We start from the raw sequence: 144,179 nt of genomic DNA on the forward strand, positions 1-144,179 counted from the left end.
TGGAGCAGAACAGAAGCACCAGAAGGGAACCCACATAGATACAACCAAACAATCTTTGACAAAAAGACAAACAACAATCCTGGCAAATGGGAAGGTCTCTTCAATAAATGCTGTGGGACAACTGGTTGATAGCCTGCAGAAACAAAAAGATAGAACCACATCTCTCATCATACACTAAGATCAAATCTAAATGGATAAAAGACCTAAACCTACATCCAGAAACTTTCAAACTTTTGGAAGAAAATGTAGTAAATACCCTGCAAAATCTAGGGGTAGGTCCTGACTTCCTAAAAAGGACACCAAAAGCAATAGCAATCAAGACCAGAATAAACAAATGGGACCTCATCAAACTAAGAAGTTTCTGTACAGCAAGGGAAACAATCAACAAAGTAAAAAAGCAACCCACAGAATGGGAGAAGATCTTTGCGCACTACGTAGGTGACACAGGGCTAATCTCCAGAATATACAAAGAATAACAAAACAATCAAAATACCAAAACAAACAAGCCACTCAAGAAATGGGCACGGGAAATGGGCAGACATTTCACAAAGGAACAAACCCAAATGGCAAACAAACATATGAAAAAATGCTCCAGTTCCTTGGCAATAAGGGAAATCCAAATTAAGACATCAATGAGGTACCACCTAACCCAGTAAGACTGGCCCACATAAAAAAAAAAAACACCAACAACACTTGCTGGAGAGGATGCGGGGAAAAGGGAACCCTACTCCACTGCTGGTGGGGCTGCAGGTTGATACAGCCTCTATGGAAATCAGTATGGAGAACACTTAAACAACTCAAAATCTGCATACCATATGATCCATCAATAGCACTCCTAGGAATATATCCAAAACACCTGTTTCACGAGAAACCAACATGCACCCCTATGTTCATAGCACCACAATCAGTAATTGCAAAAACATGGAAGCAACTGAAATGCCCATCAGCAGAAGATTGGATAAGAAAGCTATAGTTCATCTACTCCATGGAATACTACTCAGCTATTAAAAAAAACAAGATGCAGTTCTTTGTGGCCAAATGGGCCCAACTGGAAACCATAATGCTAAGGGAAATGAGCCAATCCCAAAAGATTAGATACCATATGTTTGCCTTAATTTAAGCATCTATAGCCATTTTGGGGTGTATAGAACCTGACTGTATATAAACTAAAATTGAAATGTCAATGAGGAAGTCACAGGAAGTGATTAACAACTTGCATTTTTTAAACATATTGGTTACTCAATACTATGTTCACTAATTCCATAACGTTATACTTTGTTGCTGATGTTATGTTGGGGCTTTTGATTGATCGGGATGATACTCTGCCGGCTTTACCTTCAGACCAGAGATGGTCTCCCCAAGAAGACATTGAACTTATCTGGACAATAAGTTACTGGTCTCTATGCTTGGTGTATGCTTGCAATGAAAGAATCTCAACTGAACTTGAATGGTGGCAATGCAGCAAGGTGAAGGAATCCACCATGGGGGGAGGGCTTGGGGAGGGGTAGGGGGATTCCCAGTATCTATGGAACTGTGTCACATAGTGCAATTTAATTAATAATAATAATATAAATAAATAAATAAAAATTTAAAAATTAATAAAATCAAAATTTTTAACAAAAGAAAAAAATTAGAAAAGTGTTGTATTATTGATCATGCATTTACTGTGATTCTAAGAATCTATTAAGTTCCTTTTAAAAATAAAAGACAGAAAAATAAATGGATATTTGTCTGTGTATATACATATATCCATATAAATCCATATATATATGCACACACACACATATAAATTTGTGTTGTAACATAGTATTGGAACTATTTCTGAAATTACGGGATTTTACTTTTCTTTCTTTCCTTTTTTGGATCTCTTTCTCTGATCTTTCACAATATAAAACATAATTTCAAATTTAAAAACTCACCTGACTAGAATCAATTTGTCTCCCCCAGGAGACGGAGGAAATTTCTATTGGGAAAGTTAACTGCAAGTTTTACACAAATCTAAAATGTTATTGAGAATTTTAATAGTTTTACCAGGAGTCAGACTGTAATCGATTAGCTCTCTTGTCAACGATTTACTGATTGACAGAAAAACTTGTGGATCGCTAAAACAGACATTGCATTAATCTGATTGTAGTAGTCTGGCTTAGGCTATGTGATTAAACGTGTACACCGGATAACTGAATTTGCATAGGAGTGATCTCAAATTTATTTTTGTCTTGATGTAATTTATTGTAGCAGCCACATCTTGCTCCATGATAAAAAAAAAATGCCTTCAAATGTAGGATATCTTACATAGGTATACAAAATTATTTGAGAGGATGAGAAAAGAAAAAAAAATACCAAAAAGATAAGGACAGAAGAATGGGGAAATGAAGCGAAGATAGAGATCATGAACTGGAGCCAAGGGACCAAACTGTGTGCAGGTGGGTGGGGCAAGGGGCGGGGCCTGCACCAGTGACTCAGCGATAGCCCAAGGGATATAAAGCCTGGTAGAGCATGCATCCTGAGGACCAAGGCAGTAGCCACAATTCCTGGCACCCCTAAAAGAAGCAGAAAAGCTTGGCGGAGGAGACACCAGCCTAGAATGCCTAACCTCTTCTTGTTCTACCTTCTAGGAATCTGGCTGCTACAGGGCCACCTTTGCAGATCAGCCAGGGGCGGTGACGAATGGCTGGACCAAGTGATTAGAGCATGTGGTCGCGAATTATCCCGAACCTATATTGAAATCTGTGGCATGAGCTACTTCAGAACAGAAAGGCAGAGACAGGCCTTTCTGAGTTTGGAACCAGCGACAGGTGAGCATTCTCATCCTTCGGTCACTCTGCCTAGATAAAGGAACTTGGATTTCTTGCTGATTAAGACATTAGGGGTTAAACAGACCTGGATGAAGGTCCTGGCTTCTGACTTTGGCCTGGCCCAACCCTGGCCATTATGGCCACTTGTGGGGTGAACTATTGTATGGAAGTTTTGTGTCTCTCCTCTTTCTGTAACGCTCTCAATTAAATACAGAAATCTTTACATATGAAACATAAATTGTGCTTCTAGATTTTTTATCCTGGAGCAGTAACTTGCCATCATGATTTAATAACTTAAAAATAAGTAATCTTTTTTTCAAAGTTTACTCTCAGAATTCAGCTGCTTACTAGTGGGAAAAAAAATTACTGGGGCTAGAGGAAAAAAAAAATCTGTCTGTGGTTAGACTGATTATTTCTGATGGTCAACATTACTTCAGAAAGTGTTAGAGAAGCTACTATATTGAAAGCAGTGAAGGGATGAGAAAGGGGGATAACAGAAGGTTGAGTAAAGCAGAAACACAGTAAGACTGCAGTGCTTTAAGCTATAATAAGTAGGTAAACGGTTTGACTACTAGAATACTTGTGTTTTTCCATGTCCAATCAGATTGGGGCAATACTTTTCCATTTGTCTATGTGAGCACATTTAGTCTTCCCAATACTTCCTGATATTAATATTTTTTTCTTTCCCTCCCTATTGTCTTAAATTTAACAGAAACTGTGCCATTCTCCATCGAGAAAGAGACAGAAAATGTCACTATGATTCTGGAAGACAGCCTTAATTTGTCAGAGGAACCGAAGGCACCGCTCTCTGAGAGGCAACCATCAGTTCTATCTGAACAACACACACCTACACTGATGAATTCAAGTCTTAGTTTGGAAGAATGGAAGAAAATGGCTCCTAATGACCAAACAGAAGCGGAAGATAACAGTCCTTCAGAATTAAAATCCTTGGGCTTGAGTACTCAGTACCGAAGAAAGAGGGACATTGGTAAAGGACTCAGTGATCAATGCTGTCATTTTGGTTGTACTCGAAGAATTATAGCTGAATTGTGTTGAGATAAAGTTAACTGTACACATTTCATGTAAAATTTCACACGTATTCCTGTTGACTTTTTCTTTGATGACTCTGATGAACGGAAAATAAGCCATCATTACTAAGGTTAAGATTTTTTTCCCATTTGCTGTGTAGTAAAATAGTTCCTGAAAAAGTCTTTGTCTTTTAAGATTCGTGGATTTATTTACTTGAATGGCAGAGAATCAGAGAGAGAGAGGAGAGGAGGATATGCAGATCTTCCAACCACCAGCTCACTCCCCAAATGGCAGCAACAGTTTGGGTATGGCCAGACTGAAGTTAGGAGCCGAGAGCTCCATGCACGTCTCCCACGTGAGTGACAGGAGCCCAGGCCCTTGGCTCACCATCCACTGCCTCCCCAGGGACATCATCGGGAAGCTGTGCCTCAATCAGAACAGCCAGAACTTGAACTGACACTCTGATGAGGGATGCTATTGCAAGGAGTAGCTTAACTCATTGTACTACAACACTGGCCCCAGTCTTTTTATGAAGGTAGGGGGGATGAAATGGAGAGGGAGGAAGGGGAATGGGAGGGAGGAATTGATATACTTACAAAATTGTATCATTGAAACTAATACTAATTTGAAAAAGAAAAAAAAAACTGCTTTACGTTTTAACTTAAAATATAACAAAATAGCTGTCCCTTAAAACACACATAATAAATTAATTTCTAAACAGGGGTTCTATATTCAGCTTTTGCTTCCAAGAAACTAAAATGAGTTTTTAAGAAGAAAATGTGAATAGGCAAATACAGAAAAGAATATGTAATTTTAAAAATATTTATTTATTTTTATTGGAAAGGCAGTATACAGAGAGAAGGAGAGACAGAGGAAGATCCTCCTTCTGATGGTTCACTCCTCAAGCGGCCGCAATGGCCAGAGCTGAGCCAACCTGAATCCAGGAGTTAAAAGCCTCTTCTGGGTCTCCCACAAGCGTGCAGGGTCCCAAGGCTTTGGGCTGTCCTTGACTGCTTCCCCAGGCCACAAGCAGGGAGCTAAAAGGGAAGCAGACCTGCCGGAATTCAAACTGGCAGCCAAATGGGATCCCAGTGCATGTAAATTGAGGACGTTAGCCACTAGGCTACTGTGCCAGGTCGCAAGAATATATAATTTTAACAAAGAACTGGCTTAGTAAGGAAATTTAGCTTATGTTCAATATTTTTATAACTTATAAATAACTTCTGTATGCAAAATAACTATGAAATGGCCTGAAGATTGCTAAAAATCTGAAAATCAGAAGTTACCATCTTTGTCTTTAGCCAATTTTTAAGCTTTCGGTAGATATACACTTCATGTCAGCATTTACAGAAGAAAGCATGTAAATGCAACGTTAATTTCCACCAAATATCTGCAAACAGAATTTAGGGATTAAGAAGACAATTTGCAAATGTCAAATTCTCATGTATGACCAGTCATACCTGAACACCTAAGATCTATTAAGTCTTCACCAGGGATGCCCTGTAAAGCTTCAGGGATGAGTGTATGGGCTCAGTGAGCATTAACTGCCTTGCATAGAGCCCAATGTTTAATGTGTAATTGGAAATTTCAACTTGCAAAAGGACTAGAAAATTTTCCTCTCAGATAGCGTAAAATGGCATTCCCAGATGTAGAAAGGCGTATTCTTCAGATCCTGTTTTGGGAAACATCTCACATTTACTACTCCACAAAATCCTAACAGGCAACAGTACTGGAATTAGAATCTAGAATCCATATTTCCTGCCTCCAAAAATATGATCTCTTTTAGAGTGTTTCAAAGACAATCTGCTTAACCATCTACCATGAACAATCAGGTATTACTTTTTAAATAACTAATGCTTTCACACTTAAAATCTAAATAAAAGTTTGGAGAAATGTAGCTGGATTTAATCCTCTCTCTCTCTCTCTCTCTCTCTCTCTCTCTCTCTCTCTCTCTCTCTCTCTCTCTCTCTCTGCTGTTCTACAGATATGTATCAGAATTGTTTTCTTTGTCAATCACAGACTATTCTAGAACAGTGTCTTAGGCACTGTTCCTGGAATAAGTCTCCCATGGTCCTTAGTCTATGAATGATGAAGGCAGGCTTCTCTTCTCTAGTCAACCATTCTTGGACAATAGATCCTCCTTCGTGCGTTCTCCACCTCACACGTAGTCCCGAGATGGTCGCTTAGCTTGCCCTCCTTAGCGTGCATCGCCAAAGCGAGAGAGTCTAGTGCTCCATTACAAAGGCTTTGTTGGGGGCCCCAACACTTACAGTGGTTCACAGGCTAGAACTATGTCACACGGACACTAGCACATACAAAGCATACATTCTATCTAGTTCTATAGCCTCAAAAAGTGAGCTGGTCAAGGAGATGTTTCTAGAACAGGAGATTGGGACAGTTTATGGATCAGTGCACTTTGATGCTCTTTCCTGCTATAATAACCCTTTAAAAGACATTCATATTGATCTATAACTCTTTATCATAAAATTAACTGCACACGGTGCTGTATCTAAAAAATGTCAGGGAACAAAGGTAACTCTAGAATTCAGTAGCGTAGGAAAAGGATTCCCAGCCCCAGCATCGTCAGCTATCCATGCGGACACACTGCTCTTCTTTAAAACATGCATCTTTGTTTCTTTTATTCTGATGGAAAGACTTAGTTTGATTTCTACATTAACAAGATCAGTTTTTTAAAGCACAGGAACCATTTATAGAAAAACACAATACAAAGTGTAGAGATGTCCTACATGCTCTCTCAACTTACCACAATGACAGTTCTCTCTCTTATTCTCTCCCACTAGTGTGCTGTTTGCTTCCACGGGCAAATATCGATACACTGTTATTGTCAATAAATCTTAAGTACAAGCATACTGAGAAGTGAAGGTACAAATGCCATATGCATCTCTATTCCCAAATAAAAGATGGACTCCCAATGAAACCGTTAAATATACCTTGACAATAGGATGCTGGACTCTACCATTGTCTATACACTTAAATCACAGAATGATGAAATTTTGACTATTGTGGAAGGACTACACCATCGTAATAATACAGGGGAAATCAGTGGTAGAAGGGGACAGGGATGGAGAGCTGAAGGGGAAATCCCTGAGCCGATGGAACTGCACATGAAAAACACAAGTCTGTAGTTTACATTAGGATTCACTGTTGGTGTTGCACATTCTATGCACTAAAAAAAAAATACTGATTTTTTTAAAAGTTATTTTAGTTTCATGGGCAATTTGAATGGGACGTACAAAAAGTAACCACTGCCACCCTCCATCACACCCCCCTACAGATTACGTACTGCTGGTTCATTTCTTCCAAGTGGCTCATTCGTTACAAAGCTGAACCAACACTGAATATTTATCATAGTCCAACATTAAAACTGGTACATTTCTTCCAAATGGCTCATTTGTTACAACCGATAAACCAACATTGAATCATTTATTATAGATAAAACATTTAAACTCTTTCAATCTTTTTATTGGACTTTCTATGGGTTTTACCAAATCTATGATTATATGTACACTTACGGTGTCATCCAAACTAGTTTCGGCAGTCTAAAAAAATTCCCTGTGCTTCACCTAATTGTTCCTTTTTCTTGCCAAATCTCTGGCACCTGCTTATATATTTTTTTTTACTGTTTTTTTTTTTACAAGTTTTGCCTTCCCAGGACCTCACAAAAATGGAATCATAACCTTTTCAGATGGTCTTCTTTGACTTAGCAAGGCAGTGTAAACGTTCCTCCATGTCTTTCCACAGTTAGATAGTTTGCTTGCTTTTGGCACTGAGTAATATTCTGTTATCTGGCTTATTTGTTCATGTAGTGAATTTTGGCAGTTAGAAATAAAGCTGTGCATGCTTTTATGTGGACGGAAGTTTCCAACTCATTGGATAAATCCCAAGGAACGCAACTGCTAGGTTATATAGTAAGATTTTATTTAGCTTTGTGGGGGTTGGGAGAAACCCACTTTTAAACTGTCTTCCAAAGCAGTGGAAGTCACCATTTTGTTTAAAAAGATTTACTTATTTTTATTGGAAAAGCAGATGTTAAACTACATGAAGATTAGAAACTTCTCAGTGAGACACACTTCAGAGAATGACGTCACAAACCTAAACTAAATATTTGTAAAACCTGCCTTTCATTGGTAGATAAAGAACTCTTTAATGTCAGCAGTTGGAAAGCATACGTGTTAGTTTAAAAACAAACAAAAGAGTATGCACTGATCCTTACTAAGCTTGTAAAGATGTTTAACATTAGCAAATTTCAAATTAAAATGCCAAGGTGCCGATACGGAACTGCAAAGTCAGATATACAGAGAGAAGGAGAGACAAAGAAGATGAGCTTTTGTCTGATGACTTATCCCCCAAGTGACTGCAATGGCCAGAGCTGTGATGATCTGAAGCCAGGAGCCTGGAACCTCCTCTGGGTTCCCACATGGGTGCAGAGTCCCAAGGCCTTGGGCCATTTTTGACTATTTCCACAAGCCACAAGCAGGAAGTGGACGGGAATCAGGGCTACCAGGATTAGAACAGGCATCCACCTGGGTTCCCAGCACATTCAAGGCAAGGACTTCAGCTGCCAAGCTACCATGCCGGGGCCCCAATTTTTATTTTTAATGGATTGTTTGGTATTGCATTTAAACAATATTGGCACTGGTATTGATATTACAATGACAAGTCCAGTCACTTTTATTTTTCTTCCTATGATATTTTCTAGTAGTTTAATATTTTTTCGTTTGTGTTATGGCAATTGCACATACTGAAAACCTGTCATTTCAGCCATTTTTGAGTGTATAATTTGCTGACATTAAATACACTCTCATAGCTGTATACTACCACCACTGCTATTTATCTCCTGAAATTTTTCATCAAATCAAGCTGAAAACTCCATATCCATGAGAAATGAACTCCCCATTTTGCAGGCCCAAGTTTTGGTGGACACTAGTTCATATTCCGTCTCAACAAAATAAACTATGCTGAATATTAAATGAAATCACACAGCATGTGCCTCTTTATTTCTAGCTTGTATGACTCACCACAATATTTTGAGATTTGTCACACTGTAGCACATATCAAGAATTCAATCCTTTTAGAGTAGAATAATGTTTCCTTGTGTGTATTGTCTGCGTTTTGTTTATCCTTTATTCACTAATGAACACCCGAGTGACATTCACCATCGGGCTTTTGTGAATGAAGCTGCTAGGCACCATTATGAGTGATTACATCTGACTCTGCTCTCAGCCTTTGAGGGAAACATCCAGCAGTGAAATGCTGAAATGTACGTTCATTCTGGTTTAAATTTCCGAGAACCATCACATTGTCTTCTGCGAAGGTTGTGCTACCTTCCATTCTCATGAAAAATGCACATTGGTTTTCATTTCTTCACATCCTTGACAACATTTGTTATTTTTCTTCTGAGTTGATAGCCATACTGATGGATATGAGGTGGCATTTCAAGGTGTTTTTGTCTGTAATACATACATGTATGTATATATATATATGTACGTATGTATATAGTATATATATTAGATTCATTTCTTTTTATTGGAAAGGCAATTCTACAGAGAGCAGGAGTGACAGAGAGAAAGATCTCCTGGTTCACTCCCCTAATGGCACAATGGCTGGAGTTAAACCCATGCAAAGCCAGGAACTAGGAGCTTTTTCTGGGTCTCCCACATAGAGTGGGTACTCCGCTAAGTCATAGAACTGCATTTCAAAGAATACCAAGTCCGTAGAGTAAAAAACCAATCAGTGTTATCCCAGAAGTCTTAAAAACAAAGGTAGAAATGCAAGGAACATGAACAAAGAAGGCAATACAATTCTTCAAAAGAAACACTACACTACTTCAAATAAACGGTCTAAGTGTGTAGCTTGTGATCTTAGGAAAACATGGACAAAATAAGCTCACATTTAGTAGAAGGAAAAAAATAACAAAAATCAGAGAACAAATAAATATAATGAAAAAGTTTTTATAAAAAGGATAAAGAAAAGAATGAAGAGCTTTTTAAAAAGATAAACAAATCGATAAATCATTACCATGCCTAGCAAAAAACCTGAGAAGGCCTAAATTAATAAAACCAAGGATGAAAAAGGAAATATTAAAATAAACACCATGGAAATAAAAGCAATCATTCTGAATTACTTCCAACAGGTAATATGTCAACAAATCAGTAAATTTAGAAGAAATGGATATACCTCCAAACACATACAACTTACCAAAAGGTTCAAAAACTCAACAAACCTAAAAAGACCAATAATCAAGATGGAGATTGCATCTTCAAGATCAAGACTGCAATGGCCAGTGCTGCATCAATTCAAAGCCAGGAGGTAGGAACTTACTCCAAGTCTCCCACATGGGTGCAGGGTCCCAAGGCATTGGGCCATCCTCGAATGCTTTCCCAGGCACAAGCAGGGAGCTGGATGGGAAGCGGAGCAGCCAGGATTAGAACCAGCACCCATATGGGATCCTGGTGCTTTCAAGGTGAGGACTTAAGCCGCTAGGCCACTGCACCGGGCCCCTATTCTTTACTTTTACTTTTTACAGTCAGTAGTGGAGAGGGGATGATCTCTCAGGTTGGCATGATGACTGCCTCTGCCCTTCTCTGTGCCAAAGTGAACCAACCAACTGCGTAAGGTGAGATTATTGTGTCTGCAACTTCCACTCACTCAGGTGCATGGACCACACAAAGAATCTACGTGCTCTGTAGTATGAACAACTCCTCGAGTTGGACTCAGTAACTGCCCAAAGATCTCGCCATATCCCACAGTCTTATCAATTCCTCCTGGCCTACTATCACACAGTTCCAGGAGTCCATAATGATAGGTTTCAGGGAATCCACTGCCTGCCCTGAGAGCCTCCTCATCCAAAGATACATCCGCCCCACCCCTGGAGCCAGCTGCCTGCCTGAGATTAGTCGGTACTCCACCCTGGCAAGCAGTCTTGTGTTTTGGCGGGAAAACAGAAGGGGAGCTTGTGGCAAGCCTGTGCCAACTACTCTCCAGACCAGCTGGAGAGACTGGGAATTTCCCCCTCTGACAAAATCCATCAGAGCTGCACAGGCTGGCAGCAGTTTCCCACTGTCTCATCCAAGGAAGATGGAGTATCGCCCTGGTGGAAGGAGGGAAGGGAAGCTACGTGCCCTCCATTCACAAAGTTAAGTGGGTGCCCTACTTACCTCCCTCACCCGCAACTTGTCTACCTGGGCTCAAAACCAGTGAAGACTGCAAGGTATTCACCCAAAGAAGATCCCCACCGCATGGGCTCCTGCGGATGCCCCTCATCCCGCTCTGGGAAGATGGCCTCCCAAGCAGCTGTGAGTCACTGGTATCCTGTTAACTGCTGTGTATTGGCACAATCTTTATTGCTTCTAGTCTTTCTTCTTTCTGCAGACTTTTCACTGAGAACTTTTCTCCACCCATCTCCTAGAAATGTAGACATCTTGGTGTTTTGGTAATTGTTCTGTGATCACGAAGACTTCCCTACAATCCATCTTGGAATCCCCATTAGTGTTTCAAAGGTGGCAAAACAGTCTGGGCACTGTGGTGAGTACAGTAAGTTGCCCATACTCTGCTTCCAGTCCAGCTTCCTGCTAATGTTCCTGGAAAGGCACAGATTGAACAGGATTTGACTCCTAAACTCGTATACATATTTAACCCAAAGTCTTATGTTAAATGCTAATGGATTAGTGTTAATCATGCACTTATTAGGGTAGGGGTCTGATCCAATTACGATTTCTGAAGGTAGGTCATTTCAGAAATATTTAAATCAGGTTAGACTGCTTTGATGGAAATTCATGATCAAATTCTGCTGGTTTTCTAAGACGCATGAATATGGAGAAAGAGGATGCGTCCAAGCTCGCCATAATGACAGTTTCTTCATACGTGCCATGCTAGTGCTAGCATCCATTACATACTAGACTAATAAGTCCCTGATCTTGGACTGTGAACCTCTGATCTTCAAACCTAAACAAATCTTCCCTGCTAAGTAGCTTCTCTTAAGTATTCTCAAGTAATGAAAAAGTTGACTAATCAAAGTTGTAAACTCACATTACAAACCTACTGTAGTGATACAAAGGCACTCCCATTCTTGAGGGCACAGCCCTTGTATGCCCTCTTACAAGTGTCACCAACACATGAATTTTAGGGGACGTGTAAAGTGTTAAGAACGCTGGATTTGTTTCTCTCATTGAGGACAGAGTAAAAAGATGCTAAGGATGACGCTCCTTTCCTTAAACATGTCAGCATCTTTCATTCTGAACTCCTCAAGTTTTCAGGATGTTGCTATTGAGCAAGAAAAACTGCCTTAAACTTCAATTTAGTATAAGGAAAATAGTACATTATTTTCCTTGCCAGGACATAAGCCCAGTTTATTGAGGGTCTCAGATTACAGTCTGACGCTGGGAAGGGTCCAGAGGTTCCATTTGCAATCACTAGGCTGATAACAGAACTATTGGGTTCTTTTCAATGTTAGATTTTAACATTCCTGCATTGAATTTCGAGACATTGTCCTGTGCTAACGTCCCTGTAGCACTCTTGGTCTTATTCTTTCGCTGTCTGCCCAAGATTGGAAGAATGATGATGGAATCAGTCTACTGGTCACCCAGGTTGACGCACTAAGCTGGTTCACACATGACTCTCAGAGCCGTAGAACCTAAATGGTTTCAACGTGGGCACCACGCTGTAAGTTACTTGGGGTGCAACTACCAAACAGGAATCCTACCAGGGTATGGTCTCCATCTGATTAGGCAGTTCTAGAGGCCTCATCTGCAAGCACTGGCCTAAAGATAGGTACCTAACAGTTCTGTCTGGTACTGCTACTCACCATGGCAGAACTAGCAGAGAACTCCAACAGCAAGTTCTACGCTCAATTTCCTAATTTGTGGCAGGAATTTTATTTCTGCTCGTGTGTCTAAGGTTAGGGGAGGATTACACTCTCTTGCTTTCCCGGCTAAAGGGGGCCCAGGTGTACAATCAGGAGTACTCGCCTCAAGGAACGGGCTGACGAGTCTTGTGTGGCACTGGGTTTCCCTGTGCTGAGTTAGATGCTGACTTTCGACATTATAGTCTATATTCGATTTCCTCTCCTGCCACAAGGCAGATAGTGTATGTCTCCATCCTTCTCTGTTAGAAGCTGGGTAAAGGTTGATGTGGACAATCGTTTCCTTTCTGCCTTCCTTAATTCATCTTTTCTATCATTATCCCAAAAGCAGGTACTGTGACCTTCCACCTGCCATCCTTAGCGCTTGCCAAGGCGGTTCGGTAGAGGAATACTAAGGGGCGGAAAGGAAAAGGAATCAAGACAATAAAGGACAACACAGGAAATGTGAAAGCACTGAAGTTACTGAGAATCAACCACGACTTGAGAATGCCAAGGAAGTAGAAAATTTATCCAAAGATCAAATTACAGAAAATTCCTAAATCTAAAGGAAGATATAAATATCTAAGTACAGGAAGATCAAAGTTACCAATAAGATTAAGTTTAAATATCATTACCCCAATACGTATTATAACTTCTTCAAGTCTAAGGAAAAGAAACAAATAATACATAAGGGTATCTCCAATTTACCTGACAATAGACTTTTAGCAGAAGCATTATAAGCCAGCAGAGAGCGAATTGAAATTGTTATAATGCTGTATGAAAAAACTGCCAAGCATATCTCTACCATACCCAGAAAAGATATGCTTTTAGACATACAGGACAGAGAAAGACATTCACAGAGAGAATTTAACACCTGTATTACAAGAAATGCTTTAGAGAAGTCTTTAAACTGGAAGGAGAAACAACAACAAGAAAAATATCAGAAGTTAGGAAGAAATATACTAACTAAATATACTAACTCAGAGTGCTCTATTAATGCAAGCATGATGTATATAGCATTTCTACATTATATAGAATATATGTCATCCTATATTATGGAAACTAACTATTTGTGTGTGTATGCTATTTTTTTATGATACAATTCCACAGGTTCTGGGATTTCCCCAGCCCCTTCCTAAACTCCCTTCCCCTGAAAAGTAAAATATTGAACAGTTCAAATAATAAACTACATGAATATTTTGAGACAGGCAATATAGAAAGATACAAAATGCAATATCAAAAATGCAAGTGCGTGGAACAGACATTTAGCAGTAACTAAGGCATCCCTTAAGACACTTGTACCAGCGTTCCTGCACACAATAGCTTGATTTGGTTTTCTGACCTCAATCTCCTATTAACGTAGCTCCTCAATTTATTGGGTTTGTCATCCTTGGTGGAGATCTGCTCTGAGCTCCTGGTGTTCAGCTTTGGCCTCTGTCAGGGGGGACAGCCCGGACATTTGGGAAATAATGAGAGCTTTTTCTCTGTTTCTCTGTGACTCAAACAGATAATTAAACAAACAATTTTAAAAATTAAAATGTGAGAAGAATGGACTTAAAATATAGGTCTTTGGAGGTTGGCATTGTGGTACAATGGGCTAGGCCATCACCTGTAACGCCAGCAAACTGTGAATTTTCGTCATGCAATTCTTAGATACCTGTGCTTAGGGTTAACTGCTGAGTTTTGTTTTGTTCCTTTGGTTGTGTTATGCTTGCCTGATCGCTCATGATCCTTTTGACAATGCATTGATATATGCAAATTTGAAGAAATTTTGGGTAACAGCTTCAGTGGGGAAAGCCCTTTACCACCCTGCCCATCTAGAGATTCTGGACAGGCCATTCGGCATGCTTCATGGGTGAACCTGCTCCTGAGTCTGGCATCTATGGAAGTGGACAGGCTTGGCTTGTGGGGCTGTAACTTCTCCCCAAGCAAATTCACACTTCCTTCCCTCTGCATACCTTGTTCATCAGAGTTCAGTTTTCACGTTTCTAACTCACAGTTCTTTGCTACAGTCTCTTCCAAACCTCGGGTGTCAGGCCCAGCATCTTGCCATACTATCAGCTATACACTTCACAATATTTTATGGTCACCTAATATTCATCACGTTAAGACTTTTCAGCTGGGCATCAGAGTCCTCTTATGATTTCCATCCAAATCATCAGCATGTTCATTATTTACAGCTCAAAACACTAATCTATTTTTAAAGTCCTCTCTTTTTTCCAGCTCTAGTTCACATGCAATAAGTCGCCAAATCTCATATACATATATATGTATATATATGTTTTTTAACAAATAATTTTCGTGAATTCCTTTTTGTTTCTTCTCATCCCTTGCACCATATCATTGGCTCTCAGCAGCTGCTGCTTCAATCCTTCCCTTTGTTGTAGATTAAAGTCAATTATCTTCAACTTTGATCTCATCTTGTCCATACTTAATCGCTTCTCAGCCTTTTGGTTAAGATCAAGTGTAGTATCATCTTGTCCATACTTTATCTACAAAGCATAAAATGCTACTCCCGTGTGATAAATGACATATAGTTCCAATTCCTTACTCTGAATTTTCAGACCCTGATTTTATATTTTATAGCCACATTCCATTTTTTCCTAATCCCTAATATAGCTATCATCGAGGCTGCTTTCTCTGGAATATTCCTTGTTCACTTGTTTCCATGCTTTTGTTCCAGAAAATGAAAACTTGAAAGACCACTGCCATCCGTAACTGTATTACTGCCAACAAATGCTTTTACTGAACCATTCCACATTCCATGTCAACCGTCAGTGATAACTTTGTTTAATTATGTTTTGAATAATTGGAATAAGACAGCCTATTATAAAATACGTGCTTGGGCATATTTTACTTACTTCATTCGTATCTCCTAAACATCAAAGACCTTCTTTTGCAAGTAAGTTCATGATAAATCTCTCCTTTTAGGACTAAAACATGATGATACTAGTTGCATGCTACATTTTATGTAAAGGAAATGAAAAGATAAAAGATGACTTTGAATGTACTTTTCAAGCGCCTGCCTAATTAACACGGAAAGTTATATGTATACTTAAACGATTACAAATACCACTTTAAAGTGTATTTTCTATTCATTCATTTGATTCTCAGACTCTACCAAAACTGAATTGAGGATAATTTTAACAGTTAAAATTATCAGTTAACAGTTAAAATGGACTGTTAAAGTTATCAGTTAACAGTTAAAACGGACTGTATATTTTTTCACAAATTCATCTAAACAGTTTTTATCAGAAGATATTATTATCATCTACCCTTCACCTTTGCCACACCAAAGTAAAGAAAACACCTGAACATTCCTGCATGACACAGTGAACAGGCTGAAAAATAAAGCACGCGGTGTATTTTAAATGAATGATACAAGGAAACAGCAGGATCAGAGTGTGGAGAGGGCAAAGAGATCGGCAACCTAAATGAAATCTGCCAAGTTTGGCTGCATGTTGTTTGGGAGTTTTCTTTTGAATTTTCCTCTAGGTAGGACGACTATTTTTTTTTTTTCTCACAGGTTTCTGCAATGAAGGTCTGTCACTCATTAGTTGTTCTGCAAGGAAGGTGACCGGTCTGTGTTAATCTATGGGGTTTTTTTTAATCTTAAAAAAAGCAAAATGAATTGCACCTGATTTAACACTATTGATAGATAACCATGGGACACAGGACGACGTGGGAGGAAAGGAAATGGAGAAAGGCAGAAAACAGAAAGAGGGTGAGAATTGTCAATGATGGGGATTGCTGACAAAGGCCCGCGAGCGTCCCCTCGTGGCTGACAGCGAATCCTTCGGAGCCAATACACCTCGCAACAAATCAACCCCACAGCTTTGGCGCAACTCGCCGTGCTTTCCTTCCCAATGGAACAGAAACGTCTCTAACAGGCACTTCACGCTGTTATTCTCTGAATGCAAATCCTTTGGTGAGCCAGGCCACAGGCACATCATAATGTGGCAACACTCCTCCAGCACTCCAGAAAACCCACTGCCCTGTCAGGTGCCTCGGAACAGCACCCCCACTGGGAACAGCAACACAGCCGTTTCTGTTTTAAGCAGTTCGAGATCCACTGGGAATTTTCAAAAACAATCTCTGATTCTGACTTTAAAGCCCACAGACACATATCCTAATGCACAAATCCGCGTTTGAACACACACACTTGTTTAATGGCTACCCGCCGGGATGCAGGGAATACCACGGACATAGGCTCTTTGCTTTTAGGAAATGCAGCGATTTTAGGGAAAGAAAACGTAACCACACATACCTATATATACGCCATGAAGGACACGACGGATATGTCTGGGTGAAGCCAAACAATGTTAGGCAAAACCAGATCAAAACAAACAAACAAAAAAACATAAAAAGGAGGGAAACACAGTCCAGCCCGAGAGAACATTTTTTGTTTTCTGGGTCCCGGCGGTCTCAACCTCTCTTTTTAAAGGATTTACACAAAGAAGAGATAGAAAGATCTTCCATCCTCTGGTTCACTCCCCAAGTGGCCGCAACGGCTGGAGCTGAGCCAATTGAAAGCCAGGAGACGGAAGCCTCTTCCGGGTCTCCCACGCAGCTGCAGGATCCTAAGCTTTGAGCCGCCCTCTGCTGCTCTCCCAGGCCACGAGCAGGGAGCTGGATGGGAAGTGGAAGCAGCTGGGACACGAACCGGCGCCCATATGCATTTACATGCAAGGCAAAGACTTAGCCACTAGGCCACAACTTCTCATTTAATGAGTACATCCCCGAGCGGAAGGAAAGAGAAGACGGATCGGACAGACAGGCCCGGATATCTTGAGCTCTCATTTAGGGGTCATCCTTCCACGGCCACGCAGCCCAGAGAAAAACGCGGCCCGAGCTCCGACTCGCGCCCTGCGGCCAGTGCCTCATGCCTCTCACACCTCACGCCCCTCACGCACGGCCCTGGCGCCTCACGGGGATGTTCACGCGTGACCCCGACCCCTTAAGCCCCTCACGCGCGGCCCTGGCCCCTCACGGGGACGTTCACGCGTGACCCCGACCCCTCACGCCCCTCACGCGCGGCCCTGGCCCCTCACTGGGGTGTTCACGCGTGACCCCGACCCCTCACGCCCCTCACGCGCGGCCCTGACCCCTCACTGGGGTGTTCACGCGTGACCCCGACCCCTCATGCCCCTCACGCGCGGCCCTGGCCCCTCACGGGGGTGTTCACGCGTGACCCCGACCCCTCACGCGCGGCCCTGACCCCTCACGGGGGTGTTCACGCGTGACTCCGACCCCTCACGCAGGTGTTTTCTCACCCGGCCCTGGCTCCTCACGCGGGCGTTCTCACGCGGCCTTGGCGCCTCTCAGAGGCGTTCACGCGTGACTCCGACCCCTCACGCAGGTGTTTTCTCACCCGGCCCTGGCTCCTCACGCGGGCGTTCTCACGCGGCCCTGGCGCCTCTCGGAGGTGTTCACGTGTGACCCCGACCCCTCACGCGGGCGTTCACGCGAGACCCTGGGTCCTCACGTGGGCGTGCAGTGCGTGCCTGGCGCAGGCGCAGAGAGGGGCAGCCGTGCTGGAACCGGCCGGCAGTTGCAGAGCCTGGGTTCCCCGGCCCCGGGGTCCCCGGGATGCCTCGCCTCTCCTGTTTGTGGCTGGGGCTCCTACTGATGGGATTTTCCCATGAGCTGAACCAGGACTTAGGCAGAGCCAGGAAGCTGTGCGGCCGGCACCTACTGAAAGAAATAGTAAAACTTTGCGGCAGTGGGGACTGGAGCAAGTTCCATTTCGAGGAGCAGACCCCTTTGCAGGGGCAGATTTCCGGGAAGTCCGGAAGCACTGCTGCCTTCATCCCCAACCAGTTTGGAGTAAAACCAGGTAAACGGCTCAGCCACAGGCGTGTGCATCTCGGTACATTTCACATCCCCAAGTATGTTCTACCAGAATAAGTTACCCAAGGAAACGGGATTTGTGTTTAGAACACAGGCACATTTTTAAATAAATAAATAATAACCAGGGGATGGAAAATATACATAACCCAAGTAAAGTAATTATAGGCATATGTGAGCATACTGTTCCCCCCCCTCCCCGTAGAGGTACCTTTCTGAGGCATGTTTATCGTCCTGCAAACTCCGTTTGGCCCTTCAAAACAAGCCTTCGGTCTTATTGTCCCTGTAGAGTCAGCATTGCTCTGTGTGTGTGTGTGTGTTTTATTTTTTAAGATTTATGTATTTGAAAGGCAGAGATAACAGAGAAAAGAACAGAAAAATATCTTCCATCCGCTGGTTCTCTCCCCAAATGGCCAGGAAGTTCATCCAGGTCTCACGTGGGACCAGGGGCCTCACTATTTGGACCATCTTCTGCCTCTCCAGGTACATTACCAAGGAGCGGTATGGAAAGTGGAGCAGCTGGGACTTGAACTGTCTCCCATACAGGATGCTGGCGTTGCAGACGAAAGTTTAACCCTCTGCTCCCCAGTGCCAGCTCACCATTGTTTTTTGTTCTTTGAATCCTCACCCTCTACTCTGTAAAGGCATCTAATGTGGTATCTTTTTGAGTTCTAATAGGACGGGCTACCTAACTGGCTCAACCCGATCCAAGGCGAGAAAGGAAAAACCCTGGAAAAACCAGGAAAGGGAGTTAAAGATAGTACAATGTTAAGCTTGCTCCCTTTCTTGTCAATATCTCCTCTGTACATTCTTCCATCAGGCCTCGCTTAGAAGTTCATGTACTTGCGCTCTTATACATTCACACAATTATTGAGACTTTCAAGATTAGGGCAATGGGGCGTTAAAATCAAATGCAGGACCTGTGTGCACACACAAGACTCACTCCCACAGAGCCAGCCCTGCGTCATGATGTACTGTTTTAGGGAAACTGTCTCATACAAGCTTTTGTGTGATAGGATGTTGATTTGCTAGACTTGCTGCTAGAGTTAAGGGAAGACAGAGGCAGGCTAACAAGAGGTGCCAATACGGCAACATATTTTCATTTGAGAGCAATCACTCTATTCCCTGACCAAGTTATAAGAGGTACCAGGAAAGACCCAACTGCATAAGGCTTTTCTCCATTAGCTTATTTACTGACCATCCCTCTCACCTGCAGCTCCACTCCCTAGAAAACGAGGGCTCTTTTTCTCCAGACCATCTTGTGAAGATACTTTGAGGTGTTGCAGAGATGTTTGTCTCTTCTGGGTGTTTACCAGCAGTGTAGCTTTTGTGTAGCTTTTTCAGATCCTCCGTGGCGGTGATACCACATCGGCCAAGAGATGGAGGCAGTCAGAGGATGATCTGCTTGTGGCCAATTTGCATGTAACCACGCTTGTAAATAAATCAGTTGTTTGCTGACCCTAGATCCCGGTGCCAACACGCAAGAGGTGGTTCCACAATCATCAACATGTTCTTGAAGCCGTGTTGAGCTTAGCGATGTCCTGTGGAAGAACTGCTCACGGCAGAAAAGCTGCAACCCTTTTCTGACTTCACGGCTCATAGCCTTGATAGCTCTTATCCTGATGACAAGTGCCAGTTGGGGTTCTGCAGGTGCACAGAAGTTGCCAACCTTTGCTACCTTCCCTGCTGTTTTTTGTTTCTGTGCATCGGCCCACATGCCTGTGGTAGTGCTTAGCTTTCCATAGATGGGCTTCCTCTTTGCCCTTTGAACCTTGCTTTGGGCAAATTGCTCCTTCAGACACTTGATGGTCAGTTTTGTAAAATTGCTCCAGGTTTCTGACACAGCAGGAGCCTTCTCTTCCCTCTCTTTGGTGCCCCCTGCTGTTGCAATGAGAAAACAGCTCATGCAAGCTTTGACCTAATGCCTAACGCTGGGTCGGGCATGAGTTCCTGCCTTCGATGTGTTGAAATTTGTAGCTCATACTTTCAATGTAAATCCTGATTAATGGTGGATTCCAAGTTTTAAGAAAAATTATCTTTTAAAAAATAAGTTTAAAAAATTATTTTTAAATGTATTTTACTTATTTGAAAGACAGAGAGAAGGAAGGTAAAGGGGGGTAAAGGTGGGAATTTCGCATCTACTTACTCCACAAATACCTACAGCAGCAAGAGGCTAAACTCGACCAAAGCCAGAGCTGGGGACCTGACCTGTGTCCTCCATGTGGCTGGTAGAAAGCACAGGTGCATTCAAGGGAAGCTGTGAATCAGGAATTTAGACCGAACTGGAACCCAGGAACTCTGAGTTGAAGTCTTCCCAAGCAGCATATTTTTTACAAAAGAGAATCTTCTATCCAGCGGTTCACTTCTCAGGTGGCTGCCACAACTGGGTTGGGTCAGTTGGCATCCAGGAGTCAAGAACTTCATCTGGGTCTCCTACATGGGTGCAGGGGCGTGAGGGGAGCTGCATCTGAAGTGGAACAGCCGGAACAGAAACCTGGCACCCACATGAGATGCTGGCACTGCTGACTGCAGCTATATCCACTACACCACAGCGCATGGTCCTATATTTAGCTGTAACTAGCATGACACGTTACTGTTAGATGAAGTCAATTATCAACAATTCTAATATTGTGATTAGCTGCTCAAGTCTGTAATCGGGAAAAACTGATTCCCCTTCATATTTTTATGTGTGCCTGTTTTTTTCCTACCACATTCTGTTATCTTATATCTTAATGCATCTGGCTAGAGTTCTATTTATTAACCGTTTTAATGATCCATGTTTTAAATAAGCACAAAGTTATTAAAAGTGCTATAATAGTACTCTAACAGCGAAAGACAGAGATTCACCTAAATTTCAAGAAAAAGAGGGAAGTAATGCTATTGTAAAATGCCCCCCAAAACTCCAGAAATGGGTTTGGAAAGCCTACAAATTCTCATTCACTCTAAAAACCACCTTTTTTTCCTGCCTTTTTGAATCTTTTCTCCTTTCTGTTCTTCTTTTCAGCTTTAGCTTGCCATGAGAAGCCACACAGAAACTTTTCAACTTTTGTTGCCACCTTTTCTTATCACTTTTTTAGTTCTAATTTCAAGGGAGAAGATGTGATTAAGCCAATTCAGTTTTTTTTTTTTAACATGACATTACTTGCTGGATAATGTAAAAATTATTGGTTTCCTTGAAATCAGGTCCCAATTTCCAGTATTTTGTAACTGACCGCAGGGTGAGATGACATGGTTCAAAGGACTGGTTGTACAGTGAAGGCTATTGACAAAGTTCCTAGGAGGACCCATAAGTGGGCAAGGGTCATGGCAGAAGTTTAGCTGACCTCCAAATGATTATAATTTAGAGTTTAGTTTCAGTGTTCAGTACACCAGAATGCAGAATACATCAAGAGCAGTGTAATGGCAACATTTAGTTCATTATACCTTGGGAATGTAATTTCTCCGTTTCTTTGTATTTCAGGGAAAAAATGGTTTCTGTTAGCCACTTGAGAATGAGAGTGATTGCTAATGGATAGTTTTGAGGGGAGGTAATGGTTATAAAATATGCACAAGAGGCTAGCCCAATTTAAAAATGGCCAAATAATTTGAATAGACATTTCTCCACCAAGAGCACATAATAGGCATATAAAAAGATGTTCAGCATCAAAAGTCATTAAGTAGAAACCACACCGAGGGGAAGGTGTTTGGACAATGCTGAAGACATCACCTGGAACACACAGTTCTCATCTCAAGACTGTCTGGGTGTGAATTCCAGATCTACTTTCGGTTCCAGCTATAAAATTCTGAATCTGATTGCATGTGCGTGGTATCTCAATGAAAACGTTAGCATGAAAATGTGCACATTTCGTGGACTATTCTAATAGGGAGATGATTCAATTATTTTAACAAAAGAATATGCTGCTTTGAAGCAATACTGTCCGTTCTTTATTTAGAATGTGATTTTTTTAAAAAAAAATAACTGATTATACTTTTCTCGTAATAGAAAATCTTAATAGATTTTTTTTTTCCGTGTCTCTCTGCAGCCTTTCCTCCTACTGCCTCTCAGGATGAAGGAACAAATGATGGGAAGCTGCAGTCACTGCCCCAGACTCACCACAAGAGGGCGGAACCACCTCCTCCTCTGGCCGTCAGAGCAGTGCCTTCATCTTCTGATAGCAACCCAGATACTCAGGAGCTCATCCAAGTACAGAAGGAAAGCACAAACCGAATTAAAACCTTAAGCAGTGTGTTTTGGGGGAATCATCCCCAAAGAAGACGCAGGGGGTACTCAGAGAAGTGTTGTCTGAAGGGATGTACAAAACAAGAACTGGGCATTGCATGTCTTCCTTATATTGATTTCAACAACTTAAAAGCAGCAGCACTTCTGACCGAACTATTCTGACCATGGCAGGAATTATATTAACTTAATAAAAGATGAATAGATTGAGTTCGCTGCTTGGTAGTTGTGCTTTGTGGGGGTATGCTGTGGACACCACCTGAATGGCCTTACCAGCATTAGGCAGTATCTTTTGATACAATAGGATCTTAGGGATTTCTTTGTTGATTGCTATTTTGTCTCTTATTTTCCTTATATTTTAAAAAGATGACCTAGTTCATGGAGGCGTCCAAGGATTACCTGTTCGTTTCTTGTGTTTTAAGCTGCAGTTAAATGGACTGTGGCATTTTTCTCTATTCCATCCATATGTCACCCAGATTGATGCCCATGATGATACGCTCAATCCCAGATGCTACAACATCTGTTCTAGCACCAGAAATAGCTAACCAAATACCACTCCGTTGATGCTCTGGCACTGTGATAGTAGGGACACTCTTTTTGTTCGTTTATTTGGATTTTGGTCTCAGCTGCTCCACTTTTTTATATTATTATTTTTTTCATGATACAGTTCTATAGATAGACAGACTTCCCGTTCCAAGCCCCTCATTCTCCTGTACTGTTTTCACCACGTTATTACAATAATACACTCCTTCAGCAACAATTCTAAGTCCATCATTGGGGTGCCTGATTTGAGGTTTAGCTACTCTGTACTTACGATGTAGCTTCTTGTGAATGCACCTACAAGGCAGTAGATGAGGGCCTGCCTGTGTGGGTTCTTAGCACCCAAATGGAAAAACCCGATTGGAGTTCATGGGCCAGCTCCAGCTGTTGCCAGAATTTGGTAACTGAACAGCAAACTGTATCTCCCTCTCTTTGTCTCTGGTCACTCTGACTTCCAAATAAATAGCTTTCTAAAAAAGATTTATAATTATTTTGAAGTTTCATATTCCTTGTGAACAGCAGATGACGGCCCAAGCACCTGAGTTCCTAGCTCCCGGCCTCAGCTGGCCCGGCCTCAGCTGTTGTTGCACATCTGGGGAGCAAACCAGCAGATGGAAGAGACCACTCTGCCTTTTTGAATAAATAAATCTGTAGAAATACACTCTCAGCATATGCTATTAAAAGGTATGGGTCAGAGTCAGAAGAACTGGCCCCCAGCCTGGCTTTGCCCTTGCTCAGCTCTGCAATGTGGACATTTTATTCCTTTGGATTATTTCCTCAACTGTGACACGAGTGGCTTCACCCATCTCTTCTAGCAGGCCGGTGATGCTTTTGTGCAGTACTACGCTGACTACTGGAAAAGACCATTTGTTTTCTCAAGCAACCAGAAATATCTATTTAGAAAGCCAATTTAAACAACACTTCTTTATAATCTGGCCTAATTCTCTCAGAGGTCACCCCATGTAAGCTTTTTGAAAGTTTAAACTTTCTACAGTTGGCAATGGAACTCTGGTGGAAGGATGATGGAATGGAATGACGTGGTCTGGCATGGCATGGACAGAAGTAAACGCTGGGGGTTGATCAAAGATTTGTCATCAAGGGTGCCAAGAACAGAATAAAGGAAAAGACAATTTCTAGGAAAACTAAGAATTAGTTACAGAGAAACTGGGTTGGGCCCTTTGCTATCACATAGAAAAATGAACTCAAAACGGGGAAAAGCACACATTTAGAAGAAAATGTAGTGGGGAAAATGTCAAAAAGTGTAGCAATGATATGAAGATACTTCATAATGTTCACAGAGGGTCTGGTGTGGTAGCCTAGCAGCTGGAGTCCTCACCTTGCATGCACTAGGATCCCATGTGCTCACAGGTTCTAATCCCAGCAGCCCCAATTCCCATCGAGCTCCCTGCCTGTATCCTGACCCATGGCAATCGAAGATAGACAAGGCCTTGGTACCCTGCACCCATGTGCGAGACGTGGAGGAGGCTCCTGGCTTCTGGCTTCAGATCAGCTCAGCTCTGGCTCGCGGCCACTTGGGGAGTGGATCAGCAGATGGAAGATCTTCCTCTCTGTCGCTCCTCCTCACTGTATATCTGACTTTCCAGTAAAAAAAAAAAAAACTTTAAAATGTTCATGGAAGATGGAATTTGTCTATTTTACTGCTAATAAATTTTGAAATATATGGTGCTCATTCATATTGAAGATCTTTCCTATTTTTCTTAAGTCAAACTGAATTCATACAACTTGGTCTGCTATTTGGAGAATCTGGTGACTCATTCATTCTAACGGAACAAAATATTATGTTGAAAAATTCGAGAACATTTCATTAGAAATTACTTAAGTACCAGTTTTAGAGTGGACACAGCAATATTCATAAAAAATAGCCTAGCAGATCACAGTCGCAGGAAACATTTCTTAAAATGTGAAAGTTTTGTACTATAAAAAGATTTCTCTGCACATTCCTTACCTTGTGTGTGTGTCTCTAATCCTACGTTTCAGGTGGCAATACAAAAGAAAATAACTTCTGAATATTTATTACGTCCACATTTCAATGCTGTGGGAACATGTTAAAGGAACAATGAAGAAATTAACAGTCTCAATAAATTAAGTACAGAAATCCAGATATGAAACTGGTCCCCCACGTAATGAACTGTCTTTTCTGATATCTCCTGCATAACAAATCTGCTTAAATAAAAACTGATCGGAAGTTAGGATAAAAATTTCACTTGATTTTAAATTAAGTAGACTTCTTCAGAAAGTATTCTTGAATAACATGTTATAGTTTTACTGACAGGACACATAAATAGCATGAAAAAAAATGACAATTTACCAAAGCAAGCACTCATAGAAGTAGGCAGCTATTTATAAAGACTGTATAACTTAGTAGCCTGGAATATTTACAGAATTATAGAATTCTAAGAAAAAAAATACTTTATCCACATTTTTGGATAATAAAAGAAGCATTTTGGAATAAAATGGCACCATGCAGAAACCAACCTAACAGCAGCAGTGTTAATTTCTCTACAGATTTTCAGAATCAAAACTTAACATATGACAAACTCAGAATGAAAAAGATATTTGCTGAAAACTTAGGATTTTAATAGTCACCCCACTCTAAAAAAAGAGTGGATTTGTGACAGTTTACCTAAAAGATGAAACATCAAAATTGTTTGAAGACCTCTAGTTCACACCATTGTTTTAAAAAAGCAAAATGTTGCAGACCTTTGAGAATATTCTATCTTAAGTACTAAAATTTTAGTCCAGAAATCGAAGATCAAGCATATTGCATTATATGCTACTTTTCACATGAAAAGTAGATTGGAAGATCTCTTAATTTCGTATAAAAATTCTTGAGACACATTTACAAATTAAAAGTCTTCCTCAGAATACCTACTAGAAATATTTTTTAAAGATTTAACAGTCTCTTTTTTGGTAATTTCTGCATCCAACAGCTACTAGGATGCTTTAAAGATGATGAATGTGAAATGTATTTTACTCCCTTTCTCTCAACCAAAAGTCAGAAGTCTTCAGTACAAGTTTTAAAACTTTTCGACCACTTAAAACTATTTTCATTTTAGCCAAAATATCAGATATTTTAGACTTTGTATAAATAACACGCACACAAAAACCCACCATATTTTATTTTAGATATGGCATTTAAAGTGAAATAGAACTAAAACAAATGACAACAAACAATCCTTTATATTGAAACTGGAAAGTGGTATAGGTCTCATTTCATTAAAGTTGCACATTCCAAATGCACTGCTGGCATTCTTGAGTAAGATGAACAAACATTCTTTTTCACCAATTTCCTTAATTTCTCCCTACTGCATGAGTTAATATTACACAAGAAAATCTCTTCTATGACTTGCAATAAGAGAATTACAAAACCCCACAAATATATAACCTTTAGAAAAATATTCTCTGCCCACTTTTTATGTGTCTTAATAAGCTTATACATTTAAAAACCAATCAATTTTATGGCTTATGCTTAAATTTAATGCATGACCATAAGCTCCCCGGGATTGAACAAACTGGTTGGCAGTTAACAGCTCCAAAGAATGATGCTATTCCTGACATTCTTAATTCCAAACTTTCAAAAGAAAAGTATTCATTGTGGCCTTTTAAAAAACTGGGAGATAGTTCTATTTAAAAAATACATTCACCACAAGAAGGTATGAGGGAAACAAATAAGAAAATAGATTGTGTTTTATCTTTGTAAGCTTGTTCCATTTCAAAATGTGTTCTTTAGGGCAAGGGAGATTTCTTGTACAAATAAAACTAGGCATTTGTTCCCTTTGCTTTGAAAAATATTTACAGTACATGAAACTACAAACTGAAAGATTACACCTGCTTATATTGCTGGTCAGTGATAAAAATGAACAAGAATGCAAAAGTGCTTTTTTTTCATTCATCTAAGCATCATGCTTTCTTTTTGGGGTGAAGTTGTTGAAAATCAACTATGGAAAAACATTATGAATGAGCATCAGCCCTGTGTAAAACATCACACAAGATGCCAAGGTATTATACACTGATTGTGATAAAAACTGTACATATATATTTTGTGCATCTTCAACAATTCAAAATTTACATTATAATTTGCTTATCCCTTAAAAAGCTGAGTTGAGAAGTCCTTTTGTTTGTCTGTCCTCTGACAGAGAAGAGTTAACTGACTGATACAGTTCATGAAACTTTTTATAAAACTTCTTGCTCTGAAGTTTTCATCCATGCCTTCCATGTGTAGCCTCATTTGGAATCACCACTGTGGAGCTGGTATTTTCACATCTTTGCTGACTAGCATCATGATTTATGTCACACTGCGTGTCATAGCAGTCCACAGCAACGGGAAATACTGAGTTCTCTAAGTCCACTTTGGTCTCGCGTGAAGGTCGTCTGTTTCACCCAGCCATGTTGTCCCTTATTTGATCCACTCGAACAGCCAGGTCCCTAAAAGAGGGACGGTGATGTACATTGTTGTTCCAGCATTCTGTCATAATCATATAGATCTGTGAGAGAGGAGATAAGACAAAATTACAACCAGTACTTCATGCCGTACGGGTGGAAGACACGAATATGAAATCCCAGTTAATTTTCTTATTGGGACACGTGTCTGAGCCGAGCCTGGATCTATTTTAAGCCATTTATGCTCTTTCTCTAAAAGCTCGGCGAATTAAATTCCAGAAAGTGACCTGAAATCCTTGAGTAAAAATAAATAAATAAATGTGGGGGGGGGGACTGTCATTACCTCATCTGGACAACCATCTGGTCTTGGTAATCTCCCGTTATTTTTCAAGAGTTCTATTAAATGGAATACAATCATCTGTCCCTGCTTGTCATTGCCGATCATGCGCATAAACTCCTGAAACACAAACCCACTCTTTAATTAGGTTCTGGTCTTCTTCTTGGTATATTCAACCTGAAACAGAATCCTTTCTCGAACTTCTTTCCCAGTAAATTGTTAAATTTAGTGCAGATATATTTTGGTATGGTGGTCCCTTAAAAAAAAAAAAGCAAACAAACTAACCCCAAATTTCCTTCCGCTAAATGTGGAAACTGCAAAATGCCATTTCTATGACAGTTAGCAAACTCAACACAAATTCCTTGACGGGGACTCCTGTGAGTGAAAAAGATATTTACTTTGGGTTTTGTTGTTGCTTCGACACATGACATCATATTTTAGTTGAAATAAAGTCTGGCGGCCAGCACTGTGGTAGGGTTGATTCAGCTGTCAGGCTAGGCTGCCATGCTGGTGTTCATGAGTGCTGGGTGGATGCTGCGGCTCCACCTGCCCAGCTCTCCCACTACTGCATCATGCAGGCAGCAGGTGATGGCTCAGCTGCTCGGTCCCTGCTGCCCACGTCAGAGACCCAGCTGAAGTTCTTGACTCCTGGCTGCTGTCTGGCTTAGCCCTGCCTGTGTGGCCAACTGGGGAGTGAACCAGCAGGTGGAGGATCTCTCCCTATTTCTCCCACCACTCCTTTTCCGGAAGTTTGCCTTTCAAACAAATACACTTAAAAAAATATCAAGTGTAAAACAGGATATAGAAAAATATATAATTATTATCTTTTAAAGGTTTATTTACTTTTACTTGGAAGAGTAACAGAGAAAGATCCACCATCTGCTGGTTCACCCTCCAATTGGCTGCAACAGCCAGAACTGCGCTGTTCTGAAGCTAGGAGCGGGAGGGTTTTCCTGGTCTCCAACGTGGAGGCAGGGACCTAAGGACTTGAGCGATCCTGTGATGCTTTCCTAGGCCATAAGCATGGGGCTGTATGGGAAGAGGAGCAGCTAGGACTCAAACTGGTGCCCATAAGGGATGCCAGCACTGTTAAGTGGAGGATTAGTTTGCTATGCCACCATGCCGGCCCCTATAAAATTAACACTTAGCTATAATTTAATATAGAGAGGAAAACTATATGTCAACAACAAGCCAGAGAAATATTTACAAATGCATAATTTTTATATATTAAATAAGAGAGCTCTTTAACTTTAAAATCACCAATATCAAAATAGGTAAGCCACAGAAGAGACGATTATCATACAAGCATATTCACCCACTTACCATGTGCAAACCTAACCCCACTCAGAAGAGAAAAGCAAACCAACATAAACAACTTTTCTCCTAACAGTTTAGCAAAAATGCATAAAACATAATGATAAATGATGGAGTGTACATCTCTTTGCACTGCTATCGAGATTGAATCCAGTTTAGTTTTTCTGGGAAGCATTCTAACATGACAAAAAATATTTACTATGGTTCAAAATCTTCCCTCTATCATTATGCTATAAGATCATAATCAAAGAGAAATACGTAAAAAGGATATTTACTATGGTCTTTAAGTGTTACTTAAAAGACTGAAAGATAGAAATCAATGTACAAACATATATCCTCATGATAAAATATTATTTAACAATCTGAGATCACATTTGCAGCAGATAGGCATTAATACAGCAAAATATCCACGCAGCAAACACATATAAACTATGCAAAAATGTAATGAAATAAGACAGCAAGCGGCACAGTATAATTTAAATTTTATAAGAAATATTTCTTCATAAAATTTAACTTTTATTTATTAAATAGAGATGCCAGGAAGATAAAATACTAGATTATTAAAGTGATTATTTCTGAGTAATCGCATTAGATATGATTTTTAATATTTATCACATTAAAAATTCTACAATGAAGAGGAAAAACATATGCAGCAATTCCTAGAATGAATAAGTTTATTGACCTGACTAAACATATTAACAAGATATACTAAAAAAACAGTGTTACGAACTCATCTTTATACGTTTAAATTCATTTAATAAGCCTAGAGTTCTTTAGTTAAAAATCGCCTCACAAAAAGTCATGCGAAAGTCTAAAATGATCCCTAAGCTTACAGTTATACTTTGGATGAAGTCTTCTGATTTGTTAAATGAAAGAAGGAAAGAAGAGAGAGAGGGAGAAAGAGTAATAAAAAAACACACTGACCGCTGGTGGGCTTTTGCTCTTCTCAATGTACGTGAAAAGTTCGTACAGGACCACTCCAAAGCTCCAAACGTCAGAGGCAACAGAGAACTTGCTCTCGGTCAGTGACTCCGGAGCATACCTGCAACAGACAGCACCCAGAGACAGGCCCGTGAGCAAGCACTTCCGTCCTTGCCTGCAATCACTGCATCGTACTGAGAAAACAAATGACTCTAACGACTGGTTATAAACTCTCTTTTCAAAGTCTAAATTCTTTATTTTCAATAAAGTTGGAAAAGATTCAACGAAACTGCCATCTACTACAACCTTGGATGGTAGATCCCTACATACTGTTTATGGGCATATCTTGGAATCACAAAGAATGACATGACATGAAACAGAACTGCTTCTGGGATTACCTAGTCATATATAAACATGCTGTCTCACTTTACAACTAAGAAAATGTCAGACACAGAATTAATGCTGAGCCTTGTCTCCTGATACATGCACTTATTGCGGGGGAGGGAGGGTTTCCTCCATGCGACTCATTTCATAAGAAATGTTTCAAAATTTTTGATATTATCCAAATACTATTTTTTAATGAGAATTCAATTCAGAAAAAAAAAAATTTGAGCAGGTACACTATAAGAGCACCAGTTCATGTTCTGGCAGCTCTGCTTCCCATCCAGCTCCCTGCTTAATGGACCTGGGAAAGCAACAGAGGACGGCCTAAATCCTTGGGCCCCTGCCCCCACGTGGGAGACCCAGAGGAACCTTCCGGTTCCGGCTTTGGTCTGGCCCAGTCTGGCTATTCTGACCATTTGGGAAGTAAACCAGCGGATGGGATCTCTCTGTCTCTTCTCCCTTTCCAGGTGAGTGTGACTTGCAAAGAAATACATAAATATTTCAATAAATAAAATGTATAAGATACAGCATATAAAAATATTCCACCGATGACTGAGTTCAAGCAATGGTTTAGAAAGCTTAAAAACATAAACTTCGGGTACAAGATCACCTGGGTTTGAAAGTCAGTTCTATCTAATGTGATCTCAGCTAAGTTATTCAGCCCATGTCCCAATTCTCTCCGGCTTACAATGGAGATGACAATTGTTATTCTCTAAGAGTTAAAATGGGCACTAAATGAGATAATCTAAGAATTACATTTAGTCCAATGAAAGCAATGAAAAACACTCTCATTATAAATATAGACATGACAAACTACTCAATAACAGTAAAAACACCAAGTTTGTGCTCTAAAATTTCACTCTATTATATTGAAACACGCTGCACTCACCAGAATATGGGACTTTCCCCAGGTTCTTTCACTTTGTAGTATTCTTTGTCTTGAGGCAATACTTTAGTTAGCCCAAAATCTCCAATTTTAACTCTGTTCTCATTCTCTACCAATATATTTCTCGTTGCCAGGTCCCTGTGAATATATCTTTTTGTGCCAAGATACTCCATACCCTGTGGACGAGATATTTTTCTTTCAGCTAGTTTTCTAAAAATGGAAGGGGTCTCACCACTATTTACTCCCTGTTTGTTTATTTATTTATTTCTTAATCTAAGAAAAAAGTCTAAGACAACAAGCTTATTTTGCTCCACAGCAGGACACTCATTACCTTGCATATTTGAAATGTGTACTGCAGCAGTTTCTTGTGGTCAATCCTTTCTTTATGTTTTTGGAGATAGTCCCGTAAACTTCCATATGGTAAATACTCCATAATTAATCTCAGATTCCGTCGACCTTTAAAAATACAAATGAGGAAAGATTTTTCTTATGAAGTATTTAAAAACAACAATACCTAAAGGAATGAAAGGTAGGTAAAACCTGAGCCAAAGATGACAAAAGTTTTATAGAAACTAAAGGTGATACAGGAGAGAAGAAGATGGGCTTTCTGAATAAAATAAGCTTTAAAAGTATTGAGGTCATAAGTCTTCTAAAACTATTTGTGTTTAGTCTTCTATAAGCAAAGCAGAAGAAGCTAATGAAGAAACTTTCTCTTCATTTATATAGAACAAAAAGCATCTAAAGCATCTAACTTAAACATGTTTTATAGAAAATGTGAGCAAAGAATTTTTCTTTTTATTAAAACTTATTTTTTATTTGTTTGAAAAGCAGTGTGACAAAGAGAGAGAATGGAAGAAAGAGACTGATTTTCTGTCTACTTGCTTACTCCTCAAACATTGGCAACAACCAGACTGGATTGGGCTAACAGCAAGAACCCAGTGTTCCATCCGGGTCTCAGTGTGTGGGGCAAGGGCCCAAGTACTTCAGCCAACACCTGTTGCCCCGAGGTGAGCACACTGCAGGAAGCTGGACCAGAAGCAGAGGCAGGTCTCGAACCCAGGCACTCCAACACGGAATGTGGACAGCCCATGCAGTACATCAACCTTTCCCTCCTCTTGGTAAATTTAATAGAATGGTAGACACAACGATTAACCAACCAGCCAAGGACTTTCAGTAGTTACAACCCAAACACAATCTTCAGTCACACAGAAGGCACCTCCTGTGGGCACTGGCATTTCTAGTGCCAAGGGTGCCAGAGACACACCTTGAGTGTGAGACTGTGCTCGGCGGGCAACATACCAGCACTGTAGCACACTCCTTTGTACTTGACAATGTTGTCATGCTGCAGGGACTTCAGGATTTCGATCTCCCTTTCGAAGTCTCGGAGATGCTCTTCAGTGCTGTGCTGGAGTTTCTTGACCGCCACCACCTCCCCGGTGTTGTCCTGCAGAGGGTCGTACCGGCACATCTCCACGCTCCCAAAGTTACCCTAAACAGTATGCCCGTTAGCACGGGGGAAAAAAAGAATTATAAAGTAAATCCTGGTAGCTTGAGTTATCAATGCTATGCCAAGAATTAAAGGAAACACTTTTCGAATGAGTGGATGGGAAAAACCCATAAATGTCATTTCTTCAGAAGCATAGGTTCAAATGTAAATTAGTACAAGAAGGCATTGCAACAAATGAGCATTCATTACTAAGATGACCAAGCCACATGAACTTGTTCCTTTTGCAGAAGCAGCTTAGTGTTTGCTATGCGATCAAAACAGCAGCCATCAATAGGAATTTAAATGTTTATTTTCTTTGTATCTTAGTGGCAAAGTGATTTCCCAAAGAAGATAACAGAAGATGCTTTTGTACCTGATCCCATACTCACACCAAATCCCATCTGCATGTGGGACAGTGGAGGAACCCGACACATGAATGAGGAAACAAGCTCTCATCTCACATTGGCTAATACCTCGCTATATGACTACAAGCAACATTCTAGAAAGCATTTCCTATGGAGTGTCCATAGATAATTGGAAGCAAGTGGGCAGGAGGAGACTTGCATAGCTTAATAAATGCTGTACATATTTCTTACTGCTGAAATGCTGCTATCAGAGTAAAACCGTGGCCAAGCTCATCAGACAATGCCGAGTGCTCTCCACCTTCCAGCATTCATACACTCTCTTACAATGTCCTCTATTTGGGTATGGGCCACATTTACGCTTACTTGTAACGAAGTGAATACGGAAAGACTGATGAAATGCTACTCTGAATTAGGTTCTAAAAAGACCATGGCTTTGGGTGTGCTCTCAGCTACCAGGTTGCGAGGCAGCCTGCACACAGGCCTGGGTGAGTGAGCTTGGGCTCTCACTTGCTACTGAAGACACCAGGTGAGACAGCAAGCACTGTGAGTCACCCTGATTAGAGCTTGTAAGGGACCCTGATTTAGAACAACCCACCTGCTTTTAAAATTTCTGAATCACAGAAACCTAAGACAATAAGTGTCTATTACTTTTCAGCTCTTAAGTTTTAGAAGCACTTGTTACTCAGTAATAGTTAACTGAACACATAATTAGATGGGCCTGATTTTCTTTTCCTTGTGACATTGCTATAGCCGTTTAAACATTCCCTAGAACATTTTATAAACAAGAAACACCAGCAAAGTATTAATGCAACCAAGCCAATTTGTAATATGACCTCCAAAGTTTAGTTCTGTTAAAACTAGGTTGGAATATTTTACTTAGCTTCAAATTCAAAACGAGGTCTTCAAATTGCATCCAAGCCCAAACCCAAGTTGTAAGGGCCACGGAATACAAAATCTTACACCAGCAAGCTTAGTGGAAGGAGCAGAGCTTACCATTATGGTTGGGCCTGCTCTCTTTTTCTTACAATATGTAGGCTGAGAGTTTTAATAAAGACTACTACTTACTATGGTTGATCAATATTCTAGATCCTAAGCAACTATATTATCTCACCCTGAGATTACTAGAAAGCAAAAGACACAGAAAGGCTTACGTGTTCCTTTCTCTGCTTCACTGACTCATTAACACAGAACTACAAATCCTCACTAGCAAGGAATACCAGGATCAACTGCTTCGGAAAATTCTGCCTGATGTATCACTCTCTTAAAGTGCTCAATGCTCACTATTTGTTAAAGGCTCTGAGAAGTTCTTCTGTAAATATATTTTATTTTATTTTATTATTTTAGCTTATTTTACTTTTGAAGATTCACTTTAATTTCACCTAAAACGCAGAGTTGCAAAGAGAAAGAAAGACAGGGAGATCTTCCATCCCCAGTTCATTCCCTAGAGAGCCACCATGGCCACAGTGGAGCTGATCCAAAGCCAGGAGCCTCCTCCATATCTCTCACGAGGGTTCAAGGTCCCAAGCCTTTGGGCCGTCCTCCACTGCTTTTCCAAGCCACCAGCAGGGAGCTGGATGGGAAGGGGACCAGCTAGGACATGAACCAGTATACATAGGATGCTGACACTTATAGGTGAAAGATTAGCCTACTACACCATGGCACCAGCCCCAAAAGTTTTTATTTAACACAACATTTGTCAAACATCTAACAATTAAACCTTTTATATATATACTTTTAGTATATTTTAGTAAAAGTATATACTAAATATATTTAGTATATTTTAGTAAAAGTATATATATATATACTTTTAGTATACTTTTAGTATATATATATATATATATATATATACTAAAACTTTACACACTTTTATAAACACCTTAAAACACTTTAAAACTGTGGAAAGTACATTTTGCAGACTCTCCACAGCTTTTTCTCCCTGAAATAAAATGTTATAAGCCTCCACTCTATTTGAAAAACTTGTGACAATTACCTTGCCAAGTTGCTGCAGAAATTTCAAGTGTCTTTCTTCAAACTGTGTAGGGTCCCTGTCTTCAAAAACACCAGAAAACCCCAGAGCACCTATCCTCATATTTGGTAACATGTCATTTTCAGTTAATAGTTCATAATCTGGAGAGAGAGAGAAAATACTGTAAATTGACTAATATGGTCTCTGGGTTAAACTGATATACATTCAAGCTCATCGTGACAGAATGAAAGAAATACTAAATGATCTAGGGAACCTCACATAGTGGAGCTTATATTAATGAGAGTTTTTAATCATTACTCATAACCTGGTAGGCTTTTGGGAGAGATTTTGCAGAGAATAAATAATTACTTTCTCAAATAGGTAGCTTCAATATTCAGAGTTGCCTATGGGTTTCTGTGGTGTGAACACTGAAGCAGGAAATGCCACAGGTCACACACATGCAGTCTGAGTTCAGTATTTCACAGGAGCAGAGATCAAGCAAAAACAAATGGCCTCATGCTTATAACTTCAATGATCAAATATATGGAAACCAGCCTGAAACAAGTGGAAACAGCCTGCTTCTAAAAAGTCGATTAGCCAAACAAACTCATTAACTGGCAAGCCAAAATTGTTAATAAGGGGAAAAGGCCCTTTTAAAAAATGAAAAAGAACATGAATCAAAGAGAATACGTGGAAAGTATGAGAGCCTATGAACATAAGAAATTAAGAGAGCTAAAAAAAAAAATACCAGATTTACTTGGAACAGATTACAAAATCCATTAAGATGGCAGGGCGATCAACACGTACCTGGGGTAAACAAGCTGTTAAGATCTCGTATGATGGCTCTGAAAGAAGGCCTGAAGTCCGGCTCATAATCCATGCAATTATTTATAAGGTTTGCTAATTCTGTCCACTTTGGTGCAGGGAGCTGATGCCGATCTTCATAGAACTGTAGTTTCTACAGTGAAAACACCAAAAGCTGAGAATAAATTGTGTGTTTCATCAACTTTCTTGTTACAATTAGAACTATGAAGGGTCACGAATGAATCCCAAGCCACAGCCTGGATGAACTTACTCGCTGGGAATCCAGGGCACTCAGAGGCTTATCTCCTCCGCTGCAGATCTCCCACAAAGTGGTACCAAAGCTCCATTTGTCTGTTGTCAAATTGAGATTTTTAGGATTTTCAATGCATTCAGGTGGCACCCATGGTATTCGCTCCTGAAGAACTTTTAGATGATACAGAGTATGGGTAACTGCTCTCAGAAGTAAACAGTTTTCAAGCACATTAGAATAAACCAGTATGAGCATGTTTGAAAAGCGTAAGGGCTAGATGGGACCTCTGAGACAAACTAATTCAATATGTAAGCCTTAAAAATGACAACGTGGGGGCTGGCACTGAGGTATAGTGGGTAAAAGTGTGTAAACCATCCTCTGTGATGATGGCATCCCATGTAGGCACCAGTCCATGGTTGCAAACTCATATATAAAAAAAGGACAGATACTAGGATATAACTGCAAATTACACTATCACTATGCTATAACTATAAATTAAACTGTTAAAAGTGATAGCTAAGAGACCAGCATTGTGGCACAACGAATTAAGCCACCACCTGCAATGCTGACCCACTCACTATATGAGTGTAGTTCAAGACCCCCCTGCTCCAGTTCCTATCCAATTCCCTGCTAATGTGCCTGGGAAAGCAGGAGCAGACGGCCCAAGTGGAAAGATGGCCCAGAAGAAAGTGTGGGCTCCCAGCTATTGCAGCCATTTGGGGAGTGAACCACAGAATGGAAGATTCTCCTCTCTCTCTTTTCATATCTGTAAATATTCCAAATAAATACAAACAAACAAATCTTTAAAAAGTGACAGTTAAACTTTGTTATTGATAAAGAACATAATAATAAAGAGTCTGAGAAAAATTACAACATATTCTTCAGGTTAATTGCCAAATATACTTGAACAAAATTAAGTACAATCCCTGTAGTACTTACTGTCCTTTGGCAAAACTGTAATACTGATGCCAGGATCACTGAGTTTGATAAAAGGAGAATTCCTCGTCTTCCTGTCTTCCTCTCTGATAAGCAGAATATTTTTGGCACACACATTCCCATGAATAAGGTTTTTTTCTTCCTATTAAAATTAAATGCATAAGTATTAACCCGCAGATATTCCAGCATTGGAAAGGGACAAGACATTTAAAGGGATTGTAAGAGGAATGTCAAGTAAGGCAGTAAAACAAATATTACTTGGGAAGCCTTGGGATAATAAAAGAAAATTTTATTACACTGTTTCCTGTTATGTACTTCAACAGACAAAATAATAGCTACTCGTGAAGAAATGAATGAGTGAATTAATAATTGCCAGTACCACTTCACATTCTCAAAGTTCTAAACGGTATGTGCTTCCGGGTCAATGTTGTGGTATAATGTGTGAGGCCACAGCCTGCAAAACCAGCATCATAGATGGGCAACCCTTCAAGTCCCAGCTGCTCCACTTTCAATCCAGCTCCCTCCTAATGTGTCTGGGAAAGCAGCGGAGGATGGCTCAAGTCCTTGGGCCACTGCACCCACATCAGAGACATGGAAGAAGCTCCTGACTCCTGGGTCCAGCTCCAGCCATTGCAGCCATTTAGGGAGTGAACCAGAAGATGGAAAAACGACCTCTCTCTCTCTCTCTCTCTCTCTCCACTTTCTGTCTGTAACAATCTGTCTTTGAAACCAAAATAAATAAGCCCTTTAGTAAATAAATAAATGGTATGTGATTCCAGATAGCAGCTGACATTAAGAATGCAGTTCCAGTTCTGCCGCAGGACACAGGGAGTACTGGGAGGGCTGTCTTCAACGACTGGCCCACTGGTGCTCAGCTTTTCCATCCACACTGCTTTCTCATCGAACAAAAACAGTCAAATGCCCACAAATAACGTGACCAAGTGTTTTCTGTTATTCCTGCCAGCACCTGTTTCTGTATCAAAGTTTTGGTTAAATGTTCTAAGTACAACCAACAAAAACTACAGACTGCTCACAGGTAGTTCTAAGACACTATTGAGATGACGGAACACTGACAAAGGGTATTTTCCCTAAAGCTGCTCCTTTATCACCAAATACAGTGTACGCTAAAAGGCCTAAGCATCTATTTATACGGTTGTTTCTTCTTGACAGGTTAGAATCAAGTCTACATTACTTCACCCATTAAAGCAATAAATTGAGAAGAACGTATTAATTACTTACTAAAAAAAGCATGGCCCATGCCAACTGTTTAGCCACTTCAAGTTTCCATAGTATATTTATAGAATTTTTATTCTTTTTTAGATATGTGTCTAATGATCCAAATTTTACAAACTCCTGAACCAGAATATCTGCATTAAAACAGAAGTAATAACAAAGCTCAAGTATAAATGTAATCAAAATACATCATTAAAAACCTAGATATAGAGTTACGTAGCAGTATTATAAAGAAATAAAACTAAGCAAAATTTGCTAATTTAGAGAATACTTTGGTGTTTTAGTTTATTCACAATGGCAAGCGGTAGGAGTGTACCAGAGATTATACAGCATACAGAATCACATACTAAGGAACATCATTCCAGCACAGCTGCAGAAAACATCTCGCACCAACATTCAATCATTGCAGTCAGTTCCATTAAAACATTCATCTATAATTTTCATGCTCTGTCTTTATCATTCCAAACACATTTGTGATGAAAGAGCCCATTCTTCCAATGTTACGTTGAGCTACAAGTGAGTACAAAAGGCCGCATGACACTTGCTTACTGAAACGCTCTGTGCTTGGCGACAATAACTTGAGGTTTGTTAACTGTTCTGCGTTTCAGCTTCACTGATTGGTTTACTTTCACACAAGAGAAAACCAGACAGTGCTCTCTCTTTGAACAACTCCTGGTAAATTATGGCTTATGCTGACACCTGAAATCGAATTTTCTGTAGAAACAACAATGGCTTCTCAGAGAAAAGTGCCAAGTTTACATAACAAAGCCAGTGGTTTTACTTACTCTCCTCTCCACACACACAGACTCCGTAATTTAAAACCAAATGTTTGTGAGAAAGCTGGCTCATCATGCTTGCTGCTTCGAAGAAAGACTAAAGGAAAAGAAATGAGATAATAACTGTTATCTATAAATATTCATGATTCAGAAAGACTTGAGGATCACTCTCTAAGAATAATGCCCTTCCCTTTACAATAGATTAAGTAACAGTATGCTTGTTACAGTATGCTTAACCTAACAGTGTGGTCTTAAGACTGCCAGTTGCATGAACTACTAAAAAAACACATACCTCTGAATAGTTTCTATGTGCCTTATCCAGAACTTTTAAAAGAACTTCTGTTTCATGTAGTTGACCATAGTCTCCAACTTCTCTTCTTACACCCTTAAAAATTTTTGTAAAAGTGCCTTGGCCAAGACTTTCATTCTTTAAGGATAAGAGAAAACAATGAGTTAAGGTGAAGAAATTGAAAACAAGGAACATGTTCAATGCTAAAAAAAAACCTTCCAAAACTCATGAGCAAATTATTTCTCCTACAGACAAACCTAGATTTAGACTATCATTAATTCATATATTCTGCTTCCTTAACTAGCAGGAAAAACAGAAAACAAAGGTTAACCCGCAGAGGGGCCTGACTCTGGTCCTCTTAAGCACTCTGTATTGGATTATACTGGTCTTGCTTAGATTTCATGTTTGTTTCCGTGTGAATTTCTTTCTACTTTCCAACCTGATTATTCTGCTTCAATGTCAATGGACATTTTTCATTTCTACGCTTTTGCCCCCAAAATGTAGGGAGTTTTTTTTTTAATGCCTTACTATTTTCAGTTGCCTTCAGTATGTTCTGTATTTTTCCCCACACCCACACATAGCTCTAAAAATTCAATTATAGGAAGTTCTTGTATGTCTCATTTTGATCTCTGTGGAAGTGCTGACTCTTGCTTGAACCTCAATCATTTCCTCATCTGTCTGTAAACTTTCAGTTCAAAGCTTACGTTTGATTTTAGCCCTGGGAACCTTGGTTGGCCTACGTTGAGAGTATGTTGCTCCAATTAAGATTTCTGCCTTTCTTCCTCTCTAGCCGGACAGCAGGGGGAGCACCACTATAGTTTATTGGAGATTTTTCAGAGTAGGCAAGTAGTAAAAAAGAAGTCTAAATTCAAAAGCTTATAACTACAAATCCTCAGGAAAGATTCCTTTTTTTCTACCGATAGCCAAACACAGACAATGTTTCCTTTCTTCTCCTTCTCTAGTGGGTAAATTTTTCCACATCTCACATGTAGTTTTTGTGAGGATGTATTTACTCAAGGTCTTTGTTTCATTCAAAGGGGCCCTCGCATAGGTCTAAGTCTTCTTAGTCTGAATTTAATCTTTAACCCTTGAGTAAGTGACACTAATCTCCAGCTTTCAACACCACTTGGCAGTCAAATCTTCAGCTCTTAGGCACCACTTGTGTTCAATTGCTTGTTTATTTTTAATATTTTGATTTTCCCTATCTTGAAAACTTGCAAAGAGCTTCTTACAGAAAGAATTCTATAATTTTCATTGGGATTAATAAAGATATATTTTAAACTTTTTAATGGATTATAATACCACCCTTAAAATACTTCTGTTAATTTCCAATTCAAGATTGTTACATTTTTTGCTAAGAAATAAAATATATAAATCACATTCAAATTCTTATACTATAGATTATAACAAAACAATCCAATGTATGAAATGAACATAACATGGAGAAAAAAAATCAAGAAGAGATATTATATTAAAAGAATAAAGAAGATAACAATTAGTATTAATGACTTACAAATATCAGATCTTCATTTCTGATTTTGTGAAACACCATTTGGTTTACGTTGTTATGCCTCTGTAATGTTGGCGAGAGTGGCACATCAGACACACCATTGGTTCTGAAGACTAAAAGATTTGATTTATCTGGGGAAAAAACAACAAAATACAAATATACGTATGAATACATGAAAGTATACAAGAGTGCTTCAAAGATTCATGCAAATGGAATTTAAAGTTTATTTTAGTACAAAAAAATTCTTAAAATGAATAAACACAAAGCATTTTTAAAAAAATGTCCTGAAGGGGTTATAGGGCCAGAATGGTGGCATATCATTTTAATCCTATACCCACAGTGTCAGCATCCCATATGGATGCCAGTTTAAATCTCTACTACTGCTCCACTTTCAGCGTGGGAAATCAGTGGAAGGTGGCCTAAGTGTTTGGGCTCCTATACCCATTGTGAGAACCAAAAGAAGCTCCTGGCTCCCAGCTTCAGCTGCTGTGGCCATTTGGGGAATGAACCAGTGGATAAAAAAACCCCTCCCTGTCTCTCCCTCCTCTGATTCTGACTTTCAAATAAAAGTAAATAAATCTTTAAAAAGAAAAAAAAAAACATGCTGTGGAGAAGCTGGCTAATTCTCCACCCGTGACACCAGAATCCAATATAGCCACCAGTTCCTATTCTGGCTGCCTTACTTTCTTACCCGGCATACGGGCTGGGAAAGCAGCAAAGGATGACTTAAGTTTTGGGGACCCAGCACCCGTGTGGGAGACCCAGACGAAGCTCTTGGCTCCTGGCTTCTGATCAGATCCACTTCGGCTGCTGTGGACACAGTAGCCGTGAATTAACTGATGGAAGATCTTTGTCTCTCTTTCTCAAATAAAAATAAATAAAGCTTTTTGAAAAAATGTCAAAGAGATGGGTAATATGAGATAACTATGTGTGGCTTTTAAAATTTTTGAACCAGAATAAACATGTTCTAACTCCATTTCTCACAAACATCTTGAAATATCCATATCTCATACCATATCCATATGGGCATGCATCATAAAAAACACAGACAATATGAATTGCTCCAAAATGAAATAAAATGAAATGTCCTTTACAAATGAATAATAACTATATTGTTCATTTTTTCACACAAAAATGCTTTTGGATTTATTCATTTAATTCATATACCTTTACCAATTATTTCATTTGCTCAAAAGAACAATAACTTACTTAATACACTTTTTAAGATTTTATAGACTTCCACTGATTTCCAACCACTATATTTTTTAAAAATAGCAAAACTAAAATCCCAAAGCATGTGAAAAGTTTTGCTGAAAACAACAAATAAGAATTTGGTAGTAAGACCTACTAGTTCAACAAATAAGAGACTGACTTATATGAAGCAATTATTATCTTTAAAATGGCATTATTGAAACGGGCCCGGCATAGTAGACTTGTGGCTAAAGTCTTCACCTTGCACACTTCAGCATCCCGTAGAGACATTGGTTCTAACCCCAGCAACCCCATTTCCCATCCAACTCCCTGCTTGTGGCCTGGGAAAGCAGCTGAGGACAGCCCAAAGCCTTGGGACCCTGCACCTGTGTGGGAGACCTGGAAGAGGGTCTGGGCTCTTGGCTTTGGATTGGTGCAGTTCCAGCTGTTGCGTCACTTGGGAAGTGAATCACTGCATGGAAGATTTTCCTCTCTGTCTCCCCTACTCTCTGGATATCTGGCTTTCCAATAAAAATAAAATGAAATCTTTTTTTAAAAATATGTTAAAATGGCATTATAGCACAAAAGAACAAATAACTAAATTGCACAGTCTATCTGGTGATGCGTGTTTTGATAGGTACTTCAAGATTATTTTGCTCCTGGAGCTATTTCTTTGGTACTCCTTTTGAAATTAAGGTGCTGATGATAACTCAATTGGAAACATAATCCATACGTTTTAGATAAGAAAACACCTTACCTTTTGGCTTTGGGGGACAGCATTTAGTAAACTGGAAAATTATACTGTCTGAGCGAACAGTTTCCATCTGGTAGCAATTCAAGAGATCTTTAAGATTATTGAAGTTCTTCTTCGTCCCACTGAGATTAAACTCTCCATTTTCATTCTTTGTAATCAAACAATGTTTATACTCCATGACACTTTCTCGCTGCACGAGTTGAATTACAAAGAGGAGGGGAAAAAACCACAATGGACACCACAGTGATTATTCTGGCAAAAGGATATTACAGAAACAACCAGCAAAATAGTTAGACATTTGGAACTGCAAAATCTAAGGTAATGCTGCTATAGTGACAGAGGCGCTTGGTTCCTCAAAAAGCTATTGAATCACAACTCCGTAGCCTACAGAAGTGCCTCAAGAGCTCACTTCACTATGAAGCAAGCATGAAAGCAATGAGCCCAATAATAGCATCCTATTCCCATTCCTTAAAGCTCAGAGTCTGAGTATCACATTTACTGTGAGTCTTCTCCAACAACACTTACCCATTCACAAAGGTTCCGTCTTTTGGCACCACTATTGTGTTTGTAGAACTATTCCCTAATATGCCATTTTAAAGCAAGTGGTAGATTTTTAACATCTATTTTCTGCACTTACAATAAACTTCATCTACTTCTTGAGTCATTTTCATAAGCACATTCTTTCTACTTAAAGCCATTTGTTTAAAAAAATGAACTGCTAATACTCAAAGTCAATCTCATGAATTTCCTACTCTGAGCAGTATTTCTTAAAAATTATCATGCCTATATTTACAATCCTCAATTCAACAGTTTTTGGTATACTTTTAAATTTCTATTTATCTGAAAAGTTAGTTTCTTGAAGTTTTAACTTTATTATGCTAGAACATATCTCTCTGACAGCTTTTTCAAATATTAAAAATTTTTATTTGATCAGTGAACAATGGACTTTGACATGTAACAGTAAGAAGGCACTGTGAAACCAGGCTAGATTATCAGTTTTATATAACAGTGAAGAAGTAACCTGCCTTCTATATTTATAAATAACCTATTCTCTACAAACACTAAATGCCATTCAATAACAAAATCATTGTATTCTCTACTTTCAAAAAGAAATTTAGAAACTGCTATAAAATTTGCTTAGCTTTACACATGGTGGTTAAGTTTGTAGATGATTTGGATAGTAAATAGTCTTAGAGGAGATCCAAAGTGACCTGTGTCAATAGTGATGTGTTTGCTGTGGTTTCACAGTTAACGCATATATTACAAATCATTATCAATGTTAGAAAAATCACTAGTCAAAAGTGCTATCATGTTTCTACTCACTAATGCCGTATTTTTCTCTAAAAAATGTAACCACTGCTAATAAACAGAAAATTTGCTTCTATTTTGTCCTACATGATTTGGTAAAGGCTTCTGTACCTATGAAAAAAGAAACTTCAAAAAATTTTGTGAAGGACCTGGCACTATAGCCTAGTGGCTGAAGTCCTCTCCTTGTTTGTGCCCAGATCCTATATGGGCTCCAGTTTATGTTCCAGCTACTCCACTTCTCATCTTGCTCCCTGCCTGTAGCCTGGCAAAGCAATTAGGGATGGCCCAAAACCTTGGGATCCTGTGCCCAGGGGGGAGACCTGGAAGAAGCTCCTGGCTCCTAGCTCCTGGCTTCACATCAGCTCAGCTCTGGACATTGCAGCCACTAGGACAGTGAACCAGCAGATGAAAAATCTTTCTCTTTATCTCTCCCTCTACCGTAAATTTGACTTTCCAATAAAAATAAATAAATCTTAAAAAAAAACAAAAAGATTTTGTGAAATACCACAAGATGCACTGGTAACATCCAAAGATAAAAAAATAAAATGAATGGCAAGTGAAAACCTAAGACACATTACAAAATTATTTTATAGAAAATATATTTTATATTATTTGTACAGAATCCTTGAAGGAAACTGAACATTAAGCTAGTTATCTTAATTTAGAATGGTAACTTTTGAGTATTAGAAAGAAAACATCATATTAGATTACACATGCAGAGCAAAGCACATAGGTTAAAAAAAGTGTTACCATTAATAAATATGACATACTAACCTCAACAGCAAAGGTCAAAAAGTATTTGTTGAAGTCCTTAGGACTGCATCGGAGTACATAGAGTCCAGTCTGATTGCCTGCTCTCTTCAGCTTACTAATGGCGAAATCCATTCTAAAGGTAAAGAAGAAGGAGTTTGAACGACAATCCACAAGCACCATATTATGACCAAAAGCAATGTGAAAGTCCCAAACCAAATCCAAAACCCCCAATTTTTAAAAGTCTTGTCTGCTTCATGTTAATTTTTCAAGGCAAAAAAAAATCAAAGTGCCAAGCTATTTTGATTAATTAAAATCAATTTAAGAGGAATTTATATTACCTGAAAGTGCATATAAGGTAATAGAAAACAATTAAAATCACACAAAAAAATTCATTCACATATTCTGCCTTTTTATTAAAAAGCCATATTCACTCCCCAAAACCTTCCTTTAATTAGGTAGACAATATAACAGTCTCTTCTACTAATATACAAATTTATGTGCATTATTTAATATATCTAGTATGATACCAAAGTCTACTAGAAGACCCATGATAACGAAGCTGCAAATCTTGAAAGAAAAGCAAAATGTAATGCATAAAAGGTAAGAATAATTTGTTTCCTTCTACATATTTGTATAAAACAATGTCTGCATGTAATAGAACCTCCATAAATGCTTTTTTTAAGTAAATGAAAACGTGCTGGAATGATACATGGGTAAATGAATAAATAAATGCTATCAGTTTAAAAAATATTGAAAGTCCAAACTATATACCAATTCTATGCAAAATGTCCAGGCAGTGCCAGACTTATGAAAACAGTCATCAGATAAAGATTGAAGCAGTCGCACATATCACTCAAGATACAGTTTCTCAAATATTAGGGGGAGGCTAAAGTGTAGAAACTCATGCTCACAATCCCAGATTTCTATTCTGGTTCAATACTTTAATGAGGTGTCGACTATAAAGCAAATTCTTACTGACACATAACTAGAATAAACAGATGTTATGCCTGATCCAGCAGTTACTGGCTTTATCCAGTAATAAAGAACTGAATCAGTCAATGTGGCAGTTACTATCCACAGGTTGTTTAGATGGAAAGAAACCAAAATCAAGCTCACAGTCAGGGATCCAAATTGGAAACGGAGCAACCAGGCCTTGAAATGGATCCACATGAGTGCCAGCCATAGCCGAACAGCCTACTGTGCCACAATACTTCCCCTGGATTGTTACTTTTGAAATTTTTTTTTTTCAAATTACACTATTTTTTTTTCAAAGTGCCTACATCTATGTGTATGACCTACTGTTTCACCATCTGGCTATTGTTCCATTTACCTGAAATCATAACTAGATGACTTACAAGGATTTTATTACAATCTAAATTCTATGCAATATAAATATTATATGAACAGTTGCTTTGCTATATTATCAAAAAAGCATTTAAGGAGTAATAAAAGACGTGGGTACATGTTCAAGACAGACATAAATATTTTTAATAGTTCAATCAGCAGTTGATTGAATCTAGTGATGTCGAAATTGTGGGGATGGATGGTCAACTATGTGTCACTCACAGTTGAAAAGCTCTGAAAGTTTGTGTTACTCACGAAATTGGGCCGTGACAGTTGCTCTGTATGTTCTCCAGCACTGTTGGAGGGGCAACTTCTTTACAGAGGTAGTGATGCGCATCTGCTGTTAGTCTGTAGTACCCATCAATTAGTGACACAAAAGACAAAGCTTCCCTCAGTGAGCCAAGTTCAATTTCCTAAGCAGAGAAAGCAAAAAGAGAAGCCACACGTATCATTTTAAGGTCAAGTGCATGCTAAATATTGAAACTTCTCACTTCCTGTTGTTAAAGTAATTCTCAACTATTTTTCTTACTAAATCATTCATGTTTTTAAGCTCTCAATTAGACAATGTGAATTATAAATTCTTAGGTCTGATATTTACAAACCTTCCAAATATGGCTTTATCATGCCTTACCAGGTATAGATCATTCTACATACATTATTTTTGGATTCCAATGCCCTTAATTAGACTAACAGGCCAGTATCTCAACTATAAACTAATCTAACTTAACATCAAAGTGTTAATTAGATTTCACAAAAATCTATTTTTACACACCATTATATATCAAAAGTAAAAGTACTCAGACTATGGCTATGTTATAATTGTATCATCATACACACATATGTGCACATACAACCTCATGTGAACATACAATGAAGCATGCTACTGAGTGAAAAATTATACATGAGTAAAAATGTTTCACTGAGTCCAATGCTGCTGGCTACAGCAGCAGAAGATGAAGATTTCTCTCTGAAAACATGCCTTTCCAATAAATTCTTCTTAAAAATGTTATATCTACAGAAAAAAATGTATTCATTTCCACATATTTGTATATGTTTATACTTGGATATATAAAAATTGTCAATAAGAAAAAGCTTCAGTGATAACAAAATGATGTAATATCTGCAGACAAGTTTATCAAATAAGTAAGTATAAAATTATCAATTTTTTAAGATGCAATTTTGACCTGAATACTTAGGAAATTAATACTTCTCTTGGAAAAAAATTCAGCATGATAAAGAGATAAAATTTTCCCTAGGTTAATTCTCAGATTGCCTACAATCCCAATAAAAACATCAATCAGTACTTATATAGAGAGAAAGACAATGCAAATACAGAATTCAAAAAACCAAGGAATGAACATAAAAGACGCAAGGAAATAATTCCCAGGATGATAAGAAAGGAATGCTCAAGGTTCACATCTGGGCAAAACAGTTACAGAGTTTGCCCAAACAGGGGCTTCTCCAGGAAATAGGCAGATATGATACAACACATCATAGGCTTAACCATGTACTGAGAAGAAAGCTGTTCCAGAGGAACTGTAGGTGATGGAGATGCTACTACAGATACCAAGGAGAAAACAAAGCCGATAATCAACTCTTGGAGGACAAAATCAAAAAGACATACCGGAGTGGAAATGTGATTCCGGCCATTTCTCACCTCGTGGTGAGAATACAGCGTGCATGCAGTGGGCATACACAATAGGGATTAAGTGAAGAACCGTGAGTATGTGAGGTGCTTGGGTAAAGGCAGCGAAATTAAACTATTTCAAAAGTCAACATGTCTGTAACATGTGAGTTTGTGGAGCAGAAAGGCAACCCATGGAAAGGGAATAAATACCTGCAAATAATTTGTCTGGAAGGAGACTTACTTCCAGAATAACAAACCTCTAGGACTCAACAATAAAATATAACTAAACTGATAAAGCACTCCTCAAAAACAAAAACAAAAACAAAATCCACAAATGCCTAACAGGCATATAGAAAAAGCTTACTATCACAATACCAGAAAACAACAAGAACAACAAGTGCTCGTGAGAATATGAAAGAAGAACCCTGTGCGCTACTATTGGATGTAAAGGGGAATGGCCATGGTGGAAAACAGCGTGGTAATTCCTTCAAAAAAAAATTACACAGAGAATTACCATCATTTGCAGTAATCCTCTTCTGGGAATCTAACCAAAAACAATTGAAAGCAAGGTCTCAACGACATATTTGTTAACCCATATTCTTTGGAATATTATTCATGGTAGCCAGGACGGATGGAAACAACCCCAATGTTCATCCAGGAATGAATGGCTACGCAAATGGATATATTAAAAACGAAATGCTGATTCATGCGATCACATGGGAGAAGTGTGAGTATATTATGCTAAGTGAAACAAGCCAGTCACAAAAAGACAGTACTGTGAGGTTCCACTTATGTTAGGTATCCAGAACAGGCAAAAGCACGTGGTTGGAAAGCAGAATGGTAGTTGCAAAGATTGGAACAGAAGGGAAAACGGGAGTGGTCATTTCCTGGGTATAGAGTTTCAGTGCTGCAACAACACACAAAGGCTCTGGAGAATGTAAATATGCTGAATTCTACCAACATGTATGCTTAGGAATGGTTAAGAAGGGGGCCAGGGCTGTGACACAGAAGGTCAGGCTGCAGCCCACAAGGCCAGCATCCCATACAGCTGCCTGTCGGCGTCCCGACTGCTCCACTTCAATCCTGCTCCCTGCTGACAGTCTGGGAAAAGCAGCAGTGGAGGATGACCTAGATGTTGGGCCCCGGTCATCCGTTCTGGAAGGAGCTCTGACTTACGGCTTTGGCCTATCCCAGTCCTGGTCTTTGTGACTATCTGGGTGGTGAACCAGAAATGGAAGAATGGAAGATGCTGCTCTGTGTTTCTCCCTCTCTGTAGGACTGACTTTCAAATAAATAAATCTCTTTTTGTGGGAGAAAAATAAAAAAGAAAGTAGTTAAGGTACTCAGTTCAACAGTAAATATATTTTAGCAAAATTTTTAAAAAATTAGATGCAAAAAAATAGATGCAAGAAATTTCAGAGTAAAATTATAGTAAAACACATGTGTCAAACATGACAATCCAGAGAGACGTAATAAGCAAAAAATTATACTTTCTTATATTCAACGATAAGTCTTAGGAACAAACAGACTGAGAAAATGGTTCTTAATTCTAATAAATAGCAGAAAAAGGGTAACATCACAAAATTCAGCAAGAGACATGATATATAAATAAAAACCTCATGTTATTAAAATATAAAATAATACTTAGATTCAACTATCAAAATATAAAAATTATTAAAATATAATATTAAAATAGAAAATGATGCTTGGGTTCAGAAAAATATATTCCTAAAATAGAAAATGTGGTGTGGAAAAGAAATGTCAGCACTTCACAAATCTTTACAGCAAAATTTTATCAAAATATGAACATACTATTTTCAAGGAATATTAAAGAAATTCAAAAAGAAGGTAGTGCCACAGTTAAAAGCCTAGGATTTCAAATTGTGTGCTTGTGGTTTTTTAAAAACCCAACCACTTATTCTACACTATGACCTTGAAAATTAGCCTGGTTGTATTGTTAACTTAAAATTAATGTATAATTCTAAGAACAGTAAGGTGTGTTGAATAAAAGCGTTTCAATTCAGTTACAATTTTAGTAATAAAACTGAAAAGGTGAAAAGGGCAAGCTATATAGATACCTATGAAAAAGGAACAATAGCAAGAATAGGACATCCAAGCCAGGAGTTCATGAAACATTTCAGTTCAAAACAAAGCAGAAACGGCATTTGGTGTAACTGTTATGCTGTTTGGGACTCATCACAGCTCCAGTGAGTTCCAGGTTCCTGCTACAGCACACGGGGGAGCCAGCAGGTGACAGGACTTGGATCCTGCCACTGATACAGGAGTTTGAAATCGAGTTCTAGACTGCCCGCTTAAGTCCTGCCCAATTCTGGCTGTTACAGGCACTGAGGACTGAACCAGTGGATGGAAGCTCCCCAACTCTGTCGCAGTGTGGGGGTGTGGATGTGATCTCTCAATAAGAGAGAGAAAGAAAACTAAGAAGAAAATCAAGTGAAACAGCATCAATTTCTTTCCTTTTAATAAAATAGGAGGGGATTTCTGAAGCTACATAAAGAAAGAGGATTAATCTTTTAAAATCAATCACATCTTCCAGCAGAGATGGAGCCATGGCATAGCAGATGAAGTGTCTGCATACGGCACCAGCGAATACAGAGGCAGAAATTCAATTCCTGGATGTCCTGTTTTTTTTTTTTTTTTTTGGCTGTTTGTTTTTGAAAGACTTATTTATTTTTATTGGACAGGCAGATTTTACAGAGAAAAGGAAACACAGAGATAAAGATCTTTCATCTGCTGGTTTACTGTCCAAATGGCCATAAGGGCCAGAGCTGAGCCGATCTGAAGCCAGGAGCCAGCAGCTCTTCCAGGTGCAGGATCCCAAGACTTTGGGCCATCCCCAACTGCTTTCCCAGGCCACAGGCAGGGAGCTGGATGGGAAGTGGAGCTGCTGGATACAAATCGGCCCTCATATGGGATCCGGGCACATGCTAGACAAGGATTTTAGCCACTAGGCTACCATTCTAGGCCCACCTATATATTTTGTTATATAAATTTTTATATAATTATTTAGATGGATTCTTTTTCTCTTTTTAGTTAGGCACTGCAACTGGCAGTCTGGATATATTTATTCGTAAGAAAATTTTAAGTCAGGAACAAGCAGGGAACGAGTACTACCAAGAATATAGCAGAGGAACTAACGTCTTGGTAGTCATAAAAATAAGCGACAAATATAGCAATGTACAAGAAATTGGGGAAAAACAATCCAAAAATATGATGTGATTAAAATACGAATCTGATGTTTGCCTTTAGAGAAATATATGTAACTATGATTAAAACCTCTAAAACAAAGAAGCTCTGGTGTTAGATGTCTGAATTACTTGTTTCCGACAAGTGTAAAATGTAACCAGTATTTAGTCACAAAGCAAACTTACCAAATTTTTACCATCTTGCTTATGGATAGTTACAACTCTACCTTCATTTACAGCTTCCTGGCTTGCTTGCTTAATACTGACATCAATAATATCAGGAAAATCACAATATAACTGTAAATCCTATAACCAAAAACATTTAAAAAATAAAAGTCAGAATTTGAGAAGTCATTTTAAAAATCTACTAAGCACACAACAATCATTTCAAAATCTTTAAAATCAAAAACGGATGACAAAAAGGTATTCAGAACGATAGCCATTAAATATGATTTCCTCTTTTAAAAATTCAACTCGATATTGTATCTTCCTTTGATTTAAAAAATGAGAATAACAAAGTATACCAGAAAACAGGAAGCTACAGTGCTTTTCAACCCAAATCATGTCAGCAACAATCACTGCTATCAAACTGGAATTTTAGCTACCAAAAGGGACAAAAAATATAGAGCAAAATCATCCTTTAAACAGCTAATAACAACCTAGGAACCACACAGATGCACACACATTTAAAACTGGCAACACAAACCTAACAATCTAAATGAACAGATACATCTTCCTGACGTTTAGTCTTTTACATCTAGTCAATTTTATGCCAAGAGTGAAAGAAAAAGAGGAAAACTGATCTTGAAACTGAGTTTTAGCATTCAATCCTTTTTTGTGAAACTAGGAAAAAAAAAGTCAGTACTCATTATTTTGTAAAATAAATAATTAAATAAATAAATAATTTTTTTTAAAAAAATTGAAAACAGGAAAACAACTTTATATGTGACTTTGACGGCTTCACACTATCAACAGTTTCTGTCCACGGGACAAACACAGCTGCAGGTTCAAACCACTGAAATTACTTTGTTTCTATTGCCATTCTACTTAAGACAATAAAGAATGAGAACGTATCATTGAGGATTACCTGTTCTGTCAGAGTCTCACTTTCCTTATGTCTCCCTCTTGACCACTGAATTCCACCGTTTCCAGTTATTATAATGGTTGCAAAAATCTCCTCACCTGAAGGACCTCTTCCAGGTTCTTTTACTTCAAACTGTTCTGTGTAGAAGGCAGACTGAAGGGTTTCCAGATTGATAAGATACTTAAGTTTCAAGTTTCTGGCTGTGGCTTTGCATTGGCTGAACTGCTGAATAAATCTGCGAAATCTATACCTTATTCGCTTCCTTGTCAAAATGTGATATTCTTGGATCTTGGCTCGAACACATTTGGGTAAGAATGTCTTGTAGCTAGGAATAAAGAGCACACACAGAAAAAAATGTTGGAAGAGAAATCTAAACAAATTTGAGAGAGCTTACCACATTTTTCCAAGATAGCTACTATTACAAGCCAGCAGTCAGACAGAAGTGGACATAACCACCATTCAAAGCATATGAACCCAGTGTTTCGTTTGCTGATAGTAGCACATAAACATACTGAGTTATCATAATTGTTTACAATAGGAGATACTGATTTTTTTTTTCTCTTAAGGAAATTGTCTAAACAATAGTCTCGAAAAATGTATTTTCTTTGATTATCTTATCTCTCAGAAATAAGTTTGTAAAGGCAATTTTAAAAAGATTTATTTACTTATTTGGAAGGGCAACATCACATACAGAGAGAGATCCTCCACCCACTGGTTCACCACACCCTCCAATGGCCACACAGCTGGACTTGGGCTGGCGCAAAGCCAGGAGCCAGGAGCTTCTGCATCTCCCACATAGGAAAGGGGCTCAAGGACTTGGGCTAAGCCATGCTCTCTGCTTTCCCAAGACAGAAGTAGTGAGCTGGATTTGAAGTAGAGCAGCCATAACTTAACTGCAGTTGTAGGATATGCCCAATATGCCGGTTCCACAGGCAGAGGCTTAGCTTGCTATGCTGTAGCACCAGCTCCTGAAAGTAAATTTTTTGCTGCCTTTTGAATGGTGCTGCAGTATAATGTGACACTCCAAAATGCATGTGAATTTTAAACGCCATTATTTTGTTGGATGTCACAGTTCACATGCAGCCATACTTTTGTTCATATAATTTGGCATGACAGTTTCAATATTTCCTCATAATTTCTTTCTTTCTTCCCTTTTTTTTTTTTTTTTTTTTTTGCAAGCATAGAGTCCAGCATCTTATTTTCCAGATAAATTCAATGGTTTCTTGGGGAGACCATCTCTGGTCTGAAGGTAGAGCTGGCAGAATATCATCCCAATCAATTAAAATCCACAACATAACATCAACAACAATTTACAACATTATGAAATTAGTAGACATGATATTGAGTATCTAATATGTTTTTTAAAAAATGCAAGTTCTTAACCACATCCTCTGACTACTTCATTAACATTTCAATTTGAGTTTATATAGAGAACCGGCTGCTATACACCTTAAAATGGCTCTAGGGTACTATTCAGCTGTCTCGTGTCTATTTTCATTTAGTATATAGCAGTTTATAGTGTTGAAGCATAATTTTGCTGAACTTGGCAGATTCTAGGATAGTCTAAACTGGCTTATAACTCCAACAAGGCATATGTCAACAGCTGAGGTGCAGGACAGTTTTAGGAGGGGTGTGCAGAGAGATCTTCAATACCTTAGTGATTTCCTCATCATTTCTTGGTAATTCAAACAAGTCTACTCAGAAATCTCGTAGGCCCCGCACAATGTCTCAGTGGCTAGATTCTCGCCTTGTATGAACTGGAATCCCATAAGGGTATTGGGTCGTGTTCCAGTTGATCCACTTTCCAGCCAGCTTCTTGTTTGTGGCATGGGAAAGAAGTAGAGGATGGCCCAAAGCCTTGGGACCCTGCACCTGTGTGGGAAACTCAGAAGATCCTGGCTCCTGGCTTTGGATAGACTCAGCTCTGGACATTGCAGCCACTCAGAGAGTGAACTCAGAGTGAAGATGTTTCTGTCTGTCTCTGTGTCTCTCTGTAAATCTGCCTTTCCAATAAAAATAATCTTGAAAAAGAAAAAGAAATGTCCTGACTCTTCCATCTCTAAAGACCATATCATAAAGAAGGTAGATAATCAATTTCTCTGATTCTGCAGAATGCTGTCCTACCAAAGTATACTATAAAAACGTCCAGTTCTCCACATACACTACTCTGTTCTCACGCATCTCCTCTCAGGTAAGCTCTTTCCATCCCAAAAGCGTCAGTTCCTGTATCACAAAGTCCAGACTTCCTCTCTGGGCCTCCTTATCCAATTGGAATCGATGCTCCTGCCCGTGTTCACGCAGTATTTTGTCTGTTACTCCCTACTATCACTCACTACATCATCCTGTTCTCGTCAATCTTCTGCCAGTGTTTCTGGAGCTAGCTTAGGTACAATACCAATTATTATATTTTAGGAATCTTTTTTGGGTGCAGTGTGGTAACCTAATGGCTAAAGTCCTTGTCTTGCACGCATAAGCATCCCACACGGCAGCCCTGCTTTGCATCCAGCTTCCTGCTTGTGGCTCCTGGCTCCTGGCTTCAGACCAGCTCAGCGCTGGTTATTGTGGCCATTTGTGGGTAGTGATCAAGCAGATGAAAGATCTTTCTCTCTCTCCTTCTCTCTGTAAATCTGCCTTTCTAATAAAAATCAATAAACCTTAACAACAACAACAAAAAACTAGATATGCTCCACCACAGTATAAGTCCGGAAACGGCTTCAAATTTATAACATTCATCTTTAGTAAGTTGAAACTTCAGTTCTTTATCTGTATTCCCTGTGACTCCATAAGCATACATATGAGTATTCAATAAATGAATATTTACTGAATTCGCATGCTGTTTTTACATAACTAAGGGATACATGTCTACATTTTTAATTAAAAGCAAGGCCTAAATACAAACCTATGTGGACTGAAATCCTAACCTATGAGTTAAGACCTGCCAGACCTCTGAAAATGAAACGAGAATTATTAAAACAAACAAACAAACAAACCACAAACCTCAGAAACTGTTCCTATAGAAACTGAATATACAACTCTTTTTAAAGAGACTCAGCAAGGCCAATTAATGAGAAGACAAGCTCAAAGCAATGAGAGGGTTTTAACCCCACTCACATTCTCAACTTTTTAATCTAGTAATCACGGAAAATATATAAGATACGTGTTTAGAGTTTAAATGCAGAAACAGTGGCACATGTCTGGTAGAGTGACTACGAGGCCACTCAGGCAGGCCACATGTATATGAGAGTGTCCGGGTTGCAGCCCTGCTCAGCTTTGGAGTTCATCTCTCTGCTGATGTTCATCCTGGGGAGCAGCAGGTGATGGACTAAGTATTTGTGCTCCTGGTTCTGGCTCTGGCCACATCAGTAGTCAGCTTCACTTTGGGAAAAATCTATCTGTCTTTGTTTCATTCTCTGTCTCACTCACTCTCTCTGCGTTTGCTCTTTTTCTACCTCTTTCTTTCCCTCTCTGTAAGCTCTGCCTTTCAAATATGTTTTTATTTTAGAAAGCTAAATGAACCTCAAAAATAAGCAAAATTAAAGGGTGTGGACTAACACAGCAAATACGATTAATTACATAAAATATCTAACATATGTAGTTATCCAAATTTGTAGAGGACAATTACTTACCTGACAGAGTTATAGATGGCCAGTGGAGTTTGATCCTTCTCTTTGGCTATTCTCATCATATCCAACACTGCCATGCCAAGACATTCTTCCTGAGTTTCATGAGTCACAGGTACTTTTATCCAGCCATGCACAAAATCATGCCGCCACTAAAAGAAAAGTAAAAATTTCATAATGAAATATCTCCTCATGCACTTCACATTCACATTTGAGTCTACTATCAAATTCTAACCATAAGACAATTTCCAGAACATGTGATTTAAAAGGTATAATTCAACTGCTCCCTTGATTTGCATTCTGTCATAAAATTTTAGAAGTTCACTTACAAATTGAAACTGAATTAAATTGGATTTCCAATTACAAAGCACATGGCGTCAACCTACTTCATCATATATATATGTATCTTCTACACAATAGTTAGTGAGGTTGGGGCCAGCATTGTGGCCAAGTGATTAAAGCTATACCTGAGACACCAGCATCCCAAATGGGTGCCACTTCAAATCCCACTTGCTCCACTTTCAATTCAGCACCCTGCTAACATGCCTCGGAACATAGTGGAAGACGGCCCAAGCCCTTGGGTCCTTGCCACCCATTTGAGAAACTCAGAGGAAGCTTCTGGATTTGGCAAGTGAAACAAATGGTTGAGGATCTCTCTCTAACTCTCTCTCTTTCCCTCCATAAGTCTGCCTTTCCAATAAAATAAATCTTTTTTAAAAATCTTTTTAAAAAGCTTACAGAGGAGTACACCCAAACTAGTGCTAATGACACTGGTGTGAGGCCCATGTGCCTCATTGTAGTACTGAGTCCAAACACCAGGTCTGGCTTGTCACTTCAGCTCTCTGCAAATACAAACCCTGTGGTCCAAGTAATTGGGCTCTTGCCGCTCACACGGAAGAGCTAGCTTGAGTTCCCACTCCCACATTTGGCCTGGCCTCTGCTCCTTGAGGTACCCAGGAAGTTAACCAGCAGATGAAGGGGTCTAACACACTTTTTTCTCTATCTGCCTCTTAAATAAAGAAACTCAAACTAGTTGTTAGCCAAATTTACAATGACTTTCCATTATGTACAAGCTGTTATATACTATGATGTGTAATGGATACAAGAATATATTATATATGAAAAATATGGTCTCAAGTCACCAAGAGGACTAAAATTTAGCTTGGAAACTAAACATGTAAACAAATAATTAAAATACCAGATATTGAACAGAAAAAATAAACATAATAGCTGCTTCAAGAATTTAGAGAAAGTTGGGCCCGGAGCGGTGGCGCAAGTGGTTAAAGGTCCTCGCCTTGCACGCCCGGGATCCCATATGGGCGCCGGTTCTAATCCCAGCAGCCCCACTTCCCTTCCAGCTCCCTGCCCGTGGCCTGGGAAAGCAGTCGAGGACGGCCCAAAGCTTTGGGACCCTGCACCCGCGTGGGAGACCCGGAAGAGGCTCCTGGCTTCAGATCGGCATAGTATCGGCCTGTTGCGCTCACTTGGGGAGTGAATCATCGGACGGAAGATCTTCCTCTCTGTCTCTCCTCTCTGTATATCCGCCTTTCCAATAAAAAAATAATAAAAATAAATCTTTAAAAAAAAGAATTTAGAGAAAGTTAAAACATTGAGATGGGGAAATCAGAGAAGGATTCATGGAAGTTTTGAAATTTTCTATTATGCTTAAGGAAAAGTTTGATGGACACAAAACAAAGTCAAGAAATATGACAAACGATGGGAAAAAAAAAACATAAAGCATACTGGAAGATATTTAAAATTTTTTCTTGGCTCAGATCATTTTTATAAGGGAATAGCATACACTAAACCTTGGTAACCTAAATTGAAATCAGACTGTGGGTCGAATAACATGTCCCCAGATATAATGGAAATCTCTCTTTTTAAAAGCACCAATTTTATGTTATCTCTTCCATTGACAGAATAGAAGTAATGGCAGATGTACTTGAAGTAAATAAAATGTATTCACAGAGAAACTTTAAGAGGTTCTTAGCTCAGATATGATATTATAAGGACATAATAGACAGCAAAGACCCCATCAAAATTGATAGTAGGCAAAATAAGAAATGAAGAGCCTTCCCTTTTCTTCTCTTTAGCCTTCTCCTTTCCTTTCCCTTCCCATTGCCGCTTCTAGGAGAAGGCCGAGCCATGTAGGCTGAAGGACCCAGCCTAGGGCTAGAGCCACACCACGTAAGATGAGCTCCCCGGAGGAGGCCTGCAGGGAGGCTGCAGCCAAACCTCCGGAGACCACACATACACAAATGACAAGCCTGTCTACTCTGGTGAACCAGTCCAAGACCTCAAACACCTCTTCTAAAGGCTTTCCCCATCGTCAGGCTGTGGCACCTTAAGGCAAGACATGTCTGCTTTACCGACCTCCTCTCTTGATACTCTCTGGAAGCTGCCATTGAATGTCAGTATGTTAGTCTACACTTCAGGCCAACTTCTACAGCAAGAACCCACGTCTGTAAGCACTCTATCAAAAGAAGTCCTGGGGCCCGGCGCGGTGGCGCAAGTGGTTAAAGGTCCTCGCCTTGCACGCCCGGGATCCCATACGGGCGCCGGTTCTAATCCCAGCAGCCCTGCTTCCCTTCCAGCTCCCTGCCTGTGGCCTGGGAAAGCAGTCGAGGACGGCCCAAGGCTTTGGGACCCTGCACCCGCGTGGGAGGCCCGGAAAAGGCTCCTGGCTTCGGATCGGCATAGTTTCGGTCCGTTGTGCTCACTTGGGGAGTGAATCATCGGACGGAAGATCTTCCTCTCTGTCTCTCCTCTCTGTATATCCGCCTTTCCAATAAAAAAATAATAAAAATAAATCTTTAAAAAAAAAAAAAAGTCCTGGACAAGCAACAAGCCTTAGGATAATCAGGGGGCATCAGGTCAGGGCCCTAAATCTAGGGATCTAGGCAGGCTGCACCCATGGCATGACACTGTGCTGAGAGAAGCAAACCAGAAGCCTGACGCTAGAGCATGCCAACATACCAGTCTGGAAGCAAGAGGTCAGGTGCTGGACACCAGGGTGCTAGGTAGACTACACTCATGGCATGCCACTGTGCTAGTCTAGAAGCAGCAGACGAGGCAGGCCACACCTACAGCAGACCCCTGATGCTGGTTCTTAAACAGGTCACACCAGTGGTGTACCGATATGTCAGTCTGCAAGTGGGCAGATCAGCAACCTGATGTCAGGGTCTTAAGCAGGCCATTCTAGAGTGTGCCAATGCTCCAGTGTGGAAGCAAGCAGGTAGCACCCAGAGCAAACCACCGTAGTAGACCTTGTGCCTGTGGCTGGTGTCTGGAAAGGCTCCAGGGGATGGTGTGATGGCTCTGAAAGCCCAGGGTCTTAATGTTGGGGTCCTAGACAGGGCACACCTATAGTGCACCAGTGCCTTTGGCTGGGGTCTTGCAGCCAGGGTCCTTGGGGGTGTTATGTGTGGCTGGGAGGACTTATGGCCTTCAGCAGGCCAGGTGCCTGACAATTTTTGGACAGGCCATATCTGCTGTGTGACAGCACAGTCTGAAAGCAGCAGGCTAGATGCCTGATGGGTTCTACGTGGTCACACTTGTAGTGCCCAACTGTCCTAGCCCAGGGGAATAAGGCTGGGGTCCAGGGCAGTAGAAGGCGGGTCCATTGCTGGCCTTTAGGGTAACCAAGAAATCCAAGATTTTATGTTTAGTTGGTCCCAGATGTATCAGAATCTCTGATCTCAAAAATCAAAGCCTGGGCATTATGTCCTGGCATTGGAAAACACAGGGCATGTTGTGCCACCTCCTATGCTGGCTGCTGTGCAGGGGACAGGATCATGCTCAGGTGTGTAAGAAAGATAAGTCAACCTACTCCTATGAACCAGTCGAAGCCCTTAGATGTGGTTTCAAAAGACCAGAAAAAAAAAAGACCAATGACTTATTGAAGTGGCAATGACAATGCAGGGGACACAGCCACTGGCATCACCTAGACTTTTAGAGCTTGTGAGATGGAGCCACTAGATGAGGTAGGGAGAGATTTTTGGACCCAGGACATGCAAGGCCTACATCCTTAATCAGCAGGAAGTAGCTACAAAAGATGAGATGAGTCTACATCCTTCAGCAACCCTTAAGCACAGGAGTCAGAAATCTCAGCAGGGAACGAAATGGGACAGGCAGGTAGCAAGCTTAGACTCATAACTTGGAAACCATGCCTCCCCTGTCCCATGTAACACAGTCTGTGCACTTTCCAATCAAATGACTCCTTCCCAAGGTTCGCTCCCCCCTTATCTGGGATGGTATCATATATAACCACTCCTCTTTCCAAGCTCATGAAAAATCAGTCAATGGGGAGGGGCATGCCCTCCCTCCTCGTGGACACAAAATTAAAGCAGAAACATATGTATTCCACCTTTCTTCTCTCTTCCCACTCTATGTCAGAATGTGTCTATGCTTTATTCACCCTTTAAAGTCACTTTACAAAAAGAAAGAAAGGAAGAGAGAAGGAAGGAGGGAGGAAGAAAAATGATTAAATCTTTAATTTTTTTTAAATTTAAAAGACACAGTTACAAAGAGAGGAGGAGGAGAAGGAGGAGAGAGAGAGAGAGAGATTCTTCCATTTGCTGCTTCCTTTCCCAATTTGCCACAACTGCCAGGGCTGAACTTGGCCAAAGCCAGGGGCACCTTTGGGATCTCCTACGAGGAGTCACGTGTTTAGACCATCCTCTACTGGTTTCTCAGATGCATTAAAGCGGGCTGGATTGCAAATGGGGCAGCAGGGACTCAGACTGTTGCCCACATGGGATGTCAGTGCCACAGATAGAGGCTTAACCTGCTTTGCCCCATGCCAGCCTCCATAGTTCATTTTAGGCTATCTACTTAATTTACAGTTTCCATTGTCCACTATTTAATCTGAAACTTTCTAGAAAACTTAGAAAAAACTTTACAGAAAATTTACTGTCCAATATCACAACTACTTATGTCTACATGACACACTGCTAAAGTCTCTATACTTTATGAAATCCTTAAAATCATCTAAATTCCGGGGTCAGCAATGCAGCACAGTGGGTTAAACCACTACTTGTGACAAAGCATCCTGGAGGAGCGCAGATTTGAGTCTTGGCTGCTCGACTTCCAGTCCAGCTCCCAGCTCCTTGCCAATGAGCCTGCCAAAGCAGCAAAGGCTGACCCAAGCGCCTGGGCTGCTGAACACACACAGGAGGCCTGGGAGGAAACTCCCAGCTCTTGGCTTTGGCATGACATTGTGACCACTTGGGGAGGCCATCAGCAGAAGAAAGATCTCTCTCTCTCTCCCCCCCTCTCTCTCATGTAGTTTTTTCAAATAAATAGAAGAATCTTAAAAACCAAAAACACTAAAGGAAAAGAAAAACTCAAAAGGATTAATCCAAAGCATCTTTATTAAATAGATTATTTATATATCATGAGATTCAAAAAATAATGTTAAAAAACTTCATTTTGTTACATCTTTGTACCTGCTATGTAAAACAGAACTATAATTTACCTACATACGAAGCTTTCCCAAAAGAACCATACTACATGGTAATATTCATATCATTTCATGTACAATTAAAATGTAATCATACCTGAGCAAAAAGGTAAGACATGACCAAATCATCAAGAAGAGGGGCTTCAGCACCTCGAGATATTCCGTGTCGGTAGGTTCTGGTGCTGCCATTACAATACCAGTGAGGAAAGTAAAATCTACAAGATAATTAAAACATTCTGTCAGTCTCCCAAAAATTCAAATACAAATGCAGAATATTTGTGTGTGTGTGTGTGTGTGTGTGTGTGTGTGTGTGTGTGTGTGTGTGTATACACACACATTAAACCTCATCCAGTATTCTGAAAGGTTTTATACCATAACCAGAAAGCATAGTTGACATATATAGGTTGGGATCAAAAGGGTTTCTGGGTAAGAACATGGATAATAATGCAAGCAAAAATACAAGAAACAAATCAGTATAAAATCAGTATATTTCTTCCTTCAGTGTACTGACTGTAGAAGAATACCAAAATGTAGAAGTAAAAATAGTAACACAGTAAGTTCAAAAAATTTTAAATCAGGAACATCAGCAAAGGAATCAGAAAATGCTAATTGAGTGTGAGAACAGTTCATTGCTTTTTCCTTTAGAGAAATGGAAGTTAAAAACTTAGCTTTCAAAGAAATGAGATAAAGCGTTAATCAGATATAATTCATAAGTCACCTAATATGTGGCCTTTCCCGTTCACCCTCTTCTCAGGTTTTACTATGCATTTGTATTCTTTTGATTACTGAATCAATACTCCATTGCATGCATATGTCATGTTTGACTTAACTACCACATGTGAGTTATCGTGGTGGTTTTCATCTGTTTTGTTATGAGTGATGCTGGTATCAGCACTTATGCACAAGTTTTGTGGATCTATGGTTTCATTTTCCTTGCATAAAAATTTATGAGTAGGACTTTTGTTAATTTTTCCGAGGAATGGCCAAACTGTTTCCTTCTTCTCCTTTGCCTCTTCTCCCTCTCTTCTTTTTAAAGAGTCGTTAATTTTATCTGAAAGGGAGGGCTACAGAGACCAAGAGGTCTTCCACCCATTGCTTCGCTCTCCAAAATGGTTGTAATAGCTAGGAGTGAGCCACGTTGAAGCCTGGCTCTCCAACACAAGTTGGGCCATCTTCTGTTGCTCTCCCCGGTGCATTAGCAGGCAGATGGCTCAGAAGTGGAATGGCTGAGACTACACAGGCACTGATGTGGGGTGCTGGCATTGCAAACGGAGCCTTCATCTGCTATGCCGCTACCTCCGCCAGGCCAAACTGAAGTGACTTCAGCATTTGATACTCCCAACAGCAATGCAGGAGCATCCTAATTCCTGCACATCTGCTTCAACAGTCATCACTGCGTATCCCTTTTTGCTGTGGCTGTTCACTCTAGAAGACTGAATGCTATCGCATCATGAGTTTCTTTATTTTTTTAAATGTATCTGAGACAGAATGTGCTAGAGAGTGCACTCCCCTTCACCAAATGTCTACGGCTGAGGAAGGTTAAAACCGGAGGCACGAACTCAGGTCAGGCTTCCCATGTGGGTGGCAGGAATGTAACACTTGAACCAGTGCTGCTGCGTCTCAAGAATCCAAACAAACAGAAAGCTGGAATTAGGAATGAGAGACAAATATCCAGTTCAGGAACTTCAAGGAGATATACACAGGCTTCCAAACCATCCTCAACCATTAGGCTAAATGCCTACTCCTTGAAATGTGGACTTCATTTACATGTCTTCTTTGGAGAAATAAGACATTTTTCCAGATTTCGTTGCTTACTTTTTTTCATTGGGCTGCCACTGGATTAATGAGTGCTCTTTATATATTTCAGAAATAAGGACTTGATGCATGATTCAAAAGTTTCTTCTATTTATGGGTTATTTTCTCACATTTCTGACAGTTTCCTTTAACACAGAGATGTTTTTAATCTTTTTCATCATTTCTGCTTTTGTTATTCTAAAACACAATTGCCTAATCTAGGTAAAAAATTTACCCTTTTATTTTTTACACAAATTTTGTGCTTTTGGCTCTCAAGTTTAGGTCTATGGACCATCTTGATGTTACTTTTATGTATATGGTGTGAGGTAATGGTCAGCTGGTGCACTCCTGAAAGGCTCTCAACAGCCAGGACTTGGACCAGCTGAAGTCAGAAGCCTAAAATCCTATCGGGATCCCGCAAGTGGATGATGACAGGGCATGAACAGCTGAGCCATGGTCTCCAGCCTCCCAGGATGCTTTGCCAGGAAGACGGTTCAGAAGCACACTCTGAATGATTTCAGTCTTTTAGAATTGAATGGGACTTTTTCTGTGGCTGAATATACACTCCATCTTGAAGAATGGTCAATGTTTGGGAAAAATCAGTGTTATGCTGTGAGCGTTACATTTAGTTTGTTTGCAGTGTTCAAGTTTTCCATATTCTTAATGATCTATTTTTTCTAGCACTGAAGTCAGTAATATTATTCAAATGGAAGAGAAAAAGAGTGTCAGATTTTGATGTATACATTTTAGGATTTTCCTTTTAGGTTCATTTGTTTGTAATTATTATATCTTCCTAATTATCACTGTAAAATGTTTCTTCCTTGTCTCTGGTGTCAATTTTTCTCTCAAAGTGCTTTGCCTGACCTGACATTTGTATAGCAATTCTAGCTCTTGTTTAGTTGTCAAAAGCTGCTTTTATCTGATCTTCTTTTCTGTCTTCTACTTTCAATCTGAATATAAAGTGTCCCTTGTACAGACAGCATATATTTAGATCATGTTTTTATTCCATTTTTCCAGTTTCTATCTTTTGAGTGTTTGATGTTTTTAGCTTTCATTACTGATAGGAGGATTAATAGTTTTTATTTTGCTATGTTTTTGTGTCTTTTTTTTTTAAAGGGTTATTTATTTATTTGAAAGAGTTACAGACAGACAAAAAGCGAGAGAGATCTTCCATGTGCTGGTTCAATCCCCAAAAAGCCTCAACAGCTTGAGCTGGGCCAGGTTGAAGCCAGGAACCAGGATCTTCTTTCAAGTCTCCCTCCTGGGCAAAGATGCTGAAGCACCTTAGCCATCTTCCACTGCTTTCCCACGCATCTTAGCGGCACTTGGTTTGGAAAAGGGGCAGCCAGTGCCCATATGAGATGTTGGCACTGCAGGCAGCAGCTCAACCTACTGCATCGCAATGCCGGCCTCATATGTCTAACATTCCTCTACTACTATCTTCTTTTGAATCAAATAACTATTTCCTACAGTACAGGCTAAGTCTTTTTTTATTGTTGTTTGTTTCTCTTGCATTCTTTTCTTAGAGGTTGTCCTGTGAACTTCAATTAGCATTTTCAAATAATCTTGTTTTTAATAATACCATCTTAATCAATAGTTACACAAAACACTTTATTCTATGCCTTTCTCACACAAATTACAACTGTAGGCCTCATAAAGACTTCAACATTTATAGAACTAAGTAGCTGTTACATACATAACAAAGGAAGTAAACCATAACCTGCAGAAATGATGGAAAAGGTCTCATATCAAATAATTTCTGGTTAGATTTCTACTAAAAATTTGGATAATAGGTAGCTATGGATATATGAGTCCTTAGTTTGAGTATGGGACAAATTCATTTTTGTTCTCATTTGATAAGAGGTACATTTTTTAAATTCATGAGTGGAGGTCAGGCAAAATGGCTCGCAGGCAAAGTGAGGCCCACTGTAGATCCTGGTAAATAAAGTCTTATTGGAACACAGCCATGCCAACTCCTTTAGTTACCCTGTGTGGCTGCTTTCATGCTACAACAACTGATTTAAGTAAGGCAACACAAGAATCTACTGAGGATCCTTCAGGTTAGTCACAGCACTAAATACTCCGCATACGTCCTTCATGAAAAACACACGAAGTCTTGAAGAGATGCTTATAAAGCCGAACAGGTCTGGTTTGAATCCTGTTATTTTCTAGCTGTGTGACCAAAAATAAATCTGAGTACAATTTCAATTCATCAGAGTTTTTGATAGGAAACTCGTAATACTTCATAAAGTTGTGATGAAAATTAAATAATATATAAATGCTTGCAAAAGCATAGTTGCTTGTGAGACACAGATCAAACTTATATCTTTCCGCCTTCTGAGTAGAAAATATTTGCAAATTTCTCTAAACAAGATATTACACACTATGCTAAGATGGTGAATAAATTAATTTAAAACTTAGGGCTGCGAATAAACACTGGCAACAATCTTACAATCTTGTCTTTCAACTTTAAAGAATAATTCACAAAGAATTGTTAGCTTACAGTTTACTATGTAAGATGTCATTTTTTTGGAAAATCAACAATATTCCAAATATTTAGCATTTTGCTAATGAAGGTCATTCTCATCCTTTAAAAATATTCTTTAATTATAATCTTAAAATGCCTAGCAAATAGATATCCCACCTGAACAGCTTTATTTTCAGAGCAAGCTAATTAAAAACCATGCATGAATTCTTCAGTGGAGAAGCAGAATTTCAAATGAAGTAAACTCAATGCTAAGTAACTGGTTCTGGTTCTGGTATCATGCACCTTGCAATTAAAAAAAAAAATGATTTTGAGGGCTAAGCATTGTGGTTCAGAGGATTAAACCTCCACTTGCATCTCTAGCATCCTGGTTCAAGTCCCAGCCACTCTGTTTTTGACCCAGATCTCTGGCTGGCGTTCCTGGGAAATGGCAGATGCTGGCTTTAGTACTTGACTTCAGCTGCCCATATGGGAGGTTCCATGGCTTCAGCATGGCCTGACCCCAGGCTGTTGTGACCTGGCTGGGAGTGGCCCAGTAGACAGGTCTCTCACGCTCTCATTCTCTGTGTGTGTGCCTCTTCCTCTTTCTCTGTCATGCTGCCTTTTAAATAAATAAATATTTTAAGACAAATCAATAGGAAATATATTTGATACATCTCTCCCACTTTGCCCTCTTACCATTCGGTCACTTTATGTGAGAAAGTACCTTATTCTGTAGAGTATAGTATGCCTGGTTGACTCATCTATATGGAAGACATGGTTAGGTGGATACCAGATCCTTTCTGTTTCACTCATTAAAGCAAACATATTATGATACACAGGTGTAATACCTAGAAAATAAAGCAGAAAAAATTATTACAAACAGCTGACATTTTTACATAACATGTATAATTTCTAACAGTTCTTAAAAATCAACAAAAAATGCAATAGCAGTTGACATCTTTTGGTACAACACCACACGCAACTCAATTCTTAATAAAAGGACTCTTGGAAGTAAAATTTTAAAAACAGAAAGCACTTGATCTAATTCTTCTACTTTTCTTCTACAAAGAGACTGATCCAGATGTTGATGTTTCCCTTAACTGGAGGTTGAGGTTCATTTGCACGTGTGTGCTTGAGCGTACATGCTTTCAATGGTATTCAAGGCTCTCAAATCACTGAAGACAGTGAAGTCATTGAAGAAGCAGGTGTTCAGCTTAGCGGTTATGCCACCAGTTAAGATGCCAGAGTTCCCTAACAAATGATGTGGGTGTGCTACCCAGCTGCAGCTCCTGACTCCAAGGACTGCTAATACCCTGGAAGGCAGTGGTGATGACTCAAGTTCCTGGGTGCCTGCCACCCATGAGTTCCCAGCTACCAGCTTCAGCACAAGCCAGTCTCAGCCATGACAGCATTGGGGGTGGGGGATACACAGATGGGAACACCTTCCCTTTGACTCTTTCTGTCTCTCAAATAAATAAGAGCAGTCATTGGATACTTTTTAATGAGCAATCAAACAATTTGTTTTTTTTTTTTAATCTGAACATTTATTTATTTTAAAAAAGACAGGAAAAAGAAGAGAGATACAAAGAAATCTCCCAATTGCTTCTCGGCATTTTGGCTAAGAACGAGTGTAAAAGAGATCTCCCATTTAGTGCGTAACTCCCCAAATGGCTGCAATGGCTGGAACCGGGAGAGTCAGAGCCAGGGCCAGGAATTTCATCTAGGTCTTCCACATGGATGGCAGAGGCCCAAGCACTAGGGCCATCTTCCATTGCTTTTCTAGGCACAATAGCAGGGAACTGCATTAGAAGTGGAACAGCAGGACTCAAATCGGCAACCAGATGGGGCATCAGCATTACAGACCACGGCTTAACCCACCGCATCAAACATGGGAGACAAGAATTTTATTTTCAAATGTCAAATTTCACACAATACACTAGTGACTGTATCGTTTGCACTATTTAAATTCACAATGAAGAAATTTAAATGTCACTTGGAATATGGGAAAGCATAGATGTTTTCGTCAGAGACACTTGAAGAGGTAACACAAAATGTGGAAGGATACCAAACTAAACGTAAGCAGCACACCTAAGATCCATAAATAATACACATTGTTTTCAAGCACATAGAAGATATTCAGGTATGCACACAAACACAAAAAACAGTCACATAAAAACCCCAAACAAATCCCCCAGAATGCCAAAGAATAATTAGACATACCATGTTCTCCATACTAATCAATTATATAAAAAACCTAATTCTATTCTGGTGGCTCGCACAGTGGCATAGTTGGTAAAGCCATGCCTTCCTGTCAGGCTGGCATCCTATGCAGGCACAACTTCAAGTCCCAGCTGATCTGTTCTGCTAATGCACCCCAAGTGCTTGAGCCCCTGTACCTGCTGGGAGACCCAGAGGAAGCTCCAGGTTCCACACTTCAGCCTGGCACCACCCTAGCCACTGTGGCCACCTGAAAGTAAGCCAGTGCTCGGAAGACGTGGTTAGGATGCACGCGTCTCCTATCAGACACTGGCAGGCAGCAAGTTGCAACTTGAGTAGCTGAGTTCCTAAAAAAATTGTGAAATATGACTGATACTGGAAAGTGAAATATGCAGTTATAACTTGCTAGATAAGAAAATAACAAAAATATGATTTAAGTAGCTCAGTTAATATGTTAGAAAATAAAATGATCTCAAAGAAAATTGAAGTAAGGACATCCTAAACAGCAGGAGAAAAAATTAAATATGCAATAGAGAGAGTCAAGGAAAAAATTGCTCTCTGTAACAACCAAAGGAATATGCAATGTCTCCTAAACAGTCCCAAGAAGGTAGTGTAACGAGTGGTTGGTGTAAATAGTTTTCACAATATATTTTTTGAAAGACAAGAAAAATACAGAGGAAAAAAATGATTATATTTTATAAAATAATCGTCAAAATCATAATTAGTATGCATATAAAGGAAGGGACAGAACTGTATGTAATTATGAATACATTTAAGGAGATTATTGCCCTGTTAACAATATGCACAGAAACATAAAGGATCATTATGGCACCGGAGAATTTTAAACCTCCAAGAAATGAATGACAGTCTGGACAAAGACAATCTACCAAACTGAACCACAAATACACAGAAAATCTAGACAAATAACAAATGAGAAGGCTGAGACAGTCATGGCAAGTCTCCCAGTATTGACAAACCCAGGACAGGAGGGTTTCACTGTGGAAGTTTGCAAAATGCTGACATATGAATTCCAATTCCTACCTACCTGTGTGAAGCAATCATAAAGATGGTATACCCTTTCCAAGAAACCAAAAAGAAAGAGGGAAAGAGAAGGGGGGAAGGAAGGAAATAAAAACATCCATCATGAACAGATTATTTCGTTAAGTATTTCTGCATCTAACAGAATAAGTTCAACAATATGTCAAAAAGATTTTACATCATGACCAAGACTCTCCCAGAGATGCATAGATGGTGATACATGTGAATAAATAAACAACATATCAGATCAACAAACTGAAGGACAAAAACCTTATGATGATCTTCACATAGAAAAAGCAATCATAAATATACTTTCATGATAAGAGAGCCTTCACCAAACTAGGTACAGAATGAATGTACCTCCACACATTAAACGCTAAATGCCGTTATATGAAAAACTTTCAGACATCATACTGAATGAGGAAATGTTAGAAATATATCCTTTAATATCTAGAACAACAGAAAGAAAGTGATGGAACAAACAATTCTAATTCAACATAGTATAGGGCTTGGCCACAACAAATAGGAAAAAAAAAAAAAAAGAAGGAAGAAAGGCAAAAGAAATAAAACAAGTCAAATTATTACTCTTTGAAGATAACGTGATTTCATAAGTAGGAAAATCTAAGCACTCCACCAAGCCATGCCATAACTGACAAATAACCAAGCAAAGTTACAGAATATAAAAAAATCAACAGCATTGTTCTATGTCACTACCAGCTGTTTATCCGAAGGAAATAAAATCGGAATACCAGACAACTGCACTCCCATGTTTACAAACAGTGTTCATAGCAACAAAGACACACAAAAAAGTATATTTTGGTTTAAAAAAAAATGTGAGAAATCATTCTTTGAAAGACAGATGAGGATGGTACATCTGCAAAATGAAAGATTTTGCCATAAAAAAAAATTAATGGATTGATCCATAAAAAGGAATATCATTTTTCAGCATCATGACTGTAACTGAAGGATACCCATATAAGTAAACTAAACTAGACAAAAAAAAAAAAATAGAACTACTGCATGTCCTCACCCATATACATACGCTTAAAAGTTGATTGCACAGAAATAAAGAACACAGGTAACCAACCGGAGATTGAGAAGGGAGTGTGAGGCAACAAAAAGAAGTTGGCATCTGGTACAAAAATACAGTTAGATAAGGAGTAAGTTCCGGTGTTGCATACCACAGCAGGGAGCCACAACCACAGTAGTTGATTGTATACTTCAAAATAATGAAGGACCTGGGATTGTTTCCAACATAAAGAAATTAATCCTGTGTGCAGTGTTGGACCTGCTCTGTCCTCTGATTTGGTCACTGCACATTGTGCCCATGTATTAAAATATCACGTGGTATTCCCAAAGTCTTTATAAATACTATGTATCCCTCAAAATTTTTATAAGAAAGATGTAAAAACAAGACATGGTCAGATAAACAAGAGGAGATGGACTGAAAGAATATTATGTCAAATGTGAGTACAAAACTTTAGGACAGAAGAAAAACACAGAAAAGGCTAAATACAAAAGAATAAAGACTATTTAAAGCAATAAGAATATAAATGATTCCTGATACATATAGAAGTAAAATGTTAACAGTTACACATAAAGTGAGAAGAAGCAAATGGGATGAAGCTGTTGTAGTTCTTGAATTGTTTGGGAAACAACACTAGTTTAACATTGTAATAAACCTAAAATATATATCGCAATCTCTAGAGTCATCACTGAAAGAATTATACAAAAATTCACAAATGATGATTGACAAAGGAAAAAAAGAAAATGATATAAGTATAATAAAAAAAACTAAGAGCAGAGAAAGTAAAAACTATACAAATATTTCAGTAATCTACAGAAAAAGGAACACAGATTGTAAAGACAGATGAAACAAGCAGATAATAGCAGTATAATCAATTTACACATAATTATATCGTTAATGATGCTAAAACATAAATGTAATAAGGCCAATTAAAATGCATAGCCCAGAGCACTTAATTTGAGCCTAATAGTTAATGTGCCCACATCCAGGGAGCTGTGCTCGGGCTCTATTTCCTATCTGGTCTTGAGTCCAGATTCTAGCTGAGGTGGACACTGAGCAACAGGAAATCAGGACTCAAATAATGAGGCGCTTGTCATTCAAAAGGGAGACCTGCCCTGGCCTCCTTGCTGTGGCCAGCATCTGAGGGACTAACTGGAGAATGAGAGTAGTGCCCCGTGCTCACCTTCTGCCTTGCAGACACGTTTTGAATGTCAGGACATATATTAAAAAGATAAAAAAAAAAAAAAGAAAAAGAAAAAAGGCAATTACATACTGTGCAAACAGAAACCAAAAAAAAAAAAATTGATGAGTCACATTAATAGCAGATAAAATATACTTTAAGGAAGACACAACAGTAGTGATAAAAGTAAACTTCATGGTGATAAGAAGATCCACACAGCAGAGCAGAAAAGCAAGGACATTCCATGAAGACACTACAAGGCCAATGAACAAATCTGTTGCCATCTGGGGCAAAGCTCTAACGCCAGAGCAAACAGAGCTGCTAAAGGCCAGGAAGGACACTCAGGAGGAGAGCTTCTTTGGGAAGTCAGGCACCCACATGAGAACAAGCAGGAAGGACGCATGAATGCCCACGGAAGAGAGTTTTCCGAAGACACTGAGATTTTATCTCAGGCTGTCATTAGGGTCACCATAAAGCCAAGATGGGAAGGCTAAGGAAAAGTCATAAATGAAAAACAAATGTGCAAAAATGTAGGGACACAGAAAGTACGAAAAAGAGGGACTGCAGTGTCCCCAAAGGACCACAGCAATTGTTTAGTGTTAAAGAGCAAGGAAACAGAGACAGATAAAAACGTCCAACAAGGAATTTCAAAGAATGTTTATAGGGTCACTCAAAGAGGCACAACAGAATAAATCAATACATTAAATGAATGAGAAATTCAGAAGAGAGATACTGAGAAACAAATAGAAATATTAGATGTGAAAACCGTAAATCAAATAAGAGATCAAGCAGAAGAGGGGTAAAAAAAATCTAAACTTAAAGGTCTTTTGAAATACAGTCTCTAAGATCTTTGGGGCATTTGTAAAAGAACTAATATTTCATCTGAGTTTTGGAAATTCCTGAGGCAGAGGAAGTGAGAAAGGACATGGAAAATCTATAAATCTAGTTAAAAAAAAAGAAGTAGCTGAAAATTTGCCCAATCTGTAAGACATGAACACTCAGGCATCCATAACAGAAAAAAAAAAAAAAACCCTCAAAATTACCAACACCTTGAGGGAATTCCTACATTTATAAGAGAAAAGCACCAGGGTATATTTAAGGAAACCCCTAAGAGATTGACAGTCAGATGTTTCAACAGTAACCTTAAAATTCAGGGAGTAATAGAAATATGTATTCTGCTTTTCAAATAAAAATAAATCTTTTTTCCCTTAAATTTAACACTAGAAGCATTTTCCTATTATTATATATAGCTTCAGATCCATAATTTTACATGGTTATATAATCAGTAGCTCTCTTGGGCAGCAAGGTGAGTGTTAAACAACTATTGGAAAAACAACAGCCTACTGAACTTGCCTTTACCTTTGTGTTAGGTGAGAGGACAAAAAGCGAAGAATTGACCCAAGTCAAAGGAAAAGCAACTACAAGCCAAAGTTTTGGTTCACACACATCTCCTCTTGTCCGTTCTCAAATGTAAATGCTGTGTGTTCATGTGAAAGAATTCATGGTTAAACTTCATGGGATCTTTGCAGCTCCAGCAACAGTTATATGACAAATTGCCAAAGATATTTAGCAGGCTATTAAAGCCACCGGGCCTTTAATCAGCGTCTTAGTAAGGACTGAGTCAAAAGTCATCGCTAAAATGAGATAAGATCTGCAGGGCTAAAAATACACTAGTATGTTGAACTAGTCTTAGAAATGCAGCTACACATGTATGTGTGTCAAACTGGTTTCACACGTCTTCAATCTGTAGCTTCTTGAAAGTATATTTCATCGTGGCATTTTCAGATACAATTAGAGCTTTTAAAATTAAAAAAAAAAGTGTAGATTTCAAAAGTATTGACAGAGACACGGGGAGCAGGTGTTGCGGCACGTGGAGCTCAGCTGCTGCCAGCAATGCCTGCATTTGATAACAGCCTGCTGGCCAGAATCCCCGGTTAGTCTTCTTCTGATCCATCTTCCTGTTAACGTGCTGGAAAAGCAATACAAGACGGTCCACTGCTTGAGCCCAGAACAGCCAAGTGGGAGACTGGGATGGAGTTCCAGGTTCCCAACTTGAGCCCGGCCCAGCTACAGCTGTGTAAGCTAGAGCCATTAGGGGAGTGAAGCTGCAGGTGGAAGATCTCTGCCTCTGCTTCCCTCCCTCTCCTTCTCTAACACTCTGCCTTTCAAATAAGTAAATAAATCATCCTTTTATAAAAAGAATTGCATTTGTTACACAGATATACTTATTTTATCATTTTTCTTATTACTATCATTTTATGATACAGTTCCATAGGCCCTGAGACTTCCCCTACCCCTCTCCAAGCCCCTCATCCACTGAGTTCCCCCATATATTTACAACAGTATAGTCCCCCATAAACAGTCATAAGTCTCTTGGCCCAGGATCACATACTCGGCAAAGCTTTCCTTTGTCTTTGAAAATGAAATAAAATTTTTCCACATTAAAAAAATGTTAAAGAATTTGCCTCTTCCAAACCTGCCCTACAAAGGATACTTAAAGATGTTCTCTCGATAGAGAAAAGGAATAGCACCCACCAAAACCAAAGGCAAATGTGAAGAACACCCCAGTAAAATAACAGCATAAGACAAAATCAATGAACAACCTAATGCTAAATGACAGAACCAAATTACCACCTATTTATATTAACCCTGAATATAAATGGATTAAACTCATCAATCAAATGGTAAAGATTAGTAGGCTGGCTTAAAAAAATTCTTATTTAAATAAATACATATTCTTCATAAAATGAAGCCAGTCATTTTCCAATTACCATTTTCCAATTTCCATGATTATACCTTCACAATATACTTCAGAATTGGGTGAATGGAAAACATTTCCTCCATCTTAGTTAATGGCAACTCTGATCTGCCCTGAACATCTAGCTTTATCTATGATATTTAGTAATACAAAGATAAGTTCATGTTCATATATATATATGATGTTAAGCCATTTCTTCACTATAAGTGAAGTGAATTAAAGTCTTGCTTCTATCCTTCAAAACAAATCTTCAACTGGTCTATTAAAAGAACACTTAAAAACAGATATCATAATAACAGATTCATTGATAATCTCAGTGTTCCAGTGAAGTTCATCTGGTTTATAAAAAGAGAGAGAGCTCTATAATACATAGTTGTAGATAGGACAGAGAGACACCATAATCAAACTCAAATATAAAAATAAAGGCCAGTGTTACGAGGTAGCACATTAAGCCTCCAGCTGAGATGCCTACTTCCTATATTGGCACCCATTCAAGTCTGGGCTGCTCCACTTTCACTCTAGGTCCCTGCCAAGTAGACCCCTGCACCCACGTGGCAGATGTAGATGAAACTCCGGGCTCTTGGCTTTGGTCTTGTCCAGCCCCCGCTGTTATGACCACTTGTGGAGTCAACTACTGAATGTTAAGATCTCTATCTCTCCTCCTCTCTCTCTAATTCTGTCTCTCAAAGTTTCTTTAAAAAATAAATCTTTAGAAAAGTAACTTAAAAGAAACAATAAAAATGTATATTTAGGGAAATACTGATAAAGATCTCCAGCTAGCTAGAATGATTTGTCAGGCATAACTATAAAATACCTAATGAGAATTCAAAATACATATTCCAGCATACTATTTTCTTTCAGGCTACTCCTAAGATACAGCTTTGATAGAATTTGATAGAATTATTTAGCATTTTACACAGAGTGTGAAATATTCTTCAGATATTTTGCAAAGAATGCCCAGAATACATCTATTATTTTGATACCTAACCCAGGGAAGATCTACTTTAAACCTCATTTTAACGATAGTCTCATTTTTTTTTATGGATATGAAAACACACCTGCTGGCTCTGCAACCATTTTTAAACCCTCTCCCACCAGAAGATGTGCACATACTGTATCAGAGTGGCGAGATTATAGCAATGATCTATGAAGAAAAAGATAATACTAACCACACGCTTTAGAAGCAGCAACACAGATTTCTTCTGCAACATACTCCCCAGTTGGAAACTTGAGGTAGTCTCCCTCAGCTTTCCCGAGCGAATGGTACAGATACACCTGAAGGACTGTGTCAACTTGTTTCACAGAATTAGGGTTTCCGGGAACATCACCATTCTGATGTGTAGGAGATGGAGATGTTTCTTCCATTTCTGTCATCGTCAGGCAAGCCATTCCCATGAAGAGTCTTTTTCAGAACATTTGCCTGTAAGGAAAAAAAAAAAAGAAATTAAAATCAAGATGATACTACTACTAAAGTGTCCTCCAAATACAAAGAAGCCTTCTTGGGACCCGTGTTGTGGTGGAATGGGTTAAGCTGCGTCCTTCAACCCTGCCATCCCATTTGGACACTGGTTCAAGTTCTGCTGCTCCACTTCCAATCCAGCTTCCTGTGAAAGCACCTGCGAGAGCAGCAGAAGATGGCCCATTTTCTTGGTCCCCAGTACCCATGTGCGATACCTGGATGAAGTTCCTGGCTCCTGATTTCAACAATTTTTGAAATTGTTTCAACACAATAATTCACTTCTCACGGAGGCCTTCCAGGCTCACTCCTACATCTTCAAATGCTCTTTTTCAAAGTAACAAAAGTTAGAACAATGGTTAGCTCCGCAGGGCCAAAACAGAGTGCAGGATAGCATGACAGAAAGAGCACAGGAAGGACTAGGAGGTGTCAGTAACATATTTATGGATCTAAGTAGAAATTATTAAACTGTTACTCACTTCACAAAAATTAATCAAGCTGTATGTTTATGTTACATTTCCATTAAAGCCTTTTCTTAAGGTTTTTCGGTTTTTATTTCTATGTGTAGTAGGTTCATGTTTCAATCTTTAATTGTGTTCATTTTCCTAGCACTGGATGTCTTCGGCAGTTTTGGGTTCATTTCACAGGAACACACATCCGCTCACCCCCAATGTATGCATGTATACTTCCAGACATTCTCTGGGAATCCCACTACCAACACAGCAACAATTATGGTTGCTTCTAACAAGCCTATCCAGCTACCCATACACAATCAGGGTACCAGGTTAAAATTTCTGCCCTGAAGAAGTTCCACCCATAAAGCGAACAGCTGTAATTTCATCCTGCTCCGAGATCTGTATTACCTCACCACCCTAACCCTGCAACTTACTCCAAGCTACTGCACCAGGCAGTATTTGACAAAAGGTTCCCTTCCTGATCATCTGCGTAGAAGGGATTGATGGGTGGCAGCAGAACAGCAGGGACCTGATAAATTCCCCAAACAAGCAACACTGAACAGTTACATAGTTAAAGCTTGTGCCCTTGTTATAAAAACAAAACAAAACTGGAGCCAAGAAATGTTAAATCTAGAATACAGTGAGTGGTTCTTTCTGTGAGATCAGAGGAGGATGACTGGATGGAAACTACATGGTTGTGAATTCCTGAGGATATTTTGGTTCTTGGGGAAAGGTGGCAATGGTATGGATGTTTAATTGTTCTTCAAAAGTCATACATTGGTTAGATCCATTTTATTTTTTATGAGATTTTTTTCTTCCTTAAATACAGTAAAATGTGTAACTTTTAACTGTACTCAATAATATGCATGTCTATGAAACCCAAAGCCCTACAGAAACTGCCCTCAGCAGAAAGTTTCCACAGCTCCTGTCACGCACACAGCCATCATGGATGTTTTTCCATCGTGGCTTGAATTATTGTTTTGCTCACTGACTGTCTAGAATAAAACTTTCTTGAAGGTTGCAATTTGGATTTCTTATCCATCAGTATACTCTTTAATGCCTAAAATAAGGTTCAATAACTGGAACAAGTTGAATAAATGAAAACATTGGAATGAATGCTAATTCACCTATGCATATAAAATGGAAAAACAGAACTTGAAATACTGAATTTTAGGAGGTTAATGCTGCCTAAATTTATCAATATACAAAAAAAAAATTCTAAAGGATATGACCTTTCAGATCAACAAATACCTACAATGAAGCTATCAGATCAGAAAAACAACTGAACTGGGAATCAAAAGACCTAAAAATAACTTTCTCATGACAACTATTTATATGACAAAATTCACCTTCTTCAATAAATAAGTGATGCAAAAGCGACAAGGAAAGAACAATCCGGACTGTTAAAAAAAGAAATTCCATTCAATTACATCATGAACTAGACCTCAAAAAGAAAAACAGAATTTAGACTCTGAGAGACAGGACATTCTTGGCAGGGAGAAAGACACTAAAAAATATAAAAGAAGAATGCACACAGCGTGTTCCTGGAACAAAGCAGAGACGAGTCTGGCTGGACTGACGAGTTCAGATTGGCCAATGTTTCTTAACTTTTCCACAGTGGGCTGAAGGAACCAAGAATACAAAATACACGTGAAATACTCTGTTAACCTTTAATATCCATGTAACTGTGGATGGTACTCCAGCACACAGCTTTTTGTCTGGTTTGGTTTTTACTTTGTAAAATAGCACCAAAATTTCATAATCTAAGTAGATGTAATATGTTTTTTCTTCCAGTTCTCGTATCCTATTGTGGCAAATATTAACAAGGGCAATGTAAAACTGAAAAGGATTTTGTGTTACAATCTGCTTTAAAGAGCATTCATCCATACATTTAGGTACTTTCATCACAAAAGATTAAAAATTATGGAGGAGGAGCTGGCATTGTGATGGAATGAAGCAAGGTACTGCCTAGAGCGCAGCATCCTAGTTGAGTCCTGGCTGCTCTACTTCCAATCCAGCTCCCTGCCAGTGTGCCTCGGGAAGCAGCAGAGCAGAAGGCCCACGTCCTTGGGCTCCACAGTGGGAGATAAGGAAACGCTCCTGGCTCCTGACTTCGGACTGGTCCAACTCCAGCACTTGTGGAAAGTAAACCCCTGGAGGAAAGACCTCTCTCCCTCACTCTCTCACTCTCTCCCCCTTATCCTCTCTGTAACTCTTTCAAATATAAAAATAAGTCTTTAAAACAAACAAAAGAAGTTGTTGAGACAAAAAGCACTTTGGATTATTATTGAGCAAGCAAAAATGAACATGAATAGAAGGGAGCTCTTAACAAGCATTTCTATTTTGAGATGAAAGATTGGATCTCTGTTTCTTCTTCAGCTTTTTCTAATCCCCTATATCCAATCCAGCAGCAGCACACTGACACCGTAGTTCCAGACTCTATCTCCAATCCATTCACTTTTTTCATTTCCACAACTACCACTATAAGCTAAGTTGCCATCGTTTCTCTACTGAACTTCTGTCCTTCATTTTTCCCCCAATCTATTTTGCTTTACAATAACCCCATCGACACAAGGGAGGAAAGAATCATATTTTTAAAATGTGACTAGATTCCTGTTGTAAAACCCGTCAAAATTTTCTAGTCCTTTCCCTATTACACTCAGAATAAAATCTAAGAGTTCTTCAAATGTGTCCACGACCTACTTTTTCAATTTCATCATAAATCTCTTATGTGCTCCTTCCACTATTGAAATAAAGGTTATAATAACCTATAAATCACAAAAGCAGCTCGTATGTCTTGCCCCCCAAATTTGTTCTTGTCAGCCCAAAAATCATAGAGATACAGATCTTGCTACAGATAGTTAGCAAATATATGCTTTGACCATGAAAATAACAGTATAATTAAATCAATATGGTTTGTGGAAAACTCAAAAGATAGGGTACCAACACTAAGATCCTTGACTAATATTTGGAATAATCATGATCATTCACCTTCTATCTCAGATATCAAAGAAATAGCAAATAACAATTTTAAAATGTGGACTTTCTTGAATGAGAAAACAGCTTATACTAGACTAACATTTCCACTGATAACAATTTTAAACTTCAGAAAGAAAATGTTTTAAAAAAATGCTATTTGAAGGCATTAGCAAGAATATAAGCAGGCACTACAAGGAATGTAACCCTTGAAAGAGGAAAAACACACCAGATGAGGTCCACACTGACCCCACGGGACTCCAGTTTGTTTGTTCAGTGAGTAGGCAAGGGTCAGAAGACAACAGCGCTTGTGGAAAGCTGCAGGTGCACTGGGAACTAAAATCATGGGCAAACAATGGAGACTGGTGTTGCAGTGCAGTGGGTCAAGCCATCTTGTGCAAAGTTGTCATTCCATATGGGCACTGCTCCATTTCTGACCCAGCTCTCTGCTACTGAGCCTTGGCAAGCAATGGAGGATGGCCCAAGTGCTTGGACCCCTGCGCCCACGTGGGAGACCTGAAAGAAGCTCCCGGCTTTGCCCTCACCCAATGCCAGCTGCTGGCAGTCATCTGAGGACTGAATCAGTGGACAGAGGCTCTCTCTCTGTCTCTCCCCTCTCTGTAAACTCTACCTTTCAAATAAATTAATAAATCTAGTTTTTTAAGTATGTAACTGACAGAAAAGCTACAAACTGAGGGTAGAAATCTCAGGGCAAACTGGACACAGAGTGGCTGGCTCCTGAGTTTGAGTCCACGGGACAAAAATCTAGAAGCCCAGAGAGAGGCTCCAGGAGGGAATCTGACGGAATAGGAAGGGGTTATCAACAGCTGCTGTGTCAGAAGTGGCAGCTACCTCGGGCTTCCCGCTCAAACTCCAGCAAGCCTTGAAGAACTATATGCTGTGACTAAAAGCAAAGCTGAAATAGACCTATTCCAAGAAGCCCTAAAAACAAATCTCCACAGAATTGAGGTAATCTGCCAGTAACGTAACTCTGCTAACACAAGTCGAACTTGAGAGGTAGGCAGTGTGGCGTGATCACCATCCCAGACTCAGTGCCGATTTCACATGCAGAGGTCCATGGCTTCTGTTACTGCCAGTGATTGTTAGGGATTTTCACCATTAAGCCAAGAGGCCAAAGGCAGCGAGTCCCACGGGGGGACTTTATTCCTGCGGCAGAGGTGGCCGTGGGGAAGGGAGAGACAGCAGAGATGACAGCACGAAGGCGGGGGGGGGGGGGGAGACGGCAAAGAGCAGAGAGAGGTCTCCTGTCATAGTGACAGCAGGGGCTTCCGAGGAAGGAGTGAGAGCCTGAAGAGCATGGCAGAGAGCAGGGAAAGCCGAGGGCCGGGAGAGCAGAGTCAGACAGCCTTTATCTGCGCAGACAGAGGTAGCCATGCAGAGAAGCAGGAGCAATAAAGAAGAGTTTTATACGCTTCTGCTTTCATGGCATAAGGGCAGTACTAATACAGGATGGTGGGGATTGGCAGCCATGGCACTAGGCGGCGGCCAGGGATACGGGCTGCAAGGGACTTGGTAGATAGGGCTGTCAGGGAACAAAATTGGGTGTGGAACTGAAGAGCCAGATACCCAAACGGAAACATAAGGGAGTTGAAACCTAAGGGAAATCAAAACTGAAACTTAAGGGCACTAAAGCCTGCTGGAAACAGCTATTTAAAGTGAGGAGGGTCTAAAATGGTGAGGGTCTCCATCGGTCTTTGGCCAATGCTCATCACTCCTCACAGATTCAAATCCTGGAAACTTGTCAACAGACAATGAGGTGTGTGGTCTAGGAACAAACAGATGAGCACCTGACTATCAAAGAATTTTCTGGGAAAAAAACAAAATGAAACAATAGACATTTTTACACCAGACCAGGAAGTTACCTCAGTAAAGGGCTGACACCCCAATCAGACTGGGGTTTCTATGGACAAGAGTATGGGTTCCCCATTTCCTCTCTCCTTCCTCCTCCGGGAAAGTTTGGGGAGGGGATTTTTAAACATGGAAGTCCCCACTAAACAAACCTTGTGGACATCACTAGCCACCAAGGCTCTTCTGCATTAGAGAAGCAAATGACGCCTAGAGATGATCTATAAGGACTAACAGGCGTGTTTCTCCCCAAAGGCAACATTTACAAATATCAAAGAGCTAATCCCCTTTCCTTTGGGCTTCTTTCCAGCTTTATGAGAAAGCAAGGACACAGTGTCTGTGCTTCCAACTTATCCTGAAAATAGAAAGTTATCAGTCATATTCTTCTGATGGCTTTGCTTCGAGAAAGCCAGACAAGATTACCAGTTTCAGCCCTTTGATGAGTTTTGTCCCCACCGTCTTACTGTTAGCTACTCTTCCTTTTTATTTATCCCGAAATAACTGTGATTGAAAGACTCCACTTTCTGGGTTGCCTTGTACCTGCGCAACTGGCACACTGATGAGAGAAAAACAGCCAACAGCTGCCACACATTACGGACCTGGCTAATGCCAGATTTGTGTTAACAAGAGTGCCAGCATAGTTGCTTATTCCCTTTTTTGTTTTTTCTTTTTAATTTAGCTCCTGGCCGGAACATGCCACAATACCCGACAGTGAGTGTTGGAGCAAGAGCTGGGCCACATGAGGCTGGGCCACAGTACCCACTGGAACACGAGAGAACGGGATCTGGAGGCAGATTCTCTAGGGGATTTGTGGGTTCGCCTCTGTGGGACTGCTGCACCTACAGGTTTGCATGGAGAGCCGGGGGCTGTGATGGGCCAAGCCAGGCTGAACCACAGAACTCACCTGGCAGGAACCCACCAGAAACAGGAGCTGGGGATGGGAGGAGAGCCTGGGTGGGGCAGGGGGAAAGGTGGAGGGGGAGAAGGATGGGTTGCAGCACCTGCTGGCTGCAGCAGAGGCTGACACATGCAATCACTGGTTCAGAGTGGACCTGGTGCAGGTTATCAGGGGTTGCCCCTACTAGGCCACAGCAGCTGCTGGTATGCGTAAGAAACAGGTCTGTGGCAGGCTGGCTGGGCTGGCCACAGCACCCATCAGTGTACGTGATATGGGGCTAGGGGCAGAACTGACCAGGAAGCTGCATCCACTGATATGTGTTGGCTGGTGCAGGTGACAGACAGTACCTGACCCTGCACTGGCTGGTGCACATCAAACCAAACAGTTATGGTACAAGTACAAAGAGTCCAACAAACTGCTGGGGGGGGGGGGCGGAATATATATATATATACAGATATATATCTAGCTATATATGTATATCTGCTAGAGAAAAGACACAGTAAAAACCTTGTATCAAAAACCTGCTTTTTGGAGCACAGCCTAGATTTAATGTGTTCAAAATTTAAAAGAGAGAGAGAGAAAGAGAAAGAAGAAAAGGAAAGGAAAGGAAAGGAAAGGAAAGGAAAGGAAAGGAAAGGAAAGGAGAAAAGGAAAGGAAAGGAAAGGAAAAGAAAGGAAAGGAAAAAGGCAGGTGTTGGCACAGTAGTTAAGACGCTATTTTGAGGTGGCCAGCACAGCGGTTTAGTAGGTTAAGCCTCCACTTATAGTGCCAGCTTCCCATACAGGAGTTGATGCAAGCCTTGACTGCTCCACTGCTGGTCCAATTCCCTAATAATGTGCCTGGGAAAGCAATGAAAAGTACAAGCCCTCATCCAATGCACCTATGTGGGAGACTGGGAAAAAAACTCCAGGCTTCTGGCTTCAGACAGGCCTAGTTCCAACTGTCATGATCATATGGAGGGTGAACTAGCAGATGGAAGACCTCTCTCTCTCTCTCTCTCTCTCCTTCTCTCTCTGTAAGTCTGAAAAAAAAAAAAAAGATGCCACTTGGGACATCCACATCCCAAAGAAAGCACCTTAGGCTGCCTCTGATTCCCTGATTCCCTCTTCCTGGAATCTAACAGAAGCAACAGGTGATGGCTCCATGAATGAGGTCCCCACCATCATATGAGACCCCAGAGTTCTTGGAGTCCTGGCTTTGTCCAGTTCCTGTCCCAGCTGCTCCAGGTCACTGGAAAGGAAACCAACAGATGGGAGGGTTCTCTCTGCCTCTGTCTCTAAAATAAGACAACAGTAAAACTGTAAGACATATAGGAGGATCAAAGAGCGACCCTGGCAATCTCTTAACAGGAGGTCATATGCCCAGAGCAGCAGGGGCGGAGTGGGGGAGGGACCCCAGAGTGGAGCAGGTGAACAGGAGGAGGCTTGTATCCCAACCCTGGAGACTCCTGGATCCTCACCAAGGACTATCAGTATGGGCACCAAGGACTACATCCCAACTGCCAAGGAGACCACGGTGAATTGGAGTGCCTTCAGAGGCCGAGAACTCTGAGGTCACCCACCCCCATTTGGATCTACCACAGGGGATGGAAGAAGTCCAAATCCTCCCTCACAGTATCCAAGGTCATCGGAACAACAGCCAGGAGCCCTGAGCAGTCCACAGAAACAGAAGAACAGTAAACTTTCTTTGGCACTAGGGAGAGGAGCTTTCTCTGGTCCTTAGTTCCAATTTTGGATCCCCACTCTCTCTTGCAATGACCATCAGGGTCGCTCCAGAGCACCCCCCCCCAAAACAAACAAACAAACAAAAAAAATTAGAATAGATAGAGAACAGCAAGGAAAGCTTAGAACCAGACAGGAAACAGTCAGCATGGATTCACATATACCATACTAGGTAGGACACAAAGATTAGTTACTCCTCACTAAGGTATTGAAGATCTCTCTGCACACCCCTCCTAAAACTGTCCTGCACCTCAGCTGTTGACATATGCCTTGTTGGAGTTATAAGCCAGTTTAGACTATCCTAGAATCTGCCAAGTTCAGCAAAATTATGCTTCAACACTATAAACTGCTATATACTAAATGAAAATAGACACGAGACAGCTGAATAGTACCCTAGAGCCATTTTAAGGTGTATAGCAGCCGGTTCTCTATATAAACTCAAATTGAAATGTTAATGAAGTAGTCAGAGGATGTGGTTAAGAACTTGCATTTTTTTTAACATATTGGATACTCAATACCATGTCAATTAATTCCATAATGTTGTAAATTGTTGTTGATGTTATGTTGGGGCTTTCAATTGATCGGGATGATATTCTGCCAGCTCTACCTTCAGACCAGGGATGGTCTCCCCAAGTAACTGTTGAATTCATCTGGACAATAACATGCTGGACTCTATGCTTGGTATATGTTTGCAATGAAAGAATCTCAACTGAATTTGAACTGTAATACTGCAACAAAGTGGAGGAATCCACCATGGGGGGAGGGCACGGGGAGGGGTCAGGGGAATCCCAGAGTCTATGAAACTGTGCCACATAATGCAATGTAATTAAAAATAATAATAAAAAGGAAAGTCTCTGAACCAGTGTTGTGGTGTGAAGGTTCAGCAGCTGCCTGCAATATTGGCATCCACTATAGGTATTAGTTCAAGTCCCAGACGCTCAACTTCTGAATCAGGTCCCTGCTAGTGTGCCTAGGAGAGCATAAGAAGATGGCACAATTGCTTGGGTCATGGTACTCATCAATATGTGGGAGAGCCTGACCTGGGGACAGGCTGGATTGGGCTAGGCTGTAGCTCCTGCCTGTTTACGCAAGAGCCAGGCCTGGGGGTGGGACTGACCAGGCAGCCGCGCCCACTGGTACATACATTGGATGGACTGAGCCTGTCCCTGAACCAGATGACACACACGAGAGCAAGGGAGCAAGGTCTGAAGACCTCCCAGGTGAAGTTCTTTTAGGGGGCTCCCCAACTAGACTGCTGCGCTTAATCCCTGCCCTCTGACCTCAGGGAAAATCACAATCAAATGTGGTCTGATCCTGAAGCATATATTGCAGGACTGGGTCACCTCAGCTGCTGACCCCTCTGCAGGAATGGAGAGCAGACCCAGATGAACAAGAAAATAAATAAATAAAATAAAACCAAGAGAGCCAGCTCATCAGAGTTAACAAAAGACCGAGTATCTAATCAAAAGATGAAAAGAACAGTTGGAACACTCCAGACTAGAGACTCTACGGCAAGTACCTCGGTCTGGGGGCACATGAGGATACACAAGGACAGCCAATAGGTCTTACAAAGAATTTCTCTCCTCTGGTGTAGCAGAGCTGACAACTTCTTAGAACAATCAAGACCACTCAAATAGCCCTCTACACCAGTCTGAGCCCCTAGGCACTGATAAGAGTACCACAACAGGAAGCCAGTTACATTGTCTCTCTCTCATGCCCCAAGGACAAAGGAGGGAAAACAAACATCTCGTCAATGTCCTCCCCTCCTAACACCAAACCTCTCCGTCCTCATTAAGATCAAAGGCATGAGCCTACCTGGGTCTCTAACCTCCTCACCTTTGTAACAAATATTATTACATTTTTTAAAATAACAGAAAAAGGCCCTGGCACGGCAGCCTAGTGGTTGAAGTCCTTGCCTTGCTTGCACCAGGATCAGATGTTGGCACCAGTTCGTGTCCTGGCTGCTCCACTTCCCATCCAGCTCCCTGCTCTTGGCCTGGGAAAGCAGTAGAGGACGGCCCAAAGCCTTAGCACCCTGCATCCATGTGGGAAATCTGGCTTTGAATCGGCTCAGCTGCAGCTGTTGCAGCCACCTGGGGAGTGAACCAGCAGATAAAAGATCTTCCTGTCTCTCCTTCTCTCTGTAAATCTGACTTTCCAGTAAAAATTAATAAATGCATAAAAACAACAGGAAAAAAATATATAAATACCATAATCAAAGTTTTAAAAACATAAAAAGTATGCTACAAAAGTTTACTATATTTATACAAACAATTCTTAAAAATCAGTAAGAAGGGCCTAGCATAATGGCTTAGTGGCTAAATCCTTGCCTTGTACACACTGCCATGCACATGGATGCCAGTCCATGTCCCAGTACCTCCACTTCTCTTCCAGCTCCTGACTTGAGACCTAAGAAAGCAGTAAAGGACAGCCCAAAGCCTTGGGATCTTGCACCCATGTAGGAAACCCAGAGGAAGCTCCAGGCTCCTGGCTTCATATGGGCTCAGCTCCGGTTATTGCGGCCACTTGAGGAGTGAATCAGCGGACAGAAGATCTTTCTCTCTCTCTCTCTCCCTCTCTCTGTAAATCTTCCTTTCAAAAAAATAAATAAATAAATTTTTTTAAAAATCAGAAAGAAAATGAACAAAGAATATGAATGGACATCTTACAAAAGAAATGCTAACAACCCCACAAACATAAACATGATTAATATCATTAATAATCAGAGAAAAATAAATTAAAAATGAAATATCGTTTCTTCCTTATCAGATTAGCAAAGATAAGAAGGCTTGCAATACCCAGTGCTGGTAAAGCTATAAGGAAGAACAAAGGTATCTCGAAGACTTTGTTTTTGTAAAAAATACAAGAATCACAGTGTGCGCATCCAAGATCTCTAAGAAACACTGTTTGTAACAGTAAAGAAAATATGCAGTGATTCTCAAAGGAATCTTTAAAACTGTTGCATACTTAGCTGACAGAATGTTATGAAGGCATTAGAGCTGAAGTCGGTTTGCAATCACGTATAAAATAACATGAATGAGCAATCTGAACAGAGGGGGGGAAAAGCTGATGCTTCGGGGCTGGACTGCCCAGCTTCCGGCTCACCGTGTCCTCAGGGCACACACTGCCTCCTCCTTCCTTATCCCGACTTCTGCTTCGCACAGCAGGAAGACCTGCTCAGCCCAGATCTAATCTCACCAGCTGTGTTCCTCAAGGATCACCCCGAGCAGAGAAGCAGCGCACTGCCATCATCCTAAGGACACGTCCCAGAACCAGATATCAGAGACCCACAGCTCCTTCAAGGATTGCCCAAACTGGCACCCTTTCCTTGCAGCCTCCTACAAAAAAAAGGAGGAGGGGGGAGGTGATTCTGTCATCTGCTGAGATTAAATGTTCTCTTTCCTTCACCTCAAAATCTTGACTTGTTATTGGGGACGGGGATGGAGTTTTCCTCTTAACTGACCTATTCTCAGCAGTATACCTTGCGCACAGCAGAAAACAGACAGTAAAGACATGTTTAATACCTGATGGTGCTAATGTTTGATTTGATGGGTGATGTGCTGTACACTGATTACTCTGTGGCGTGTGCAGGCAAGTGAATGACTGAGCGGCACCCCGAGTGATTCACCCATGGTGACAGATCGACCCATCAGCCAGGTAAGAGAGCAGGCAACAAAGAGAATACACAGCTGATCAAACAAGTGGCCCCGGGAGTTAATAATAACTGAACAATTGAGCTAGTGACCAACCAAGAAATGACTAATCAAGCATGGAATTATGAGTCAGTAAGTGATGAAGGAATAAGGGTTGATGAGTGAAACGAAATGGGTTGAATTAACAAATCTCTAATGATCGCAATGTGAACAACTCCATAATACAATACTGAATTAAAATGAGTCGGCTTGCAGTGAACAAGATGACCTTACACATTGAAAAAACATTTGAAATTGAATGTAAACTTACTACTAAGCAAAGACATCTAGAAAGATACTAAAACCCACTCGTCAAGTTCTGTCCACCGCAAGAAGCACCTGTAAGTATGTTTCTCCCTGTTCCCCGAGAATGATTAATTTTATACAGATCACTTTTATTCACTTGAATTTTATTGGAAGAGACGTTCAAATCTTATATACTACAATTACCTCCTAAAACTGTGTATGAAACGACCCAAATAAATGTATCATGTATCTTAAAACAATGTCACAATTCTTACATTTAGGCAAGGGATGATGAATATTTATGATGAATATTTAAAGCTGCTGAAGCCAAATTTTTCAGTTTCACATTGGACCCCTGAACAAAACTGAAGCCCTGGCTTCCTGCTTAGTAGAGCGCTGGAAAGGGTCACTGACTCCCCAGACTGAGTCCCTGGCCTTTCCCTAAGCAACAAGACAGACTGCAATCTACTCCTTAGGATCATGCCTAAGGATGATTACAAAGCAAAATGAAGATTTATGATTCTATATAAATACAACAATATATGTAATTATATATTGTACACAAAAGAATGATAAGAAAAGGGGGGAAATGTTTCAAATAGATCTTTGAAAGCTTTTTTTTTTCCTTCCTTAAAGTACCACTTCAAAATGATTATTTTTCAAGCCCATACCGTTGCAGTGGAATTCATGCAAAAGAGGAAAGAGACCTTGGTTCTTGTCATACGTGAGAGGAGAATTTTCCAGCGGATATGCATTAAAGAGAGAAACCTCCTGTCACAGCCATCAGGAGGTGGTAGGCTTTCAAGAGAGGAAACTCAAGACAACAGCAGAAGTGGTACCTGACAACATGATTAGGATAAAAACACTGGTACAACAGCTGACAATCACAGGCAGAATTCTAATCCTGTCTGCTCAAAACAATATGCAAAGATAAATTAATTAATAAAAGTAGGGGGAAAAAAAACACCAAGGATAAATCTTAGCCTCTCATCCTTCCATCAAGAAACAGCCTAACTCTCCCACCTTCTTAAATCTGAATAGGTTTCTGACATATTTATAAACCAATAGCATGACACAAAAGTTATACACGGTGCAACTGGAAAGGATAAATCATTCATAAATACATAGTCAGAAAGAAATGAAATGCTGGCTTTGAAATCTCAACTCACTACATGAAAAAAAAACCTTACCAGCTTTAGGACCTCGTGTTGTGAAAAAGTCCAGGCCACATATGCATGCTCCAATGAACAGGCAACTGTCAGCGTCTACTCCCCGGCAGGTAAAGGAAGCTCCTAAGGGTCGCAATCTCTCTCCAAGCTGGCAAGATCGTGCAGGTCCCAGACACTGCGGAGCGGAAGCACACGCTTCCCTGACGTGTCCCATCCAAGCTACTAACCCACAATAATCTGAGACGCCACACAGCATTTCTTTCACAGAGCTAGTTTCTTTAGGGGGAGGGGGCTAATTGTGTTTTACAACAGTGGCAAGCGGAATAACAAGGGGTCTTCTAGAATGCTCATGAAAATGTTGCATTATTTTTAAATGAATGGATTTCAAGAAGTCTTATAGCCAAATACATCTTTTATTTGTATTTTCAATGAACCATCATAGATAATGCTGAAAATGATGCCACAAAGGGAAGAAGTAACACAAGAAAAAAAAAAAAGGGAGAAGGCAAAGACTCCTCTAGTCAAGTGAATCTGGAGCCCTAAATGGGTCACTGAACAGTTCTGCCATTGTAGAAAGGAAAGAGGCAAAGAGGAAGAGGCAGGAAGTTCTAGTCTTCTTTTTTAGGAAGTTCTATCAATGGTGAATTCTTTTTCAATCAAAATATAGAGATAAGAACCAAAAGACACTGTGAGATTTGAAAGCAGTTTCCTTGGAGAACAGAAATCAGAGACTTAGAGGTAGGGGCGAAGGAATGGGAAAAGCAGGGGCCTGCCGGGTTTGTTAAAAGCACTGGCGAGCCATTTCCTTTTTAACTCTAACATATTTCACCCCGTGATTCTTTTTAAGGTAATAAAACACACAGTCCATTCCCTTATTTTTAAAATGAGAGGAAAAAAAAAATGAGAGCGAACAGCTCCACGGCTTGCTCAAAATCGCATACCACACTGACAGCAGGATAAGTCCCCGATCTCTGATTTGCAAAACACAGCATGATCTTCGTATTACCAAAACATTATCTCATAGCATTATACTTCACCATCAGAATTTATTAGACTAAAATCATTCAGTAAGCAATAATGAATACCTTTCTTCCAAAAACTAATACAGAAGAAGAAGAAGAAGAAGAAGCAAGCAGTAAGCTATACAAAGGAGCTCCAGAAAATTGGCATCATACATGGGTAAAGCATGCAAGGGAAACCAAGAGCTGATGAACCATTCCAACATGGATTACATCATGGGGCCACACTGCATGGGCATCACAATAGCTCGTGTTTTATTTTGTCCTAGCCAGTCCTCCTCAACTGGAAATTCAATTATTCTACCCTTAGTTTTATGAGTTATCTATTAAGAATTTCGCTTCCATTTCAGGGACAGGGTCTACCGTTTGATTTACACATCGCTTGTCAAATGCTTTGTTTGGTTATGGTGTGGGTGTCCCTCTGATGTGTATGGGGTGTGGGTTTGGTACTCAGTGTGGTAATATGCTGAGGTGATAATGATATCTTTAAGAGATCATGTCTAAAGGCTGGCATTTGGCACAACAGTTAAGCTGCCATCTAGGGCATTGCATGCCATACCAGGGTGCCCAGTTTGAGCTCCAAGCTCCTGCTAATGCATTCTCTACAGGCGAGAGGTGATGGTTCCAGTACTTGTGGTTCCTGCCACTCACACAGGAAGCCCAGATTGAATCTGGACTCAAGTGTTTCGTCCTAAACCAGCCCTGGCTGTTGTGGTATTTAGGAAATCAACCATCTAGTGGCAAATCTCTCTCCCTTTCAAATAAAATAAAAATAAAAATAATTTAAAATTTCTTTCACATAAAAAGAAAGAGGTATTCTTAGTGAGTGGTGTTCAGGTTGTTGAGGGCATGGTTTTAAAACAAATTAAGGCAGCTTTCATGGGATTCCTAGAGTTCTCCCAAAAGCCAGCTATCACACAAATGAATCTGACCCCCCAGATCACTGCTCACTGGTGTCCAGTTCTGAGTTGTGATCTTTTCCTCCCACAAGGCTCTGTTGTTGGGAGGACTGCTGGCCGTGAAGTCCTGAACCAGAGATATCCTGATACCTGAGTTATGCCTGTGAACATCTGCAAGTGTAAGTTAAATAAATCTCCTTTCTGTATTAAGTCATCTGGCCTCAGGTGCTTCAGTATTGTTCCAAAAACTGGATTTGAAGGAAAGCTGTAACCAGGGCTAAAACTATGAAAGCAGCTTCGGAGTTGAGTAGCAGAGGTCAGAAGACTTCAGGTTAGGAAAAGCCTGGAACGTTATGAGCAGGGCTTGACAGGCAATTCGGGTAAGGATTCAGAGACAAGAAGTCTAGGGGAGTAGCCTCAGGTGGAAATGAGTGTCCACCAGAAACTGAAGTAATGCCACACGCACCAAGAACCAAGAGGCTCTGTGCCCACATCCTAACACCTGACCAAGGGCTGACTTGTACAGTTGTGGAATAGCCTGTTTGGTAGAGGATACTGCAAAGCAACAATCAATTTGCAAGTGGTATTTGGGTTTTGCTGGCTGCTTGTAGTAAGTTCTCTGATGAAATTTGGAGGCAAAAGGAAATAGACAAGACTTGGAAAATTCATCATCTGACCAGGAAAGGGGAAAGGAGAAATCCTATAAGGATATGAGAAGACAACCTGGAGCCCACAGAGAAGAGGCGAGGTGTAAAAGCCTATGGTTGGATACGTTTCAGTCTGTCCCACAATAATGCATGCGTTGGAAGCTTGATCCCCAGGGTGGCAGCATTGGGAGGTGGCCTTAGGCCAAGATGGTGTGCCCTCAGACAGCCCTGGAGGACCCTGGTCACTCTGGCTACCTGTTTTATAGTGTGATCCTTCCTGACATGCTGTGATCCAACATGATCTGGCACAGCCAAGAAGGCGCTCACCAGGAGCCAAACACACCTTGTCCAGTTTCAGACTTTAAATCTCCAGATGTGTGGGCTAACCAAACTTCTTTTCTTGATTAAGTTAGTCTACTTCTGAACACAAGCTACCATAACTTCTTTACCAAGTTGCAGTCATATGTCCCACTGTCTATTTCAACATGCCTATTCTGTTGTCTATAGGTCAAAAACATGGGCTCAATTGTCTAGATTGCCTCAACCACCTACTCAGAGTACTTAACCATCTATCATCAACCCAGTTCCAACCCTTCATCACCAACTCAGGAACTTTGGACACATTTAAAAACCCGTCAGGTTCTCGAGGTTTTTAACGCACAAAATGTTAAGATGGACTGGCACAGACATCCTGAGATGTCTTCAAGTTCCAACATTGATTAATTTCCCCCTTCACTGAGGACCAAACTTGGAAGTCTTTTTTTAACTACCCCTTTGTCATATCTTCCTTTTTGACTGAATCCATAACAAAGTCTTGTGACATCAAGTCAGAATTATTTCCTGTAAGTTCAAGTCCCATCACTTCAGGCCCAGACTTTTTCCCACATCTCTGCATCTCTTCTCTTTCCAGTTCATATTATAGCTAGCACAGGTGCCACTTTATTTTTCCTAATATTATTTTAACAAGCTCTTTTTTCCCAATTCAAGATTTGTGATGGTTTCTCGTTACTCACGGTATGAAGCATATTCTGCTCATCCCAGCACCAAAAAACCACCCATAATATAACTGCAATCTATTTTTTATCTGATTTCTTAATAGTCTCTCATATAATCTTAATTTCAGTCAAGCTGTTCAATGTACTATTCTTTGAACATGTCGTCCATATTCTACCTTATATGATATGCAAGTCACTTCCTTTTATGAAGTGACTGCCCTGCTTTAATTCTACCTCCTTTTTTTCCTAGAGAATTCTCTGCTCACCTCAAGTCTAAGTGGTCTCAAATATCTATACCTTTTATTATTCATCATATCCACCCCCCCCCAGTTGTAACTCTTCAGGGAACCTACTTCATTTTTTTCATCTTTTTTTTAATCTTTGGGACATGGTTAAAAAAATATCTTCTCCCACCATAGATATTTATGGAGTAAAGTTACATTTCAATATATAATCAGGCAACATCCATCAAATGTTAAAACATTATGGAGCTACAGAAATATGTAAAAAGAAAAAAAATTAGCAAGAAACACTTTCACAAATTGTGCAGCATTTCAACTGGGAATATAGTCCTAGTTACAGCTGTAGGAAAAACAATTATAACAGCTAACAGTTAAGAATAGCTTAATATGCTGGGCTTGTGAGGTTTTAATTCATGAACTCACTTAATTCTCCCTACAATCCTATGGGGAAAGTACTACAATTCTCCCTTTTTCCAGATTAGGAGAGCAAGGCACTAGTTGTTCCAGACCTAATAAGCGGTGTAGAAGGACATTAGACTTGCATGGGAGAAAGATTGAGTCTATCAGCAACAGAAGAAGCATGACTTGCTTTTCAAAACTCCTGACCTCCACTTCCAAGACAACAGCAGGAAACACGTGCCGAGAACCCCGACACAAACCACAGGGCAGAGGTGGATCAGACAGCATGTCCTGAAAGCCAGGAAAACAACGTTCAATTTAACAGGTCAAAAATGGCAACACAGCCAAGATGTGAGGGTCAGAGAACGCCACAATAAGAATTCTCACAGTGACAGCTCTATTGAGAAAAAACCGAAGGAAGATACATGGAAGTCCAACAGGCTGATTAGATTCTCCGTATGCTAAGCCCAGATGGTCAAGGCAGGAAGGCAGGAATCAGAGAGGCCAGAAAACATTCAAACATGTCATTTGGGTTAATATACATATAAATGAAAGAGCCAGCTTAAACATAATATCTAAAGGAAAGCCTACATGATCAGGAGAGGAGGAAATTAAGGCGCATAAACCATGATTGGCACTTGGGGCCATGTTATTACATAGCAGCTGCAGCAGATTGCTGGAAAAAAAAAAAAGATTAATAAAAAAAAAAAGCAAACAACAGAATTAGTTACAAAGTAAAAGAACTGAAGCTCTAAAGCTATTAGCAGGAGGAAAATAAATGAATCTAGCCATGATTCGCTGTAACCAGCATTATATTTTATTGGAAAAACCAATTAAACAGGAAGGCAGGAGGTTCTCGAGACATCTTCATCCAGGAATCCCTTAAGAGTCTTAGCAACTTAGGCCAGAAGAAACGTGAGGAAATCTTCAAAATTGTTCTTGAAAAAAAAAGTGGATGAATTCCAAAAAATTATCCGTGAAAATAAAATCTAGTATTTTCCCACAAACCTTTCTATCTAAAGTACTAGGATTCTTCATAGGTGATGTCCTCATACCTTAAAAAAAAAAACACAACTTCTCCAACCATGGACTCAAAGTCGACTCTACCACACAGCCACTTCCTGTTCCACGCTGATTTCCACACCTCAGTTTGTGTTTTTTGTTTTGTTTTGTTTTGTTTTGTTTAGCAGAGCAAGTTCTAAGACGACAGCTTTACAAACAGGTGACATTGCAGTAACGGATGTTGGTATACAACACTAAAGCCGAACCACCTCAGACTAACGGTTCAAGGAGCTCACTGCTCCTTTATGCACGTGGGCACACAGTTTGAGACAGGGGAGACTGACCAGGTCCCCCAAAAAATGTAGTTGGAGAGGAGCAAGACAGGTTCTTAACACAGTTTAACCACAAGAGGGCAGCACCACAGCAGGTAGGGGCATCAGATAGGGGGCTCAAGGCAAGCAATGAGTTAACCCTTCGCCTGCTCACCATCTCCAAGTTCTTTGGCCCTTTATATGGAAGAGGAAGAAACACTGGCCCTGGCAGAGACATTCTGCCTTTATTTCGTTTTCCTCCTAACAGCGCAGCCACGAAGGCAGCCAAGACTCTGACGGTGGCCAAGCAATATAACACTTTGCATGCATCTCCTCCAATCCTCACAACAACCTCCAAAGAGAAGCAAGGCTCAACAGTTATTTTGTTTTAAGATTTATCTACTTTCATTGGAAAGGTAGACCCACATGGAGAAGGAGAGACAGACTGAAAGATCCTCTGTCCTCTGGCTCACTCCCAAAGCAACCACATCGGCCAGAGCTGAGCTGATCTGAAGCCAGGAGCCAGGAGCTTATTCCGGGTCAACCACACAGGTGCAGGATCCCAAGGCTTTGAGCCATCCTCTACTGCTTTCCCAGGCCACAAGCTGGGAGCTGGATGGGAAGTTGAGCAGCTGGGACACGAACTGGTGCCCACATGGAATCCCAGCGCATGCAAGGCGAGGATTCCAGCCACCAGGCTTCCCGGAAGCATGGGGGCCCAGCTCAAGGGCTTTTAAACCATGTGAGTCTCAAGCATGAAGAGTACAATGATTCCAGCCCATAAGCGACTCCAAAGCCAACACTCTTTTCCAGTGCTGTTTCCAAAGGCTTCCGCCCGCCATCAACAGGCAGGTGGAGAACAGAAAGACGCCCTTGTCCCAAAGCGCGGAGGACCAGGCACCAAAGGAAGCACATGGCTGTGACTGGTCCCTCACAGGTGTTCGCTGAAGGCAAGCCCAAGCCTCAGGTGCTCACACAGCCAGCCGCCACGCAGTCTTCCCATTCATGCATGGACTGTTAGCTAAGTGCTACGCACATGGAGTTTGCACATCAAAAAGCTCACTAAAGCCACTGTCACACCTGAAGTGGTACAAGCCGAGCCAGGCATTGCAACACAAGCTTCAGGAACCCGACAACTCCCGTTCCCAGAGCTATTATGAAACCCAAAGCAGCTGTCGTCTCCCTTATTCCCACTTGGGGTTTCCTTCAGCACATGTCTCCTCCCCTCTCTGACACATTCAGGCCGCTCCTGGTCCTGTTCATTCAAAGAAAAGGAGTTTCCTCCCTGACAGAGTAATCACCAACCGGAAAGCCAACCGGGTAAACTCAACCGACCACAGCAAGCTTGGGCAGATTAAAAAAAAAAAAAAAAACAAAAAACCATCCAGGAAGCAAGCCTCCTAATGTGGGAGCAGAGACCCCCAGGACCAACAGCCAACGGCCTCCACAGCATTTGAGAAGCGTTTCTGGGCAAATTCTGGCCGCTGGAGCTCAAAGGGTCAGGGCCAACACCCCAGTTCCCCCCCCTGCACAGCCACCGCGGATCCAAGAGCGACCCTCGACACTGCACCCCTCCAATTGCTCTCCTAGGGCAACACTGAAAAGTTTAACACTCTGCCCCTAGTTTTGCCTGAACCCTGCCTACTAAGCAGCAACACGCCCTGCCTGTCTACACAAGCCCGTGACACCCGCAGCCCCTCTTCGCAGAGGGAAGGAAGCCGTGGGGCGGGGAGGGGGCAGCCAGGATGGGTACCCACCGTCGGTGGCCGAGGGAGGGAGGGAGGGAGGGAGAGCCTCTGTGCAGAAAACACTTCACATCTTGTTCTAGTTGCCTGCTTTTGAAACCTACAAAAAAATATAGATATATATATATATTTTTAAAAAACAGCAGTTAAAACCCAATAGAAAGAGATAGTCTCTTCTAGGCTAAAATGTCTTAAAATTTTACAAGAGGGGTAAGCCAGGGGGTGGTGAGGGCAGGCATAAGGCACCCACGGATGCAAGCAGCAACCAACATACTGCTTTCTGGGTTTCCTCTAAAGGAAGATTTTTTTTTCTGACACTCAAGTTCATCGCCACTAGCAGGATCGGGGGGGGATGGGGATACGGGAGGCGGGGGATCGGGAGGGTGGGAAGGGGTTGGAGAGATAGCTGCTGGTCCCCCCCCTCCACCCCCTCCCACGCTGCCCCCAGAGGCCAGGCAGTGATAACGCCCACCCCATCGGCTGCACCGATAAGGCGCCCGGGGCTCCCCGCAATCCCCCATCCCCATGCTCTCAGGGAGGCTGGTCCTACCTACCAGGCGCCTCCGGCTTGGGCCAAGGTGTCTTGGCGACGCCCCCCCGGAGCGGGCAAGGGTCCCGAGCGTCCGCCAGGCTGGGCCCTTCGGGAGGGGGGGGCCCTCCCGTGCGGGCTCGGTTCCCCACTCACATCCCTGGGAGCGCAGCGACCGATCGTTCGGGGCCTTCTTCCTGTGCCCCCCCCGGGACGGGCCCAGGCGGGGGGCGGCGGCCGAGGTGCCAAGGGAAGGGCAGAGGCGGAGGTGCCAACTTCCCCCGCCCCGAGAGAGCCGGGCGCCGGCCCAGCCTGTCAAGCCTCCGCCGCCGCCGGGAGGCCGTTAGCCGCGGCCGCTGCTGCCCCCTTCTGCTGCTCTTCCTCCTCTCTCCTTCCTGCAAGCCACACCACTCCCACTTGGGGCAGCCGGGAAGCCGTCACGGCCGCAAGTCTCCACCCTCTCGCAGGCCACACCGTCCTTGTCAGCGCCGTAGGCGACAAGGCGACGCTCCCGTTGGCGTCCTCCCACCCCCGCCCCGGCCGGGAGGGCGGGCGGCCTGTGGGTGACTGACTCAGGAAGCCGCCTCAGCGGCCGACAGGGAGAAGACGGCGCGCGCGGACGGCGCTGGGCGCGCGCGCCCTGCCACTGCGCATGCGCCGCGAGGCTGGCTGCCTGGCTGGATGGCTGCCTGGCTGACTTGCTGGCTGACCGGGGTCCGGCCTCTTGGCGATGCGACACGGCCTCGCTGCTACCGCGGCCCAAAGCGAGACTGACTGGGTGGAAGTGGCCGAGGAGGGCCGAGCCCCGGGAGTCCCGCGGAAGGCCGGGCCCTCTCCGGAGGGGAGGGTGTCTGAGTGTGCCTGCCCTGGAGGCGGCCGGGAATGAGTCAGCCGGGCCTACGGAGGAGACTTTCCCCACCCGTGTACTTGGCCCTTTTCTGCTTTTCGCTTCCACGTTCCGGCTTCTGCAGGGACCTCTTCTTCCCCTCCTGAGCCGCAGGACGCTGGGCACCCCCCTACTCCCCCTCGAGGTGGGGAGCCCCGGAGGAACGCGCTCTCAGGGCTTTTGCTGTTGGCCTGCGATGAAATCCCTGACTCTGCAAAAGGGCGAGGATGCCGCGAGGTGCCTGGCAGGCTGCAGGCTGGCAAGCGGGCCCAGCGTTTAGAGAAATAACTTCCATGGTCCCAGTGAGCCCCATTCATTCCCTTATAAGTACTGAGAGCCTACTAGGTACACGGGACTGTATAGACGCTCCACCCCAACCTCCCGGACACACACACACACACACAACTGTAATTGCATAAGATGCTGATGTGTACCGGCCACCAAGAAAATACGAAGTAATGGGGCAGGAAGTGAGGGGGAGTGTGGGAGTGTGCTGTTTCCCAGTGGGCAGGCAAGACGTCTCAAAGTCTGGGGCCATTATGAATAGAGATAGAAAATAAAACAATGAGCCGGACCTGTGAGTCTCCCAGGGGAGGAGTGGGCGTGGAAGAGAACTTCAGGTTGGGGGGACTAGCACAAAGAGACGCTGAAAAATGGCCGGGAGCTATGTTTGGCAAGTTCCGGGACAAGGGGAGAGGTCAGAGGTCAGTGTGCCTGGAGGACACTGAAGGATGAAGTGTTTGGCCCCTTTCACTTGGTAGCCCCCCTCTGTCAACCTAAGGGAAGTGAGCCACTTAGGGACTTGGCTTAAGGTCTACCTTAGGTTGAATGGCCAGTTTTTACTATCGGGCTCTACTTGGTGTTGAATGCCTTATTTTTATTTTTGTTCTCTTCTGCGAGACCGATTGCCAAAGGTCTTTCAGTAGATGATAGCAGAATAGGAAATGACTTGAATTTGTGCTGATTCCTTTAAAATGAATAATTGATAAAGCTGGGTGTTTTTTTTTTTTTCTTGATAACAGGGAGGGATTTGTAGGGAAATTGCCTAACTATGGCTACCTTCTTCCAGGTACAAGAGGCCAGAAGATCCTTCTTTTAAAGAGATTAGAAATGGGAGTTGTGAGTCCACGACAAATCTCAAATCTGCCCAAAATATAAAATTGCTAACAGCAACAACTATGGGTTCCCTTTTTCCTGCACAACAAACAAAAACTATACTGAGGTAGACACCAGAACAAAAGCCCAAAGTAGTGAAGGTGATCTTAATGTCATGGTTAAAAATGAAAAACATCCGAACTGCAGAAATGGAGGTGTTATCTAATGTGAGAAAGGGCGGGGGAATACCTGTTGTAGAAGACTAAACAATTTAGAAACGAGGCAAAAGCCTTCATTCTAATGAGTGCTAGTAATAGACTGGCATTGTGGCACAGCGGGTAAAGCCACCACATGTGATGTCAGGATCCTCTTTGAGTTCACTTCCCGGCTGCTCCACTTCTGATCCAGCTCCGCACTAAAGGCCAGGGAGAAGTGCTTCGACTCCTGCCCCTTACACAGGAGATCCTAATGCAGTCCCTGGCTCCCGGCCTTGGCTTGTCTTAGTCTTGGCAGTTGCAGCCTTCTAGGAACTGAATCAGCACATGGTAGATCCATTGCAATCTCTCTCTTTCCCTTTGATTTCTAAATAAAGCTTTAAGTGCTGTGTATATTTTTGCAATGCTGCATTATTCAAGTAGGCATGATATTTTTTAATATCCACAGTTTGTTGGCCTAAATATTGAGAATATTTTGTGAAGGAAGATAGTTGGTTTTTTTTTTGGGGGGGGGGGTGGTGTTTGGATTGGAAGGCAAAGAGGTAGAGAGGGCCCTCCCATCTGCTGATTCACCCCCTACATGCCCACAACAGCTAGAGTTGGGCCAGGCCAAAGCAAGAAGCCAAGAATTCAATCTACTAAGCCCCACGTGGGTAGCAGGGTCTCCAGTACTTGATCCATTACCAGGGTGCTTTAACAGAAGCCTGGAACTGACAGGGCAGCTGGATCTTGAAACCAAACACCCTGAAATGATATATGATCATCCCAAGTGACATATTCAACACTACGCTAACCACCTGTCCCTCTTTTTTTTTTTTTCATATTAGAAACCTGGGTTAATGGAAGATAAGATGGATAAGGGAAATATATTATCCCTAAGCTTATTAGACTAAGAAGTTTTCACTTCACAGAAAGATGAAGTAACTTGTGTAGTATCAAAGACTAAAAGTCACTCTCCTCACTAAGGTTGGCTACCCTGAGATGTTGAGCTTTTTCCAGTCTGTGTCTTAAAGAATTTTTGAGTTTTTTTATATGATTCCTGCTGGTGACTTTCACAGTAGTGACCTGTTCCCAGGGCAAACACTTCAGAAAGTTTCCTCTTATATGCTAATGGGAAAGGACAATTCCAAGGGATTTAACCAAGTTCTTCCTGACATTCGTAAAGATGTGAGCTCCATAGCTACACACTGAGATTCAGAATTGATTGTATGGCCCGAGCCAAAAGGTAGACACTAATGGAAATGACCAGTGTGTGGGGGGGGGGGCTGTGTGTGGGGTCTGCCTACCACACTGGGCTTCCACCATGGAAAGGCCTGGTAGTAGTATGTCTTAATGTTCACTCCCAAACCCAACACCCTTACAAGGCTTCGGTTCATTGACTGTGAGATGAAACCTGGTTTTCTGTATCGCTTTTGAATTCTTACGTAGTTTTAATTTGAAGACAAGGCTTTCAATCCAGGACCAAAAGTTTAAGAACTTCAGTCTGAGATTCTGGGCAACAGAGATTTCAATCGGGTTCACCAATAAGTCACTTAAATTGTCTTAGGCTTTCATTTTCACATTAGTATGAGGATAAGAATAGCTCTGTCCAAAGAGATATTTTGAAGACTAAATGAAAAAGCGTTTTAGGGGCTGCTGTGGTGGCACAGTAGGCAAATCCTCCACCTGCAGCTCTGACATCCCACATGTTCCCTGGTTCTAGTCTTAGCAGCTCCCCTGCTAATGGTCTGGGAAAGCAGCAGAGGATGGCCCAAGTGAGAGCTGGCAGAAGCTCATGACTTCCAGCTTCAGACCGTTTCAACTCTGCCTATTGTGGCCATTTGGGCAGTAAACCAATGGATGAAAAATCTCTCTCTCTCTCTCTCTCTGTAACTCAAGTACAATAAATACATCATTTAAGAAAAAAAAACCAGTATTTTAAAACCTTTAGCACAGTTAGTAAATATCTAATATGGCCATGGAATGCCAATTTTACAGATAACAGCACGCTGGGAGGTGTCAGCAGTACATTGAATTCTCAAAAAATGTCCTGAAACATTTGTCACAATTAGAGGACTGCACCACACAGAACGGGAAGGAAATGAGCTGAGTTGTTATGAATGCAAAGACCTGCATTTGCAGATTTTTGAAACTAATGTCACTAAATGATGATGCCACGAAGACCTCATTCTTAAGTGTATTATTAAATGTGAGAGCACAAATGCAGGAAAAACCGTTAGAAGGCAAAACCAGCTCAAATCAAGATATGGAAATAGATCCCAAACTTAGGAGTTCGTTTGTTTCTTTCCGGAAGGAAACGGTAGCTGGACTCAGGGCTGACTTATTCAGGGCCCAGGTTGACTGAGCAAAAAGTAAAGGCAGGGTGTGTGAGTTAAGCTAACAAACATGCAAACATTTTTTTTTTACAAGTACATATCCAAAATATTTCAGGACCGCTCATTTTTGTTCTTTTTTTTTTTTAATTAGGTTGACTACATCAAAGAAATTTTTCAAAACATCTGCACTTCAGCATATTCTTGTCTTGACATTAATCGTCTCATCTTTCCTTATAGTCAAAAAGGCACAGATGTTCCTGGCAAGCAACACTTCCTTCCCGGGGGGAGAACCAGAGCAGTTACACTTCCCTACGTGTCAGCTCAATCAGTTTTCCTCGCTGCAAACTAGGAAATGATCACGTCCTTCCAGTGCCAGTAATCATGTGGCCAGCTATGCTAAATGTCAACCGCACCTGTGCTCTACATTTTAAGAGTTTTAAACTTAACAGCATGATGGGGGCGGGGAAAGTAGCTGATGGCTCAGTGGCTAAATCCTGGTCTTGCAAGTGCCGAATCTCACATGGGTGCCAACTGGAGTGCCAGCTGTCCCACTGCCCATCCAGCTCTCTGTTTATTGCCTGGGAAGGTAACAGAGAATGGTCCAAAGCCTTGGAACATTGTACCCATGTGGAAGACCCAGGAGAAGATCCTGGTTCCTGACTTAGGATCAACTCAGCTCTGGCCATTGTGCTCATTCGGGGAGTGAACCAGCAGATGGAAGATCTTTCTCGGTTTCTCTCCTACTCTTTGTAAATCTGCCTTTCCAATAAAAAGAACAAATGAATCTTTGAGAGAGAGGGAGAGAGAGAGAAAAAACTGGTACCTACTTACTGAAGGTATTTTTCTTTGTAAAATAGATTCCCACCAGGACTTACTCTTAAAAGCAGCAATTTACCTGACATAATTGCTAGTTGGTAATGCACTGATTCCAAGGCCTAATTTAGATGACGGGTTCTGCTCTCTTTCTCTGAAAATGTCCTCTTCATCCATAGTAGCCAGCTTCAAGCGCCTCAGTTTTTGTTTGTGGCTGTGCTTCTCAACTCTGGGACGTAGACCCCGGGCTCGAGCTGAACCAGCCTCTATCACTTAAAAGAAGGTTATTGAGGCTCTGAATTTAAGATTATTGTGGGATCAGACTGCCATCCTTGTGCGTGGAGTTGCATAGAAAGTTGGTTTGCTGTAAGAGAAAAAGAACGACAGAAGAAAGAAACAAAGGGAAGAAAGAGGAAGGGGGAGAGGGGAGGGGGCACGTGGTATGGGGCCTTATAGCTTTTCAGTTTCCTCTTTCTTGCAAGGACCAGCAAACCTCCTGCATTTGGCATATTAGAAATACTTCCTTATAAAAATTTCTCCTTTTTTACTTAAACTAGATAAAGTTTCAGAGTATTTACAGCTAAAATAGACTAGAGTAAGAGAAGTCTCAATCCACTGATGAGAGGAAGATACAGTCTTTCACAACGGGGAAAATGTTTTTTTGACTTTTTTTTTTAAAGATTTTATTTTTATTATTTTTTTATTGGAAAGGCGGATATACAGAGAGGAGAGACAGAGAGGAAGATCTTCTGTCCGATGATTCACTCCCCAAGTGAGCGCAACGGCCATGCTATGCCGATCCAAAGCCAGCAGCCTCTTCTGGGTCTCCCACGCGGGTGCAGGGTCCCAAGGCTTTGGGCCGTCTTCGACTGCTTTCCCAGGCCACAGGCAGGGAGCTGGAAAGGAAGCGGGGCTGCCGGGATAGAACCAGCGCCCATATGGGATCCCAGGCGTGCAAGGCGAGGACCTTAACCACTGCGCCACCGCGCCGGGCCCGACTTTTAAAAAAAAAAAAGATCCAATGTACTCATGCATTTTGGAAGTTTACCTTCAATCATAAGGCCAAAGAGAATCTGAGATATTCCCTGAAGCCTACAGGTTCTTACAAGACCCACTGCAAAAGGGCTGTCAGCGGACACACCGGGATAGGTGATGACTTGAATTTATGCTGACGTCCTGGAGTGAACCAAAGCTGCGGTTTTCTCCTAAATGGGGGCGGGAGCAGAATCTGCAGGAAAATTACATTCTTGCAGCTACTGTTCTAAAGGTGAAACATGCTAGGGATAGCATCACCTACTATACCCCCACTGTTCTCGTTCTCCTGCCCACTCATACCTTCTTCATCCTGTGTGCAACTCAATCATTGTATACATTTTCTGGACTGTGGTGATATGAATTGCTGTGATCACCCCACTCCAGCTACAATACGAACTCGGATTAGGTATGAACTTATCAGATCAGTGTGCTGGGCTACTGAGTATTTCACTGTTGCCTAAAAACCTATACAACTGAACCAGGAAGTATGCCATGGTACATTTCTCAATTTTAACTTCTACTTCTGCCTACTGCCTGAATACAGCAACTCCAAATATCTACAATTTGCTCTTAACCAGACATTTGTCTTCTCTTTTGCCATTTTTTTGAACCTCCTGCCTTCTCTATCTGAAGCTCTGAGTTTGCATCTCTCTCTCTTTCTCCCCGCCCCCCCCCCAACTTAAATGACATTTATTTTTATTGGAAAGGCAGATTTACAGAAAGAAGGAGAGAGATAGAGGAAAGATCTTCCATCTGCTGGTTCACTCCCCGAATGAGCACAATGGCCAGAGCTGAGTTCAGTCAGGAACCAGGATCTTCTCTTTGGACCATTCTCTGCTGCCTTCCCAGGCAAAAAGCAGAGAGCTGAATGGGAAGTGGAGAAGCCAGGACACAATCCAGCACCCATATGGAATGCCACACTTGGATGTGGAGGATTAGCCAGTTGACCCATTGTGCCGAACCCTGAAATTCATGTTAGGAATGCTTTTAAAGATTTATTGTTTTTTTTTTTTAATTTTTATTGGAAAGGCGGATATACAGAGAGCAGAGACAGAGAGGAAGATCTTCTGTCCAATGATTCACTCCCCAAGTGAGCGCAACGGTCAATGCTATGCCAATCCGAAGCCAGGAGCCTCTTCTGGGGTCCCAAAGCTTTGGGCCGTCCTTGACTGCTTTCCTGGACCACAGGCAGGGAGCTGGATGGGAAGTGGGGCTGCGGGGATAGAACCGGCGCCCATATGGGATCCCGGGCGTGCAAGGCGAGGACCTTAACCACTGCGCCACAGCGCTGGGCCCCATGTTAGGAATGCTTTAAAGGCCACTGAATCAAAATTCTTTATTCAAGTCATATATGTTAAGTAATTGTTGTTAATAATTTCACACAGGTGTGACATGCACGTTAAGCCACCACTTGGGAGGCTCCCGTTTCATATCAGAGTGCTGGCTTGATTCTCTATTACTACGTGTCGCTGATCCAGCTTCCTGCCAACAAACCTGAGAGGCAGTGGACATTAGCCAAAGTATTTGGGTTGCTGATGCCCACGTAGGTTCCTGGCTATTGGCTCTGGCCTGCCTTCCCCCTGAAGGCATTTGGGAAGTAAATTAACAGGCAGGAGAACTCCCCTTCTGTCTCCCCTTCTTCCACTCTGCCTTTCATATAAATAAATAGACCATTAACTGAAAAAACCTGGTCAAACTTAAAGTCAGCTACAAGAGGATGAGAAAAATGGAATTAAAAGACAGGTGGTAGACCTGACACGATAGCCTACTGGCTAAAGTCCTCGCCTTGCACGCACCTGATCAGTCCTGCTTCCCAATATACTTCCTGCTTGTGACCTGGGAAAGCAGTAAAGGACTACCCAAAGTCTAGGGCCCCTGCACCCACAGGGGAGACTCCTGGCTCCTAGCTTCAGATCAGCTCAGCTCAGCTCTGGCCATTGTGGCCACTTGAGGAATGAATCATTGGATGGAGAGGATGGAAGATCTTCCTTTCTGTCTCTCCTCTGTAATTCTGACTTTCCAATAAAAATAAATAAATAAATCTTAAGGACAAGTGGTGCAAAAAAAAAAAATTATAATATCCATGAAGAGTTTTTTCCAGTGAATTTTTTGAATATGCCTCATACTATGGGTTATTTCCCACCCCTCACCAAAAAACTATGGAAGTCCCATGAATGTGACCTTTTTCAAAAATAGGGCCCTTGTAGAGTGGAGTCAATGAAAGGTACAATCATATGCCAGTATGATTGGCCTACTTGTAAGAAGACAGACACAGGAAGAAAGGAGCCAAATGAAGAAGAATCAGATTAGAGTGATAACAGCTACCAATGAGGACACCTCAGAGTGCCGGAAACCCCGGGAGGCAAGAAAGAGCCACACCCTGAAGGTTGCATTTGCAGGGAACATGGCCCTGGGAACACTTGGATTCTGGAAGCAGAGACTCCAGAACTATGAAAGACGATCTCTTGATTTAAGCTGCTTCACAGTGGAGAAAGCTACCATCTCAAACTGAAATTGACAAAAAAACATCCTACCTGGAAATGATGTTCTCTTCTCCCGTCTGTGCCTCTCACAACACATGGAGAGGGTCAGCCATCCGTAGTTTTACATCGCTCTTTTTGTGTCAGGTGACAGTGAACACACACCACAAACTGAAGTAGCATTTGACTGTCACCTCCACCTGTCACGGAGCAAGCATAAATGGCTGTTAATTGTCTTCAGGCCAACTCTTCAGCCGAGTACTCTCATGCCACAGGAATTTTCATATCATGTGTCCATTAAGCCTTTTCACTACTCACAGGAAATACTTGGGGAATCAACAGTGTCACCAAGTAAATTGTTTCACAACAACGATGACTTTGGGAAATTTTCGAAACTGCAAACTCCTAGAACGGATATGTGTTCAGGCTCATGAACACTTATCATTGTGCATTTTACCATGTGTTGTCCTTAGTAAGGAATGGTGTAGGCAAGTCACCTTTTCCCCATTTACTTTCCTTAAGTAAACATTAATATGTACTAAGTGTGGGAAATCCGTACAACATAGAAGATAAAATGCTTAAACAGAAATTCCTCCTGACCCATTTTCCATAGCCCCCTTAACTTTCCAAGAACTTTTTTATGTGCATTTTTCTACATCTTTCCTATAGATGCAGTTTTGAACTTTGTACATGAGACACATAATTGTATAAATGTCTCCCTGTCACCCTTAAAATAACTTAACACATCTCGGAGGCCTTTAGTTTAAATTCTGTATTACTTTCCCCTCATGCTTTTTAAAAAATTATTTTTTCTTCCGAAGTCAGATATAAAGAGATGAGGAGAGACAGAGGAAGATCTTCTGTCCTATGATTCACTCCCCAAGTGACTGCAACGGCTGGATGCTGAGCCGATCTGAAGCCAGGAGCCAGGAGCTTCTTCTGGGTCTCCCACACAGGTGCAGAGTCCCAAGACTGCTTTCCGAGGCCACAAGCAGGAAGTTGGATGGAAAACAGGGCTGCTGGGATTAGAACCGGTGCTCACATGGGATCCTGGTGTGTTCAGGACAAAGACCTTAGCCACTAGGCCACTGCACTGGGCCCTCCCTCACATTTTTAAACTCAGTCTCCAATAAAACAGATGTATCCAATTGATGAAATAATTCCATGTATGAATTTTTAGCTTTCCAATTTCTCACAATTATAAGAATTGATAAATTCAAACATTATTATCAGTGCATTTCATGAGTATTTTCTAGGATAGATATTTATAAATAGACTCTCTAGACTAAAAGAAATGCATATTTAAAATTTACTGGCCATTGACCATTTGGCTCCAAAGATCACGATTGCATCCCAATGCCCATTTCTCTATTATCTCACTAATTCTAGATAGTACTAGTCTTTAATTTTAAGCAATTTTAATCCTGATCACATTAATTGCAAAAGTTCAACATGCATTTTTGAAACAGCTGTTATGTGACCAGTATTCTGCAAATGTTCAGTATGTGTTAGTGTGTTGCATGTAGCCATGCTCCTAGCCATCCTTGTGTCCATTGCTTGTCTTTAATAAATTTGAAAGTACACAAGATAATATTCAGTTACAAAAATTCATCAATCATACTGACTAAGCATGTCACTATCCAATCAATTTTAAATATACTTTTGAATGGTGTAACTTACCCGGACCATTCTCCTTACAGGAGAAAATGAATTGCTTAGAAAAATGTTGGCAAACTACAAAGACCAGGGGTCATTTGTAATTGCGAGACTTTGCTGTTATTCATCTTACCGGGACTTCAGTCTCCTAGCCTACACAACACCTGCAGTGTTTACTCTCAGACTTGACTTGAAGTTACAATGAGGTAATACCTAGAAAACACTTACTAAATTGCTGATTAACAACAATAGTTAGCAGCAGAGAAAGCTACCTATTGGACAATGGACATTATTCAAGGGTTTTATGTGCTTGGAATCACTTGAATTTCACTGCCACTCAGAGGCGGTTCTTTTCTTTTTTTGCATTTTTTAAAAGATTTTATTTTATGTATTTGAGTGGGAAAGTTAATGAGAGAGAGAAGTCTCTAATCCACTGATTTATTCCCCAGATGACTGCAATGGATAAAGTTAGGGCAGTAAAGCCAGAAGTCGGGGTACTTCTTTCATGACTCTCATACGGGTGCAGGGGCCCAAGCAGGTGGGTCATCGTCGACTGCTTTCCCAGGTAAGTTGGTGGGGAACCATATCAGAAGAGGAGCATACAGTCCAACCGGCAACCAAATGAGATGCCAGTACAGACAGGCAGTGCCTTAATCCACTACACTAGCCACAGCCTGGGTCTTGACGTAGTTACTTGGATTGTCTTTATGTCTTACTTGGATTGTCTTTATGTCAAAAGAAACCGAGGCACAGAAGAACTCTCCCAGAAACTCTGCAAGGCCACAACTAAGTCCCAAGGGCTTGGTTTCACTGTTACTTCTAGCAGCCACACCCTACACCTGCGATAAAGACAAACAGGCAGTAAATATTATTTCCTTTACTCTTGTTGCTTACGACAGAGCCTATCCAAATATGCACTCCTACCTACAAAGTTTTATATACAGTGACCGAAGATGACCCATTAAATTCTTAAGCTTTACATGACCCCAAGAGGCACCTGGGAGCACAATTGTGTGTAGGATATGTAGCAAGACCTTCTGTGCACGGAGAGGCTCTTGTTTCTGGGGACAGCTTTCAGCTACTCCATCTTAGACAGTAGCTCCCAAAACATGTCCCCTGCACCGACAGCTTCGGCATCACCTGAGAAGTTACCTAGAAAATTCTTGAGCTTGGTCAGACCTTAGGTTGGAAACTCTAGAAGTAAGGTCTGGCCATTTTTTTTTTCTCTTAAGCCTTCTAGATGATTCTGATCTGTGTTCAAGTTTAAGACCACTCTGTAAAGAACGCATTCACTGGGAGTAAAAGGAAGTAAGCCAATGAATTTAAGTTGCCTTTTGTAGTAAAAAGGTGATGTGGGCTGAACAGTGGAGTGATGTGCAATCTAAGTGAGGCCTGGAGTCCTTGCCTTGGAAGGTGAATAAGGAGCTTTGTTTCACATTGTGTGGAGAGGAATAAGAAATGAATGGCAGAAGAGAATTTTAAGGTATTTTGCTTTACCTTGCTGTCTGGATCCATTTTTCATACCCTTGGGAAAAAAAGAAACTTAAAAATTTTCTTTTTTATCAACTGTTATGCTTGTGTTTACTTGAATGTATTCAGAACATTGTGATCAGATCGCATTGGAGTCCCCAGTTTTATTAAGGCTACAGTGAGTCACAATATAACAAATAGAATTGAGTGCACTTAGAGCAAATCAAGAAAACTCTAAAAATCACAGGGTGTTGATGCTGAAGAACCATCTAAATGAGAGTTCAGTGAGAAGACTTAATCATCATAGCCTTCAATATGTACTCTGTGGGTACCAAATTTGCAAAGATGAGACAACTCAATTGATGACAGCCTTGAACCCCACCAAGTGCATTGCTCACCCTCCCCACTATCAGAATTTTGCCAAATATGTTTATTCAGCTTCCCCTCACATTTTGCAAGCCCAGGATATCATGTAATTCCTTTCTTCTGTGAATGCTATAGAATGCACTTCTAAAGGTACCTATTTCTAGCTAATAAGCAGTTTTTACAAACATCACCACCATGTGTCATCAGATTCCACCCAAATTAACAATAATTTCCTAATACCATATTCAGATGGGTTGTACATAAAGATCCCAGGTTATTTCAAAGAGGTCATTGAATAATTAGTTGTGTTTCAAACAGATCACTCTGGCTAGCATGTGGAGAACTGTCATTCAGAACTGTAATTCAGTGGGCTCATTCAGTAAGGAGCCCACTGAAATAGGCAACTGAAGGCCCAGCGCAATGGGCTAAATCCTTGCTTCGCAAGCACCAGAATCCCATATGTGTACCAGTTCATGTCCCAGCTGCTCCACTTCCCTTTCAGTTCTCCTTTTGTGGCCTGGGAAAGCAGTAGAGGATGGCCCAAAGCATTGGTACCCTGCACCTGCCTGGGAGAGACCAGGAAGAAGCTCCTGGCTCCTGGCTTCAGGCTATCTCAGTGGCCATTGTGGCCACTTGGGGAGTGAACCAGCAGACCAAAGATCTTTCTCTCTGTTTCTCCTTCTCTCTGAAAAATCTGCCTTTCCAATGAAAAATAAATAAATTGAAAGAGAGAAAAGAAAGAAAAGAAAGAAAAGAAAAGAAAAGAAAAGAAAAGAATAGAAAAGAAAAAAGACAGATCAGTTGAGAAGTGGCTTTGGAAGTAGTGAAAAGTTACATGATTCCACATATCTTCCAAGCATAGGGCCAGCAGAATTTGCCAACTAATTGGCCCTAGGATGTGAAAAATAAATGTTTCATAGATTCTTGTCTGGGCTACCATAAAGATAGAGTTATGGTCAACTGAAACAGACTCAATAAGCAAGTTGAAGCTTCATTTTGCTCACAATGAGTATGAAAAGCTAATTATATGTGTGAGAAAAGACAGTAAGTTAAATATATGAGACTGCAGTTCAGAACAGGCATCTGAGCTGGAAATAAAAATCTGCCAGTCATCAGCATACAATGTGCTTTTTAAAATTGTAGGCCTGGATATAATCATATAGGGAACGGATGTAGGCATAGCTAGAAAAGAGAATTTCAAGGAAAGAAACCTGGGATACTTCAGTGTTCACAGTCTGGAGACCTTACAAAGGAACTAGCAAATGGATTTCATTAGGAACCACCAGTAAATAGAAGAAAAACCAATAGAGTATGAAATCAGTCCTGCTATATCAAATAAGATAAGAATTGTCTACTACATTTAACCCTGTGAAGGTATAGAGGATGACTTTGACAAAAGCAGTTACAAACTAGTGGAGCAAAATCTAGATCAAACTAGTATAACAGAAAAACATAACAGGGAGGGGCTCGGTGCGGTAACCTAGTGGCTGAAGTCCTTGCCTTGCACGAACCTGGGATCCCATATGGACACCAGCTCTAATCCTGGCTGCTCCACTTCCCATCCAGCTCCTGCCTATGGCTAGAAAAGCAGTCGAGGACGGCCCAAAGCCTTGGGACCCTGCACCCACATGGGAGACCAGGAAGAAGCTCCTGGCTCCTGGCTTTGGTTCAAATTAGCTCCAGCCATTGCAGCTGTTTGAGGAATGAGCCAGCGGATGGAAGATCTTTCTGTATCTCTTTCTCTCTGTATACCTGCCTTTCCAATAAAAATAAATAAATCTTTTAAAAAGCATAATAGGGAGGAGATAAATAGAAAGGAAAAAAATAAATGCAAAAGTGCTTGAAGGAGACATGGAACCAAAAGGAAGCATGTCTTCACAATTTTGTTTGAATAAAAATGGCATGGTCCAATAAATAAGGGGCTGGCATTTGCTGGCATCTCATACCTGAGCACTGATTTGCGTCCTGGCTGTTTTGCCTCCAATCTGTGTCTCCGCTGATGCCGCTGGGAAATCAGCAGAAGATGTCTCAAGTTCCTGGTCTCCTGCCACCCATTTAGGAAACCCAGAAGAAGTTCCAGGCTCCTGGTTCCAGCTTGCCCCAGCCTTGCCTATTGTGGCCATTTGGGCAGTGAGATCTTCCAGCAAATGGAAGATCTCTCTTTCTCCATGTCTCTCTCCATCTCTAATTCTGCCTTTTAAATAGATAAATCTTTGGGACTGGTACAGTGGCACATCAGGAAATTTGCCTTGCAGTGGCAGCATCCCATATGGCTTCCAGCTCATGTCCCAATGGCTTCTCTTGCTCTCTGCCAGGGAAAGCAGTGAAAGATGGCCTAAGTTGGGCCCCTGTACCCGTGAGGGAGACCTGGAAGAAGATCCTGGCTCCTGGCTTAGGATAAGCTCAGCCCTGGACCATTGCAGCTATTTGGGGTGTTAATCAGCAGATGGAAGCTATCTTTCTGTCACACTAATTCTGACTCTAGATAGATAGATAGACAGATCTTCAAGTAGATAACAATTTTAAAAGGGGGTGGCTAGCGCAATGACATAGTAAATTGATCTTTCACCTGCCAGTGCCAGCATCCCATATAGATGCATTTTGTGTCCTGGCTGCTATACTTTCCATCCAGCTCTCTGCTTATGACCTGGGAAAGCAGAGGAGGCTGTTCCTGGGCCCCTGTACCCATGTGGGAGACCTGCAAAAAAACCTCCTGGCTCCAGGCTTCAGACCAGCTTAGCTCTGGCCCTGGTAACCATTTGGGGAGTGAATGGAGGATAGAAGATCTTTTCTATCTCTCCTTCTCGGTTTGCCTTTCAAGTGAAAGTGAACAACCGTAAGAAAGGAAAAGAAAGAAAGAAAGAAAGAAAGAAAGAAAGAAAGAAAGAAAGAAAGAAAGAAAGAAAGAAAGAAAGAAAGAAAGAAAGAAAGAAAGAAAGAAAAAGAAATGGGCAATTGTTGGAGTAATGTCCCAAATAGAGACGGGATATAGGCTAGACCATAAGGAGCACAGAGTAATTACCCAGGATGCACAGGCCTGGGGCTATGGAAAGTAGACGTCAGGATGGAATTAATGTGCACTCTGGAGAAATGCTTGTGAAAGAGGAAGGTAGGAAGATCCTGCAGACCATCACGTAGCTCTGAGATCTACAGAAAGAAGAAATAAAGCAAGGTTGGCTGGAGCCTCCAGAAGACTAAGTATAGAGTTGTTACAAGGGCCAGCAATTCCGCTACTAAGTATACACCCCGAATAAATAAAAATTCTTGTCCATCCAGAAACTTACACATGAAGATTTACTGCACTAGTATTAACAGCCAAAAAGCAGAAGCAACCCCAAATGCCCCAAATGTTTATCCCCTGATGAATGGCTAAATTCAAGATATTTCCATGCAATGAACTATCACTCCCTAATAAAAAGAAACAAAGTACCGACACAATGCTGTAAAACGGGGCTGGACTTCGAAAACATTCTGTGTGAAAGAAGCCTGACCCAAAAGATCATTCTTGTATAATGCCTGTAATGAACTGCCCACCAGCATGAAATCTGCATAGATTAATTAGTAGTTGTCTAGGGGATCGGAGTAGGAAAGCTGGGGAGGGAGTTAGACAGTGATGGCTACAAGTTTTAGGTTTCTTTTGGGGGGGGGGGTAACAAAAAAGATCCTAAGATTAATGTACACCGTAAATATGTAAATAGTATTTAAAAATAAAGAAGGAAGGGTGGGGACATGATTGGTTGGGAAGAAATTCAGACTATGGTGCTATTCTAAGAAAGTCTTGGTCAGGAGTATAAGGAGTACCAGAACGGAGATTGCCTGCTAGAGAAACTGGAGATGAGCAATACAGGGTGCAGTATTCCCACCACACACAGTCACAGTTCTGGAGGAGATGGAAGAGGGTGCAAGAACAGCAAGAGTGGCCTTTCAGTGCAGATGCTGTCCCCAAAGCGAAAGTGGGTCAGCGGGAAGCTAACCTCCATGGCGCACCTCACCGCAGAGGCTCCCGCACACAATGCTAAGGGGTAGGAGAAGGCTGGTGACAGAGTGCAGAACCAACAGCTGGGAGCCATTATTATTTTTTTTTAAGAAAGTTCTTCTGTCAGCTGATTCACTTCCCAAGTGAACGCAATGGCCAGAGCTGAGCTGATCCGAAGTCAGGAGCCAGGAGCTTCTACTAGGTATCCTATGCAGGTGTTGCGTCCCAAGGCTTTGGGCCATCCTCTACTGCTTTTCCAGGCCACAAGTAGGCAGCTGGATGGGAAGTGGAGCAGCTGGGACATGAACCAGTGACCATATGGGATCCTGGACCATGCATGGCGAAGGTTTCATACTGGGGCTTTCTCTTCTTCCTTTCTTCCTTTCTTCCTTCCTCCGTCCCTCCATCCATCCCTCCTTTCCTTCCTTCCTTCCTTCCTTCTTTCCTTCCTTCCTTCCTTCCTTCCTTCCTTCCTTCTTTCCTTCCTTTTTTCCTTTTCTTCCTTCCTTTTTCCTTCCTTCCTTTCTTTTTTCCTTCCTTCCTTCCTTTCTTTTTTTCTTTTCTTTCTTCCCCCCTTTTCTTCCTTCCTTCTTTTCTTTCTTTCTTTCTGCCGGTGAGTATAATCTCCTGACCTATTCTTTGTTTCTGTTTTTCTATGCATAGGAAGCCAAGTCATTAACTGATAGTGGCGGGGCCAATAAGTACAGAAGTTAGGGCTTGAAGACAAAAAGTGAAAGCATGAAAAAGTGATCCAGAAGAGTAGCAGGCTGAAAGGAACAGGGCCATGTCATTTGATCACCAGGCAACATTAAGAACCCACTGGGTGTCAAATATTTGAAAATGAAACTTAGCAGCCTGGCTGTGGGTTTTTCTCCTCCCACACTCAGCCTTCAGTCAAAGCTCAGCATGCAGGAAAAGTTAAATGAAAGCTGAGTTGGAATTTTCCCAGGTGAGTAAGAGGAAGTGAGAAAGGGCAAGCAGAATGAGCATACATGCAGATAATGAACAAATGCTGAGTAATTCTTACCGGAAATATTTCAGACTGGAAGTACTTTGGATTTCATATTTTTTTTCCCAGATTCTGGAACATTTGCATATACAGGATGACATATCTTGGGGATAGAACCAGAGTCCACACACAAAATCGATGTGTGCATCATAAATACCTTATACACAACGCCTTAAGGTAACTTTATACGGTACTTTTTTTTTTTAATTTCATATGATTTGACTGCAACTGGTATATACCATGAGAATTTCTCAAGCATGGTTTCAGGTTTTCAACTCTGCAGCATTTCCGATTTCAGATTCTTTTAATGAGGGTGCTCACCTGTACAAACAATCGCTCGTGGACTATAAACTGGGTACACAAGGAAAGTAAAGACTGGAGGCAAATGAGAACAAGTGGAGAGACATAAAGAATTGGCACAAGGGCAAGGGAAAACTTTCTTCAAATGCTAACAGCAACACATTAGTGATTTTCTAAATACTTCTCGGTAAAAGTCCCTCTCGACTTTTAAACACAGATAAGACCAAAGAAAGCAACTTTTGATATCCGCCTTACTGCCTGCAGGATTTTGAGGAGTAACCAGGGAAGAATAAATCTAATTCACGCCCACTTTCCTGTGAACTTTGGCAATAAGCAAGAGGAAGTTAACCTATTTCAGTAGATTCGGGGTTTTAAAAAAAAAGTCTCTTTAGACAGTTCAAGGGTGTTTCAAAAATTTACAAAAAAATTGAATTAAAAGATAACTTTTTAATTCAAAAAAAATTAAATTCATGCATAGCTTTCTCATCATAGAAGAAATTGAGTTTTTTCAAAGCCTGTGTGTTTGTCTGCGTGTGTGTGTGTGTGTGTGTGTGTGTACCTGAAAAGAATGGCAAGAAGAGACCTCCAAAGAACAACTTGGGTCTGAAAAACAAAGTTTTTCATTGTTCCCCCAGACCCACACTGATTAATCAGTTATTCAGGGAGCTGGCACAGAGGGCTCAGCGGGAAAAGCTGAAGGCCAATCCAGTTGAAAGGGTGGTGCTGGTGCCTGGAGCGAATTCATATCACCAACAACACCGTCTAGCAAGCATTCTTGTTTTGACCTGAGTATTCACCGGAGAGCCTTGGGAGCCTGATTAGGATTATCAGGGGGCTCAGACACAGCCGTGGCCACCTCGGCTATCATCTGGCAAGGCAAAAAGGTTAGGCAAAGCTCAAACTTGCAACTATGACACAGGTTAGAGTAAAAGCAGATAGGGAACACCAAAGATGACACAATCTCACTTAAAAAAACAAACAAAAAACAAGAAGGAAAAGTAAAGGCAAGTATTTTTGTGAATCCAGAAGAATATCGTAGATAATTTGGTTCCTAATTTTACTTTTGTGGTTTGTTTCTGAATTTTTTTTTTTTGCATAGTTAGCATGCGTTTGTATTTGGAGATGCAATGATATGTTCATTTCAAGTAGGTCTTCCCATTATTTTCATTTCCTAGAAGCATAACTATAGTAGCCAGCTTTTTTTTTTTTGGTTGTTGTTACTTTAAATGACCTGAGGGGCCACACTGTGGCACAGACCTGCCACAATGACATCCCCTGTGAGCACCTGCTGGAGTCCTGGCTGCTCCACTTGCGTCCAGATCCTTCCCTAGGGAAGCAGAGGAAGCACACGAGAAAGCCAGACAGGAGTTCCAAGGTTTTGGCTGTGGCCTGGCTCAGCCTCAGCTTCTGAGGCCCTTGGAGAGTGAACCAGCAGACTCAGTATCTCTCTCTCTCTCTCTGAAATTTTGGCTTTCAAAAAACACATACATCCTTTAAAAAAAAAAAACAACACTAAAAGCAACTACAAAAATGAACAAGGAAACAAAATAACTCTGCCGGCAGCTCTTGAGGAAGAAAACGTCTCTTTTGGCTTGTACTTGGAGGTGTACTTGGGCCATGTCGGAGCCTGGCTGTTAGCCTCCACATGGCAGAGGCTGGCAGTGGGACAGCACGTGCAGAACTGGGAAGCTAACACACACGAGACACAAATGCCGACGGCGAGATCTCAGACCCGAGTTATTCATCAGATTCAGTCACTATGGGTTAACACAGGACTTGGGGTTGTAAATATCCACATGAATTTCAGGCACCAAGTCCTGTTCCATCCATAACATTGACTGATCCGTAGTAAGGCAACAAGACAGAAAAGATTTTAAAAAAAATTTTTTTAAATGAATCATGACAAGATCAAATTAATCTTGTGGCCATAAGCCATAGCAAGCACATAAAAGAACACTTTGTATATAATCTCAGCAGAGCTGTAATTGAATTCCTTAAAATAGGTTTCTTACAGTCTTTGTGTGTTGAATAACAGCATTGCAGCCTACATGTACTTAGAAATTATTGGCAAACAGTTCAGGGTTTCCTGACACAGACATACCTTCCCATCAAACCAAACTTTAAACAGCATTGCAAAACTTACGTAACTATCGTGTCTGCTTCAGCTCATGGGTTTTCGGTAAAGAATCTCTTCAAAGAGGATTGCCACACAGCAAGGATGAAAACATTTCACTGATGTATATACAATCCAATGTTGGAATCTTTTCTATCTTTCCAGTAAGTAATTCTATCAGAAAAACTGTTGTGGGCCCAGCGCAGTAGCCTAGGGGTTTAAGTCCTCCCTTACACGCACTGAGATCCCATATGAGCGCCTGTTTGTGCCTCAGCTGCTCCACTTCCCATCCAGCTCCTTGCTTGTGGCCTGGGAAAGCAGTCGAGGACAGCCCAAAGCCTTGGGACCCTGCACCCACGTGGGAGACCTGGAAGAAGCTCCGGGCTCCTGGCTTCAGATTGGCTGAGCTCCGGCCACTGTGGCTGTTAGAGGAGTGAATTGTTGGACGGAACATCTTCTTCTCTGTCTCTCCTCCTCTGTATATCTGACTTTCTAATCATCTATATAATCCTCCCTGTTTTTATTAAAATGATTTCTTACCAGAAATTCGTTATAGCTAATTTACTATAATTAACCATTGTAATGTTGGATCTGTATATGAAATCCTCGCCACCATCCTCCTGTTTTGTATTTTGCTGGTTAAAGGTTCATTCAGATGCCATGGAACTCTCTCTGTGCCTCTCAAATTAAAAAAAAAAATGTATATATACTGGTGCCTGGCCTGGGCTTTATTCTAGTTTCTGCTTTTAACTGGTCTGTAGTGCAGCCTGGGAATCGGATACTTAAACATTCTCAGTTTTCCTTGTGGGTGCAGGGGTCCAAGGACTTGAACTATCCTCTGCAGCCTTCCCAGGCTATGAGCAGCAAGCTGCGTGGGAAGTGGAGCGACCAGGACTCTGATGAGCGCATAAATGGGATGCCAGCCCTGCAGGCAGAGGATTAGCATGATGTGCCATCGCCGTGGCACCATCTAGTAGTTTTTCAAAGACCTGGGCTGGGGGGGGTTCAACAGAAGCCACCCAAATCAGAAAATCCCTCCCAAGAATCTACTCTGATAAAAAAAAAAAAAAAAAAAAAAACAACTTTTCTTTTTCTTCATTTTAAGAGTCGGGACCTTGCTTGCATTAGTACGAGCCCCTAGCATCCTTGTTGGTGTCAGTCCAGGTCTACAAGGCAAAAATCAGGAGTTACTGGAAGAGGAGTCATACAATAATTACAGAGAGAGGCAGAATCATTGACTAAATTTTTTAAAAATAGCTAAAGGATTCTCCCCTTCATTTATCCCCAGGATGAAGGATGAATTCTCGGAATTCTGGAATTTTCAGGCATCAGTGTCAACACCAGCAAATTAACACTTCTTGTTGACAGAGCTCTTGAAAGAAGGCCTAGATGTGGTCACAAAGATTTCTTTTCCTACATGCTTCAAATACTTAATTCTTGATCCTTAAGGAGCCAGGCCACTTGGCTACTGAAAAAAAAAATCATCCGAAATTGGTGATAATGTAGAAATAAATTACAGTACCCAACAGGTAATTAGACTTTTCCAATATTTCTCCTTTATTTTCTAAGACATTAAATAGATGCTTAAATTGGTCAATGCCTCAATTACACGTCACACAAATATATGTTAAACATTTTGGAGCTGGGGCCACTGTGGTGGCTCAACAGGCTGATCCTCCACCTTCAAGTACTGGTATCCTATATGAGCATTAGTTCATGTCCAGGCGGCTCCACTTCTCATCCAGCTCCTTCCTTACGGTCTGAGAAAGTAGTAAAAGATGGCCCAAGTCCTTGGGAATCTGCATCCACATGGGAAACCCAGAAAGGGGCTTCTGACTCCTGGCTTCAGATCAGCTCAGCTCCGGCTTTTGCAGCCATGTGGTAAGTAAACCAACAGATGGAAGATCTTTCTCTCTGTCTCTGCTTCTCTCTGTAAATTTGCCTTTCCAATAAAAGTAAATAGGTCTCTGATATTCAAAGAAAAAAAGCGGGGAATTTTGGAGTAACAGATAAAATAGCCACCCGCAGGGCTGGCATCCCATTTGGGAGCTGGTTTGAGTCTCTGCTGCTTCATTTCTGCTCCAGCTTGCTGCTGATGCACCTGGGAAAGCAACAAAAGGTGGCTCAAGTGCTTGGGCCCTTGTGTTCATGCAGGAGACCTGGAACAAGCAGGGTTTGGACAGACCCAGGTCTGACCATTGCAACCACTTGGGGAGTAAAGCTGTGGATGAAAGATCTGTTTCCCTCTCTGTAACTCTGTCTTTCACGTAAATACACAGAAAGAAAGAGAGAGAGGGAGAAAAAAAGAAAGAAAAAGAGAGAAAGGAAGGAAGGAATGAAGGAAGGAAGGAAGGAAAAGAAAGAGAGAAAGAGAGAAAGAGAGAAAGAGAGAAAGAGAGAAAGAGAGAAAGAGAGAAAGAAAGAAAGAAAGAAAGAAAGAAAGAAAGAAAGAAAGAAAGAAAGAAAGAAAGAAAGAAAGAAAAGAAAAGAAAGAAAAGCAAGCAAGTATTTGAGGGGCTGTCCCCTCTTTTTTGCTCTCTCAGTATCTTTCTTTAACTGCCTTTCAAATAAACACATCTTTAAGAAAAAAAAAATGGTTTGAATTTGTTTAGAAATAATAACAATCCTTGAAACTTGCCCAGTGAGAACCCCTGATATTTCTACAGAGATGAATGGCTTCAAAGAGAACAATGTGTTTTAATGACAAAACTGAAAATGTTGCCTGCCTTGATAGAAGACTATCATTAACACTAATTTGAATATAAAATTTCCACCTTTAATGCAGCCCTTCGCGAAAAGGGCTGGTCATGCTGGGTGCATTTAGTGGAAGCTCCCGCTTCTAGCTGACCTTATTTTTTTCTTCCTATTCTCTTCACTAGTATTACCATCATATGCCTTACTTTCTTTGGAAAGTGAGTTTTTCAAGCTTGATTTCTTTCCCAAAGTTCAGGAAATGCTTCACCACTTTATTCCCTGCCACATCCTGGCTTCCCCCAGGAAGATCTTCAAGTCATCCCTATGGGAACCACTTGGAAACTTGTTAGGAAAACAGGGTTTTGGGCTCTACCCAGACTTTGCAGAATTAGGGTCTGCATTTCACAAGATCCTGGGGTAATATCCCTGTATACCCCTGGCTGAGAAGCACTTCTTTAATATAAGAGGGAATTAAAATGTATGTTACTTCCTGAAACATATGCCAATGGCAGATTAATCCGAACTTTAAGATTACTTCTGAGGTTAGAAAAAAAAAAAATGGTGCAGATCTTTCCACAACGTGCAAGTAGTGTCAGAAATCATTAAATTGTCTCAACCTCCATTTGGTGCCTACATTTCTGGAAATGCAGGTGAAAGAAAGAACTCATCAGAAGGTGAAAGATTTTTGTGTAAAGATATTCATTGTAATTTTATTTGAAATAAAGCTGGTATGCTGACTTAACTAGTAATCTACCTGCAATCACCAGCATCCCATACGGGCACCAGTTTGTGTCCCAACTGCTCCACTTCGCATCCAGCTCCCTCCTCGTGGCCTAAGAAAGCAACAAAAGATGCCCCGAGTCTTTAGGCTCCTGAATCCATGTGGGAGACCCAGAAGAAGTTCCTGGCTCCTAGTTCCTGGCTTTGAATCGACTCAGCTTTGGCTGAGTGTGGCTATTTGGGGAGTGAACCAATAGACAAAACATCTTTCTCTGTAACTCCCTCTCTCAATACATCTATCTTTCCAATAAAATAAATAAGTAAATGAATTTTTTTTAAAAAAGCTGCTGTAGGAGCTAATAAATCCTTAAAAATAAAACCACTTTAAAAGTGTATTCTGCACAGCAAAGAATTTAACAAAAAACTAACATTCAACAGTGGAGAAATGATAAATATTTTACCTACTAGATAAAAATGTTATTCAATAGCAAAATTGCATTCACTAAAACAGATAACAGCATGTACTGAAAATAGTAAAGAAAAGAAGCCCAGGGATCCATCCCTCTGTACCAGTAGCCATAGAGCCACCCAAAGCTGCCCAAACCCACATTGGCAGAACCCTGAAACCCACTGAAAAGTTTACAATAAGCACAAGACTTGCTGAAGAGGGAAGCTTCTGCTTGGTGTTCAAAGGGCACTGTGGGAGCTGGTGCTGTGGCACGCAGGTTAAGCCACCACTCGTGACGCCTGCATCCCACCCAGGAGTCCCGGCTGCTCCGCTCCTGATCCAGCTCCCTGCTAATGTGCCTGGGAAGGCAGTGGCAGACAGCCTAAGTACCTGGGCCCCTTCTTCCACTCTCATTAGTGTATCCAGTTCCATAAATTTTCACTGACACCAGGACATAAACCTGGTTTCATCTCACCAGCTCTCCTGCTCATAATGTTGCCTCTCAAATAAATAAATCTTTTTTTTCACGTCATTTAGTGAATAAATGGGATTGGTGCGGTGGCATAGCATCCTAATCTTATGCCTGCAGGTGCCAGCATCCCAAATGGGCACTGGCTTATGTCCCAACTGCTCCACTATTGATTGGCTCCTTACTAAGGGACTGGGAAGGCAGTAGAGGATGGGCCATGTCCTTGGAACCCCGCATCCATGAGGGAGACTGGAAGGAAGCTCCTGACTCATGGTTTAGGATCAGCCCAACCCTGGCTGTTATAGTCATTTGGGGGGTAAACTAGCAGACAGAAGTTTTCTTTGTGTCCTTTCTTCTCTCTCCATAAAAATTTGCCTTTTGAACAACAACAAAAAAATAAGTCATTCTTAAACAGGTCAGTAAATAAGCAAAGAACAATAATCAACAGGGACATTAACAAACTCTGGAGAAGGGACAAAATTACAACATTGAAATGTCTAATATTAAAAATTCGTGAGGCATGGAAAAAACAAGTCTGTCTATTATGGGAAGAAATAAACCAGCAGAAATTGCTAATGAGAATTTACCAGACAAAGACTTTAAATTGAATGACTTGTAGTTGAAAAGCTAAAGAAAACCAATGGAATCATTTCTCACTAATTAGAGTTTATCAAAAACAACAAGAAATACCCAGAAACTATAAAGAAGAAACTAAATAGAAACAAATGTTGTAGAGCTGAAAACTATACAAATTAACATGGAAAATTCACTTACAGAGTTCAACAACCGATTTGAGCCAGCAGGAAAGAATGTATTAGAGAATGCAAAAATGAGCAACTGAAGTTTTCATTTTGAGAGGCAGTTAAAAAATAATGAAGAAAACAAAATGAGATCTGAGAAATACATAAAATATTATTGTATATTAAGTATGCTTATGCTAAGATGACTGCTCAGAAGCCATGAAACAAAAAGGTCAGCAGTATGAGTGTTTAATATGTTGAGGAAAACCAGCAACCTTGAATTCTATATCCTACAAAATTAATTATCCTTCAAAAATACTTTCAGGCCCAGCATGGTAGCCTAGTGACTAAATTCTAGCCTTGTAAACCTGGGATCCCATATGGATGCCAGTTTGTATCCCAGCTGCTCCGCTTCTCATCCAGCTCCCTGCTTGTGGCCTGGGAAAGCAGTAGAGGATGGCTCAAAGCTTTGGGACCCTGCACCTGCATGGGAGACCCAGAAGAAGCTCCTGGCTCCTGGCTTCTGATCAGTTCAGCTCCATGGCAGCCACTTGGGGAGTGATTCATTGAGTGGAAGATCTTGCTCTCTGTCTCTCCTACTCTTTGGAAATCTGACATGCCAATAAAACTAAGTAAAATCTTAAAAAAAAAAAAAAAGACTTTCTCAGAAAAACAACAGTGTTTAAAGAAATGCCTCAGACAAGAGAAAAATTACATATGCCAGAAACTTGGATCTACGTAAAGAAAAACAGCATCAGAGAAGGGATAAAGTAAAAATGTTTAAAAAAAATTTTTTTTAATTCCTTTTGAAGGGCAGAGTTGTAAAGAGAGAGAGAGAGAAGAAATCTTGCAACCCTTGGTTCATTACCCAAATAATCGTCAGTGCCAGGACTGGGCCATGCTGAAGCCAGGAGCTTGTTCCTGGTCTTACATGTGAGTATAGGGACTTAGGCCCTACTCTGCTGCTTTCCCCAAGTGTGTAAGCATGGAGCTGATGGGAAGTAGAGCAGCCAGGACTCAACCTGGCACCTGTACACCACACGACAGCCCCAAGCTTCTGTGGTTTTTTTGTTGTTGTTGTTGTTTGGTTTTAAGATTCATTTTATTTGTTTGAAAGGCAAAATGATGGAGGGGAAAATAGATCTTCCGTCCACTAGTTGACTTCCCCAAGTGGCTGTAACAGTGGGGACTGGGCCAGGCTGAAGCTAGAAACCAGGAGCTTCTTACAGTTCTCCCACATGGGTGCTAAGGCCCAAAGACTCAAGTTTTCTTCTGCTGTTTTCCCAGGTGTATTAACAGGGAGCTGGACCTGAAGTGGAACAACAGCCAGGACTTAAATTCCCATTAGAAATGACAGCATTGCAGGAGGCGGCTCAACCTGTTATTTCACAACACTGGCCCCTAAGCAAAGTCATGAAATAAGGATAACTGACAGATTAAGATAGGAGAGAAGATAGAATAAGACAAATCGCTCAATTAATATGAAAAAAGTGGAAAATAAAACAAGAACAAAACATACATACAATAAATAGAAAAAAAAAATAGATCTTTTCAATTATATTAAGAATTACTTTAGGGGCTGGCATCGTGGTGCAGTGTGTTGAACTGCTACCTGGAACACTACATAGATGTCAGGTTGTGTCTTTGATGCGCCACTTCTGATCCAGCTTCCTGCCAAAGTGTCTGGGAAAACAGTAGATGATGGCCCAGACACTTGAGCCCCTGCATCAGTGTTACAGCCATTTGGGAGTGAACCAGCAGATGAAAGATATCTCTCTGTCTCTCTCTCTCTCTTCCCTTTACCTTTAAAATAAAAATAAATAAATTGTTAATAATCTTAAAAACAATGACGAAAGACAGTGAAAACACACACACATACATCCAGCTCCCTGCTTGTGGCCTGGGAAAGCAGTAGAGGATGATTTAAGTCCCTGGGACCCTGCTCCCATGTGAAATACCCAAGAGAAGCTCCTGGCTCCTGGTTTTGGATTGGCCCATCTCCAGCCATTGTGGCCATTTGAGGAATCAATAATCAGATGGAGGACCTCTCTCTGTCTCTCATTCTCTGTAAAATCTGCCTTTTCAACAAAAAGAATTCCATATCTTAAGAGAAAAAATACAAACATCCAACAAATATAGTAAACAGGCAAACAACAATAACAAAAATGCTCAGTATCAGTGACCCTCACTTGAACCCGGAAAAGACAAAGAGTAACCAATATTGATTTTGTGGGTGGGAAGGCAGATTAGCACAGTCTTTATGGGAGACGTTACAGAAATTTCCTTTAAAAAATATAAACTAAAACTGTCAGTTCACCACTGGGAACTTATCCAAAAAGCATGACGTCATTTTATGTGACATACCTGTGCCACGATGGTTACTGCAACACTGTTCACGGCAACCGAGATATAAAATCAGCCAAAGTGTACATCTTTAGATGATTGAAAAAGAAAATATGCTGTGTGTAAATAAGCGAATTCTGACATTTAAAAAAAAAATACATATTGCCACCCTAGCGTTAGTGTGTACCAATGAGTTGTATTTGGTGGTGGGGGTTGATGCCGACTAGCCAGGTCAGGTCCCCCATGTTGGCTGGTGCTTCGGTCTGAACCCTAAAGGTCCTCCCTCCAAGCCACTTGGTCTCAGCCCCCTTGCTTACCTGCAAACACAGTGGTCTTGTCAATGGAAGTCCTTCAGTAGTCGTTCTTCACATGCAACATACTCCCTCAGTGGTCCTCCCTCCCACACGTCTCCTGACTCCTCCTCTCTCCTTTGCTATGGCAGCAGATGCTCTCTGCAGACCCCAGTGGACTGCCACCGAGGAGGCTCAGATCTGCAGGAACAGTAGAGGAACAGTAGCTTGTCAATGCAAGTCCCTCAGAGATCATTCCTCACCTGCTTATGAGCCCCTAGGTCCCTGCCTGCCCCCAGCCTGTACCATCCCCCAGGTCCCCTGCAAGCCCACAACCGCAAGTCCCCACAACCACGATGCGAGGTGGCCCAAGGGCTTCACCTGGCACCATTTGCATCCTGGGCCGCCTGACCTGGAGCATGCCGGGCCTCCCCTGGGGCTAACCAGCCTGGCTCTTGCAAAAAGATTTAATCTAAGATTCCAGAAAGAAAGAAATAGGAATGTCACAAATGCTAAAAAAAAAAAAAAAAAAAAAAAAGTGAAAAAGATAAAAACATAAGCAAATCAGACTGAAAATGGAAATGAGAAGCATGAACACCACCATAACTCGTTAAGGATGTGGAAAAACTGAAACTTTTCAACACTGTTCTAAATCAAGCCATGCTGAAAAACAGTGATTTCCTTTTTAGGGATGAATTTGTGGATTGTTTGGGAGAAATATGAGTGAACTTTCTGAGATGGTAAAAATATTCTGTATCTTGGTAGAAGTTTGGCTTACCCAATGAATGTATTTGATAAATTTTCCCGATCGGTACATAAATCAGTGAACAGACTGTGTGATCCACTATGCATAAAATCTTACTCCCAAATCCCGGACTTCACATAGTGCAATGCAAACTGGAGAAGCGGGTGAAGACCACTGATGTTTTTAACTTGCCAGGTTAACTTGCCTTGTAAAGCATGAGTGATCTAGACTGATGGGTGGATATAAAAACAAGCAATAAGATGGCTGGGTAAATAAACAACAAAGCAAAGTAATTTCTACTTACAGATTTAAAGTAGTATTTCTCTACCACTTCATTGTGCAGATATTTCAGTTTTTCAGTATAATTAACAATTCTCATAATAAAATACTGGGGAAAAAAATAACATAAGCCTAAAAAAAAAAAAAATCCCACAGTTGATTGTATGTGTTGGAACTTTGGAGAAGTTTTCAAGTTATTTTTAATAGCACACATCAATTTTATAAAGAAAAAAAAAAAAATGTTTGACTTTATTTCTTTAAAATTCCCTACAATTTCCATGGGACGGCAATGGATAGGCCTTTTTCCTCCCATCATTTTGTTACTAACCATATGGCTTTTGTAGGTAAACAATGAATCCATTGTACAGAAAACCTTATGTCAAATACATAATAAATGAGCATTATCATCCCATAATTAAATCCTTTTTACATGAATAAATTACTTGCAGCACATTTGTTTGAGTATTCACAGGGCATTATGTGGATTTCACAAGTTAAAGCCTACACGTTCTCAAATGCTTTGCAGTCTAATTGTGTTATAGTTATTAAGTATTTGTTTGACTTGATTTTGAAAATGTAGTCTGTCTGTTAGAAATGCCCATAGACTGTAAACTAAGATGCCTGACTCACTTTACAAGTATTGTAAAACCAAATATGGTCATGCACCCCATAATGATGTTTCAATTAATGACCAAGTGCTTCTACAATGGTGGGGTCATATCATTTTATTGCCAAGGGGCATAGTGGCCAACTCAGTTAATATGAATAGCCTGTAATGTTTGCAAATAGTGAAATTACTTCCTGATGAATTTCCCAGAACATATCTGACTGTTAAGAAATGCATACATTAAGGCATCCCCTAGGGGTGCCAGTTCAAGTCCTGGGTGCTCCAATTTCAATCTAGCTCCCTGCTTGGATTGTTGGGAAAGCAACAGAAGACCCGGAAGACATTCGTGGGTGTGTTACTCACATGGGAGACCAAGCGATCGCTCTGGGCTCCTGGTTTAGGCTTGGCAAAGCCCCAGCTGTTGCGGCCATGTGGAGAGTGAACCAGCAGGTCAAAGAATTTACTCTCTCCTTCCTTCTTTCTTTGTAACCTTGACTTTCAAATAAATAAATGAATCCTTTAAATAAAAGAGAGAGATGCATGTCTATAATACAGAGAAATAGGCAAGGCATTTCCCCTCTTTATCACAATTCCTATCTCAAGAAAATTTCATTTCTCAGATTAAACAGAAATCTAATCCCAAACAGACAGACGTGTTACTATCCCTACTTGAAAGGAAATAAAATACAATGTCAGATTAAAAATTAATCTTCATAAAGTCACGAATGCAAAACACGTACATAAAATGTTCACAATGCATTTTGCTGGTAGTTAATTTTCAGTGTTTTAATGTAAGAAAAACTTCACAGTTTAAGAAAAATAACACTACTAATCATATCATCAGGATGAAATGATATTTCAGGTCCAACACGATGGCTCCATCCTCCCCTTGCAAGTGCCAGGACCCCATACAGGTACCAGTTCATGTCCTGGCTGCTGCCCACTTTCCATCCAGCTCCCTGCTTGTGGCCTGGGAAAGCAGTCGAGGACAGCCAGTGCCTTGGGACCCTGCACCCATGTGGGAGACCTGGAAGAAACTCCTGGCTCCTATCTTTGGATCAGCTCAGCTCTGGCCGTTGCGGCCATTTGGGGAATAAATCAGCAGATAGAAGATTTTTCTTTCTCTGTTCCTCTTTCTTTCTGTAAACCTGCCTTTCCAATAAACATAAATAAATATCTTTTTAAAAAGAAATTATATTCCTGTTCTGATTGTTACTATACTGACTACCTAAGTAAATCTTCCTGAAAGAAAAAAAAGGTGAACTCATCTCATTTCTTATATAACGTTCAGTCTTATAGAGTTACAGCAGTTTTACCAACCCAATAAGCCAAGCTGACATTGGGTCAGTTGTTTGCTTAAATAATTCCAAGACTTAAGTTCATTTTACAAATATACAAATGTGGTAAATTTCAGGGACAGGACAAAGCATGGTAGCTTAATGGTGTAAGTCCTCACCTTGCATGTGCTGGGATCCCATATGGGCACCAATTCTAATCCCGGCAGCCCCGCTTACCATCCAGCTCCCTGCTTGTGGTCTAGGAAAGCAATAGAGGATGGCCCAGAGCCTTTGGACCCTGCACCTGCATCGGAGACCCAGAAGAAGTTCCTGGCTCCTGGTTTGGGACCTGGCTTTCCCAGCCGTTGTGGCTACGTGGGGAGTGAACCAGTGGATGGAAGATCTTCTGCCTCTCCCTCCTCCTCTCTATAAATCTGACTTTCCAATAAAAATAGGATAAATCTTTAAAAAAAAATAAAATAAAATTTTGGGACAATAACTTTTTCCAAGATACTATATTTCATAAGGAAAACCACAGATACAGGAATACTCACATTTTGTTTATAACAGGCAGCTGAAAACAATTTAATAATTTAACAACAACAGAGCTTGGTAGAGAAGTGCCAGTAGTGTGGCATAGTGAACTAAGCCTCTACCTGTGGTGCCAGCAAACCATACAGTCCCAGCTACTCCACTTCTGATCCAGCTAAAGTCCCTGGAAAAGCTGTGGAATACTGCCCAAGTCCTGGGAGAAGCAGACAAAGTTCGAGGCTCCTAGTTTCAGAGCAGCCCAGCTCCAGCTGTTTCAGGCTGTTTGAGGAGTGAATCTTCTGATGGAAGGCGTTTCTCTCTGTCTCCTTCTGTGTAACTCTGCCTTTCCAATACAGGTAAATAAATCTTAAAGACAGATTGTTTAATTAAATGATAATACACATTAAAAAAAAAACCATACAGGTACAGGTACTTTAATTGAAAAATTCTATTTTTGAGACACTAAAATGTTACAAACAAATGTTTTGTTAAGAAAAAATAAAGACATAGGAATCACTTTTTGTCTATTCAAATCACCTCTTTGATAACTGAGTATAGGGAGGGTGGCCTAAGCCCTTGAGTCCCCGCACCCCTGCAGCAAACCCCGGCAAGTCTCCTGGGTCCTGGCTTCAGCTTGGCACAAGTGTGGCGGTTGTGGTCATCCGAGGAGTGAACCAGCAGATGGAAAACTTCTCTATCTCTCCCCCACTCCTTATAACTCTGCATTTCAAAAATACACTAAGTCTTTTTTTTTTTTTAAGAAAACCTAAAAATAGACATTAACAAAGTATTTCCTTACTTAGTTGAAGAGCAGAGGTACAAGCAGGAAGGAAGAGACAGAGCGTTTCCATCTGTGTGTTCACTCCGATTCCTACATTGAGATCAATGTCCAAAGGAGGATTGTCCACCATCTCAACAGGAAACACGTTATGTTCCTAAAAAGCTGAAACTTACAATCTAAACTCTGTTAAGATGGTATCAAAACATTGAACTCTTAGCTTACGGCCTTTGAAAAATCACAACTATTGGATGCATTTGTGGAACAATTAAATCTGGATTAATTTGTGGAACAATTAAATTCAACTTGATGGGAAGAATGAATGGATACATTGTAAAATTCCCCTACCTTTTCTATTTCCAAAGATAAATGAGTGTAGAGATTTTACCGCATTTGCTTGAATCTGAAGTGTCAAGTAGTAATATTGCGGAAAAACTTTGCTTTCATTCATTGGTTAAGAAAACTTGTCAGTCACCGCTTTTTTGTCTGATACCAATCCCCTGGTGTCTTATGCCCGTCCACATTTTAATCTGACTCTTAAAAATTTTGGACAAAGCTTTCTACTAAGTTAAAACTCAAGCTCCTCAACCAGCTTTGTTTGTGCCCATTACTCACTTTGGACCCTAAGCTATCAGCTTTTCTTTCGGAGGATTTACGCTCATTCTTCCAATGCAAACAAACTCAGACCTTATTTGTTCCTTGATTTTGTTTCTTAACCAGAACAGAGAAATTTTAAATATTCTAGGGAAGTGTTCTCATTTTGAAAAACCAAAACCAGACATTTCTTCTTTAAAACTTTTGCTTTAAGTCAACTTCTCTATTTTTTTAAAGAAGCCATTTTTGAGAGAGAGAGACACATAATAAACTTTAAAACCACAAGGAACTTCTTTTCTTGAGTCATTTTTTTCTTACAAGACAGCAGTTCCTACCAAGTGGTCTCCTTTACAGGGGACACCGTGCTCCCTGGTTACAAATTCATAAAAATAAGTCTATATAAACTCATATCACAAATTTACCTATAATCCTATCCTAACTGGATGGATAATAGCAAAGCCTCAGTAGCTATCAATAAAATGTCCTTTTAAAAAAACTTCATGGTAACCGAACTAATGTATTAAATTTTCACTGGTGAACCTGGAAAAACTGGATTTTTTTTTACAGGTGGATAGAATGGTACTTATTTCACAAGTCAGTGGGTATTTCTTTTGAATTATTTGAGTTCATCTTTTTGTACATTGGCTCCATAGTAAACGAAAACAATATTTGCAATTCTTTACCCAAATGACCTTCTAAAGAGTTATTGCCCTCTGCAAGTTTGGCATGATTATATGTGAGGGTATATTACAATGTGTGGAACCTGTGAATTACGGAAAAAAAATTCATGAATTTCAAGTTTTGTTTTGTACCCAAAATAAACTTATCCTGAAACTCCACTTTCTTACAAACTTTTTAAAATCTCTGCCCTGAGACTTGATTTGGGCATTGGAATAATACAAGCACGACATCACTCAGTGAGCAGTTTGAGCCTCCCAGTGTTGAGTGGGCGAACGGCATTGTGAACCAACTCCATCCCAACACGATGCTCTTACCCGAGACCAAGAGTCCCGAAATAGCAGTAGAGCAATTTCAAATCAGCCAATTATCCAGCAACATGGAAAACAAGTGCTTTTCTTTTTTAAATGAGCCAATGCGTTTTGGAGGTACTGAATGCTCAGGGTTAGTGTGGCAATAAGTCATGAGTGTCTTCTATTTCTCTTTATGTTTGGTGATACCCGTATGTATGAAAGCTGACGCGTAGAGTCAGTTCCTTAAATGAACTCATGGGCTCATGAGATGCAGTGGCCGGGGGTTGTGAAGATTAAAAGCACATTTCCCCAACCAGTGCTTTCTGATATCCATAGGGACCCTCCCCAAATTGAAAAGACTAGATAATCAGCCATAATGAAAGTAGAGGAGAAAAAAAAAATCACCAAAATATAAGAAAATTACAACACTAAAACAGACCAGGGGCAGCAACAGGCTGGGCCTGCAGCACCGGTGTCCTATAGGCACACTGGTTCATGTCCCAGCTGCCCCCTTCCCATCCAGCTCCCTGCCTGTGGCCTGGGAAAGCAGTCCAGGATGGCCCAAAGCCTTGGCACCCTGCACCAGCGTGGGAAACCCGGAAGAGCACCTGGCTTCTGGCTTCCGATGGGCTCAGCTCTGGCCATTGCGGCCACTTGGATATGAAGATCTTACTCTCTGCCTTTCTAAATCTGACTTTCTGGTAAAAATAGATTTTTTTTTTAAGTGAGATGGAACATTTTTGCTTATTGGTAAACTAGATGATCCCTTCTTCTCAATATCTATTTACTTTATATGTAAAGTAAAAGACATGGCAGCAGTTCCTTCCAAACAGGGCCTTTCTATAAGAAAACACACATTTTGTTTTCTCATTTTAGGTGAGTCGCACTATGTATTTGTATATGACTCTACTCCCACAACAGGAGTCTGCTACTTGAGAACATTCCTTTATAATAGAAAGCAAAAAACATAATCAGAACAATAGCGAAAGTCTTTCTGAGAAAAAAATAATTTTTTAAATGTCAGAACATTTCAGGATCCTTTACCTTGATCTGAAAGCACTGAGTTTCTAGAGGGTTTTCATCAAGTGAGCAAGCCAGCCAAAAAACAACTGCCTGTGACTCAGAAAATTTCATTCAAATCAATGTCACACAGGCTGGGTAATTCCAGAGCAAGGACGCAGGGTCCTCGAGGGTAAGGTGAAGGAAGACAAGACTCTCCTGAGATAAGAAAGACTTTTTTTTTCAGAGATTTGCTTATTATTTGGAAGATTTACAAAGAGAAGTGGGGAGGCAAGACAGAGTGAGACATCATCCGTCTTCGAGTCCCCTACCCCAAATGCACGCAAAAGCCAGGGCTGAGCTGGTCCAGGCGAAAGCTAGCGGCTTAGAGCTTCCATCTGGGCCTTTCATGTGGGTGGTAGGGCCCCAAGACCTTGGGCCACCTTTGCAGTTTTCCCGAGCACATGAGCAGGGCACTGAAATGGAACTGGAGCAGCCAGGATGCAAACTTAGATGGGCTGCCGGCATCGTGGGCAGCAACTGAACCCGCTACACCATGAAGGCAATCCCAAGAAGGACTTCCCAAAGGAACTCGGGGCAGTCCTGGGAAAGGGCAGCAAGATACCATGATGGTTAGGGGTAGTTTAGAACAGGCACGGCAAGGAGTGGCAGTGGCCTAGCAAAAAGAGAGGGATGATGGCTGGTCTCAGGAGTTCCTGAGACCAACCCTGTTTTCTCTAGAGTAATCCTTGAATCTGACCTCCCTGGCTCTAGGAACAGCACAAAGGAGAAGTGGCCCTCTCTTGTTGAGGGTGGGGCCAACTAAGTCAGTTGTTGAAATAGTTTCTCTTTAGCTATCTTCCCACTTCCGTTTCTCTGTTGTCCTAGCGCTCAGCTGCCTGGTGTTTGGGTAGCAGCCTTAACCTCCAGGCAGTGCCCCTCCTAGGGCACTATTCCTTTCCCTCCAGCCACTTCAAAACTCCCCTTCTTTGAAATGGAGCCCATCTCAGCTTGAACCATTTCACTCTACAAATGTGAATGACTGATAGTTCATGACTTTTTCCAGATAGCAGTGAACTTTCAAAACACCGTGTTTCTGACAGCAAAGAGGCTTTTAACATGTGGTCAAGCGAAACTCCAATCGCCTTTCTCAAGTTCGGGTCCAGTTCTGCTAATTATCGCATGGTGATCATGGGCAAATTCCTAAGTCAGTTATTTTTAATATTCTCATCTGTAAATAAGGAAGAGATATATCATTTAACCAGAACATTAATATGCCCTGCCTAGGACGCCTGACAACGGGTGCTGGCCCCTCTGCAGTCCTTCTCTCGGAGGCGTGTCCAATGTCTGTTTCTTTCCTCTCTGTCTCTACTTCAACATCCATGCTCCTATACTGAGAGGGAAACAGCTGGCCCAACATCTGGGCAGCTAAGATCCTTATGTATTGCTTCAACTTCAGTTGCTCTTCGGTCTTTATCAATGGCATTATTTTTTTTTACCCGCTACATTTTTCCTTCATTTTCCTTTGTGTTCATTTCATTGGCTTTGGTTGTTGAACTGAAGGGTTCCGTTTTGACTGGAAATGCTGGTTATCTTTTTCCCAATGTCTCTAATCTTCTCGAATAAATACTCTGGATTTCCCTGTAAGGAGCATTTTAATTATAGCCAATAGGTTGTACCAAGTGGATGCTTCTTTGTCCCTTCATCTTGACACTCAGTTTCTTGTTTGTTTTTCTTCTTCTTTTTTTAAATTTATTTATTTTTATTGCAAAATCAGATATACAGAGAGAAGGAGAGATAGAGAGGAAGATCTTCCATCCGATGATTCACTCCCCAAATGACCGCCACAACGGCTGGTGCTGTGCCAATCCGAAACCAGGAGCCAGGAGCTTTCTCCAGGTGTCCCAGGCGGGTCTAGGGTCCCAAGGCTTTGGGCTGTTCTCGACTGCTTTCCCAAGCCACAAGCAGGGAGCTGGATGGGAAGTGCAGCTACTCTTGTGGGATCCCGGTGTATTCAAGATGAGGAATTTAACTGCTAGGCTGCTGCGCTGGCCTTGTTTTTCTTCTTGACCCAAGAGTTACTTAGTAATGTGCTTTAAATTTTCCTCAAACATGTGATGCTAAGCAGACCTAATTCTAGATTTTTGATTCATGAATGAGTTTACTATCTCTATTTTGTTAATTAAATAAATGTAACATATTAGGCGTTAGAAGGCGAGCAATGACATCAAAATTTCTCTCATCTCCATCAACGACATTCACACGCAAGAGTTTATACAAAGTGCAGGTAAATGAAAAGATTTTTCATAAAATGTATTTTTAAAATAAATAATACACGCTAGTGCTTTCAGTAAACCATGGCAACAGCTGTCCATATAACTAGCAATTCTGGAATGATAAACCGACTATGGTGTTCACACGAAAAGTAATTCATAATCAAGAGCCAGGTAAGCCAGCAAAAGTAAAAACCTGCGTGTGTGCAGATAAAATACATCTATCAGGACAAGGTAAGCTGAATTTTTCAATGTCTTCTTGGTGGTTTCAGCAAGGGAAGTTTGATTATGTAACTGTTGTTGTTCTTCTAGTCACGCTTGGGAGTTCTCTCTTGATGATAAGATTGCCTTATCTCACTATGAGAACAGAGCTGACACCCTCGCGAGCTGGGCTTGTTATTTACAAATGTGCAAGATTATCTTTCCCCCCACCCCCCACCAAAAGAGTGAAACGTTAGCAGCCTTAGTAATGTGAAAATTCAGAAGAGCTTATGAGGGTTGGAACTTCCGGTGTTCAGAGCAGTCCTGGACAGGCTGAGCCACTTTCATCACTCCCTAATTTCCAACAATAAGTCACAGCATTGCCCTGAGTCCACCTTCCCAGCAGACAAACTGAGCTCTCACTGACAAGATTTTACAGCTAACGACTTGCCTGGGCTTGGCAGACTGGCATAGCAGGCCTGCGGTGCCAGCATCCCGAATAGACACTGGTTGAAGTCTTGGCGGCTCCACTTCCGATCCAGCTTTTGTTTATGGCCTGGGGGAGCAGTAGAGGATGGCTCAAATCCTTGGGACCCCCGCAGCCACACAGGAGGTCCAGAGGAAGCTCCTGGTTCCTGGCTTTGGCCATCACGACTATTTGGGGGGTGACCCAGCAGATGGAAGAGCTGTCTGTTCCCCTTCTCTCTGTGATTCTTTCAAGTAAAAATAAATCAAGTTTTAAAAATAAGTCTTGGGCCTGGTGCAATAGCGTAGTGGTTAAAGTCCTTGCCTTGCATGCGCCGGGATCCCATATGGTCACAGGTTCTAATCCCAGCATATCCACTTCCCATCCAAATCCCTGCTTGTGACCTGAGAAAGCAGTGAAAGACGGCCTAAGGCCTTGGGACCCTGCACCCGCATGGGAGACCTGGAAGAGCTCCTGGCTCCTTGCTTTGGATTGGTGCAGCACCGACTGTTGTGGTCACTTGGGGAGTGAACCTTTGGATGGAAGATCTTCCTCTCTGTCTCTCCTCTCTGTATATCTGCCTTTCCAATAAAAATAAAAATAAATCTTTTTTTAAAAAAAGCCTTTTCTGTCCCAAGTTACCCACACTATCAACTTTCTAGATCTTTAATTTCCATCATTAGAGTCATTACTTAACATTTCTGTTTATCTAGAATTACTCATCAATGACTCTGTCATTACCTTTCAACATTCGTTTTCTTTCTTTTTTTTTAACTTGCAAAGATTTGTCGAATTTATTTGTGAAAGGCAGTTTCAAAGAGAGGAAAGACTCCAGAGAAAGAAGTTCACTCCCCAAATGAGCACAATAGGGGGCCAGGTCACGCCCAAATCAGGAGCTAGAAACTTCCGGGTCTCCCGGGAGGATGCAGGAGCCCAAGGACTTAGGTCATCCTCTGCTATTTCCCCAGGCACATGAGCAAGGGGCTGGATCCCAAGTGGGACAGCCGGGTGTCCAACCAGGGCCCATAAGCAATGCCAGCACTGCAGGTGGAGGCTTACCCTGGCCTGCCACAACATCTACCACATCAGGAATTATCTTTAGGCCTTTGTCACAAACCCCAAATCTAGAAAAGCAGCCTTAAAAACTCACTGGGAAGCAAGGAAGGCCAGGCTAAGGGGGAGGAGGCCAGATTTCCCTAGGTTCCCATGGTTAACTCCTCACTAGCTCTCTCCCTCAGCCCAGTGCATCCCCCTTCTTCCTCCCTCTTCATAGCAAACAGGAGGTCACGGTATATGCAAATTACAGTGTTCAGAATGCTGTTTACGCCTTCATAGAGCTTACAGGGTGACTTCTTCAAGTGAGAGTGATACGTCAGTTACGTTTGGTTTGTCTGAAGCCAAAGAAACGGAGCATACCTGCTGATGCACTGCTTGGGCGGCAGGCGACTCCTGCCACGCATGTGCAAAACCCAGGTGCGATTTCTGCCTCCCTGATTTTTGTCTCGCCCAGCCTTGGCTGTCAGGGGCCCCTTGAGCAGTGAATCAGCAGATGGATGATAAATACACAAATAATAAAACAGAATTAATCATTCGAAATAGACAAGTCTAGTTTTGAAAGACTTATATGTTTGGATCTGGAAGGCATATTTTAGAGAAAGAAGGGGAAAAAAAAATGGTCTTCCATCTACTGCTTCCTGTCCAAAAAAAATCAATCAATACTTCTAAAAAAATTCTCAAATGTTGGAAGGGTAAAAGAGAGCAGTGTAAAAAGTTCATGGGAATGCAATTAAAAGCTATTTATTTTTGTGCAAACATTTTTGAAGCGCGCAATAGGCATCTCCCATGAACTTTTTGAAGATTTCCCCATAGATAAATTACATATATTTAGTTAGTATAAATATTAAAAACTGAAAAATTAAACTCAATTTAATAATACTAAAAACGTGTGCAATTTTTAGCAAAGACAAGAAGACAACCCAGATGCTCATCAAAAAAGGAATGCATAAAGAAACTGTGGCACATCTCCACTATGGAATACTAGTCAGCCATTAAAAAGGACAAAGTCTACCATTTGCAACAAAATGGCCCCAACTAGACAACATTACGCTCAGCAAAACAAGCCACTCCAAAAAGGACATAGATCATATGCTCCCTCGGGTACAAGGCAACTGGATTCCAAATAGGGATAATTAGATATGCAGGTAAACATGTATAAATTCATCTAGAGGAACTGTACAGAGGAAACCCACATACCAAGCAGAGACAATATAATGCAGTACGCATCTCTACTCCTGTGTAAAAGGTGGACTCCCGATGAAACCGTTAAATCTATCTTGACAATGGGATACTGGACTTTCTGTCGTTGTCTATGCCTGCAATGGCATGATACATTTAAATAGCAGAATGGGGCCCAGCGCGGTGGCGCAAGTGGTTAAGGTCCTCACCTTGCACGCCCGGGATCCCATATGGGCGCCAGTTCTATCCTGGCAGCCTCGCTTCCCTTCCAGCTCCCTGCCTGTGGCCCGGGAAAGCAGTCGAGCACGGCCCAAAGCTTTGGGACCCTGCACCCGCGTGGGAGACCCGGAAGAGGCTCCTGGCTTCGGATCGGCATAGCATCGGCCGTTGCGCTCACTTGGGGAGTGAATCATCGGATGGAAGATCTTCCTCTCTGTCTCTCCTCTCTGTATATCCGCCTTTCCAATAAAAACATAATAAAAATAAATCTTTAAAAAAATAAAATAAAATAAATAGCAGAATGATGGAGTTGTGCCTGTTGCTGCAGCGCTACACTATTATAATAATATGGGGAAAAACTGTTGGGGGGGATGGTAAATGGGAAAGATGGAAGGGGAACATCCCAGAGCCTATAGAACTGTATCATGAAAAATAAAAATAAAAAAATAAATATTAAAAAAAACCACTGGTACAATTCTAAGGCAACTTGAAACTAAATTAAAATGATTTTTTTTTTTCCTGAGGAATGATGATTCAAAAACTTTTAAAAAGATGACATCAGCTTTTGTGGGTAACGGGCCTGGCTTTGTTGTGGTCCTGCTCACTACTTGCTACTTGGCTTTTATCTCTTCTATTTCATTTCCCAGAAATAAAAACAGTTTCTATTCTATGATTTCTACTCTCCAAATTACATTACATGCAAAATGAATCATCTTTTTATCCTTTGCCTCGCAAAGTTTCCAGCCCACACACCCCTCCCTCCCTCCCTCCCTCCCTCCTACCTGATCCATCAAAAATTCTACACAATTAGTTCTGATTCTGCATTTGCTGCTGCTTATTTCAACATTCCAAACCGGTGCCTTCCGAGAGAAGTACGGCAAAGTTCAGCAGGACAGCGTGGTCATGGATGCATGTGACATGGACCACCACCTCCATGTCATCCGTGGGAAAATCACTGTCTGACATTAGAAGGACATGGAATGCGTAGGTCGCAAAAGGAACAGTCCAGGCAACTCAAGGATCTTCCCCAAGTCTCTTGGCCAAGCTCTCCCTTACTATGTTTATCTACAAGAGCAAGTGATGGGTTAGTTACAGTGTCGGCGTATAGTGCTTATTATAAAATCTTTGTTCCAGGACTTGATTTATTTCTGTCTGTCTTCAATGTTTTTAGATCTATACTGGTACACTATCCCACTTGCTACTGTGCACATGGAGGTGTATGCACGCTTCATGACATTTGAATCACTCATATACTTCCCGAAGCGGCTAAACCAGTTACAGTGGACACCAGCCCTGAAAGAGGGTACTTTGAAAAGCTCATGGAAAAGTAAAATTGTTTATTCTGCAAAAAAAAAAAAAAAAAAAAAAATTTAAATCTATGCCTAGGTATTTTTTTTTCATAGTACACCTTTTCCATGAACTTTTTGAACACATGGGAATCAGCCACAGGTAAAGCTCTTTTAGAATAAAGTTCTAGGGACTAGCATGTGGCACAGCAAGCTGCTGCCTGAGACTCCAGAATCCCATGTGGGTGCCATTCCCAATCTTTCTCTTTTCCCCACCTTGCAATCCACAAAACTTCATACAAGCCACAATCTAAGATAAACTTACCAAACACCAGAGAAAGGCAGTCACAGCTATTTGCGTGCCAAATGTCACTCTGAACAAGATGACGTGGTAATCATTTCACAATTAAGAAACCACTGGACAGGGCGCAGTGCAATGGCTCAACTGGCTAATCCTCCCTGTGTAAGCACCGGGATCACATATGGGTGCCAGTTCATGTCCCAGCTGCTCCACTTTCCATCCAGCTCCCTGCTTGTGGCCTGGGAAAGCAACAGAGGACGGCCCAAAGCCTTGGGGTCCTGCACCCATGTAGGAAACCTGGAAAAAGCTCCTGGCTCCTGGCTTTGGATCAACTCAGCTCTGGATATCACAGCCATTTGAAGAGTGAACCAGGGCCCGGCGTGGTGGCGCAAGTGGTTAAAGGTCCTCACCTTGCACGCCCGGGATCCCATATGGGCGCCGGTTCTAATCCCGGCAGCCCCACTTCCCTTCCAGCTCCTTGCCTGTGGCCTGGGAAAGCAGTCGAGGACGGCCCAAAGCTTTGGGACCCTGCACCTGCGTGGGAGACCCGGAAGAGGCTCCTGGCTTCGGATCGGCATAGCATCAGACCGTTGCGCTCACTTGGGGAGTGAATCATCGGACGGAAGATCTTCCTCTCTGTCTCTCCTCTCTGTATATCCGCCTTTCCAATGAAAAAATAATAAAAATAAATCTTTAAAAAAAAAAAAAGAGTGAACCAGCAGATGGAAAGTGTCTCTCTTTCCTCACATTTTAAATGAATAAAAAATAAATCTTAAAAGAAAAAGAAAGAATGAAGCTCTGGAATTCCACTCCTATTCTCCTTGGCTTGAAAAAAAAAATAAGTACTTATTTATTTAAACAGGAGAGTCAGGGAGAGAGAGAGAGAGAGAAATCTTACATCTGTTGTTTCTCTACCCCAGGTGACACTGTGGCCAAGGGCTGGTCCAGGCCACATGGGTGGTAGGGGCCCATTGGCAAGGAGCTGGATTGGAAGCCAAACAGCTGAGACTTGACCAGCACTCTGACATGGTACACCTGGTATTTCAGTCAGCAGCTTAACTAACTGTGTCACAACACCAGCTCCCCTTGGTTTATATTTAATCTGATAAGCTGATACTAAAAGTGAGCTGGGTTGTTTGTGTGTGTGGGGGGGGGGGGGTTTGTTTGTTTTGTTTTTTTTTTGGCAACAGCATCCATTTATTGACATTTTAAAATACTGTACTTCCCAGGTGTAGGCAACTGCCTACATTGCCTTGTACCAAGACAAGTGTTACATTGCTGGGAGAAAAGCAGCCAATGTTTGGCAAGAATTCTGAGCCTGGTTAATGCCAAATTTGTGTTAATAATACCAGTGTGTCAGCATGTTTTCTATGTTTCGTTTTTAGGTAAGTTGGGAAGTCAGGGAATTCCCAGCTGGGACACGCCACTCCAGCTGCCAGATGGGGGACGCTGAAGATTCCCCAGGGCAGAAGATCTGGGGATGTACTGAAGTGGGAGCAGCTGAGGACATGTTTGATAGGGGAAGAATGACTTCTGGGATCCTTCATGGACCAGGTCACTGCATTTGGAAATAAGCGAGGGAGCTTAGACCAGTGGTTTGGAGGTAAAAAAAAAAAAAAAAAAAAAACCGAAGACATGTCTGGGTTAGTCCAAGGCACCTGACCACATGAAAGACATGGGCTGGGCTAAATAGCATTACCTCCTGCATGTTGGCACACACAAAAGCTGAGGCCGGAGGTAATGCCTGGCTAGGCCACACCAAGGAACCCACCCATGACTATCATAAAAGGGCCACATTAGGCTCGGTTGCCGCACCCACCAGAACACTAGAGAACTGAATCTGGGCACAAATTCTGGAAGGGCCTTGTGGGCTTGCTTTTGTGTGACAGCACTATCCACCAGTTTGCACAAAGAGCTGGCAGTGGTGATGGCTGATAAATGCTGGACCACGGAAATCACCTGACACTTGCAGGAGCTGGGACTGGGAACAGGTCAGGCAGGGCCAGGCTGCAGCACCCTCGGACACATGCAAAAATCAAGACTGAAGGCAGACCATGCAAAGCAGAGATGCAGCACAGCCAGGGCTGGGGCAGGCTAGACCAGGCAAGGCCACAGTGGCCACACTGGCATATAACACAGGGTTTGGGCAGCACCCGATGGGCTAAGCTACAATAGCTGAGACTGCAGGTGAGCCATTCCGGGCTAGTTTGAAGTAGCCACCAGCACATGCAAGATCCAGGGCTTTGAACTGGCCTGTTAGGAGAACTCTGAAACTTCAGCTCTCACTGGTGAATGTGAGAGCTGGGGCTGACAGTAGACCAACTTGGGCAAGACTGTAGCATCCATCAGCATGCAAGTGGGCTGGGTTTGGGGTGCATGCCAAATTGGGCTAGACTCCAGTACCTGCTAGCACTAAGAAGAGACAGAATGAACGTGGGCAAGGTTGAGGTAGGCTGTAGCACTTGCCAGCTGTGTCATCTGCTGGTGTGTATGAAGATTGGGCCTGTGGCAAACTGGGCTAGACTAGGCTTAGTACCGACCAGTTCACATGAGAGATGGAGCAAGGGGTTGAACTAACTAGGCAGCTGCACCCACCGGTATGTGCATTGACCAGTGCAGGTGACAGACCTCACAGGGCACTGCACTGGCTGATACAGACAAGAGCCAAGACTAAGGTCACTCTAGGTGAGGTTTCTTTGGGCGGCTCTCCAGCTTGACTACTGGACTCAAACCTCAGCCACATTGAAAATCACAAATATGTGTGATTTGGCCTCGGAGTGCAGGTATCAAGACTGGGCCTCCTCCGTTTCTGATGCCTGTGCAATGTGCCTTGGCCAGAGGATGGAGAGTAGAGCCAGCTGGACCACTCTCCTGACCAAGCTTTGCAACTTGTTCCTAGATGGGTGGATTCACTATAGTGGATGTGACCAGCCCAGAGACCTTGAAAAAATTTTTTCAATCCTGGTGCAACGACGCTCGTGACATTTCAGAACACTCAAGACCATTCAAGTAACACCCTCGAAATATTCTTCCCCACTTCAGGGTCTCAAATGCATAATCAAATGACTGGCTGGGCTGTAACACCCAATAGTAAGAACCAGAATGGGTGTGAGCTAGTTGGGCAAGGCCACTGTTCCTGCCAGGACAGGAGATGGACCAAGTCAGCCTGGGCTAAGGATCCATCAGTGTGTTTGAGATCTGCCACCGGGAGGAGACTTGATGGAAGAACTTAGGGAACACCTTTATCAGAACATAGTTCCAGCAGGTGAGCACAAAAATCAAAGCAAGGAGTAGCCCAGACCAGCCCAGGTTACAGTACACGCTGGCACACATGTGGGTCAGGTCTAGCACTGGCCAGGCTGGGCCAGTTTATAACATCCATTGGCAGATCTGAGAACTAGCATGGGGTACAGGAGGAGCTGAGTGGGTCTTCAACAACAGCCAGTTCACACTTGAGCCAGGAGTGGGGGCTGGCTGAGCCAGACTAGGCTATAGCACCCACTGGTGGATGCTAAGCTATGCCAGTCTGGGCAGAGTGGGTGCTGGGTCTGCAAGCTCCTGGTCAGGGGGTCTGTTGGGGCCCGGGACACCTGGTACAGATTAGGAATGTGGGGGCCTGGGGTCTCACATCTAAGATTGGTGGTCTGACCATGGAGTGTATATGTCAGAGCTGGGCCTCCTTCATGGAAAAGACAAAGCAGTGGATGGCTGGCCCAGATGCACATGGAGGATGTGGCAGCCCATTGGGTGCCATGGCAGAGGAAGGAAGACGGAACAAATCGGATTACTACCCCAGCCAAACGATGACAGCAAACATCTGGGCAAATGGAGACTCTAAGGTGGACCCTGTCATCCTAAGGAAATTGGAAGGCACGTGCCACATTGGCGACCCTGGGTTTGTACTGGTTGGCTGCTCCCCTACCCCGGGGCACTGGGGCAGTTGGGAAGCTGAGTCTGCCTTCTCCTCTTCTCTCCTCGCTTCTCCCCAGATACAAGAAGAAGAAAGAGAAATTTGAAAACAATGATCATACCCACTTTTCCCTAACCCTTGATACTTCCCACCCCGATCCACTATGCATACATCATCAAACATAAAAGTGAAAAATGTAAAAACAAAGTCCTCATACCCAGCCACACTGTTATTAGCCATATTTCTTTAATCCATTCTAAAACTCTAAGCCTTTCCTCCAAAGGCCCACATGTCAGCATCAGCTGCTTTGGATTACGGAATATTCTTGCTTTTGTGTGACCTCAGATATTCCTCAAGATCCAGGGATAGATCCCAAAATACCCACTCGCGGAGTTACTTCCGCAAATTGTCTGCAGAACATAAAATATAATTATCAAAATTTCCATGAAACCTTCTGCCAGCTAATTCAGGAAAAAAAAAAAAAATCCTACAACTTCTCATCAGCTTTGCCTGTGACGCCAAACCATTCTTTTGTGTCCAAGGTCAACCAATAATAAAGTTGAAAAATATATACATAGGATTCCAAGAAAATATATCTCAAAATGAAATGAAGATTATTTCTATATTAAATTATTCACTGCATAATTTTGTTAATAAAGATGGGCGAGAGGTCTCCGGTAAAGATGTTGATTAGGAATTTAAATATTAATAACCAGAGGTTTGAAAAACTCATTGGCGGGGTAGTTCAAAAGCTTGGTAAATGGATGTTATGACACAAGACATCTAATTTTCAGCATCAACTTGTCATCTTAAATATAAACTAAGGGGAGTAGAACGGAAGTTTAGTGCTTCATTATAAACTAATCTTAGGCTGACAGGTTCAATGCCCAGTTTAGCACAGCACATTTGGAAAATATATGGCTCAAATGCAACTTAAACCTGCAATGTGCAGTAGGGAGGAATGACAGCAAGGCACCTGTAAAGATAGCAGAATCCATAAATCTATAAATCACTGAGAAAAAATGGAAACCAAATGAGCAATTTCTGATAATGATTACTCAAAACACAGCTAATCCAAGCAAACTGATGCTGACAACTTAAGGTTTCAGATATTTTAACTGATAATGTCAATTTTATAGTAAAAAGCACTGATATAAGCCTTTAGAGGCATAAATAAGGACATTGTGTTCATGGATACCGTAATAATACAAAAAGCAGTGATCATGAATTTATGTTTCAAATACAGCCATAGAAACATAAAGCAAAAGGTCACAGAAATAAAGCATTTTATAGAGACAACCACGATTCACATACTTTAATCCTGTGTTTTCAGAACACCCATATACTTAAAAAGATAACGCATTAATAAAGAAGCTACATGTTTGAATAATTAATGTACTGCTCCAGGGCCTCTTACATAAATATCTTCATGGAAAATTTCCCCCAGAGCTCAGAGCCAAGGAGGAATTTCATCTCCCAGTCAACAGGTACTCTCTAAGCTATACAAGACTAGAAAAACATTTCCTAAGAAATCAAAATAATGCATCCATGTCATTCCTGCTTTGCGGAAACTGCTAGAAAGTTCTAAGTCCCTTGCCTAGCCCACTGATTGTCACTTACTCCAGTCAGGGGTTTTAGACACAAGGGTTATTCTGCATAAAGGGTGTTGATTCTGGCATACCTGCTTTTATGTTGAAACCATCTTAAATCCTCTCTAAAGCATACATGAGAGGTAAATTATGGATATCCCTAACAAGATGGCAGACAGTGTTCAGACCTGTTAGACATTCTCGGCCATCTCCAGACAGGCTTCTTTCGGTTGGGACAGGACCAGGCAGGCAGCCCAGAGCTGAGCCAAGGCCTTTGAGGAGCCCTCTAATTCGCATTTTAAAAGCAATAAAATATGCAGCCTGCTCCAGACAATTCAGATGTGAGATCCTTTGGCCCACTGACCCTGTCTTGCAGTCCCAAATCCCCTGCTTCTCATCAGCTTCTCTGGTAAGCCCGGTGTTTTCTTCCAAGTTCCTGGCTGACGTGTCTCCCCATTGGCTTCCTCAGTACTGATGTTTCCCCAATGTTTACTGGCATTGCAGCTTAAAAAAAAAAAAAAGAAAGAAAGAAAGAAAGAAAAAACAAACAAACAAACAAAAAACTATTCTTCTGTAGAGAAACCAGCAAGCTGATTCGCCAACAGCCAGCTCTCCTCCTATGCCCACATCTAACCAGACCTGCTTTGGTTCTGGCACCCTGCAACACATCATGGAAAGTACATTTTCATTCAATTTGGGAAAAATCAAAACACGTGCCTTCTTTCAGCATAGCGAATTTTATAGAATGAAAAATAATCAGAAAAATAACACCATTTCTTTTTATCAGTTATATGATCCTGAAAAAAAGATATGCAAAGTCAATATTACAGGTTAATCTGTATACCTCTTCTGCATTACATGCTCACATTCTCAAGTTTCCTTTGGGGTACCTCATTCATTCATTCATCAAGCATCCAGTGGCAGAAGGACAGTGCCATTCACTGTGATAGGCAGTGGAGAACCAGGAGCAGAGGCTGGGTGGAGGGGCAGGCCTGGGAGAGAAGGGGACAGCTGATAGCTCCCTCTGGCCCATCCTAGCTACTGCAGCCACTTGGGGGAGTAAAAAAAAGGTAGGGGTGCCTTCTCGCTTCCTGTATCTTTGCCCTAAAAATATGTTTTGTTGTTTTGTTTTAAAGGCAAGTTTAGGGCCTGGTGTGATAGCTTAGTTGCTAAATCCTCGCCTTGCACCCACTGGAATCCCATATGGGCACTGGTTCCTATCCCAACTTCCCATCCAGATTCCTGC

The 144,179-nt window shown here is 41.3% G+C and overlaps 3 protein-coding genes across 7 annotated transcripts; 2 read left to right on the forward strand and 1 right to left on the reverse strand.

The window, feature by feature from the left end:
- The first annotated feature begins 2,529 nt into the window (after window positions 1-2,529).
- LOC121161996 (prorelaxin-like) lies at window positions 2,530-3,871 on the forward strand. The gene is made up of 2 exons (XM_040988740.1): window positions 2,530-2,795; window positions 3,508-3,871. Exons 1-2 carry the CDS (start codon window positions 2,585-2,587, stop codon window positions 3,849-3,851), a joined length of 555 nt encoding a protein of 184 aa, XP_040844674.1. The 5' UTR covers window positions 2,530-2,584; the 3' UTR covers window positions 3,852-3,871.
- Window positions 3,872-7,812: 3,941 nt separating this feature from the next.
- Window positions 7,813-22,953, forward strand: INSL6 (insulin like 6). Of its 2 annotated transcripts, XR_005884754.1 has the most exons (4): window positions 7,813-7,823; window positions 10,372-10,374; window positions 18,454-18,520; window positions 22,554-22,953. XR_005884754.1 is itself a non-coding variant. In XM_040988886.1 (2 exons), exons 1-2 carry the CDS (start codon window positions 18,274-18,276, stop codon window positions 22,910-22,912), a joined length of 606 nt encoding a protein of 201 aa, XP_040844820.1. In that variant the 5' UTR covers window positions 18,236-18,273; the 3' UTR covers window positions 22,913-22,953. The 2 variants fall into 2 exon arrangements, 1 of the variants encoding a protein (XP_040844820.1); XM_040988886.1 differs by lacking the exons at window positions 7,813-7,823; window positions 10,372-10,374 and having other exon boundaries at window positions 18,236-18,520.
- Window positions 22,954-26,410: 3,457 nt separating this feature from the next.
- JAK2 (Janus kinase 2) lies at window positions 26,411-105,380 on the reverse strand. 4 transcript variants are annotated; one of them, XM_040988889.1, is made up of 25 exons: window positions 105,133-105,380; window positions 95,723-95,810; window positions 75,141-75,391; window positions 66,476-66,599; window positions 61,588-61,705; window positions 56,036-56,181; window positions 52,413-52,734; window positions 51,512-51,631; window positions 46,751-46,908; window positions 45,173-45,284; window positions 43,094-43,280; window positions 41,149-41,276; window positions 39,639-39,773; window positions 39,356-39,443; window positions 38,577-38,704; window positions 37,341-37,479; window positions 36,423-36,574; window positions 36,155-36,305; window positions 35,372-35,508; window positions 32,830-33,019; window positions 31,862-31,986; window positions 31,534-31,706; window positions 30,264-30,381; window positions 28,032-28,145; window positions 26,411-27,792 (listed from the first exon to the last, which is right to left on the reverse strand). In XM_040988889.1, the coding sequence occupies exons 3-25, from the start codon at window positions 75,364-75,366 to the stop codon at window positions 27,685-27,687; spliced, it is 3,399 nt and encodes a 1,132-aa protein (XP_040844823.1). In that variant the 5' UTR covers window positions 75,367-75,391; window positions 95,723-95,810; window positions 105,133-105,380; the 3' UTR covers window positions 26,411-27,684. The 4 variants fall into 4 exon arrangements, with proteins under 4 accessions (XP_040844823.1, XP_040844821.1, XP_040844822.1 ...); XM_040988887.1 differs by lacking the exon at window positions 105,133-105,380 and adding an exon at window positions 96,265-96,667; XM_040988888.1 differs by lacking the exon at window positions 105,133-105,380 and adding an exon at window positions 96,261-96,667.
- Between the last annotated feature and the right edge of the window lie 38,799 nt (window positions 105,381-144,179).

This window comes from Ochotona curzoniae, unplaced genomic scaffold, assembly GCF_017591425.1.
Source record: "Ochotona curzoniae isolate NIBS_2020 unplaced genomic scaffold, NIBS_Ocur_1.0 contig_50, whole genome shotgun sequence".
NCBI classification, from domain to species: Eukaryota; Metazoa; Chordata; class Mammalia; order Lagomorpha; family Ochotonidae; genus Ochotona; species Ochotona curzoniae.

What these genes read in the sequence shown, in the direction of transcription:
- LOC121161996 (XM_040988740.1), top strand. Translation starts at nt 2,585, where the DNA reads ATGCCTAACCTCTTCTTGTTCTACCTTCTAGGAATCTGGCTGCTACAG. An exon ending in GAGTTTGGAACCAGCGACAG is followed by an intron (nt 2,796 to 3,507) that starts GTGAGCATTCTC and finishes TAAATTTAACAG; the next exon opens with AAACTGTGCCATTCTCCATC.
- JAK2 (XM_040988890.1), bottom strand. Translation starts at nt 75,366, where the DNA reads ATGGGAATGGCTTGCCTGACGATGACAGAAATGGAAGAAACATCTCCA. An exon ending in CATGGGCCATGCTTTTTTTA is followed by an intron (nt 37,480 to 38,576) that starts GTAAGTAATTAA and finishes TAATTTTAATAG; the next exon opens with GAAGAAAAAAACCTTATTCA. An exon ending in GTGCCCTGGATTCCCAGCGA is followed by an intron (nt 36,306 to 36,422) that starts GTAAGTTCATCC and finishes TTTTCACTGTAG; the next exon opens with AAACTACAGTTCTATGAAGA.
- INSL6 (XM_040988886.1), top strand. Translation starts at nt 18,274, where the DNA reads ATGCCTCGCCTCTCCTGTTTGTGGCTGGGGCTCCTACTGATGGGATTT. An exon ending in CCAGTTTGGAGTAAAACCAG is followed by an intron (nt 18,521 to 22,553) that starts GTAAACGGCTCA and finishes GTCTCTCTGCAG; the next exon opens with CCTTTCCTCCTACTGCCTCT.